Consider the following 144,179-nt stretch of genomic DNA (forward strand, 5'->3'; position numbering starts at 1 on the left):
CCCTCTGCCTCCACTCGGGCTCCCCCTCCCCTTCGGAATGCAGACACCTCAGCACAGCAGCGCTCAGCCCCGTCTGGAGAGAGCGGGACAGCACAGGAGTCCAGGTGAGGGAGCGCTGCGCTGTGCTGTGTCTATCTGTGCCATGGAGGCCGGAGCTGTCCCGGTCCACATATAAGGCGCACCGGACTATAAGGCGCACTTACAATTTCTTAGAAAATCATAGTATTTTAAGTGCGCCTTATAGTCCGAAAAATACGGTATCTGCAGTGCAGCACTAGGCTAAAATAAAAAGTGACAAGTAGAAACATGAGGTAAGCTGAGGATAGTCATATATACACATGTATAACGGAAATGTGCATGGATTTAGAATTTTTGGATTTTGTAACGGTAATGGGCCCATGTGTGCCATACTGGCACTCTATGGGCTAACATGTAGAGCAAAACATAATTTCTAAATATATTTCAGTAGCATATCAATACTTAAACTTTATGCAAATAGTAATATCTGTTATATATCATAGCTAATGTAAGAAAACAGCCATATAGACAAGTATAGTTGTCAAGATATGGGGTAAAAAGACTCGACCCTAAGGGTGGAGAAGAGGTAACTATATAACCAACCAGTAAGACAAAAATTATGTTCTGATGAAACCTCAAAAAACAAAAACACAACCATCAGTTGTTCAACGGCTAAAACTTCCCAGTCTTTATCTAACGGATACTAGCCATATATATATATATGTAGCCATTTTTCTAAAAATACTTTCAAAAATAATGCGGTTCAAAATCACCTTTGGCTATATTAATATTATTTCTCACAACAAAAGAATTCTCCAGCCGACAACTCTACTTAAATAAGCCTTGTAGAACAAGCTCATTACACCTTGGTCCAAGCAACTGGAAGCTTGAGGGTCTCCGTAACACTGCCTTTGGACAAATTGGCTTCTATTGAGGAAAACCATAGTATAACTTTCTAGAACCTTCTTAGCCTTCTAAAACGTGAACTCAGAATTCCATTAGGTCTAAAGAGTCTACTGGAACTTCTAACCCTTCCTCTGGTTCTTGATATGGTTCTATATCTACAGTGAAACCTTGGTTCTTAAGGGTAATATGGGCATTCATAAATTTCTGAAGAAATTTAGATGTGTAAAGCCAATGATGTTTCAAAACATCTTCCATTTCATAGGTTTTGGACTGTCTCGCATTCATCTTTCTAAAGCGCCTGAACAGTTTATTACCAGACTCATTGCCTTCACTTGCCCAAGCTCCTATGGAGCCATCACGTTCTATGATCTCTGGGACATGGGCGAGGGTTTTGTGGAAGTAGTTGGTGATCTTGCCCTCATATCTATACTTGAACTTGGTGGACAAGAGTTCTGCAAATCTCTGAGAGTGGTAACTGTACTGGCAGAGCAACTCTGGACACTCTTTAGCCGGGCATGAAGAACGCCAAACCGGTTTCATTTTGAGATACAAGTCCATAAGTTCTTTGAGGGCCACTTGCCTCTCTTCAGAATGTATCAGCTCGCAAACTGCCTCGACCGTTTCCTTGGACATGAGTTTTCGAGCAAAGTTTCCATTCATTCTCATGATGGGCTTTAAGTTCATCTTCTTTCTAAGGTGTTTGTCAAGTGTTGTCTGCCATTTCTTTCGTTCTTCTACAGGGGCTTTGCCATTCTTGTAGACTTCTCCAATTTCTAGCTGGAATATTCGATAGAACTCTGCAGCATTTCCAATGTCGCAATGTAAAGCGTCAATGGAGGGGAGGGTTTCAATAAATGGCTTTGCAGAAACTCCCTTCACCCTATCACGAAGTTCATCAACAGATTCATGGTAGGGATTGGATCTCCATGTTTCATAGCGTTGCAAGTTCTCATTGTGGCTTCTAGTAATGGAATGGAAAACCAAGTTCTGAGAAGCTTCCAGACGTGTGGCATCGCATAGAGTACAAATGTAGACAGAACCTGAGGCTTCAAGACCTTCTACATCACGCACCATCTTTTCATCATACCCTGTACCTCGGAAAATAAACTTGAAGCTTCGACGTATTCCTCCAATTTCCAGAAGCAGCTCACTGGATTTCATTGATTCTCTTTCGGCTATCAAAGGGCCCAGGATGGCAGTCAGAGTCTCATGGTCTGATTCATCAGCAAGCATCAAGCATAATGGTTTGCAGCAGAGTTCAGAATTGGGTTTGGCTTCTTCAAAAATTCGAACAGATACGTTATTGTTGTTGTGAACACTTACGTTCATGATGGTGAATGAGAAGCGGACAGCCTTCTCCGGGACCGGAGGTCCACAGCCATGCTTCTCGCTGACATCTCCCATTCCATCACACGATTCTTTGATCACCACAGTGAATGGACCAGACAGGTATTCCTCTAAATCTTTGGTTTTCAAGCCTTCGAGGATATCTTCTTCCATATCTTTCAAAGCTGAAACCAGAGCAGCATCATATCTAAACCTTTTGGCGATAGAGTCAACAGGATACTCATCTACTGAGCGATTCAGTCCCGATAGGCCATCAATGATGCCAACATCTGTACTGGTGGAAACATTCTTTAATGGTGGTTTCCATTCGAAAGGATGATATCCTGGTAGCAGGGCTTTCTCTGCATTTCTCAAAGCATGTAAAGGTTGGAAGATCTGGCGTCCGGTTATGGCTTTGACTGTGCGGTACATTTTATGGTACTGGCTACAGCTGAGGAAGGTGTTCACTCGTATTGCAAGACAGACAGCTGGGTGCAGTCCCGCTCCTCTCCCTTCCATGATGGCCTCCAACTCATCAGCCTGGCGATGCTCATTCCTTGCTCTTAAGGCCAGGAGAAAGAGAGTCAAGCAAACTGATTTAACATCACCACCTTCTTCCTTATCGGCAAAAGCCTTCACTTGCATCTTGAGCTCCCTAAGACGGTGTTTTTGAGCTCTCCTTGTCAAGGACAGTAGATGTTGTCTGGGTCTTCCCCCTTTGTTAATATGGGCATAGGCTTCTTTACCTTTGATTTCTTTATGTTTTGAGATATGTTGAGAATATTTTCCAAGCAAGATCTCCTCGTCACATCCAGTCACTGTGCACTTTAAGACCAAGGAGTTCAAAATGTTAAGAAAGGACTTCACCGGAGTTGTGAGGTCTGTTGGAAAGCAGGTGTGTCTGCAAGATGGACAGTAGCAACCCATGATCTTAAAGTATTTAAGGATACAGATCCTGCAGAACAAATGTTTGCATGAGGTTTGCACTGGATCCGACAATATATGTTCACATATCTGGCACGTGACTGATTTGGTGAAATCAGAAGGAAAGTCAACAACCAGCAAATTGGAGTCAAGGTGGATTCCTTTGCATTTGTTCTTGATTTGATTCAGGGTCCTAGTCTTCTTCCAGAGGGGGGAGATGCTCCCGTTTTTGGTCTTTTTTCCATGATCTACATTAATTTTTCTCTTTTTAGTAAGAGAATTTTGGTGGCTTGTTCCTTTTCTCTTACCCCAGGTTTTGGAGGAATTGCACACATCACACGAGGAACAGTGAGGCTTCCACTCCACAGCCTTATTACGGGGGAAATAAACCTCACTGAAGGAATTGCTGAATTTTTGATGCATGATGCTCCAGCAATTGTGGCAAAAACGAGTCGGGTGAATAGAGTCCAGATCCCCTCTCACGTCTATCTTGAAGACCTTGGAGATGAGTTCAGGCCAAGAGGTGGCTTTCTTCTCTTTTCGCCTTAGGACATCTTGAGTCTCATTGTCCACTGGTCCATGAACGGGGTAATTTCTGTTTTGCTGGTCCATTTTAAAAGAGACCCCACAAATCCGGCACAAGTGCTGCAAAAAAGATGAGTGAGTGTCTTCTTCCAGTCTCCTCACTTCAAGCTCATTGTTGTCCGGGATGGTGGTCTCTGGATCTTTGCACTTTGTAGGTGAAGTCTCTTGGCTAAGGTCCTCTGAATCTACATTGAAGTATGGGGATTTCTCCTGGGAGCTGGTACAGGACACCCCACTGTCATCACTCAGTTCCTGTGAGGACGTCCGCTCCAGAGACTTCACTCTGAACAGCTTAAACTTCCATTCTGAGAATTTGGTATATGGAGGATGCATTTCGTTTGTCACTGGGTTTCCCAGGGTGCTCACCAATGGCGACTCCATGTTTTTAAGTGCTGAAAAACATAAGAAGAATATATATTAAGACTTTCTGTGAAAAATATATGTCCAGTGTTTATACCAACATTGACTGTAATCTGCCGTGCTGGGTTAGTGTAGTTCAGCTCCCATTGACTTCAAAACCAGCTGAGCTGCAGTAACCTAGAATGGCCAATACACAATGTACAGAGCGCTAAATATTGGACACAATCAGATATTGATGGCCTAAACTAAACACAGACTTTTAAGGCCCTATTACACGGAATGATAAACGTCTGTATTCGGCCCGAAATCGGCCTTTATGGCCGATAATTGTCCCGTGTAATAGAAGGCAACGATCAGCCGACATGAACGATGTCGGCTGATCATTGCTGTCGTTTGTCTTTCAACATGTTGAAAGACAGACAACTGTGATAGCAGCCATCTGCTCCGTGGAATAGGACCACAGCTATCCTCTATGGGCTGCCCGGACAATCTAGCGATCACCCGTCAAGTGTCAGGTTGTGTGGATTACTGAACGTTGGGTTAAAGGCATTTCACTTAATTTTACAGATCTAAGACTGGGACTACACAGTGAGAAAAATAGCAATAAATCAAGGTAAAACTGTGGCTGTGATGGGATTACAGTGATTCCTGATGGAAAGAAAGTTACATTACCCCAAATATTGTGCGACTGCTTATTAGCCAGCCATAACCAAGACTATACATTATAACCAGCACACAGGTGTGGTACTGTATAAACACTATGGAATCTTCTCTGTTATATCAATGTAATTGTAAGAGACCAAGATAGATAAATAGATAGACGACAAATATGAGAGAGAGAGAATAGCTATGAGATAGATACGATAGACAGATAGATAGATAGATAGATAGATAGAAGATAGATAGATAGATAGATAGATAGATAGATAGATAGATAGGAGATAGATAGATAGATAGATAGATAGATAGATAGATAGATAGAAAGGAGATAGATAGATAGATAGATAGATAGATAGATAGATAGATAGATAGATAGGAGATAGATAGATGATAGATAGATAGATAGATAGATAGATAGATAGATAGATAGATAGGAGATAGATAGATAGATAAATAGATAGAAAGGAGATAGATAGATAGATAGATAGATAGATAGATAGATAGATAAATAGATAGAAAGGAGATAGATAGATGATAGATAGATAGATAGATAGATAGATAATTGATAGATAGATAGATAATTGATAGATAGGAGATAAATAGATAGATAGATAGATGGATAGGAGATAGATAGATAGATAGATAGAAGATAGATAGATAGATAGATAGATAGATAGAAGATAGATAGATAGATAGATAAGAGATAGATAGATAGACAGACAGATATATTCAAAAATTCCAACAGCACTTTTAGATAGATAGAAGATTGATAGGAGATAGATAGATACAGGGCCGCTTTAACCAGAGGGCACATGGTGCACGTGCACCGGGCCCACTGGTTAAAGGGGCCCCCCCGAGCAGGCCGGCCGTTGCTATGTGCGACCAGTGCGGTCGCACAGGGCTCCGGCCACCAGCCTGTCAGGGGGGAGCGCCATGGATGGGTAATCTACTTACCCCTCCATGGCGCCCCCTGCAGGGCCCCCCCGTCCGCCGCCGCCCCCGCCCGCTGATGCTGCGGCGCTTCAGCGCTGCAGCAGCAGCGACACTGACAGAGAGAGAGCCATTGGCTCCCTCCCTGTCAGTCCCTCTTGTGGCCGCACTTCCTGCGGTCACAAGAGGCCGCACTCTCCCTCTAGCGCCCGACGTCACTGGAGCGTCGGCGCGAGGGTAAGGGGAGTGCAGCCTCTTGTGACCGCAGGAAGTGCGGCCACAGGAGGGAAGAGAAGAGGAACGCGTGGACCTAGGTGAGTAACAGTGTTTTTTTTTTTCAATGTTATATGGGAGGGGGGGCACATATACTATGGGGGAGCACAGGGGGCTATATACTATGGGGGAGAACGGGGGCTATATACTATTCGGGAGCACAGGGGGCTATATACTATGGGGGGCACAGGGGGCTATATACTATGGGGGAGGACAGGGGGCTATATACTATGGGGAGAACAATGGGCTATATACTACTGGGGAGCACAGGGGGCTATATACTACTGGGGAGCACAGGGGAGCTATATACTATTGGGGAGCACAGGGGGCGATATACTATGGGTGAGCACAGGGGAGCTATATACTATGAAGGAGCACAGGGGAGCTATATACTATGGGGGAGCACAGGGGAGCTATATACTATGGGGGAGCACAGGGGGCTATACACTATGGGGGAGCACAGGGGAGCTATATACTATTGGGGAGCACAGGGGGCTATATACTATGGGGGAGCACAGGGGGCTATATACTACTGGGGAGCACAGGGGAGCTATATACTATTGGGGAGCACAGGGGGCTATATACTATGGGGGAGCACAGGGGGCTATATACTACTGGGGAGCACAGGGGGCTATATACTATTGGGGAGCACAGGGGTCTATATACTACTGGGGAGCACAGGGGAGCTATATACTATGGGGGAGCACAGGGGAGCTATATACTATCGGGGAGCACAGGGGAGCTATATTCTATGGGGGAGCACAGGGGAGCTATATACTATCAGGGAGCACAGGGGAGCTATATACTATGGGGGAGCACATGGGACTATATACTACTGGGGAGCACAGGGGGGCTATATACTATGGGGGAGCACAGGGGACCTATATACTACTGGGGAGCACAGGGGGCTATATACTATGGGGGAGCACAGGGGAGCTATATACTATGGGGGAGCACAGGGGACTATATACTACTGGGGAGCACAGGGGTCTATATACTATGGGGAGCACAGGGAAGCTATATACTATGGGGGAGCACAGGGGAGCTATATAATACTGGGGAGCACAGGGGAGCTATATACTACTGGGGAGCACAGGGGGCTATATACTACTGGGGAGCACAGGGGGCTATATACTATGGGGGAGCACAGGGGGCTATATACTATGGGGGAGCACAGGGGAGCTATATACTATTGGGGAGCACAGGGGTCTATATACTATTGGGGAGCACAGGGGTCTATATACTATGGGGGAGAGCACAGGGGGGCTATATATATTATGGAGAGCACAGGGGGGCTATATACTATTGGGGAGAGCACAGGGGGCTATATACTATTGGGGAGAGCACAGGGGGGCTATATACTATTGGGGGAGAGCACAGGGGGGCTATATACTATTGTGGGAGAGCATAGCGGTCTATATACTATTGGAGAGCACAGGGGGGCTATATACTATTGGGGGAGAGCACAGGGGGGCTATATACTATTGTGGCAGAGCACAGGGGGGGGCTATATACTACTGGGGAGAGTGCACAGGGGGGCTATATACTAATGGAGGAGCGCACAGGAGGGCTGTATATAACTGGAGGAGCACATGAGGGGCTATATACTACAGGGACACCTTAAAACTATGGAGGCACAGAGGGGTGTAACTATGTAGGGGCATGGAGGGGTGTAACTACTATATAGGGGTACAGGGGACCTAACTACTGTATGTGTTGGAGCCTAAAATATTTCTCTGGCAGATTCTGGAGAGAAGATTCACAGCCAGGAGAAGACTTCAAGGTGGCCCAGGCTGGATGGAGAGAGAAAGAAAAGGTGACAGACTCTGATCGGAGAAGACGCCTCCGGTGAGTCACTGGATGTAACTGCACTCTGTTATAGGGTTGTAGTGTTAGGGGTCATGGTGTGGCGGTATTATGTAATGGTATCATTGATGATAGCTTTCTGTTTTGTTTAGTGCAGTTTTTATGTAATATGTAATCACTGTATGGTGGAAATAGTGTTATAAGGTAACTACTGTATGTATTGGGGCTCTTGATACAGTGTGGGGGCAAATTCAGTACATTATACAATGTGCCGAAAGGGAAGGGGGGGCCCACTCTTGAGGGCTGTGCACCGGGCCCACCAATGTATTAAAACGGCCCTGGATAGATAGATAGATAGATAGATAGATAGATAGATAGAGAGATAGATAGATAGATAGATAGATAGGAGATAGATAGATAGATAGATAGATAGGAGATAGATAGATAGATAGATAGATAATAGATAGATAGATACATAGATAGGAGATAGATACCACAGACTGCACTACTACATCCCCCAGCCCACAGATATCACAGCAGGTTGGGAGTTGTAGTCTTGCAACAGCTCAAAATTCACAGACTGGAGAGTGATACACTGCAATTAAGGATGGTCCGAACCTGCCGAGGTTCGGGTTCGTATTACCCGAACGCTCGGCATCAGATTCCCGCTGTCTGCCCGCTCCGTGCAGCGGGTGGATAAAGCGGGAGGACCGCCTGGAAAACTGGGATACAGCCTATGGCTATGGCTGTATCCCAGTTTTCTAGACGGTCCTCCCGCTGTATTCATCCTCTCCACGGAGCGGGCAGACAGCGGGAATCATTGCCGAGAGTTCAGGTTCGTACAAACCCGAACCTCGGCAGGTTCGGACCATCCTTAATTGCAGTCATGTTGATTATATAACAGCAAAGTATTCCTAAATGTGTTAAAGCACAGCAAAAACAGTATGACATTACTATTACATAGCATGTTAATTTTTTGTTTTATATTATTATTATTATTATTATTATTAGTATTATTATTACTAAGCCTATCTATCTATCTATCTATACAATATCTATCTATTTATCCATCAGATAGATGGATAGATAGATAGATAGATAGATAGATAGATAGGAGATAGATAGATAGATAGGAGATAGATAGATAGATAGATAGATAGATAGGAGATAGATAGATAGATAGATAGGAGATAGATAGATAGATAGATAGATAGATAGATAGATAGATAGATAGATAGGAGATAGATAGATAGATAGGAGATAGATAGATAGATAGATAGATAGATAGATAGATAGATAGATAGATAGATAGGAGATAGATAGATAGATAGATAGATAGATAGATAGATAGATAGGAGATAGATAGATAGATAGATAGATAGATAGATAGATAGGAGATAGATAGATAGATAGATAGAAGATAGATAGATAGATAGATAGGAGATAGATAGATAGATAGATAGATAGATAGATAGATAGATAGATAGATAGAGGATAGATAGATAGATAGATAGATTATGTTTAAACAGAAAGACAAAACATATCTATATATCCATTCAAAATCCATACATTATCAATTTATCTATTAACTATTAACCTATGTGATAGATAATAGATAGATATATAGATAGGAGACGGACATTTATGTATTATTTCTCTCTAATGTCTATCTCTCTCTGCACAGCGCATATACTAGCAGCCTATACCCCCCCATTAGCACATTCATCCCACGTTTTTGGGCCTCAGTAATGGTTAGCTATCACACATATAACACACAGCAGCACAGGACGGAGGAGGCGTTCTCTGGAGATAACCACCTGCACTCTGACGACTGAACCTTTTATGTCCGTTCTGGGAAGGAATTGCAGAAATGTGACATTTAAAATGATCTGCAAAAAATGGTCAAGATTGAGTAAATTTAGGGGAAAAAATGAGGCTTTTTAGTGAACTGGGAGCCTGTACTTAGAGCCTCATCCAGCTGGGAGGAATGAGAGGGCGATATGAAATGTCACATATAAGCCAGACCCTTGGGGTGGGGGGCCGGTGCGTGGGCAGCACAGCTATTCAGCTGCAGGCTAAGGCAAGCTTCAGCAGATCAGTGCCCAGGAGAGGCCTCTACCAGGGCTCCTAATGCCCGCTAATGTGACAGATGCTCACCCCTGGCCAGGATTTGGGATGGCTCCCTGTAGGCAAGGTGATGAGCCTTGTGTTGGTCATTCGGAGCTAATACGCCCTGGATGTGCCCGAGCTCTGACAGACAAAGCCATGACTAATGAACTATACAGAGCTGTAGATGCCATACCTGCTGCCAGCTTGTCAATGCCCACGCACGCAAGTGTCTCTCAGTGTCCCAACATTGGATAGCGAGCGCCAGCCTTTTCTGCTTGGCATGGACAGCTCTGTGCCTCTATATATCATTTCATGCCAGAGTTCAGATTATGGCAGCCAATAAGAAGAGGGGCCGGCTGACCCCCTTTACCACAGCTGGGGCCCGGCCCGACCCTCCTCCGTGCACCTGGGATGCCCTGTTTTGCAGGATCTCAGTGGTTTAGCCACAGAGGTTCTCACAGGGCTTGTTGGCGGCTGGCGAGAGGCAGAGCATGACTGGCACAGCTGTGTTATTCTCCGCCACTTCAAACAACACTTCTGTGTTTTCTGTTTTTGTGGGTCAACAGACCTCGGCAGGCCAGGACAAACAGGAGCAAGCTGCAGAGGCGGCATGCTGTGCACCGGCACCCACCCTGCACGCTATAGGGATAGCACCGGGCACTTTATGTACACATGTGAAGGGACAAAGATTATTTTTAAAAAAAATTTATAAAAATATTTTTATTTAAGTTTTCCCACCTACAATCAATGTAATTTTTATCGTATGTACACATCACAATCTTAAAAAAAAAAAAAAAAAAATCACCTGTTACTGTATCTTTAAGAAGCTCCTCCTACTCTGCACTCGTTACCTGTATTAATTGCAACTGTTTAAATTTGTTACCTGTATATAAACTTGTTACCTGTCCGCACATTCAATCAGTCATACTCCAATATTTTTTTTTTACCATGGCCAACACCAAGGAGCTGTCTAAGGAAGACAGGTACAAAAATTGTAGACCTGCGCAAGGCTGGGATGGGCTACAGGCTAATGGGCGAGCAGCTTGGTGAGAAGGCAACAACTGTTGGCGTAATTGTTAGAAGATGGCTCCGTGCAAGATCTCACCTCGTGGGGTGAGGATGATTCTGAAAAAGGTCAGGAATCAGCCTTGGACCTGGTCAGTGACCTCGAGAGAGCTGGGACCATTAAGTGCTCCTGTCATCTCTGCTGCCGGGCAGTGTATGTGTGTGTATGGGGGCGGGGGTCCATGCCGCATTCTGCACTAGGACACTTTTTTCGCAGTGCGAATCGCGTGGGGGTCGCGGCACGGATCATGGCTGCATTCACTTGAACGGCTCCTAAAATTGTCCTTGGTCGCGACCGCGGACAATTTTACGGGACGTGTGAATGCTAAGGATCGGCTCCATGGTCCTGGAGTGGTCTTACCATGGCGTGGCTTGTGCTATTACTTAAAGGGAATCAATCCAATCTTCCAGTAATTAGATTTAAAGGGGTTTTCCAGGCTTAGGAAAACATATCCTCACTCTTACCCACTCTTGTCCTCAGTTTGGGTATAATAATAATAATAATAATAATAATAATAATAATAATAATAATAATAATAATAATAATGCTTTTATTTGTATAGCACACACAGATTCCGCAGCGCTTCACATAGTTTGGGTATGGGGGGGTTTTCCAACTCAGTTTTCATTTAAGAAAATTAAGCTGTATTGTAATACCACACACAGCCTGAGGGCAATGGTGGCGCTGTTTATTAAAGTCAGTAGCTATATTTTTTCAAATTTTATTATATCTACTATAATGCTGCCCCTTTGTACATGGTGAGATGCCGTTTACCTGAGATTAGCTGTATAGTAATGGTTATAGATGCAGGGGTGGTGTCTGTACTGCTCAGCATCAGCCTCCTGTATAGTATTATGTATTTCGGAGGACGCTGCCAGTAACAGCTGAGAGCAGGAATCACATCTGTTCCTCCTGAGTCACGAATCGCATAATGTCAACGTCTAATAAAACTCCCACAACCCGTCACAGGCTCAGTCTATAGACATATAGCGGCGGTTTAGCCTGTTCAGTGTAGTATGGAGATTTCTATCGGGAAAGCTCAGCTGACACTGGCACTGAGGAATCCTCCAGCTGTACAGGAGACGGGCGCCATAAAGCAAGAAACAAACAGCGCAAAAGTGCAAATACAGTTCAGTGCCGATCAGTGCCTGAAAACAATGACATTTGCCCCAAGAGCTTGCAATTTTTTTTTACAATCGTAACTAACGACCATCGTTCTGTGTAATATGGTGAACGATTTCAGGATAACGATAAACAATCTCGTATGCGATTGTTTATGGTTATGTTGTGTTTACACGGAACGTTTATCGCTTGAATTTTCGCGATAACGATGGCATTTGTAAACAGTCTTTGACCGATTCGCCCTATGTGTGAGATCAAAACAATCGCAATAACAAATTTTCGGAACGATATATCGTTACATCTAAACGCTGATCGTTATAAATGAAAACATTGTTACTTCGAAATCGTTAATCGTTAATCGATCGCTCCGTGTAATAGGACCCTTATTCTAGTTTAATGGTGGTTTTACACGGAAAGATTTATCGTTCGAATTTGCACAATAGCGATCGAATTCGAATGATAATCGTACGTGTAATCGCAGCGAACGATCAAGCGACGAGCGAGAAATCGTTCATTTTGATCTTTCAACATGTTCTCAAATCGTCGTTGATCGTTTGCAAAAAATTTGCAGATCGTTCCGTGTAAACATTCTTTCAACGATTTCACCTATGTGTGAGATAGGCTTGAGCGATCGCAAAACGATTTTTCCGTACGATGTATCGTTCTGTCTAAATGCTGATCATTATAAAAAAACATTGTTCATTCAAAATCGTTAATCGTGCGATCGGGCGAATTATCGCTCCGTGTAAAACCACCATTAGGCTATGTTCCCATGTTAAACCATGATCATTAATTCCGGCAATTATTATACAACAATGTCCGTTGTTCTCGCTTATCAGTATGTAGTGGGAACATAGCCTCAGGGCTAGAATGTTTTTTGATGCAAAAATACAGCCGTAATATTTTTGACTCATTTATTTAATTTGATTCTCTTTATCTTTAGTACTTACAAAAAATTCGGAAGGTTTTCCAAGCTGCTGCTTCCGGGGTCAGCTGGCAGCTCACCCTACTCAGTCAGCCTATCAAGAAGTTGTGCTACAGATATACCTTGCAGGCCACACGCCATGATGGGGGATGTTGTTTAAATAATACACTTAGGGCCCTATTACACGGGACGATTATCATGCGAAAAATCGTTCTATCGTTTGAATCTAAATGACAATGGTTCTGTGTAATTGCAGGCAACAATTGAAAAATCGTTCGTATGTCGTTGATCGTTGATTTTGATCGTTAATCGTTTGCTAATCGCTCGCTGTAATTCCACATTCGTTCGCTCAAGTTCCGCATTTGTTCAGCAATCGCTCAGTGATTATAGTAACGATCGCAATAACGATTGTAGTAACGATTGTAACTAACGACCATCGTTCTGTGTAATATGGTGAACGCTTTCAGGCTAACAAAACAGAATCTAGTCTGCGATCATTTATCGTTAGTCGTTAATCGTTAAAAATCGCTTAGTGTATTAGGGCCCTAAGTGCATACGGGGGAAGGGGTAAATTATAGTACTAGGGGCATCCAGGAGGGGGAAGGGGTTTAATACAGCACTAGGGACATCCTGCCAGTGGAGGGGTTAACTATAATACTAGGGGCATCCTGGCAGTGGAGGGGTTAACTATAATACAAGGTACATCCTGGTAATGAAGGGGTTAACTATAATACTAGGGACATCCTGGCAGTGAAGGGGTTAACTATAATACTAAGGACATCCTGGCAATTGAGGGGTTAACTATAATACTAGGGGCATCCTGGCAATGAAGGGGTTAACTATAATACTAGGGGCATCCTGCCAGTAGAGGGGTTAACTATAATACTAGGGGCATCCTGGCAGTGGAGGGGTTAACTATAATACAAGGTACATCCTGGCAATGAAGGGGTTAAATATAATACTAGGGACATCCTGGCAGTGAAGGGGTTAACTATAATACTAAGGACATCCTGGCAATTGAGGGGTTAACTATAATACTAGGGGCATCCTGGCAATGAAGGGGTTAACTATAATACTAGGGGCATCCTGCCAGTGGAGGGGTTAACTATAATACTAGGGACATCCTGGCAGTGGAGGGGTTAACTATAATACTAGGGACATCCTGGCAATGAAGGGGTTAACTATAATACTAGGGGTATCCTGCCAGTGGAGGGGTTAACTATAATACTAGGGACATCCTGGCAGTGGATGGGTTAACTATAATACTAAGGACATCCTGGCAATGAAGGGGTTAACTATAATACTAGGGACATCCTGGCAATGAAGGGGTTAACTATAATACTAGGGACATCCTGGCAATGAAGGGGTTAACTATAATACTAGGGGCATCCTGGCAATGAAGGGGTTAACTATAATACTAGGGGCATCCTGGCAGTGAAGGGGTTAACTATAATACTAGGGGCATCCTGGCAGTGCAGGGGTTAACTATAATACTAGGGACATCCTAGCAGTGAAAGGGTTAACTATAATACTAGGGGCATCCTGGCAATGAAGGGGTTATCTATGATACTAGGGGCATCCTGGCAGTGGAGGGGTTAACTATAATACTAGGGGCATCCTGGCAGTGGAGGGGTTAACTATAATACTAGGGACATCCTGGCAATGAAGGGGTTAACTATAATTTTAGGGGGCATCCTGGCAATGAAGGGGTTAACTATAATACTAGGGGCATCCTGCCAGTGGAGGGGTTAACTATAATACTAGGGGCATCCTGCCAGTGGAGGGGTTAACTATAATACTAGGGGCATCCTGCCAGTGGAGGGGTTCACTATAATACTAGGGGCATCCTGCCAGTGGAGGGGTTAACTATAATACTAGGGGCATCCTGGCAGTGGAGGGGTTAACTATAATACTAGGGGTATTCTAGTATTTAAAAAGGCCCAGCCTGGTTGGAAAAGAAAGAGAAATGTGAACTCCAATTAGGGAAGACGCCCCATGTTAGTCACTGGATGTAACTGCACTGCAATCACTGAGCTGCTGCTGCGTAAACTAATGTAACCAAACTTCTAAATATTGCATTAAATCTGCCACAGATGTCCTTATGACTGGTATGTGCACACTACAGAAATCCCGCGGATAACTTACCGCAGATGCCGTCACTCGCTGCCCCTCCCCCCTAGTGAGGGATTGCAGGGGGTCCCATATTTATTTCCATACCGGGCCCCTGGCTTCTTTGGTATGAATACAGCAACGGGTACAGCACGTGATTGGTGGCTCTATTCATTGCTATGGAGCTGCCAGAAAGAGACGAGCGCTGTACTCTTTCCAGCAGCTGTATTTATAACAAAGGAGCCACGGGCTTATATGGAGATTGTGGGGGGGCATGGAGGTCGGACACCCTGCCATCTTTTACTTGTCTTAATTTTGGGTGGACGACCTCTGGACAACTGGTGTCAGAAAGTGCCAGAGATTTGTAATTTACTTCTATTAAAAAAAAATCTCCAGTCTTCCAGTACGTATCAGCTGCTGTATGTCCTGCAGGAAGTAGTGTATTCTTTCCTGCCTGACACAGCGCTCTCTGCTGCCACCTCTGTCCATTTTAGGGACTGTCCAAAACAAATCCCCATAGGCAGTTCCTGACGTGATGCCTGATACCTCAACACCAAAGGGACTAAATCCTAGACTTGATTTACTTGAAATTTTATGGTGTTTATTCCATTTCTATTATGTTTATGTATCATTTTGTATTAGTCTGAACCAGAGCAAAACTAGAACAGGTGGGTGGGGGAGGGAACATGCGTGATTTCCCCTATATATGTTTCCCCTATTCTCTCGGATTACAGCCAGAAACACCTTAGAAATTTGTGTATTTTTGTACTTTTTGTATCTGCCTGGAAAACTTTTAATGAATCTGGAATAAAGATAACTTTTTTTATTGGACCTTCTCGCCTTGTTTTTGAAGTTTCTGACATGGACAGAGGTGGCAGCAGAGAGCACTGTGTCAGACTGGACAGAATACACCACTTCCTGCAGGACATACAGCAGCTGATAAATCCTGGAAGACTGGAGATTTTTTAATCTCTGGCACCAGTTGATTTGAATTTTTTTTCCCCGCTGGAGTACCCCTTTAAACATTGCCCAGCTCTCCTGTCATTCTGCCCGGCTTCTCCTGCACCCCCACAGCTACGCCCCTCCCCCCCCCTCACTGATACATATAACATATATAGGGGGCAATCACTTACAGTCAATATAGGAAACTCAAAGAATTATCAAACTAACAGCGTGTGATCTGTGACAACTCCATTATCCCGGAGCATGAAACATCACAAGTGAAGTGTTCTTCACCTGTCACTCATTCCCATGCTGATACTGCCCCCCAGAGGTGACTGTGCAGAGTACATCATCACATAGGTATTTATTGCAGTCTCCTCTCCTCAACAGTATCTGCTGCATCTTGGCACGCTCTGCGGCTTGTGACTTTGTGTCAGTGGGGGTGTGGCTTTATAGGAGAAAGAGTGACTTAAAGGGGTATTCCAGAAGCCTTAAAGGAGAAGTCCGGACATTTTTAATTTAAAGTGTCGCTGTCGTTTTATTATTATTATTATTATTTTTTTTGCAGAAATCGATAGTCCAGGCGATTTAAAGAAACTTTGTAATTAGGTTTATTAGGCAAATATGCCATTATCTGCATTCAAAAAGACTTTCCCCAGCCCCCCCCCCCCTCTCTCATTCACTGCTCATTATCAGGAAATCTCGACTCTTTTACATCAGACGTGCCCGGTGTAACCTATGGAGAGGGGAAGAGGGAGATTAGTCGCCAGCAGAGAGCAGAGAACAAAGGATTATACAGCAGGACCTGTGTGAAAGCCGGTATTCAGAGGAACAAGAACTTACTACTCCCCGTGCCCGCAGTGAGTGGCAGGACAGGCCTCGGTACTCCCGCTAGGCTCTGGAGCTGACACGTCACGCCCTGTAGATGGACCGGCCGCTCGGCTAGACAGTGACTGGGGCGGGACGCGACTCCAGTCAATGATAGGCTGAATGGCCAGCCCATCAGGCAGGGACAGGCTCAGAGAAAGGAGGTGCATGAGCCCTCCGTAGACTGCCAGTATGACACAGAGGCTGGGGGGATTCCACCAGTTTTACTCTGTGTGAACTGGCCCTAAGGGATGACACAGCCTCTCTGCTGCCACCAGTGGCTGTGTAGGGAACTGCAGGGCTGATCCCAGCACAGTTAGGCCTATTTCTAATGCCCTGTAAGCCACGGAGCGTGAAGCTCACTTGTGGACTCGGCATCTGCCAGCATCATGTATCAATATGATGCCGGAAAACACCTGTACAGATTTAAACACTTTTGGCGTTCCCCGCATTATTTTGATACATGATGCCGGGAGTCCACAATAAAGCTTCACGCTCCATAGGGTCCATGGATTACGGAGTGTGTGAATGATCTACTAACATGTATTATACAGACACCAGGGGAGCCTCAGTATCTACATGAAGCAGCGCTAGCAATATGTAACAGTGCCGGGGCCAGGGCTTTTGCAGCTCTGCAGTTCCCAACACAGCCATTGCTGGCAGCACAGGGACGATTCTGGGTAAAAAAATCTGAATATTGGGGATTTATCAAACATGGTGTAAAGTGAGACTGGCCCAGTCGCCCCTAGCAACCAATCAGATTCCACCTTTCATTTTCCAAAGAGTCTGTGAGGAATGAAAGGTGGAATCTGATTGGTTGCTAGGGGCAACTGAGCCAGTCTCACTTTACACCATTTTTGATAAATCCCCCCCCATGTGTACAGGAGGAATAGCCTTATTTCTCCCCATTATATAACTTGTATATGGCATTACACATGCATCGTAAGAACCATTCATTCTTTGTGGGGCTCCCACTCTATTTATCTGGAGGGCATTTGTTCTCTTTTGTCAGTATTGGTGGGGACCCCCATAGATGACCTATTCTGTGGGCAGGGGATAACTATTGATTATGAGAAAACCCTTTAATAAAAGGGAATATCCAAGGTTAGAAAGACATTGTTGCTTTCTTCTAAGGAACAGCGCCATCTGTCAGGCTGTGTGCGGTATTACAACTTGGCTCTATTCATTTTAATGGAACCGAGCTGCAATATCACACAAAAACTGACGACAAAAGTGGCGCTGTTTCTGAAAGAAATCAGCTGTGTTTTCCTAATCCTGGACAACAGGGAGGAAAAACAACACAGTATAAGCTTTATTGGGGAGATTTATCAAACATGGTGTAAAGTGAAACTGGCTCAGTTGCCCCTAGCAACCAATCAGATTCTGTGTCTGTGAGGAATGAAAGGTAGAATCTGATTGGTTGCACCATGTTTGATCACTCTTCCTCTATGTATATAAAACAGCAGATCCTCTGTAGTATGATGATTGTCCTGCATTTCTCACGTTCTGCACAAGATGGCGCTCGATTACCATACTTTAAATTTCATCTTTTTAATGCATACAAGTCACTTTAAAAAAAAAAAAAAAAGTTTCATTGTGTCAAAAGTTTTTATTGGTCGGGATCTGAGTGTTCGGATCCCCACCAATCATTAGAAGGAGCAGGGAGAGCAGCGCACACTCCCGGGCAGCCCCATAGACTTACATTATGAGTCCGCCTTGGTCGGGAAAGTAGGGGCCAAGCAGGGACTTCTTTCAACCTGTCCTCCTGATCCTGAGTGTTCGGACCCCGACGAATAAAAACTTTTGGGAAAAAATTATGTTACCTTTATTCTTCAGTCGGTATGATTACGAGATAATTAAGAAGCTATACTTACCTACCCTGATCCTACCCGTACAGGGTCTAATTTCACTATAAGGCAGCAGTCCCCATCATGTGGCATTCCAAGTTTTCCAAAACTACAACTCCCATCCTGAACTAGACTTGTAAACTCACTATAGGGCAGTGTTCCCCATCCTCTGATTTCTAGATGTTGCAAAACTACAATTCTCATCATGTCATAAACCCTCAACTCTATAGGACAGTGTCCCCCAACATGTTGCTTTCCAACAACTCCCATCATGTCCCCCAACCTGTGGTTGTCCAATGGCTGCATAACTACATCTCCTATCATACAATAGGCGTCTAAAATCACTACAGAACAGTATTCCCCAATCTGTGGCTTTCTAACGGCTGCAGAACTACAACTCCCATCATGAAGTAAACATGTAGTGCAGTGTCCCCCAATCTGTGGCTTTCCAATGACTGCAGAACTACAACTGCCATCATGCTATAAGCTTCTAAAATCACTACAGGGCAGTATACCCCAATCCGTGGCTCTCTAGCTCTAGCTGTAAAACTACAAATCCCACCATCCACCAACCTTCTAAACTCACCACAGGACAGTTCCTCAACATGTGGCTTTCCAGATGGTACAAAACTACAACTCCCATCATGCTTGTAATATCATTATTTTTCTAGCTGTCACAAAACTACAACTCCCATCATGCTGTAACCATCTAAACTCCCTATAGAGCAGTGTTCAACAATTATTTATTTTTTTTTTAGCCGTCGCAAAGCTACGACTCCCATCATTGAACAAACATCCAAACTCACTACAGCCCGGTGACGTAGCTGTAAATTAACTCTTTGTTGTCCTGTTTTGGTGCCTCATCTCCCTTCACCCCTCCCCTCTCCATAGAGAACAATGAAGACGGGGGGAGAGCTTCAAAGTGGTTTCTCATGATAAAAATGCATTTTCGGCTAATAAACCCAATTACAAAGTTTCCTCAAATCGCCTGTGATATTGATTTCTGCAAAAACAAAAAAAAAATTTAAACGATAGTGACACTCTTAAGGACATATGAGGTACCCGTACATCATATGTCCTCATTAGCACTTCAAAGCGGGGCCGCGTGTAGCCCGGGACCGCCGCTATTAGCGGGCACGGTCTGATCGCCGTGCCCGCTAATTAGCTAATCGGAGGCAGCTGTCAAAGTTGACAGCTGCCTCCGATTACCGGAGGCAACCGTTCCCTGGTGTCTAGTGGCGGAGATCGCTCCCCCGGGACGTTGTCCCGGAGGAGCGATCTCCTTGTCTGATGACGGTCGGGGACTCGTCCAAGATGGCGCCGTCCCCGGCTCGGCACTCGTTTGTTTACGGCTGCAGCAGCCGAAAGCAAACGAGTGCCTATCTCATTGATCTTTGCTGTATAACTATACAGCAAAGATCTCAATGAGAGATCAAAGTATATATACTAGAAGTCCCCCAGGAGGAATAACCCTAATCCCAGGGGGAATAACCCTAACCCCAGGGGGGAATAACCCTAACCCCAGGGGGGAATAACCCTAACCCCAGGGGGGAATAACCCTAACCCCAGGGGGGAATAACCCTAATCCCAGGGGGAATAACCCTAACCCCAGGGGGGAATAACCCTAACCCCAGGGGGAATAACCCTAACCCCAGGGGGAATAACCCTAACCCCAGGGGGGAATAACCCTAACCCCAGGGGGAATAACCCTAACCCCAGGGGGGAATAACCCTAACCCCAGGGGGGAATAACCCTAACCCCAGGGGGGCTTCTAGTATATGTGTAAGAAAAAAAAAAAAAGTGTTGTTGTCAATAAAAAGCCCCCTCCCCCAATAAAAGTCTGAATCACCCCCCTTTTCCCAGGTTTTAAATAAAAGTAAACAAATAAATAAATAAACATGTTTGCTATCGCCGTGTGCGTAATCGCCCGAACTATTAATTAATCACATTCCTGATCTCGTACGGTGAACGGCGTAAGCGCCAAAAAATCCTAAAGTGCAAAATTGTGCATTTTTGGTCGCATCAAATCCAGAAAAAATGTAATAAAAAGCGATCAAAAAGTCGTATATGCGCAATCAAGGTACCGATAGAAAGAACACATCATGGCGCAAAAAATGACACCTCACACAGCCCCATAGACCAAAGGATAAAAGCGCTATAAGCCTGGGAATGGAGCGATTTTAAGGAACGTATATTTGTTAACAATGGTTTGAATTTTTTACAGGCCATCAGATACAAGAAAAGTTATACATGTTACATATCGTTGTAATCGTAACGACTTGTGGAACATATATAACAAGTCAGTTTTACCCCAGGGCGAATGGCGTAAAAACACAGTTCCCCCAAATAAAAGAAATGCGTTTTTTTTTTTTTTTCAATTTCACCACACTTTGAATTTTTTTCTGGTTTCGTAGTGTACCAAATGCAAAAATTCAGCCTGTCATTGCAAAGTACAATTAGTGACGCAAAAAATAAGGCCTCATGTGGGTCTCTAGGTGGAAAAATGCAAGTGCTATGGCCTTTTATGCACAAGGAGGAAAAACCGAAAACGCAAAAACGAAAATTGGCCCGGTCCTCTAAGGGGTTAAAACTCCCTATAGGAGAGTGTTTCAAATCCTGAGGCCCTCCTGCGACAGCACAACCACAACTCGCGTGCCATAAACTTTGAAATGGGACTACTACCCCTTTAAGAGGGCCATATCCCTAAAATCTAGAAGCCGTTGCCCATAGCAACCACTCTCCAGCGGCCATTTTGGGAAACGAAAGCAACAATCTGATTGGTTGCTGTGGCATCTATATTACTGGAGTCTATGGGTCGCCTCCAATCCCCCCCTACTCCTCCCATTACACCCCTGTTAATTTCCTTATACCTCTAGTTCACAGATAAACGTGAGACTCTTCAGCTGTTGCAAAACTACAACTCCCATCATGCCTGGGCAGCCATACTTAAAGCTTTAGCGGACCAGGAATGATGGGAATTGTAGTTTGGCAACCGCTGCCAGTTTACTCACGTGACATCACAGGTCACATGACCCGACTTTTTTTTTTTTTTTTTTTTTTTCCGTCACCTGGTGTCCCCCGCCGGTCACGTGCTGCACGTCACGTGGTGCGGCTGGGGAAGATTCGGGTGTCATTACTTGAGAACGGGAAGTCGCTGCCGAGAGTGAAACCGGGAACGGGGAGCGGGTCAGAGCCGGTGAGTGACGGGGGGCGGCTATACCTCTGTGTAATGTGTTATCTGGGGCTATAACTCTCTATAGTCAGTAATGGGGGCGGAATCCTCAACAACACGACCGTAAGTGAAGGCTGTGGTCGTGAAGGGGAGCTTGTTATCGCATATATATCGAATAAGTGGGGTCTGACCCCCCCTGTGCTGGTTCTGAGAGTGGTACAGTCCAACCCCCAGCAGTGGCTGAGACACCCCTGTGCTGGTTCTGCGAGTGGTACAGTCCAACCCCCAGCAGTGAAGTGGTCACTCGCCATACAGGACACAGTCTGGTCACCTTCACTTCTTTGTAGGCTTCTTATCCTGGGACCAGGACAGGGGGGGCTCCTATTTTCTGGGTCAGCGGGGGCCCTAGAATTTGTTTTCAAGGTCTGCGTCATGAAAAGCTATTGTCAGAATCGCCCCTTTAAGTGTCACCCCCTTTAAGTGGACCAGGATTGTCTTCAATATGGTCAGAAGTGACGTGAGAATTTGGGTTTTCTTATCTATGGCAAAACTACGACTCCCATCGTGCCTGGAGAGCGCAGACCTTAGAGGGTTAAAGGGGATGTCCCATATATCTACTACTCCCATTATATGGTGTGGATTTGCTATAAGGCACTGTAGAGGTTGTAAAACTACAACTCCCATCAGGCCCTGACAGCCTTCGGCTGTCAGGGCCTGATGGGAGTTGTAGTTTCACAACTACTATGTTGGGGGAACACTGTAAAACATCTCCTGATGTATACAGCTACGTACTGCTCCCATTTAAAGGGATTTTCCCATCTCAGGTGGATGAGGCTGGTTGTCCCGGAGACGGGAAAACCCCCTTTAAGTGTCAGTGTAAAAACAATCCCAATGCTGTACACAGGGATGTGGGAAAACCCCTAATCCCTTACCCAGAGAACACTGGTCCCCCCCGGTTTATTCTTTATGGAATTTCCCAAAAATGTTCAGAAATCCCATAGAGAGTGAATGGAGTGGTGGCTGAGCATGCCCACTGCAGCCCCCATTAGTGGGCATGCTCAGCCGCCGCTCCGTTTACTGTCACGATTAATTGGTCATACACAGTCGATAGCTGTCAATCAAACACCATGCTTATGTACGCTATGCACAGTTGGGCATACATGTGTTCTTTAGGGGGATAAATTATAATCTTGGGATAACCTCTTAAAGGGGTTATCCAGCGAAAGTCTTTTTCTTTCATATTAACTGAGAAAGTTATATAGATTTGTAATTTAATTCTATTAAAAAATCTCAAGTCTTCCCATACTTATCAGCTGCTGTATGTCCTGCAGGAAATGTTTTATTTCCAGTCTGACACAGTGCTCTCTGCTGACATCACAGGAAGTGTCCAGAGCAGGAGAGGTTTTCTATGGGGATTCATAGAAAACAGAGTCTCGGCCAGAGATGTCAGCAGAGAGCACTGTGTCAGACTGAAAATAAAACACCACTTCCTGCAGGACATACAGCAGCTGATAAGTACTGGAAGACTGGAGATTTTTTAATAAAAGTGAATTACAAATCTATATATATGTTTCTGATATCAGTGGATTTGAAAGGAAAAGTTTTTCTCTGGACAACCCCTTTAAATTGGCCATACACTGTAGATATGTCAGCCAGACACCATGCAGTATGTACGCTCGCCTCAGTTGCGCATACATGTGCTCTTAAAGGGGATTAGTGATGGATACGTTTACTTTATGAGTTTTGTGCCTTTATCCTCCTGCACATTGACCGGGGTTTATGGCGAGCAGGAATTCACCGTTCCCTCTCTATAAATCTCTCGGTCGCGGCTGTAGACATCGGACGTGGTTCGCTCTGGTGACTGATTAAACCTTCGTCGAGGTCGGAGATGTTTTTTATTATTAGCCGCTGACTCGTGGAATGCGGAGAATTCTCTTCCTAAGGTGGTGACGGAAAAAGCAAGGCGATGCTGGAATTTCCCATCTGATGTCATCGGGGCTGCATCCTAGAGCATTCCTGCTGCTGCTGCGGAACTACAAGTCCCAGCATGTCATCATCGAGGCGGACCCATGTTATTATAAAGAGATGGTGCTCGTCCTTAAAGGGGTTATCCAGGATTAGAAAATCAGAGTGGGTTACTTTTAGAAACAGCGCCACCCCTGTCTTCAGGTGGCTTGTGGTATTACAACCTGGCTGCATTCGCTTCAATGGTACTGAGCTGCAATACCGCACACAACCTGAGGACTAGAGTGGCGCTGTTTTTGGTCGCAGCTGTGTGTTTCTAATCCTCGGCTCCTGCTATTCAGACTCTTATTACTTACTGTGCTTATAGGTGATAAGTTATAATCTTAGGATAGTTTTTGGAGTGATTAGTCAGTATGTCGGTTGGGGGTCCATAGTGATTAGTCAGTAAGTCGGTTGGGGGTCCATAGTGATTAGTCAGTAAATCGGTTGGGGGTCAATAGTGATTAGTCAGTAAATCGGTTGGGGGTCTGTAGTGACTACTCAGTAAATCGGTTGGGGGTCCGTAGTGATTAGTCAGTAAATCGGTTGGGGGTCCGTAGTGATTAGTCAGTAAATTGGTTGGGGGTCCATAGTGATTAGTCAGTAAATCGGTTGGGGGTCCGTAGTGATTAGTCAGTAAATCGGTTGGGGGTCCATAGTGATTAGTCAGTAAATCGGTTGGGGGTCCATAGTGATTAGTCAGTAAATCGGTTGGGGGTCCATAGTGATTAGTCAGTAAATCGGTTGGGGGTCCATAGTGATTAGTCAGTAAATCGGTTGGGGGTCCGTAGTGACTACTCAGTAAATCGGTTGGGGGTCCGTAGTGATTAGTCAGTAAATCGGTTGGGGGTCCATAGTGATTAGTCAGTAAATCGGTTGGGGGTCCATAGTGATTAGTCAGTAAATCGGTTGGGGGTCCATAGTGATTAGTCAGTAAATCGGTTGGGGGTCTGGGCTGTGCCCAATTTTTTGATTAGTCTTCTCTTTCTTTCTAGAATACATGAGGTCAGTAGAGAGCAGAGGACAGATAGACAGCAGTATGGATCAGACTACACAGGGTTCGTTTGTAGTCTGTTGCCGTGGAGACGCCTAAATGTTTTCTAACACAAAATAATAGGAATTTTTAATCAAAACAATTTGCAAAGTTGCTTAATTTTAGAAACTTTGAATGAAACCTAAAGAAGTTAACCGATCACGTGGCCCCCCCGTAGCCGCCATTGCTCACGTAATGTGTTTGTCTCCCGGTTAGATGCAGCAGAGGCCTCCGGACGCCGCCTCACAATGAGTCTCGTGAACTCCGGAGCCAGCTTTGATGCGTGGGACTCAGATGACGCATGTTGCGGAGCTATGGCCAGTGCTTGTGCGCTGAACACCAAGGAGGACGTCACCAGCCCGTCCGTGGAGACCCCCGGGGGGAACCCCTCCAGTCTGGGGGTGGAGGAGACGCAGGGATACGACGTGGAGTTTGACCCCCCGCTAGAGAGCAAGTACGAGTGTCCCATCTGCCTGATGGCGCTGCGGGAGCCGCTGCAGACGCCCTGCGGCCACCGCTTCTGTAAGGCTTGTATCCTGAAGTCTATAAGGTAAGTCGTCTCCTGCGCTCTCGGTTTCCATAAGCGGCCAGATTTGGAGAACGTTCCAGCCTCGTGGTGACGGCCATGACATCACACTCGCCACAGCTTAAGTTTCCACTGTGGCCTCTGAGAGCCGAGGGAGAGGAAAAGTAAAAACGTGCAGGGGACTTTACCATCAGTCTGCAGAGGCACGCCTGGCTTTTATGTGACGTATTCTGCAGAGGCACGCCTGGCCTGTATGTGACGTGTTCTGCAGAGGCACGCCTGGCCTGTATGTGACGTGTTCTGCAGAGGCACGCCTGGCCTGTATGTAATATATTCTGTAGAGGTACGCCTGGCCTGTATGTGACATGTTCTGCAGAGGCACGCCTGGCCTGTATGTGACGTGTTCTGCAGAGGCACGCCTGGCTTTTATGTGACGTATTCTGCAGAGGCACGCCTGGCCTGTATGTGACGTGTTCTGCAGAGGCACGCCTGGCCTGTATGTAATATATTCTGCAGAGGCACGCCTGGCTTTTATGTGACGTATTCTGCAGAGGCACGCCTGGCCTGTGTGTGACGTGTTCTGCAGAGGCACGCCTGGCCTGTATGTGAGGTGTTCTGTAGAGGTACTCCTGACCTGTATGTAATATATTCTGTAAAGGCACGCCTGACCTGTATGTGATGTGTTCTGTAGAGGCACTCCTGGCTTTTATGTGACGTATTCTGCAGGTTTATCACCCGACAATATGTTACATACCTTGTGTGCCACACGGGGACCCCCTGTAGGTAGAAATGGCCTTAATCTTACAAGCCAATAAGTGTGCCCCCATACACCTGTGCTGTGTTATACCTGGTGCAGGGCCCCATACACCTGTGCTGTGTTATACCTGGTGCAGGGCCCCATACACCTGTGCTGTGTTATACCTGGTGCAGGGCCCCATACACCTGTGCTGTGTTATACCTGGTGCAGGGCCCCATACACCTGTGCTGTGTTATACCTGGTGCAGGGCCCCATACACCTGTGCTGTGTTATACCTGGTGCAGGGCCCCATACACCTGTGCTGTGTTATACCTGGTGCAGGGCCCCATACACCTGTGCTGTGTTATACCTGGTGCAGGGCCCCATACACCTGTGCTGTGTTATACCTGGTGCAGGGCCCCATACACCTGAGCTATGTTGTACCTAGGGTGATGGGAGACACAACAGGGGTTTACTGTGATTTTTGGTCTCCAGAGAGCAATAGATGACACAAGGTTTTGATCCCCATAATCCCGGTGGAGCTTGCGGAGCACGAGCCTCATTGTCTGGCTGCTGACACACAGTAACATATCAGACCGGCTCCTGCTGCTTCCAGTAATGTGCCCCTCCCCGGTGTAATGACAGTACCGCGGAGCTGTGCACGCCCTATACACGCTGCTATTCTCGCTTCTGAGAATTTATATGGCCGATTAGGTTTGGCAGAGAACCACAGTCAGTGCAGCCGCGAGGTGTTGCAGGGGCCGCTCACCGCCTTGGATGGGTGCGGTTTTTATGAGAATCGGCGGGGATTATCAGGAAGTGAATAGGAAATGAGCCGACTGTACTAACCCCCCCACACACACACACTGGAGGAAGCAGGTGAATAAACCGTACGCCTCTTGTCATTTCCATGAGCTGCCGTCCTTCCTCTGCCCCATAACTCATCATCCTCCAACGCTATCCGCAACTTTCACCGCCACCCACACGTCTTGTGTACACCCAGTCACATGCGCGGTCTCACTATTATAATACACCAGTCCTCCGGACTCTGTGAGCCGGGTCAGATGCTCATTGCCTATCCTGTGGGTAGATAATACTTTATAATCGCTTTAAAGTGTTACTGTCACTTTAAATAACTTTTGAAATGTCAAAAGTTTTAATTCATCTGGGCATCATTGCTTAGACCAGGGGTAGGGAACCTTGGCTCTCCAGCTGTTGCAAAACTACAACTCCCATCATGCCTGGACAGCTTTTGGCTGTCCAGGCATGATGGGAGTTGTAGTTTTGCAACAGCTGGAGAGCCAAGGTTCCCTACCCCTGTCTTAGACCCTTACCAATCTCTGTGCACTTAACCCCCACTTTACTACTTGTTCCTCTACAAGTCTAATGGTGCGTTTGCACAGATTTATCTCAGTCTTTCCTTTATGACCAGTTCCCAGTTTAAGGTCTGTTCCTGGCTTTGGCTTCAAAAATCTGTCAAATAAATCTGCCTGTGTAAACGCACCATAAGGAGACGTCTCTTGTAATGAGTCAGGGAATGAAGCATAAAGCTGTGCACTTCTCCTGGAGAGACGGGAGGGGTAGGTCTCAGCATTGCCCTCTTTTTCATTGGGCCCTATTCCACCGGATGATTATCGTTCGCATAATGATTAACGATTAATGATCTCAAACGACCGCTGTTGTGAAAGACCTGAAAACGTTCACTCATTTCCATGGAACAATAATCGTTACTTATGATCGTATTTGCGATCGGTTTTTCTTCGCTATTGCGTTCGTATCTACTGCGAGCGACCGAACGACGTCTTATTCAATGCGAACGATTTGCGAACGTTTTGCGAACGAGCAACGATAAAAATAGGTCCAGGTCTTATAAAGCGATCAACGATTTCTCGTTCGGTCGTTAATCGATAACTGCATTTCAACCGAACGATTATCGTTTAAATTCGAACGATTTAACGATAATCTGAATGATAATCGTCTGGTGGAATAGGGCCCTAAGTCACACTAAGCAATCCTATGGATTATAAGGGGTCCCCCTAGTTATGAAGGAATCAGTGGGGGAGTATGTACTAGCCCCCACTCTTTTGTTACTAAGGTCAGAATGGGAGCAGCTCTCCTCCTGAGCTAACCATGGCTGACAGCTGTCTCTCCTGATCTACTCATACATATGGACCCTCAGCTGGATGGAGCATGCATGTTTTTTCAGTGCAGAGGAAAGGGAAATGCATCTCTTTGGTATAATTCCAATATGTCATAGGGGAACTTATACACATGAGATGGTCAGCCAGTCCTGCCAACACGTATCTAATGTTTAGCCTGCTTGCTGACGGTTTCTTCTTCTGCAAATTCTTAAAGGGGTTATCCAGCGCTACAAAAACATGGCCACTTTTTCCCCTTTCTTGTCCCCTGATTGGGTGGGGTTTGGAACTCAGTTCTATTGAAGTAAATGGAGCTTAATTGCAAGCCACACCTGACCTGGAGACAAGAGAGGGGGAAAAGTGGCCATGTTTTTGTAGCGCTGGATAACCCCTTTAAAAGCACCCGCCTCGTTGTCTGATCCCGGATCAGTGGTGTCTCTGTGGTAGCGGATAGCATGGTATGATAGGTGACGTCTGCCTTGTCTTCCAGGGATGCCGGCCCCAAGTGCCCGGTGGACAATGACCTCCTCCTGGAGAACCAGCTGTTCCCCGATAACTTCGCCAAAAGGGAGATTCTCTCTCTGACTGTGAAATGTCCGAGCCAAGGCTGCGCGAGCAAGATGGAGCTGAGGAATCTGGAGGTTAGTGACCCCCCCCGTATGCTAGTCCTTCTTTCATTCATTCACACATCAAATACTTCCACAAGAGGATGGGGAAATCCCAGTAGAGCAGCCTTAGGCCCCATTCACACCTCTGTGGGTGTTCTTACAGTCCGGAAATGCTGATCACGAAGCCTTCAGGAAACGGTGAGTGTTTCTGGACCATAAAAATGGAGGAGAAAAAAAAACATACTTGCAGGCTGGAGCGGTGCTATCCTACGACTTCTCCCTCTGTCTTTGGGCTTTGCCATGCATACGCTACAATGTTGTTGGGGGGGGGGGTGGAGTGGCCTCTTGAGGCTGGAGGCATAATGCTGCCTCTGGCCAAAAGAGTGATTGACAGGGCCAGGAACCAATGGCTCCTGGCCCTGCCAAACACAGCACCACATTTAAAGGGGTTGTCCAGCGAAAATATTTTTCTTTCATGTTTTATTTTCAGTCTGACACAGTGCTCTCTGCTGACCTCTCTGGCCGAGACAGGAACTGTCCTGAGCAGGAGAGGATTTCTATGGGGATTCATATAAAACGGAGACAAAGTTCCTGTCTCGGCCAGAGATGTCAGCAGAGAGCACTGTGGTCAGACTGAAAATAAAACAACATTTTTCTGCAGGACATACAGCAGCTAATATGTATGGGAAGACTTGAGATTTTTTAATAGATGTAAATTACAAATCTATATAACTTTCTGATATCAGTTGATTTTCGCTGGACAACAACCCCTTTAACTCTATGCAGAGCCAATATGCAACGGCTAGCGTCTGTACCCGGCGGCACTTCCCCAGATGCTGGCGCCGGCTTAGGCTGCCAAGCAATGCATCCAGAATTCCATACAGTTTCTAAGTCTGCAGCTTGCCAATATTCTGGATATCCCCATAGGCTTCTGTAGGGCATCTGTGCCAGAATGTCCTATAATTTCCTGACCTGGTTTTTGGCATGGACACCCTTCAGGAAAAATCTTGAAAGGTGTCCATGCCCAATAGATCCTGTATGGCGCAGGAAATCTATCAGGATAGATTTTCCTGAAGTCTGAACAGATGTGTGAGATTTCATCCCGCTCTGGTTTCCTTCTCTGCAGCATCACTTGGCCGCCTGTGGGTTTTCCAGTGTGGAGTGCAGACAGTGCCAGCAGCTCTTCCAGAGGAGCCAGCTCCAGCAGCACATGGAGGAGGAGTGCCCCAGACGCCTGGTGTCCTGCGAAAACTGCCTGAGGGACATGCCCTACGAGGAGAGGATGGTAGGTCTGCCCACTAGAGGAACAGTAAGGAAGGACAGGCTATGCTATGGTGGCACAGGCTATGCTACAATTCCTATCATGCTTGGACTGTCAAAGCTTTGGCATGATGGGAATTGTAGTTTCCTCCCTACTTTACTGTCTGAAAGTTAAATGTCCTGAGGATGAGACTGTGGTGGCCATTACCTCTGCCACATTCTCTATGCCCAGATAGCCTGAGAGCCACAAGTTGGGGAACACTGCTCTGTAGCCCACTCCATTGACATCAATGGAAGTGGACAAAACTGATACATACCTGCACAGAGAGAGAGGAGCATGACACAGGTTTGTTTAGTCCTCTTTGGCTTGTAGTACTATATCTTCAATGTAACCTTCCACCCTTTATACTGTAGGACCACGAGCAGACCTGCCCCTTGGCCTACGTGACCTGTGAATACTGCCAGACCGATCTCGCCCGTAAACAGGTAGGAAAGACTCGTCCAGCCATGTCTACAAATATAACACACAGGTTCTGCCATGGTGAGCATATCCCCTTGTATATGCTCAGTGCATGGATAGCCATTCTATAATGTGTATAGGTAAGTGGACTCTCACCATACAGCAGAAGAGACAGGTCATGGCTTACCAGGTCATACTGCTTGCCAGTCATGTGATGCATATTAGGTATCATGCGCAGGTCGGGTGACGGCTGGATGTCATGTTGGGGAGGGGAAAGATCACTAATAGAAGTTCCCATTTGGTAAACCAGGGGTGGGGAACCTTTGGTTCTCCTGCTGTTGCAAAACTACAGTTCCCATCATGCCTGGACAGCCAAAGCGAAGCTTTGGCTGTCCAGGCATGATGGGAATTGTAGTTTTGCAACAGCTGGAGGTCTGGAGGTTCCCCATCCCTGCTCTATAGGGTCAGGATGCAGTATATTTATACCCCTCCCCTGAGGCAGTGTTCACATATTGCTGTAGCCGTTCAACTAAACACATTTACTTACCCAGTCTGTGATTTTACACCGTACTCATTCACATCACTGGTTTTACTATTTTCAGATGGCCGATCACTACGACATGGACTGTTACAAGGCCCCGATCCCGTGCTCATATAGTCACTTTGGATGCAAAGAAAAGGTGAATAGTAAATGCTACCTGAAAGGCAGCAGTATTATAGTAGTTATAGTCTTGTATATAGGGGCAGTATTATATTATATTCCTGTATATAGGGGCAGTATTATAGTAGTTATATTCTTGTATATAGGAGCAGTATTATATTATATTCTTGTATATAGGGGCAGTATTATAGTAGTTATAGTCTTGTATATAGGAGCAGTATTATAGTATAGTCTTGTATACAGGGGGCAGTATTATAGTAGTTATTATCTAGCTAACTGTCTCCTCCTTCGGACAGATGCAGAGGAATGATCTCGCTCGGCACTTGCAGGAGTTCACCCAGGCTCACATGCGGATGATGGCTCAGACCCTGAGAAGAGTCAGCACTTCCATGACCCCGCACTCCAACATAGCCAGCGTGTCCTTTGACCCCAACCAGTTTGAGGCCGCCCCTCCATCCTTCCCTGTGCCATCTCCCTTGATGTCCACCCCCCATGACTCCAGCCAGCAGATTCAGCGCATGAAAGAGACCATTGAACAGCTGGAGGCTCGGCTGGTGATCCAGGACCATCAGATCCGCGAGCTGATAGCCAAAATGGAAACCCAGACCGCCATTGTGACAGACTTAAAACTCACAGTCCGCACCTTGGAAGACAAGCTTGTTGAGGTAGAAGCGCAGCAGTACAATGGCATCTTCATATGGAAGATCAACAATTTCAGCGTCCACCTGAGGAACCAGGAAGAGGAGAAGCCGGTGGTCATCCATAGTCCTGGATTTTACACGGGGAAACCGGGGTATAAGCTCTGCCTTCGGATGCACCTGCAGTCGCCCAGTGCCCCCCGCTGCGCCAACTACATCTCCCTCTTCGTGCACACCATGCAGGGCGAGTTCGACAACGTCATTCAATGGCCCTTTCAGGGGACCATCCGTCTCTCCATCTTGGATCAGTCTGAAGGCTCCAACATCCAGGACCAGGAGGAAATCATGGACACTAAACCAGACTTATTGGCCTTCCAGAGGCCCACCCTGCCCCGAAACCCAAAGGGCTTTGGTTACGTCACCTTTATGCCCATCCAGGCCTTAAGACAGAGGATGTTCATTAAGAACGATACGTTGCTTGTCCGTTGCGTCGTCACCACTCAAGGTGAGCTGAACAGCCCGCGGCGGGAGGGATTCCATCCGCGAAACAGCGACGGGGCGACCCTATAGTCTATTATGCGGAGGGGAGAGGACTGAGATACAAGGCTGGGGTCTGGTAAAATATTCTCAGTAATGGTCGGAGAGGCGGCCATGTTGTTTCCTTTAAGACTATGCAAAGTTTCTAAACTTTGGAGAACTGACAGGATTGTATATTAAATATATTTTTACCCGGATTAAATCTTCATTTACTATGACATTTTGTCTGGGATCACAGGCGATCAATAAACTTTACTTTATGTTGCCACTCATCATGGGCGGCCATTGTCTAGACCAGGGGTAGGGAACCTGGGCTCTCTAGATGTTGCAAAACTACAACTCCCATCATGCCTGGACAGCCAAAGCTAAAGCTTTGGCTGTCCAGGCATGATGGGAGTTGTAGTTTTGCAACTTCTAGAGAGTCCAGGTTCCCTACCCCTGATCTAGACCAAAGCATTGACAGACATATTACTAGTTGTCTTGGATAATCAGTGGTCTCAAGCTTGTGTTCAAAACTACTACTCCCATCATGCCTTGTTTTTTCACTGGCTGGAGATCAGTTTTACATAACACGCTTTCATGAATACTTTGTCCATCATAATCTCATAGAAAGAGACAGTCCTATACTGTTCCATGGCAGATCATGGCAGAAACAGCGACGCTGACCTGTCCCTAGGTCGTATGTGGTTTTACAACTTGGCTCTATTGGCTTCAAGGGAACTAAGCTGCAGTACCACACGCAACCTAAGGCTGGGTGACGCTTTTTTTGTCCTCGGTTTGGGTGTAGGGGTTTTGCAGCTCAGTTCTGTTGAAATGAATGGAGCTGAACTGTAGTACCATACATAACCTGAGGACAGGGGTGGCGCTGTTTTTGCAACAAAGTAGCTGTGTTTTTCTGTCTATACAAGCAGAGAGCACAGGCTGAGGGCTGGCTGCTTAAAAATGTATATTTCTTCCTGATTCCAGCTCTTTGCTGGTCCTTCTGATCCAACATGGCGTCGCCATTGCACATTGTGACCCACCTTTACCTGTCTGTAATTTTGCACACTTGAGGGAACGCCATTGTCTGTCCCCACAGACAAAGCTTCTCCGGTCGAACTTGGGAACTGTGGACCCAAAGGACGGCATGAAGAAGCTTCATTAAGCAAGATCATCATTGGCTGCTGTGGGAACTGCAGGTTTGTTCAAGCCCTGGTACCAGAACAGCTACATCTCACTGGTGCTGCTGCATGTAGATACTGTGCCTCCCCTGTCTATATAATACATGTTTGTAATAATATAGACATTATACTAGGGGAGAGCTGTCTGTGTCTGTAGTCCTTCAGCCTGCCCTGATGTCTATATAATACATTTTCTAATGCGAACATGTATTGTATAGACATCAGGGGAGGCTGCAGCACTACTGACACAGACAGCTTCCCCCAGTGTAATGTCTATATAATACATGTTACCATTAGAATAGACATTACACTGGGGGAAGCTGTCTGTGTCAGTAGTGCTGCAGCCTCCCCTGATGTCTATATAATACATGTTACCATTAGAATAGACATCAGGGGAGGCTGCAGCACTACTGACACAGACAGCTTCCCCCAGTGTAATGTCTATTCTAATGGTAACATGTATTATATAGACATCAGGGGAGGCTTCAGCACTACTGACACATACAGCTCCCCCAGTGTAATGTCTATTCTAATGGTAACATGTATTATATAGACATCAGGGGAGGCTTCAGCACTACTGACACATACAGCTCCCCCAGTGTAATGTCTATTCTAATGGTAACGTGTAATATATAGACATCAGGGGAGGCTGCAGCACTACTGACACAGACAGCTTTCTCCAGTGTAATGTCTATTCTAATGCTAACATGTATTATATAGACACCTGTGGATCCTCAGTATCTTCATGCAGCGGCACCATTGATATCTCACTGAGCAGCCCTGCAGTGCCTGACACAGCAAATGTTGAGATGATAAATCACACAGATGAGTGGGGAGGTGATTCTCTGCCATAGATGACGTAGAAGGTGAATCATGACCGAGCAGGTTCCCGTCCATGCAGCAAATAAATATTCCAAATTCTTATTTCATCGCTTAGGTTCCCGGCATTGCTATAATGTGGATTTTCTGGTTCTGTAGATCTACAAGTGGCAGAGAAGTTGAGGCTTTGATAGTCACCCTGTATGGTGGTGTTATATACAATGTTATTGTATAGCCCTGCATAGTGCCATCCTCCCACCTAGGTCTTATAATACACTGAATATAATGGGCTATATACACACACGCTTTGTGAATTCTTCCTGTACTGTGACATGACTGCCTTACAGGATTCTAATTTGTCTGAGTGGCCTTCACACCCTTCAGCATTGCCTTTGATGTTATTCCTTGTGTAATAGAAGCCCGACCTAATATGTGCCATTTATAATACTGGTGGTGGATGGACCCTCTGAGTCTACTGCTACCTGTGCAGCCCCTATACCTACATCCTGGTTCGCCAATTCTAAAAAAAAAAAAGATAGATGGCGCTGTAGCTATGCAAACCACACAACCAATGGTCAACGTCTCTCTTGGTTTTTAACAATGCTCTCCATGTTGTCCGCTTTAATCGCCACGACAGACTGAAGAATGCCGCCCGTCAGATCTGACACTGACACCGGTTACCTGGTCCTATAAGAATATCTCCATATGAAGTGAGGGAGGAGGTCAAGTATCTCTGAAAGCTTCTATGTGTGCAAATAAATATTGCTACAGCGCCATCTATCAGCAACTTCTTGTACTTAATTTTTTTATTATTAATAATATATATATATATATATATATATATATATATATATATTATATATATTAACTAGAAAATGTACCCGGCGCTGCCCGGGTATAAAGTGTCAGTGTGTTAATTAGATTTGTTCTAAGGTGCCCAGGAGGCCAAGCTAAAGGTATTGTTTCATCTGAGTTAATCAGCGGAATTAGTGTATACCTGTAGTGCATAGTTGGAGGGGTTCTGTATACCCACAATGTATAGTTTTTAGGGGTCTCGCATATCTGTAGTGCATAGTTGGGGGGGCTGTATACCTGTAGTGTATAGTTGAGGGAGGTCCTGTATACCTGCAGTGTACAGTTGGTGAAGGTCCTGTATACCTGTACTGTATAGTTCGGGGGTCCTGTATACCTGTAGTATATAGTTGGTGCTGTATACCTGTAATGTATAGTTGGTGGAGGTCTTGTATACCTGTAGTTTATAGTTTGAGGGTCCTGGATACCTGTAGTATATAATTGGTGGAGATCTTGTATACCTGTAGTATATAGTTCGGGGGTCCTGTATACCTGTAGTGAATAGTTTGAGGGTCCTGTATAACTATAGTATAGAGTTGGTGGAGGTCCTGTATACCTGTAGTGTATAGTTTGTATAGTCCTATATACCTGTAGTATATAGCTGGTGGAGTTCCTGTATACCTGTAGTATATTTGGGGTCCTGTATACTTGTAGTATAGAGTTGGTGTAGGTCCTGTATACCTGTAGTGTATAGTTTTGGGGTCCTGTATACCTGTAGTGTATAGTTTGGGGTCCTGTATACCTGTAGTGTATAGTTTGGGGTCCTGTATACCTGTAGTATATAGTTGGTGGAGGTCCTGTATACCTGAAGTATATAGTTGGTGGAGGTCCTGTATACCTGTAGTGTATAGTTTTGGGGTCCTTTATACCTGTAGTGTAAAGTTTGGGGTCCTGTATACCTGTAGTATATAGTTTTGTGGAGGTCCCGTGCACCTGTAGTGTATAGTTTTGGGGTCCTGTATACCTGCAGGGTTGTATTTACCCGTATGGCAGTGTTGTTCAGTCACAGTGTGTCGGTATTGGTCATGTCTGGTATGGCGGTGTTATCCAGTCATAGTATGGCGGTATTGGTCAGGTCTGGTATGGCAGTGTTATCCAGTCACAGTATGCTGGTATTGGTCAGGTCTGGTGTGGCGGTGTTATCCAGTCACGGTATGGTGGTATTGGTCAGGTCTGGTATAGCGGTGTTATTCAGTCACAGTATGGCGGTATTGGTCAGGTCTGGTGTGGCGGTGTTACCCAGTCACAGTTTGACGGTATTGGTCAGGTCTGGTATGGCAGTGTTATCCAGTCACAGTATGGCGTTATTGGTCAGGTCTGGTGTGGCAGTGTTATCCAGTCACAGTATGGCGGTATTGGTCAGGTCTGGTATGGCAGTGTTATCCAGTCACAGTATGGCGGTATTGGTCAGGTCTGGTATGACAGTGTTATCCAGTCACAGTATGGCGGTATTGGTCAGGTCTGGTGTGGCAGTGTTACCCAGTCACAGTTTGGTATACCTGTTGTGCCCTGTATATACATGTACTGTATGGATGGAGTAGGGGGTCCTGTATACATGTACTGTATAGATGGAGTAGGGGGCCCTGTATATACATGTCCTGTATAGATGGAGTAGGGGGTCCTGTATATACATGTACTGTATAGATGGAGTAGGGGGCCCTGTATATACATGTACTGTATAGATGGAGTAGGGGGCCCTGTATATACATGTACTGTATAGATGGAGTAGGGGGCCCTGTATATACATGTACTGTATAGATGGAGTAGGGGGTTCTGTATATACATGTACTGTATAGATGGAGTAGGGGGCCCTGTATATACATGTACTGTATGGATGGAGTAGGGGGTCCTGTATATACATGTACTGTATGGATGGAGTAGGGGCTCCTGTATATACATGTACTGTATGGATGGAGTAGGGGCTCCTGTATATACATGTACTGTATGGATGGAGTAGGGGCTCCTGTATATACATGTACTGTATAGATGGAGTAGGGGGCCCTGTATATACATGTACTGTATAGATGGAGTAGGGGCTCCTGTATATACATGTACTGTATAGATGGAGTAGGGGGCCCTGTATATACATGTACTGTATAGATGGAGTAGGGGGCCCTGTATATACATGTACTGTATAGATGGAGTAGGGGGTCCTGTATATACATGTACTGTATAGATGGAGTAGGGGGTCCTGTATATACATGTACTGTATAGATGGAGTAGGGGGTCCTGTATATACATGTACTGTATAGATGGAGTAGGGGGTCCTGTATATACATGTACTGTATAGATGGAGTAGGGGGTCCTGTATATACATGTACTGTATAGATGGAGTAGGGGGTCCTGTATATACATGTACTGTATAGATGGAGTAGGGGGTCCTGTATATACATGTACTGTATAGATGGAGTAGGGGGTCCTGTATATACATGTACTGTATAGATGGAGTAGGGGGTCCTGTATACATGTACTGTATAGATGGAGTAGGGGGCCCTGTATATACATGTACTGTATACATGGAGTAGGGGGCCCTGTATATACATGTACTGTATAAGATGGAGTAGGGGGTCCTGTATACATGTACTGTATAGATGGAGTAGGGGGCCCTGTATATACATGTACTGTATAGATGGAGTAGGGGGTCTTGTATATACATGTACTGTATAGATGGAGTAGGGGGCCCTGTATATACATGTACTGTATAGATGGAGTAGGGGGTCCTGTATATACATGTACTGTATAGATGGAGTAGGGGGTCCTGTATATACATGTACCGTATAGATGGAGTAGGAGGTCCTGTATATACATGTACTGTATAGATAGAGTAGGGGGTCCTGTATATACATGTACTGTATAGATGGAGTAGGGGGTCCTGTATATACATGTACTGTATAGATGGAGTAGGGGGTCCTGTATATACATGTACTGTATAGATGGAGTAGGGGGTCTACCAGTTATTACTGTGGATGTTGTGAGGCAGCTTCCCTAGCAACCATTGCTCCCTGTGAAAATGAAAGCAGTAATCCTATTGGTTGCTAAGGCTCCAACTGCCGTGTCTGCTGCAGCTAATTATATCACCTGTGTTTGCAGTGAGGCGATTTTCCCATTCTTCTCTATGGGGCGCCTCTCTTTCCCCTCCCCCTCCCCTCCTGTACATCTGGCGGGGACGGGACCTTCGCAATAACCTTCCCGGGCACCCAATGTATCTGTGTGCCAAATTTGGGGTCAAACGGTTCAGGCGTTTGGAAGTCTATAGAGGACAGACAGACAGAAGGACAGACTTTGATTTTTATGATATAGATATACAGTAAGTGCCCAATGTCTGATTTTAGTCTCACATGAAGCAGCAGAACAACTTCTGGAGCCCTCTGAATTTAAGTTTAAGGGTCCATTTACACAGAAAGATTATCTGCCAAAGATTTGAAGCCAAAGCCAGAAACCGACTATAAACAGAGATCAGGTCATAAAGGAAAGCCTGAGATTTCTCCTGTTTTCAAATCCACTCCTGGCTTTGGCTTCAAATCTTTGTCAGATAATCTTTCTGTGTAAATGGACCTTTAAGGGGTTGTCCAGGCTTAGAAAAACATGGCTGCTTTGGTCCAGAAACTGCACCGCTCCTGTCCTCCGTTTGGGCTTTTGCTGCTCAGTTCCACTGAAGTGAACAGAGGTGAACTGTAATACTACACACAACCTGAGGACAGGGGGTGGCACTTTTTTTTTTTTAGAAAGAAATTTTTTATGTGTTATCAAATCCCAACTATATCCCCTTTAATTTCACTGTTATACGTGCAATTCCACTTATTTCCAGCAGATGGCAGCAGATCCTGATCATTCAAAAGGCTGAAATCAATCAAATACAGTCTGTCCTATAGCTGAACACTGGTACTGTACGATATACAATGATGTGTTCTCATTCTGAGCGACTGGAAGGACACTTTCCTGTTGTCCTTGGTCCAATGGTTGTCATAAAGAATGTGATTGCTTGTCGAGAAGAGGTTCTGCAGCAGCTGCGGCGTACACTATAGGGACTTGCAGTAGGATATAGAAGAGAATAAAAAGCAGAGGAACGGATTTCTGTATTTTATGTTTGAAGATGTAGCAGAGCCGAGCTTGTCATCTGCCTCAATTCATTACAACTTTGAATGTGACTTTAAGTTCGCAATGCAGACAGGAAGGGATAAAGGGGGATCCTAATTCCATAGGATAGAGGATAAGTAGCTGAATGGTGGGGGTCTGGCTACTGGGACCCCCACTGATACCAAGAACAGGGATCGATTGTCCTCCAAGTGAATGGAGCTGCATCACACATCCCCGGCCAGGGCTCCATTCATTCTCTATGGGGCTTGTGAATGTAGCAGAGCTCAGCGCTCAATACAAAGCAATGGGTGAGAATGTGCGCTGCTGCGGCTCCATTCACTCATAGGACAAGTGACCTCTGACCCCAGTGGTTGGACCCCGACTGATCACTGAGTGATCCACAGATATAATAACGCGTTCAGCTCTGCTACATCTGCCATCATATACACATATACATAGAGGCTGTATATAGGAGAATAGCCTGGATACAGCAGTGCTGAGTGAGCGACGTGTGACTTATAGGGTCACCGGACACCGAGTCTCACATGACACCGCCCCATAAATAATGCACAGGGCGTTACCGATACTACATAAGGAATACAGAGAACGGGTGACGTAAGGGTTGGCATAGGGAATAAGTGATGTCATTCTGCGGGGGGTAATTGGGTCTAACATCCTGACCCAGAGAGAGGTATAGTAACATCTTATAAGTCAGAAGTTACTGATCATTGCTGAGACCCACCGCGATCCTGAGATACGGCCGTTGGGGTGCGGCAATCCACGTCTCTCCCCAGCAAACCAAATCCAACTCTGTCACTTCATTACAGTCTATGGAGAAAAACAAATGGACGTTCTGCCACCCCCACCAGCAGAATCTCTGGATTGCAGCGGGTCTCTCGCACAGTTCAGCAGAATTTCTCCCTGATCCCACTTGATTGTCCAGGAATAGTGCAGCATCTTGTGATTACGGGTATAATGCTGCCTGCTGCCTTAAGAGTGACTGGCAGGGAGGGGAACCACTGTCTGCCACTGTGTCAGTGCTCATCTGTAATACTTCATCTCTCCTGCGGGGGCACTGCAGGGTAATCCAACACTTGCTGTCAATACATCCCATCACCTTATCCTCAGGGTAACATCTGTCCACCATGATAGAAAGTAATGCTACAGGTCACCCCATCATCCAGAATCACCCGTTATGTGGCAGGAAAGCCCAATGGCCCCACAGACACAGGGAAGCTGCAGGCGGTGGAATCTGAAACGTTCTACTATATTAGAGGAGTATGACTCTCGGCTTATTATAATCAGCGGCAGGGCCGTCTTAACAGCATTATGGGCCCCTGGGCAGAGGTGCGAATTGGGCCCCACCCCCCGCGGCCGCCGCCATCAAAACCCCCCCCATCTTTGCAACCCCGCCCCTAGCCAGTACAATTACGTACAATAAAAAAATACTAATTATTGTTAACATAAACTTTAATTCACAATACAGTCTTTCAGCAGCGCAAAAACAAAAAATAACCGTGCGTGCGTGCCGCACCAAACCAGACCAGGTTGGCTTCAAAGTATCCGAAAAACGCAATGGAGACAGCACTTCCAACAGCAATCTGCAGGGTTTATTGTGACACCAGTGCAACATGTCTCATCTATACAGAATACAGGAAAACAACATGGTTCATATATAATATAATAGTCATGTTGTTGCTCCTCTGTCTATATGAGACATGTTGTTTTGCCCTTCTCTATATATATGCCAGATAACAAGCAACAAATATTACCACCGCATACTGACTATTCCACTGTACACAGATCACTATCACCTCATCCAGTCATATAGAGGTACCCAGCTCTACACAGGCTCTGTACACCATATACAATATAGTGCAGTTATATCAGGTGACTCACATGAGACGTCTTCTCTGATCGGAGTTCTTCCCTTTTCATCTTCTTTTCCATTTGCCCTGTGCCGTTATGAGAACTTCTCCGAGCCACGAATCCACAGAATCTGCCAGACAGACATATTAGGCTCCTCTCTCTGTCACTATCCTCATCTCTATACTAACTGCACATCTGTATTGGCCCCTTATAGATAGCTCCCCCTGTATTACCCCCTTATAGATGGCTCCCTCGTATTCCCCCCTTATAGATGGCTCCCCCCTGTTACCCCCCCTTGTATAGATGGCTCCCCCCTGTATCCCCCCTATAGATGGCTCCCCCCTGTACCCCCCCCCCCCCTAATATAGATGGCTCCCACCTGTATCCCCCCTTATAGATGGCTCCCCCCTGTATCCCCCCCTTGTATAGATGGCTCCCCCCTGTATCCCCCCCTATAGATGGCTCCCCCCTGTATCCCCCCCCCCTCTCGTATAGATGGCTCCCCCCTGTATCCCCCCCCTCTCGTATAGATGGCTCCCCCCTGTATCCCCCCCTATAGATGGCTCCCCCCTGTATTCCCCCTATAGATGGATCCCCCCTGTATCCCCCCCTATAGATGGCTCCCCCTGTATCCCCCCTATAGATGGCTCCCCCCTGTATCCCCCCCTATAGATGGCTCCCCCTGTACCCCCCCTATGGATGGCTCCCCCCTGTATCAACCCCTATAGATGGCTCCCCCCTGTATCCCCCCCTATAGATGGCTCCCCCCCGTATCCCCCCCCTATAGATGGCTCCCCCTGTATCCCCCCCTATAGATGTCTCCCCCTTATTCCCCCCCTATAGGTGGCTCCCCCCTGTATCCCCCCTATAGATGGCGCCCCCGTATTCCCCCCTTATAGATGGCTCCCGCTGTATCCCCCCCTATAGATGGCTCCCCCCTGTATCCCCCCTTATAGATGGCTCCCCCTGTATCCCCCCCTATAGATGGCTTCCCCCTGTATCCCCCCCTATAGATGGCTCCCCCTTATTCCCCCCCTATAGATGGCTCCCCCCTATGGATGGCTCCCCTGTATTCCCCCCTTATAGATGGCTCCCCCTGTATCCCCCCCTATAGACGGCTCCCCCTGTATCCCCCCTATAGATGGCTCCCACTGTATCCCCCCCTATAGATGGCTCCCCCTGTATCCCCCCTATAGATGGCTCCCCCTGTATCACCCCCTTATAGATGGCTCCCCCTGTATCCCCCCATATAGATGGCTCCCCCCTGTATCCCCCCCTATAGATGACTCCCCCCCTGTATTCCCCCCTTATAGATGGCTCCCCCTGTATCCCCCCCCTATAGATGGCTCCCCCGTATTCCCCCCTTATAGATGGCTCCCCCGTATTCCCCCCTTATAGATGGCTCCCCCGTATCCCCCCTTATAGATGGCTCCCCCCCATATTCCCCCTTATAGATGGCTCCCCCCTGTATCCCGCCCTCCCTATAGATGGCTCCCCCCTGCACAGCAGATAAAAAAAACAAACACCCAACTCACCTACCAGCGCTCCCCCGTCGCTGCTTCCTCTCCTCTTCTGCCCCTGGCTGATGCGTCGCTCCCCTGGGGATTCTCAGGGTGCGCACACATCCGGAAGCTCAGTGTGCGCCCAGACGGGACTTCCGGTACAGGAAACCCCAGCGACGCGCACTGAGGTTCCTGATGCGTGCGCTTCCTGAGAATCCCCCCGGGAGCGACGCATCAGCCGGGGCCGGATTTCCTCTTGCGACCGCAAGCAAGAAAGTGCTTGCGGTCGCAAGAGAAGGGGAAGGGGGCGCGCGCAGGGCCGTCTTACCAATTGGGCATGGGAGGCGGCAGCCTGGGGACCCTTGCGTCCTAGGGGGCCCCTGCCCGCTGTGACAGCGGGCAGGGGCCCCCTAGGACGCAAGGGCCCCCGGGCAGCTGCCTACCATGCCCAATGGGTAAGACGGCCCTGATCAGCGGTTAATAACAGGAAGTTTTCTACAGCGTCTATTATACACAGCATCAGATAACAGAGGCCTCGGCTTCCGACCCAGCAGCCTGACCCAGAGCTGACGGATGTGACCGAGCGTGGCCTCCCCTCCCCCCAGCCCTAAATAGTAAACCCTACAGGAATTGAAGAGAATATATATATATATATATATTATATTTTAATATTTATATTAATTAAAATTTTTATTTTATTTATATTATTTTTTACACTCTCGTCTCTGTCGAAGGGGCTTCAGCCTGTGCTCACCGTGCTCTCTGCTGCCACCTCTGTCCATGTCAGGAACTGTCCAGAGCAGCAGCAAATCCCCATAGAAAACCTCTCCTGCTCTGGACAGTTCCTGACATGGACAGAGGTGGCAGCAGAGAGCACGGTGTCAGACTGGAAAGAGTACACCACTTCCTGCAGGACATACAGCAGCTGATAAGTACTTTAAGGCTGGAGATTTTTTTAATAGAAGTAAATTACAAATCTTTAGCACTTTCTGGCATCAGTTGACTTTCTAGGCAATTCAGGACAATGGATGTTTAATAACTATAAAGAGTGGCCAAAGTTATTTGACAGCGATGGTGGTTGTATAAAGCCTCTATGGTGTGTCAGTGCTTCCTGCAGGGAGCAATTCTGTAGCGTTTTATCACCAGGCAGAAACTGGACCCCCCCGCTGTGTCTTTCTGACTATTATAAAGCGTGAGACATCAAAATCAACAAAGAGAATCACACAACTATCCAATGTTATATAACGGCAGCATAGACTGTGGCTGAGGATTACATAATCTGATAGATAGATAGATAGATAGATAGATAGATAGATAGATAGATAGATAGATAGGAGATAGATAAGAGATAGATAGATAGGAGATAGATAGGAGATAGATAGATAGGAGATAGATAGATAGATAGATAGATAGATAGATAGATAGATAGATAGATAGATAGATAGATAGATAGGAGATAGATAGAAGATAGATAGATAGATAGGAGATAGATAGATAGATAGATAGATAGATAGATAGATAGATAGATAGATAGATAGATAGATAGGAGATAGATAGATACACCGTCTGAATGTATGCTATTACAGCAATATAATAGAACTCCTTCTGAAAAAGTTATTAAAACTGAAAAAATGGAGTTATTTAAAAAATAGCTTTTATTTAATTACGTTAAAAAAGTTTCACACTCTATATTAACGCAGCCATCACCAGAGCACCAAAGGTTTCACTAATATTGTATTTACAGTTCATAAATGTCCATAGCACCAATATTGCACTTAGTAGTTATTGCACATCTTATTCTTCTGATAATATTATAGCTGTGACCTGGGTTTGTTCACACTGCTATTTGTAGACTTCAATAAATGTGTGGGTATTGGCTATGTGTCAACGTCAGTTCACACTGATGCATGCGTTTTATTCCATTATTCATGCGTTTTATTTTTTATTGCACTTAACCCTCTGCACAATACCATCAATATTGGTTAGAACTTGCACATGTCCCATAGATCCTATTGCACTGTTGGAGATAGTACCATTTGATTATTGCACATTGTTACATTGCATATTATTATTGCACTATTGGCTTCTCCAGTACACAGTTAATACAAATGATAAGGCACTTCCCTTAGTCCTGTTGATGATCAGGATCGTCCTTTTTGGAAGTTACCCATCAGCAATCAATAGTGGCCACTAGATATGACTACTCTGTGCAGGTTTAAAGGGGTACTCCAGCGAAAAAAAGATATTATAAATCAATTGGTTTCATAAAGTCATAAAGATATGTACAGAGGTGGCAGCAGAGTGCGCTGTGTCAGACTCGAAAGAATACAACACTTCATGCAGGACATACAGCAGCTGATAAGTACTGGGAAAAGATTTTTAAATAGAAATAAATTACAAATCTGTACAACTTTCTGAAGTGGATTTTTTTTAGCCGGAATTCCCTTTTAATACCACTGTGGTCCTATGGGGCAGAGTTGTTTTGGGGCCCTGTTGCAACTGCTACCTCTGCATCCCCTATGGTTAGGTCTCTGCTTTCATCACTGATCCAATACTTTATACCTGACCCTAATAAAACATTGCCTTTTTTGCCTTATATAATCTGTATGTATATATATATATATATATATATATATACATATATATATATATATATATATATATATATATATCCTTACAATTCAGAAATCTTAGAAAGCTCTTGTTTAGGACTAGGACACTCATGACTACCCAGTGCAGATGTAAAATCTATGTTTTCTGGGCCCCGTTGCAACCGCTACCTCTGCATCCACTATGGTCTGATTGATACTTCGTGTCCAATGAAAATTCAGCTGTATTTGTGGCTCTGGTGGAGGCAATCCAACATAAGGACTACAGCGGGCCACACACATAAGACAGCTGTTCTGTGAGCGCTCACATAGCCGACAGCTATATCTCCTGACCCCCTCCCCTCCAATACACAAGAATGCTCAGCCAAGGATGAATGTGTTTTAAATTAAAGGGGTTTTCCAATTTAAAGTTACTTGGGCAAGTGTAATAGTATGAGGCTGCAGGGGTCCGACCTCTGGTCCCCCCCGAGGATCTCTACATTGGCACCCCAGCTCCATTGTTATGAATGGAGCTGCAGGTTGGTGCATGACCCGCAGCTCCATTCATTTTATATGAAGCCACCGGAAAAAGCTGAGTGCTGTACTTGGTTCTCTCCACCATCTCCATAGAGAACGATTGTTAGTGATCTCACAATGTCATTAAAGTATTAAAGGGGTACTCCAGAGAGAAAAAATCTTTCAAATCAACTGGTGTCAGAAAATGTCAGAGATTTGCAATTTACTTCTATTAAAACATCTTCAGTCTTCCAGTACTTAACAGCTGTTGTATGTCCTGCAGGAAGTTGTGTGTTCTGGTGTCTGACACAGTGCTCTCTGCTGCCACCTCTGTCCATGTCAGGAACTGTTCAGATCAGGAGAGGTTTTTTATGGGGATTTGCTACTGATCTGGACAGAGGTGGCAGCAGAGAGCACTGTGTCAGACTAAAAAGAATACACCACTTCCTGCAGGACATACAGCAGCTAGTATTGGAAGACTCACAAAGACTTACAAATCTCTGGCACTTGATTTAAAACGTTTTATTTTTTTGTTCGCTGGAGTTCCCCTTTAACATAAAGTTAGTATTCCAACCTTACAATCTGTTCTGAGTAATTGTGAGGTTCCAGCCTTTGCCTCAGCCGTCAGATACCGGAGTATTTTAGAACGGACGTCGGGGGAGATTTATCAAACATGGTGTAAAGTGAAACTGGCTCAGTTGCCCCTAGCAACCAATCAGATTCCACCTTTCATTTTCCAAAGAGTCTGTGAGGAATGAGAGGTGGAATCTGATTGGTTGCTAGGGGCGACTGAGCCAGTTTCACCTCACACCATGTTTGATAAATCTCCCCCGTCGGACGTGTCTATCACTGGGACGTTGCACATAACATAAGAGGTTTTCATCCAGAATGTAAATTATCAGATCAGGACGCGGCTGGCAACAGATGTGCCTGAACCGAAGGAAAAATTATTAGGCCAAGCAGGCCGTATTTCACCAGCCACCATGGCCGCCCGCTCTAGCTGCTAAATTCCGGCTTTTAAGAAGCACTTTAGTATTTTGCATCTCTAAGCCCTTATTAAACAGATTATAGAAATCCGGAGTCTTGTATATAGTGAACCTGTCAGGATTCTCCCAATACGTGTGAGATATAAGAAATTCTCCGAACACCTAGCCGCACAATGCATGACGTCTGTCACTCATTGTAATCATATCCAGTGAATGGAACCTCAGGGTTTTCCTTTGTATTATGGCTTTTCTTTGTCAGCGGCTCTGTGTCCAGACACGAAGGAAGCGGCTCTCTCTTCTCTCTCTCAGCAAGAAATCCCAGCAACTTTACATCCAGCCTATAGGAATATTTTTTTAAAAAAAATCAATAGTCCAGGCGATTTTAAGAAACTTTGTAATTGGGTTTATTAGGCAAATCTGCCATTATCTGCATTCAAAAAGACTTTCCCCAGGTCCCCTCCCCCTCCCTCCTCTCTCTCATTCACTGCTCATTATCAGGAAATCTCGACTCTTTTACATCAGACGAGCCCTGTGTAACCTATGGAGAGGGGAGGAGGGAGATTAGCAGCCAGCAGAGAACAAAGGATTACACAGTGGGAGCTGTGTGAAAGCCGGTATTCAGAGGTCAGACCAGTGCTGACTTCATAGGAGATAGCCCGGTGATGTAGCTGTAAATTAACTCTTTGTTGTCCTGTTTTGGTGCCTCATCTCCCTCAACCCCTCCCCTCTCCATAAGAGAATCATGAAGACAGGGGGGAGAGCTTCAAGATGCTTTTTCATGATAAAAATGAATTTTTCGCTAATAAACCCAATTACAAAGTTTCTTAAAATCGCCTGTACTATTGATTTCTGCAACAACAACAAAAAAAAGAATCCCAGCACCATTTCCAGTATCACTTACACCCCAGCTCTCTCCACCCCTCTCCTAGAAGAATCCCAGCACCATTCCCAGTATCACTTACATCCCAGCTCTCTCCTCCCCTCTCCTAGAAGAAATCCCAGCACCATTCCCAGTATCACTTACATCCCAGCTCTCTCCTCCCCTCTCCTAGAAGAAATCCCAGCACTATTCCCAGTATCACTTACATCCCAGCTCTCTTAGAAGAAATCCCAGCACCATTCCCAGTATCACTCACATCCCAGCTCTCTCCTAGAAGAATCCCAGCACCATTCCCAGTATCACTTACATCCCAGCTCTCTTAGAAGAATCCCAGCACCATTCCCAGTATCACTTACATCCCAGCTCTCTCCTCCCCTCTCATCTCGTAGAAGAATCCCAGCACCATTCCCAGTATCACTTACATCCCAGCTCTCTCCTCCCCTCTCTCAGTAAGAAATCCCAGCACCATTCCCAGTATCACTTACATCCCAGCTCTCTCTTCCTCTCTCTCTCTGATACTGGGACTGGTGCTGGGATTTCATCTGAGTGAGGGGAGGAGAGAGCTGGGATGTAAGTGATACTGGGAATGGTGCTGGGATTTCTAGAAGAGGGGAGGAGAGAGCTGGGATGTAAATTCCTTAAAATAATGCATTGTATTGAACCCTATGGGAACAACTGCCGTGGTTCACAGACTATTGAACAACAATACCGCTCGGTTCACACAATGTATGGCCGTTCTGACGGCCGTACATTGTGTAGACTTCAAGGGTTAATTGGATTGCAGGCACACCCAAATATCTGGGTGCCTGCAATCCAAATAAAATAAAAACATGTTCCTGCGGCCGATATGGTAATATCAGCCACAGGAACGTGTCAAATAACGGCCGCTGTTTAAACATAATATGAACATAGCCTATAGCGTCCAGACAGCAGGTGAGTCTCCTCCATGTGGTCTCCCTCGTAAATGATCTCGCCATAACCTTTCGCTTTGAAGCTTCTTAGAAGCGGCCGTGTGGGTTGTAAGATCAAACAAGTTTTATAGCGAGTGAAGAAACAACACAAGAAAGGGTTGACAACAGTGCGGACATAGGTGACGTCTTTTATCCCTCGCCCCGTCCTCTCGCACACCTCGCCCTGTTTGATACGTCTCGGCGCTAATTGCTTTTTCCTTTCTTTTTTTTATTCTCGGGATGAAAAGAAGAATACTTCGGATTTTCCCAAACAGGAGACGACACATTCGCCTTTAGATCTTTGCAGACAGCGACACATGAATGGAAACCCCGCCCACAATTTGTACCGCCACTTTAATAACCCAAACAACCTGTCAATCACTTAATTCCATCAAGAGCAGAGGAATACATTTGCATGTCACAGTACAGTTTAAATAACTGGCTCGGCTTATAAAATCGCATGTCAGAGCCTCCCTTTAAGTATCCTGTGACATAGGGAAGGCGAGAGGCTCTCACCGTAACCTGGACGTACACTCACCCACCCGATATAAGTATCACATGGCGCTATTATCTGTTTGACTTGTAAGCTGAAAGCATTACATTTTTACTATATTATTATGGGGGCTGCCATCTTATTTGTTTTAGCAGCATTTAGTGGTATGCTTTACAGCAAGACAGGAGCTGTCCAACTGACATGAATAGGAAACATTACCGAGCATGCTCTGTGACCTCTGAAGGGGGTCATTCCACAGGAAGGGGGAGGCTGAGCTGTGAGCTTCGTCTAATTGTGAATGGCGTTTTCTCTGTCATTTTTGTGCTGTACAAATTGCTTTCCAGTAGCTCCTCTTTATCATCACAGTTTTAGGACTTGTGGTAAGAATATATATATATATATATATATATATATATCTTTAGAATATAGATAGAAAAATAACATAAAACCAAGCTACAACGTCCTATGACAAATTATGTCTCTCTCACTCTTTGGTACTAGGTCAAAACCTTCTATACAACTGCCAGCCTTGCCAAAGCTCATGCCAGCGAGTGGCGGCAAGGCTTAGCTACTGCTGTATGCAGGAGATAGAACCCGAGAAAGCCTGGGATATGTACCTGCAAGATGAACCACGCTGCCTGATAAAGACGATCCACACTGTAGCTGCAAGGTAAATCAAGGCTTCCCTCTCATCTCTAGTCAGCCATAAAGCTCATGCCAGCCGAGTAGGTGAAAGGCTTAGCTACTGCTGTGTGCAGGAGATAGAGCCTAAAAAAGCCTAGGACCTGCAAAATGAGCCAGTCTGCCTGATGAAGACGATCCATACTGTTCCTGAAAGGTAAATCAAGGCTTCCCTCTCATCTCTAGTCAGCCATAAAGCTCATGCCAGCCGAGTAGGTGAAAGGCTTAGCTACTGCTGTGTGCAGGAGATAGAGCAAGAGAAAGCCTAGGAAGTGAACCTGCAAAATGAGCCAGGCTACCTGATGAAGATGATCCACACTGTTCCTGAAAGGTAAATCAAGGCTTCCCTCTCATCTTTAGCCAGCCATAAAACTCAAGGCCACATTTTCTTTAATAATTTCAATGAATTTTCACTAAAAAAAGTTACAAAAAATATATATTTTAAATAAATAGGTTTATTTCACTTTCCAGTTTGTTTCTCCAACTCCTAAAGTACGTTTTTAATGAACGGGAGCGAAATAGAAACTATTTCAAATTTTTCAAAAAACTAAAAGAACAGGAAGCACCATGTTAGTGTGTCCGGCCCAAGCCCTTTTTGTTCCCACGCTGCTGGACACCCGTCACATACAAAGACTCCAGAAGAAGGTACCTCTTTAAAATATCTACCGTAAAAAAAAAAAAAGAGTTAAAGTACCGTAAAAAAAAAGCTACTTCTATGTAATATTATTGCATTAGGCTCTTGGTAAGACATGGTGTGATTAGTCATTCGGTGGCCTCGGCATTGTACAGATATACATTATTGATTCTTCTTTATACAGGTTTGGGGTACACATCAGCTGGGGGAGGGGCAGCTGTGTTCCGAGCCGTCATGGAGGTCGGTACTGTCCGGACTGTCCACAATATTTGGTTCGCTGCTGAACTGTCGCTGGGTGAAGCTGGGCTGCAATAGTAGACACTCGTCCGAAAGCTCCGTCTCTTCCGATCTGGGATGCATGATGGAGGCCATGGCCAAAAGCTGGATGTCCGTGTGAGCGTTGGCGACCGTGTGTCTCCTGATGCTGCCACATTTCTCCAGGTACGCCTCCCCCTCCTGTTCTGTGAGCGGGGAAAGACAGCGCTCAACCGGAAGAGAAGTACCGCCATGTGGTGTGTAGGGGACCGCTTCCGATCTTACGTGGCATTTCGTGAATCGATGTTCTGGAATGAAAAAGAATGGAGGAAGAGTTATCATCGATCGATCATACGGCCGCCATCGATACTATCATCTATCAACATTTTGTAATGACTGTAATACCCACCCAGGAGGTGGCAATATATCTGTCAATCACAATCGTGTTGCTAGGGACCTACCAAAAAATTCTACATATAGAATAGGCGAAGAAAACCATATTTAAAACCAGCGCCACCCTGTGTGATATTACAACTTGGCCTCATTCACTTCAATGGAACTGTTTCTAGAAGAACCTAATGTCCTAATTTTGGACAGCCCCTTTAAGAGTTAGCTAATCACAAATTTCCCCCTCAACTGGTACTCCCCTGCCTTTAGCTGTAATCTGTGTTATTTGGCAGTGTTTATTTTTCCTACAGCACTCCCAGAGGGGGAGTGAGGTATTACACAGCTCCTATTCATAACAATGGACTGTCTATGTAACAAAGGACATGACAGGTCCTCCAGAGAGAGAGAGTCGCTTCGCTTTTGCTGTCCAGGCATGATGGGAATTGTAGTTTTGCAACAGCTGGATGGCCGAAGGTTCCCCATCTGTAATCTACATGATATGTAAGAGATGGAACCCGCGTCATGAACAAAGTAATCATTCAGATCCTCTAAAAAAAAAGAAATCTTTCCTCCAGTTACTAGAGGTATTACATTTTAAGATGTGATTCCTAACATAATGAAGATGATCCACATTGTTCCTGAAAGGTAAATCAAGGCTTTTCTCTCATATCTCACCACCCAGAAAGATTAGGGCAGCTGTCCCTTATGTAAATACCAGTGTACCTACTTCTGTATGTCCACAGTACTACAGTATAATCGTTCCTTTCCCTCTTTCAGCAGTTCAGTGCTTAGTTTAACCCCTTCCTTGCATTGCTGCTGTTTCTTTCACTTCTGCTTACAGAGCCCCTTGCAACACCAGCGCACCAGTAACCCCTTCTCCCTCCACAGTCTACTGTAAATCATCTCCCAGCATGGTGCACTTTTTCCAGTACCATGCTATAGTATGGTATAGCAGAGAGGAGTATGTGATTCGTCTCACATAGTTGCTGCACACTCTGCCATTCATTTTAACAGGTCGCAGACTTTTAATAACAAGTCTATTGCACGTGCATTAACTCAATCCTCCTCCCACGCCCCCTCGAAACCACAACTTGTGGTAAACTCTCAAATCTTCCTCATATGCATTCGTTATTCTTATTAAAGGGATAGTGCACATAAAAAATTGTAATTTACTTTTATTAAAAAGTCTTATCAGCAGCAGGAAGTGGTGTATTCTTTCCAGTCTGGAAAGCAGGAGAGGTTTTCAATGGGAATTTGCTGCTGCTCTGGACAGTTCCTGACATGGACAGAGGTGGCAGCAGAGAGCACTGTGTCAGACTGGAAAGAATACAACGCTTCATGCAGAACATACAGCAGCTGATAAGTACCGGAAGACACTTTTTTATTTTTAATAGAGGAAAATTACAAATCTCTGGCACTTGCTTGGACCGGCTGTTTTGAAATAAAAAATTTTGGGGGTGAACTACGCCTTTAACAGATCATGTTCTATACACTGACGTCTTATATTGAGACTGAGACTTATATCACACTGTCATGTATCGTATCGATGGCTACCATGTACTATGCCGAAAAACGCTGCCTGAGCAGTGTCAATGGCAGGATCAGCTGATCTCCGGGGTTAGGTCTGGTTAAAGGGGTTATCCGGTACTACAAAAACATGGCCACTTTTCCCCCTACTCTTGTCTCCAGTTCAGGTGCAGTTTGCAATTAAGCTCCATTTACTTCAATGGAACTGAGTTTAAAAACCCCACCCAAACTGGAGACAACAGTAGGGGAAAAGTGGCCATGTTTTTGTAGCGCTGGATAACCCCTTTAAGGGCGTGCAGAAGGAACAATGAGGTTGCTACCAGTCTACTCCTCATGATACCCCTATGTCTCTAACTTTAGGGTCACTGTCCCTTTAAGGCACAAGATGTTGTGATACAAGTCCCATACTGGTCTTATTAGTCCTCAAAACCTAATGACGGAGACACGCAATGATTCTCATGCATGGAATCCCACCCCAGACGCTTGGATGATGGCAGCTTATTGGTATGCGCCCCGAGCGGCTTGTTTCCACAGCTGCCCTGATGAGTGGGCAAAGGATTCTGGGGGAAGAAAAAAAAAAAAAAAAAACACCACCAAACAAATGAGAGAACCCGCTGCTCGCCCCTCGCAGCTCCTGTGAACACTGGCTGGCTATGATCAGAGTCAATTCTTTGGCAGTGACTGATCCCGCAGCTGCTTTGGGTTTCACGTGTCTATTGACTGTGGTGGTTCCATACACTTCATGTATAACAGCAGGCCGGAAGCCAAGGAGGGGGGTGAACCAAGGCTATTGAGTCTGTATAGAGCAGGGGTAGGGAACCTTGGCTCTCCAGATGTTGCAAAACTACAACTCCCATCATGCCTGGACAGCCGATGGCTGTCCAGGCATGATGGGAGTTGTAGTTTTGCAACATCTGGAGAGCCAAGGTTCCCTACCCCTGGTCTAGAGGATCTGTCGCCCTTATATTGCTGGACTGAATTGTTTGCCACCCTTTTGGGGAGTGACTTGCACAATACAATACTATGTTGGCATAGGTAGGGAGAAAGGGTTATTGATGCACTGGCTTCAAAAGGTGCTATGTGAGCAGAAAGGAAAGAAACAGCAGCAGCGCAGCAAGGAAAGGGTTACACTAAGCAGTGAACGACTACGACTACACAGCACTGTGGACATACAGCAGTAGATACGCTGGTATTTTTTTTTAAGGTTCCGAGAACTTTGTGGGTGATGAAAGAGGAGAGAAGCCTTGATTTACCTTTCAGGATGAGTTTAAGGCTGGGTTCACGCTGCGTTTTTTTCATCCGTTTTTTACAAAAAGCGGATGAAAAAAACTGATGCATCCGTTTTTCATTGACTTCCATTGTAAAAAAAATGGATCAAAACGGATGTTTTTTTTTTGACGGACACAAAAACATAGCTGACACTACTTTTGTGTCCGTTAAAAAAGACGGATCCGGTTTTTTTTACAATGGAAGTCAATGGAAAAACGGATCAAAACGGATGCACACTTATGCGTCCGTTTTTTCCATCCGTTTTTTGAAAAAAACGGATGAAAAAAACGCAGCGTGAACCTAGCCTAATCTGTAACAAAAAAGTGCAGTTACGCATCTCTCTTTCTCAGATAGCACATACTATGCCTTGCCTCCTCCTTACTGTATTCAATCCTGATCTAGCTGTTACTAGAGACAGATTTCACACACCAACAAGCAGTGGACAGCAGATTGCAGGGAAGGGCGACACCAAGTGGCCAAGACTATAGAGCTGTTTATTCTGGGGGTAAGAAGTCATTTTTGGTAAATGAAGCCACATGAATCAAATGTTCTTTAAAACAAAAGTAGTTATTTAAAGGGGTTATCCAGTGCTACAAAAACATGGACACTTTTCCCCCTTTCTTGTCTCCAGTTCAGGTGTGGTTTGCAATTAAGCTCCATTTACTTCAATGGAACGGAGTTTGAAAACCCCACCCAATCTGGAGACAAGAGAGGGAGGAAAGTGGCCATGTTTTTGCAGCGCTGGATAACATTCACTTTAATGGAGCTAAGTTACGAAACCCCACTCCACTGGAGTCAAGAGCGGTGCTGTTTCTGGAAGAAAGTGGCCATGTTTTTGTAGCGCTGGATAACCCTGCTGCGTCTGTTAATGCACAGAATTGTGAATACAGCTTTGAAGTATTACACAGTCACTTAAAGGGGTTATCTCCTTTTATTACTTTCTGGCAAAAACAGCGCCACCCCTGTCCTTAGCATGGTATTACAATTCAGCTCCATTCACTTCAATGGAACCCAGCTGCAAAACCAATACAAATTACAATACAGAATGGTAATACGACCATGTGCATGAACCCCAAGGGGCTAAACAATCAATAAAGTTTCTATTTCTGTAGTGGGATCGGCCAATAAAGCCCATATATCCAGTACAGGGCGGTAATATCCTGCCGGCATTATGCGGATTTGGAGTTCGGAATTAATATTTGACTAAAGTTTCCCGTCTCAAACGGCTCGGATTAGTAATTCTGCTGCCACATAAACAGATAAGTATGCAAACGGGGTCAGTTACCGAAACCTAAGACACCCCGTCTGCTTTATTCCCACACTCTGGAGGCTGAGAGCACCGCAATATGGCCCCGGGTTATGCTAATCTGATCACACAAAGACTTCTAAGGCCGCACAATTTTATTCTTTTGGCTCTATTGGTTTACGACAATGTAAAATAAAATCAATCCCAAGGTATAAGTTTTGCAAAATGGCACTTAAAGGGGTATCCTTGCAAGAAAAAATAAATAAATAAATTAAAAAAAAATATATATATATATATATATATATATATATAACTTCTATTTAAAAAATCTCAAATCTTCCAGTACTTATCAGCTGCTGTATGTCCTGCAGGAAGTGGTGTATTCTTTCCAGTCTGACACAGCGCTCTCTGCTGCCACCTCTGTTCATGTCAGGAACTGTCCAGAGCAGGAGAGGTTTTCTATGGGGATTTTCTGCTGCTCTGGACAGTTCCTGACATGGACAAAGGTGGCAGCAGATAGCACTGTGTCAGACTGGAAAGAATACACCACTTCCTGCAGGACATACAGCAGCTGATAAGTACTGGACGACCTGAGATTTTTAAATAGAAATAAATTACAAATGTCTATAAATTTCTGACATAGTTAAAGAGGTACTCCGGCAAAAATCTTTGTCTTTCAAATCAACTAGTGTCAGAAAGTTATATAGATTTGTAATTTACTTGTATTTAAAAAATCTCCATTCATCCCATACCTATCAGCTGCTGTATGTCCTGGAGGTAGTGGTGTATTCTCTCCAGTCTGACACAGTGCTCTCTGCTGCCACCTCTGTCCAGATCAGTAGCAAATCCCCCATAGAAAACTTCTCCTGCTCTCCGGACCAGAAATAATACGAGACTTTCAGCAGGACATACAGCAGCTGATAAATACTAGAAGGCTTGAGATTTTTTAATAGAGGTAAATTACAAATCAATATATTTTTTCTGACACCTTTTGATTTAAAATAAAATAAAATTCTATGGAGTACCCCTTTAAGGGGATCTCTCAAGCCATTAAGAAAATGTCAAAGCATGCTGGGAGTTGTAGTGTTTAAGTAGCTAAAGAGCCACAAGTTAGAGACCTCTTCTTTAAAGCATCCAAAGTTTTGATTGATCAAGGTCACCACACCAATCGTTCAGAGAGAAGCACTCAGCAATGCTCTTCACTTCCCCACTCACTTAATATAGAAGTATAAGTTGAATAGAGCAGTGAGCCAGGAGTGAAGCGCACAGTCTCATTCTTCTCCCCACTTGTTCTAATTTACTATGTTACTATATATATTAGGTTATAACAGGGCCGGATTAAAGGGAGGGCATAAGGGGCACGTGCCCAGGGGCCTCCACCACTAGGGGGCCTCCACCAGCCCAAACCCGGAAGTGGTGTCTGGGAGCCAGTCCCACGCGCAAAAAGCATGTGGAAACCCTACCTGGACACAGCACTGGCCACACTGCATGCTGTCCAGGGAGGGAGGGAGGGAGGTGTAGGGTTAATCCTGTGTAAGCATCTCCCTCCTGGCAGGCTCAGACTCCCCCCTGGTGGGTCTTTGAATGGATTCTTCCTGTCAAACTTCAGGGTGCCTGTCTCCTGCAGAGGTCCTAACTCCCCCTTGCCCCTCCCCCTCACCGAGGAGAGGACTGCAAGGGACCTTAGCAAGGAAACCTGATCTCTCCAGCAGGGATGTGACCTGCTGGAGCATCTGTCACAGTGGCTGACAGGCTGAAGGAACAGAAAAGAGCCAGAAGAGAGAAGACCTGTCATCTGCCCAGATCAGGTGAGCATGAGGTTTTGTTTTTTATTGGCACATCAGAGCAGGGGTATATACTATAGAGGCATATATCAGAGCAGGGATATATACTATAGGGGCATATATCAGAGCAGGGGTATATACTATAGGGGCATATATCAGAGCAGGGGTATATACTATAGGGGCATATATCAGAGCAGGGGTATATACTATAGGGGCATATATCAGAGCAGGGGTATATACTATAGGGGCATATATCAGAGCAGGAGGCATATACTATGGGGGCATATATCAGAGCCGAAGGCATATACTATGGGGGCATATATCAAAGCAAGGGTATATACTATAGGGGCATATATCAGAGCAGAGGTATATATATATATATATATAGAGAGAGAGAGAGAGAGAGAGAGAGAGAGAGAGAGAGTGTGCAGCATATGACATGTAGCCTGTGTGCAGTCTATGATATATAGCCTGCGTGCAGTGTTTGGTATATAGTCTGTGTGCAGTGTATGATACATAGCCTGTGTGCAGTGTATGGTATATAGCCTGTGTGCAGCCTATGATATATTGCCTGTGTGCAGTGTATGGTATATAGCCTGTGTGTAGCCTATGATATATTGCTTGTGTGCAGTGTATGGTATATAGCCTGAGTGCAGCCTATAATATATAGCCTGTTTGCAGTGTATGGTATATCCTGTGTGCAGTCTATGATATATAGCCTGTGTGCAGTGTATGGTATATAGCCTGTGTGCAGTGTATGGTATATAGTCTGTGTGCAGCATATGGTATATAGCCTGTGTGCAGTGTATGGTATATAGCCTGTGTGCAGTGTATGGTATATAGCCTGTGTGCAGCATATGACATGTAACCTGTGTGCAGTGTATGATATATAGCCTGTGTGCAGTGTATGACATATAGCCTGTGTGCAGTGTATGATATATAGCCCGTGTGCAGCATATGGTGTATATAGCCTGTGTGCAGCATATGACATGTAGCCTGTGTGCAGCTATATATGCCATGATCCTTAGGGTATATTCATATGTAGCATATCCGCTATAGATTTTACACAGCCTTTAAGTACTTTCTGCTCTTTACTGCTTCAGGTAGTGTACATGGTTGGGAACTGAAGATGAGACCTAGACTTGCAAGTCCAGGTTCTACCTGAGATTTACAACTGTATATGCTAGCTGTGGTGGCTAACACAGGGGGCAAGAGAGCACAGAAAGTGCTAAAGTGCTGTGTTCTCGCATTGAATTAAGTGGGAACACACCGCGATGCTCACCCCTCCCCCATCCTGTCTCTAGGGCCTGGCATCCTTCTCTGGACTGCAGCCTCTAGGGACCATCATATGCAGAACAGAGGAGGATGCTGAGCCATACAGCCAGGAGTGAGGAGGGGTAGGTGCTAAGTCCCCTACAGTAAGAAGCCACCTGTATAGACTGCTGTATGGTTTATTTGTGGGGGAAGAAAATGGGGGGGGCCCCCAACAAAATTGTTGCCCAGGGCCTCCACCAGCCTTAATCCGGCCCTGGGTTATAACCACCTACTAGAAGTGGTGATCTTACCAAGTATACAGGGGGCGCTAGTGTGGCTGTAGCTTCTGTCCCCATATGCCGCCAGGTATGGAGACACCACCATTTTTACCAGTTCTTCCAGCTTCAGATACCCGTCACTGGGTCCCAATGGTTCGTGGATTCCCTGTAGAGAAGAACATGGCATGTTATCATCCTGAACCCTACATGATGGCAGGATCGTAGGAGCTGGTTCCTTTGTCACATTTCAGACTCTCAATCATGGACAACGCGTTTCAATCCCAGCCTTGTAGTTATAAGTGCGACTAAGGGCCTATTACACGGAATGATAATCGGCCAAATCGGCCCTCTCCGGCTGATTATCGCTCCGTGCAATAAACACGACGATCAGCAAATGATCGTTGTCATCGGCTGATCGTTGATATAGGTTTGGACCTATAATTGTCGGCCACCGACCGCGCACGGCTACGTGTAACAACACTGTGCGGCCGGCGGCTGACGATTTGCAAAGTGCATACATTACCTATCCATAGTCCAGGGCTCCTCCTACGCTGTGCTTCTCCCCGGTCCCGCGCGCTCCAGCTGTCTCAGCTGACAGGCTGCTCAGCCAATCACTGGCCGGGACCGCAGCGGCCAATGATTGGCTGAGCGGCCTGTCAGCTAAGACAGGCCGCTCTGAAGCTGCAGCTAACGGGACCCGGGGAAAAGCAGACCACAAGAAGAGCCCTGGACCATGGATAGGTAATGTATGCAGTTTAAGCAAGGGCTGCAAGAACATCAGTAACGATGTCCCTGCAGCCCTTGTTAAACGGTTATCAGACCGTGTAATAGGCCCAGTACACGAGCGCCGATCTAGCAGATCGGCGCTCGTTCACAGTTAATATCGGCCCCCATCGTGCCATGTAATAGTACCCTAAGGGTACTATCAGACAAAGCGATTTGTAATGATTAACGGTTAACAATAAACAATGGCAAAAAAACGGATGAAAAAACGGATGCAATTGCAAAATGCATCCTTTTTTTAACGTACACAAAAATGTGGTCGGCTACAGTTTTGTTTACGTTAAAAAAAAAATAGGTGCGTTTTGAACGTTTTTTCTATAATGGAAATGGAAGTCAATGGAAAAAAGGATCAAAGCGGAGGCACACAAATGCATCTGTATTTCTATCCGTTTTTGCAAAAAAAAAACGGATTGCAAAATGGTAGTGTGAACCCAGGCTTAGAATCATTAGAATGATCATTACTACGATTGTTTACTCCATCTGGTCCCAGCAAAAGGAGGAACGTTGTGGAACGATTAGCCAACGATTAGCCAACGATTAGGCTGGGTTCACACTATGTTTTAGCAGTTGTTTTCTTTTCACCCGTTTTTGCTGAAAAACGGATGAAAAAACGGAAGCATTTGCGCGCATCTGTTTTGATCCAGTTTTCCGCTGACTTCCATTATAAAAAAAAAAAACCAGATCAAAACGCATCCGTTTTTTTTTTAACATACACAAAACCGTGGCCGTCCACATACGTTAAAAAAACAGATGCGTTTTGATCCTTTTTTTCACAATGGAAGTCAAAACGGATGCACACAAATACATCCGTTTTTCTATCAGTTTTTTTAGCAAAAACGGTTTAAAAAAAAAAAAAAAACCTTTGGAAAAACGTAGTGTGAACCCAAGCCTTAGCGAACTAATATCAATGATTTTAGGGTCAGATCTATATAAATGATCAATGGCAGGCGAACGTTTTTTCGTTCGTTGCCTGCAATTACATGGAACGATTATCCTTTGAATTTGAACGATATAACGATTTTACGCACGACCATTGTCACCGTGTAATAGGGCCCTTAGACAAATGGCCCTATTACACGGATCGATAATCGGCCGAATCGGCCCGATTCAGCCGATTATCGCTTTGTGTAATAGAGACAACGATCAGCCGATGAAACGATCATTGGCTGATCGTTGGTTTAGGTTCGGACCTAATATTGTTGGCCGTCGACCATGCATCGCTACGGGTAACAGTGATGATGATTGCTTGCGGCGGTCCCGGCCTTTGATTGGCTGAGCGGCCTGTCAGCCGGGAAGCTGCAGAGCACAGGAAAGAAGACCGGGAGTGGGGAGAGGTCAAGTATCAGGTGTTTGGGCAAGGGCCGCATGGACATCGCTAACGATGTCCATGAAGCCCTTACTGCCTGATTATCGGGACGTCTAATAGGTCCAGTAAATGAAATTGATCGGCCCATGTAATAGGACCGTTAATGTAAGTGGGAAGACTAAAGGCCCTTGTGACACATGGTGGGTAGGGGTCCCGATACGCCTGTCAGACGCAATTGTACGGACTAGTTCAGCTTTGCCCTGACATGGGAAGGTTCCCTTTAAATATAGCAATAGTCTGGTTCTCAGCCTCCGCTCTTCAGACGTTATCGCTGAGGCTCGGCCGTTGTCGCCCTGATCTGTACGCTTACGTCGTGATCCTCTTGTCGTGAGGCTTCTCTCTCTCCCTCTCAGCTTTGCATTTTTACTTCCCCCGACGTCAGTTTCATTCGTTCCGGCTTCTCGCGACCCCTTTATGTAATTTTCTATCTATTGAGCAACGCAATTACCTGACCCAGAAAATCAAACAATTCGGCAGCGGTGACGCAGCTTCTTTCTACAGGCCTAATGGGTTACCAAGTAAGTCCCTATAAATAGACAATGGATGCCCGGGGTCAGTGGGTCACGGCCGCAATCCTGCACTAATTCCAGGCTTATACCGAGATCGTCTGTGCAAGGTTTAACCCTATTAGGGCTCGGTTCACATCTGTGGGGTTATTTATGTTGGTCAAAAATAAGAATGACAGTGGTGTCGGATCCGTCATGTGACCTAAAAGACTATACCCCATGGGGTAACGGGAGGACTGGGGGCCACTTTTGACCCTTATGCAACAACCAGAAAACAAAGAACATATCGATCCATCCATTGATTTTAGTGAAACCAATGCAATACCTCATCTCTCCTGTGGGGGCACTGCAGGAGAAATGAACACTTTCCTCACAGATTGGAGATGATCACTGTCATTTTTTGATTCTTTAATACAAAGAGTCAAAGAGGCGTTCCCAAGCTGCTGATCTGCCGCAAGCTGTAATGCCTCGATGACCCCCCCCCCCTCCTACCTCTTATGCCCCTATTCCACGAGTCGTTTGTAGGAGCAAACGAGCGCTATTAGCGCTCGTTTGCTCCTCGTTCCCCGCTCGCTGCCGCCGCTATTCGACGCGGCGTCAGCGAGCGGGTGAGTGCGGGAGGGGCGGCGGGGAGCTGCTGGGGGGGCTGCCCGGGGGATCGCTGATCGTCCGGGCAGCCCATAGGATATAGCAGCATCTGCTGCCGACGGTCCTATTCAACGGAGCGACGGCAGCAGATCGCTGCTATATCAGTCGCTTGTTTTTCAACATGTTGAAAAACAAGCGACTGCAACGATCAGCCGACATGAACGATGTCGTCTGATCGTTGCACTCTATTCCACGGAACGAATATCGTTCGTAGCCGCCGTTATCGGCCGAATACGAACGATATTGCTCCTCTAAACGACCCGTGGAATAGGGCCTTCAGACTCCAGCTGACTCAAAATTAAGCAGGGATGGGAGGGGGAGTGAGGACACATTACAGCCCTCACTTGAACTTCAAAGACTCAGAAACGCCCTTTTGACTCTTTGCCTTAGAGAATAAAGACATAGGGGGAGATTTATCAAACATGGTGTAAAGTGAAGCTGGCTCAGTTGCCCCTAGCAACCAATCAGAATCAACCTTTCATTTTCCAAAAAGTCTGTGAGGAATGAAAGGTGGAATCTGATTGGTTGCTAGGGGCAACTGAGCCAGTTTCACTTTACACCATGTTTTATAAATCTCCGTCAATATTCTCATTGATATTCGTAGCCAACGACTTATATCATCTGAGCTGTTTATATTCCTATCCAGACACAATTGTATCCACAGCAGAAAACATAACAGGGCCGGGTCCTGTCCCAGAACACGAGGAAAACCGCAGCCAAGATACACCAGATGAAGAGAACGAAAACAACATCACATCATCTCACAGGCCTGACAAGTTCCAAGAAATGAAAAGAGATTACTACAGGGTATAAAGTGGAAAATCCCTTTAAGATCTGATTGTAGAATAAAGCCAGCCATACAGAAGTCAATGGGCCATCAATCAGCTCTGAAGTATAATACAGGATGTAACTCAGGATCAGTACAGGATCAGTAATGTAATATATGTACACAGTAACCCCACCAGCAGAAGAGTGAGTGCAGCTCTGGGGTATAATACAGGATGTAACTCAGGATCAGTACAGGATAAGTAATGTATGTACACAGTGACCCCACCAGCAGAATAGTGAGTGCAGCTCTGGAGTATAATACAGGATGTAACTCAGGATCAGTACAGGATAAGTAATGTATGTACACAGTGACCTCACCAGCAGAATACTGAGTGCAGCTCTGGAGGGTGTGGTTACTGGGTGTGTCTGCGTTTGCTCCTGAGCTCCACACATCCAGACTTCCAGGAGGAGAGAGGCTGATTCACCACCTGCTTCCCCAGGAAGGTGGCAGCTTCCTGGGAGAGTCTTCAGCATGGATCCCCTGACCTCCACCTCCCGGTCAAGGCCGGCGGGGGGTGTAGAGTGTAAGCTACCGGCCAGCGCTCCGGCTGGAGGGGTAAGAAGATCCAGTAGGGTTCGCAGCAATGTGGACCCAGCCCTTCCAGCGACGGGTGGGAGCTGCAAGGCTCCAAGTATGCAAGGAAAGCCTGCAAGCAAGGTGAGCGGAAGACGGGGTGCAGGTGCAGCTGCACGGAGGGGCTCCCAGGAGAGTCAGGTGGTGGAGCAGTGGGGTCTCAGGGGGCCCAGGGAGTCTGCAGCCACCTATGGCTCCAGGATAGCTGCAAAGCTAGCTGAATATGAGCAGCTGGGGAAAAAGCTGAAGGGGTTAAAAGAAGACCTGAAGTTTGCAAAACACAGAGCCAGCTCAGCCCCCAAAAAGCAGAAACCTGGACTCACAGCAAAAGTGAAGTCTCTGCAGGAGGAGGTGAGAGAGCTGGAGCTGCAGAGGATGGTTATCCTGGAGGGCAGCGATGTCTTCAGGGAGAAGTTGCTGAATGAGGACAGATTTGCCAAAATGAAGTCCCCAAAGAGAGAAGAGGATGAAAGTGATTGCTCAGCAGATGAAGAGAGCAGTGGTGGTGATGATGATGATGATGATGATGATGATGAGCAAGACATGGAAGCTGAATCAGCTGAGGTCTCTGTGGCAGCAAGTGGGGAAGCTGTGGAAGCTGAATCACAGCCTGTGCAGAGTGTGCAGAGTGTGAACACGTCCCAAGCCAGCATTCCTGCAGCACAGGTGGCGCTACCATTATCCGATGAAAGTGCTGGTGAGGAGGAGGATGGCGGAGGTGCGCTGATGGCCCAAATTGTCAGCATGGAGTCCCCGATGCACTTGGATAATTTCAGTTTTGGAGACGACTTGGGTGAAGATAAAGTTGCTAAGAAGAATAGACCAAAAAAAACATCACAGCAAGTAAATCTTGTTTATGTCCCTTTTGTTCCCTCTGAGCCGACTGCAAAGTCAGTTCAGGGAGCAGCCCCCGGTGGTCTGCCCGTCCCTGCTTCTACAAATGTGGAGCGGGGCCAGAACACTGGGAAGAAAACAGTAAAGATGGCGGAGAGCGCCAGCCCCACTTGTCAAGGTAGTGAGGCTGGTGCAAGTGTAGGGGCGGCCGAGGGGCCGGACAAGGTTGCGGACAAGGTGGCATGCCTCCAACCAGGGGGCTTTGGTGGTGTACGGCACTCCTCTGCAGGCAAGGGGGGGAGTGCCCAGGCACCAAAGGGTGATGTGGAACTCGGGCGGCCGGGCAGCAGTGGAGACAAGGGAGCGGGCGGCTCCCATAGCGGGTCTGGCGCTGAGAGATGCTCCTCTGCAGGCGGAGGGGGGAGTGTCCAGGCGTCTGGTGCGACGCTCTCAGCAGTTTCATCCGCGGTGCCTGTCCCTGCTCAGTTGCAGCGCTGCGGTGGGGCTGTTGGGGGCGGAGCTAAAGACAAAGTAAAAACTGGTGGCATTTCACAAGAAAACGCCTTGGCAGCTACCAGACCGGTACAGCAGGAACATGGACATAAGAGTGCGGATGATACCAACCTAGCAATGCTGCTGGCTGTTAAAGAAATTGAAGCAGGGGTATTGGCTGAGGCTGAGGGCAAACACGGTGACAAAGTAGCTTCCTCCCACATTCCCAAAGGGAGGACTGCTGCAAAGTCCCATGAGCTCAAGGATGCCAGGGATGCCAGCGTGACAGCCAGCAGCAGCAGAAACATACTAAAGCCAGCCAGATTACACCCGGGTCAGTCCACTATAGCTAGGCAGGAGGAGATTTCTTCTAGTGTTGTGTCTCCTGTTGGTTCTGATTCTGTAAATGTAAATATTATTTCTGCTAATGTTTCTGTGGGGAGTGGGGGTGGTCCGGCTGCCCCCCCAGCGGTGGCCGCTCCTTCCAGGAGCTATGCAAATGTCACTGCTGGGGGTCCTAGGGGATCCTCATCTCTAAACCCTGGGGAAGGTAACTTACAACGACGCCTCCTGGAGGCTTTGCGTAAAGGGGATAGAACGCTCCAAGTAGAGGGGCGGGAGGTCGACCTGTCCTTCTATATAGAAAGACATGGGCTTGGGGCTTTCCGAGAGCAAAATGGGGAGGTAACCTGGTCCCTCCCTACAAATGGGCAGGAGGTGGGCCGTAGGAATGTGGTCCGTCTGGTATGGAGAGGCAGTGATGCGTGCCCATCCAGAGCAAAGGTGGTGGAGCTTCTCTTCCAGATGAGATTCAGGGCGAATGACATCTTTGCACTGATCCACCCCTACGGTGCCTCTGAATTCGACATCAGCTTTGTGAAGCCAGAGGGACTTGAGCTCTTCTGGTCTAATCACGAGCTGGTGAAGGATGAGCCCATGTGGCGGGATTTCGCTGTAAAGGCGGTATCCCGTCAGAGTTCTGTCAAGAAAGTGACCGTTCTGACGCGTAACGAGTCACTTTCTTGTTATGACATCATGACCTGGCTAGGCAGGTTTGGGGAGGTGACGGATGTCCCCAAGAAAAATCTGGATGAGCATGGCATATGGTCTGGGGCCTGGACGTTTTCCGTCCGTCTCCGACGTTCAGGGAACACTGTCACACACATACCATCGGCTGCTTTCTTGGGTCGCGACAGAATCCAAGTCTTTTACCAGGGGCAGCCGAAGCTGTGCCACAAGTGTGGTGATCCCACCCACTTTAGCGCAAATTGTACTAAACTGATTTGTGCATTGTGCGGTGCGGAGGGTCATCTGGCTGCCAGCTGTGGCCGGATTCGCTGTAACCTGTGTGGTGACCTTGGTCACCCGTTTAGCCGGTGTCCCCGCTCATTTTCCAATGCTGTGGCCGCCCAGGATGGGGAGAGCCTTGAGATTGCCTCTCCTGGGGAGGGAACCAGCAAAGGAGAAGGGGCACCAGGGCCAGTGAAGAAGGTGAAAAACAAGAGCCCCTCTAAGCTCAAACGAGAGGAGAAGCGCAGAAGGAGCAGGGACCTTGGAAGTTCCCTGGTGACAGGGGTAGTCAGTGGTCCTGCTCCTGGCGCTGGCTCAGAGAGAACAGCTGAGGCTCTGGGGGATACCGAGTTAGGCGAAGAGATGAGGAGACTTCGTAAGGAAGAAGCCAAGAGGGCCATTTCCTCAAGTTCCTCCCAATATGAAAGTTTGGATGAGGATGGTGGGAAAGGGCAAGATGAAAGACCTAAGTGTGGCAAAAGGAGGCAGGGTCAAGGAAAGTCATGTGCTTCCTCTAAATCCTCCTCTGGTGTTACGGGCCATGTGTCTAAGGAAGACCCGACTAACCCCCCTCTGATCGTTCTATCCAATAGGTACCAGACCCTTGGAGAAGGGGGTTTGGAGGTGGAGGAGCTTCCAGGGGGCGCCGAGCCTGCTCCTCCAGAGGCAGTTTCCTCGGGAGGTCAGGTGGCCCCAGGGTCTGGAGATGAGGATCCAGGGATGGATTTGTCTACATCCTTAAAAAGGATTAAAGAAAAGTCTAAAGGGTCATCCTCTGATGGGGAGGGGGGTAAGAAGAAAGGGAAAAAGTAAATAAGTAAGGCTGTTTAACTCGATCACCCATGATGGCGGCACTCACCCCATTGACTCTGGCATCCATTAACTGTGCCAGCATTAAGTCGGATACGGCTAGATTTGCAGCCTTTCATTTTCTCGGTCGTATTAACGCCGACATTTTGTTTTTGCAGGAGACCAGGTTGACAGACCAAGCCTTGCCAGTAAAAGCCAAGCGAGAGTGGAGGCATGGGCCTTCACACTGGTCTCTTGCGGCTGAGCCGTATAGTGGGGTGGCGGTCCTTTTTACCGCTCCTGTAGAATGCAGACGGGTTATTGAGTTAGAAATGGGGAGGTGCCTGATCTTGGATGTCCTCATGAAGGGGCAAGAGCTCAGGCTCATTGACATCTATGCCCCACAGACTAAGTGGGACCGTAAAAGCCTCTTCATGAGGATTAAGCCCTTTCTTTTTACGAGTCGGCAGGTGATTTTTGGTGGAGACTTCAATACTATCACGAGGTCTCAGGACAGGAGAGGCGCCAAAGACAAGCTGGCTTATGATAGCATGGTCCTGATTAGTATAGTTAGGGAAGCTCGCCTAGAGGATGCCCACATCCGGACCCCCTCGGGCCACGCGGGTTTCACCTATCATCGAGGTAGCTGCAGGTCTAGATTAGACAGGTTTTATTTAAAGGAGGAAGCCGTCTCTTCCGCAGTGTCCGTGGTTGAGGTGGAGTTCTCCGATCACTGTCTAATTTTGTTTTCCCTGAATGTTTCAGAGACCCCCCGGATGGGTAGAGGCTACTGGAGGCTGAATTCGTCCCTCCTGGAAGAAGCAGAGGTAAGACAATCCTTTGAGGATTTTCTTCAGAGTCAGGTACCTCTACTGGGCCTATGTAGTAGTAAGTCAGAGTGGTGGGAGATATTCAAGAAGCGGGTTGCGAGGTTCTTCCGCCAGCTCTCGAGCCTCAGGTCCCTGAATAGGTATCGTGTGTATCAGGGCCTGAGGAGGAAACTCGAGCATCTCGTCTCGACTGGAGGTAGTAGAGAGGAGATCTCCAGAGTGAAAGCCTTGCTCATGAGGTGTCAGTATGATAGGCACGCATCTTTAGTTTTTGAGAGGGACTTCGGGAGGTACCGCTCGCCCGACCCCTACAGAAACTGTAAGATGTCAGTGAGTAGTAAGATCGTGACTGGACTGGTTGATAGTACGGGATCTCTGAACCGGTCCAGATCAGGGATCCTGGAGGTCGTCAGATCCTTTTACTCACACCTCTTGGGGAGGAAGGATCTAGATCGGGATGTGATGTCGGGTTTCCTGGCTGAGACCATTCCTGAGCCAGGTGTAGACCCCTCTCTTGATGTTTTGGCAGAAGAGATCAGGGAAGAGGAAGTTAGACTGGCGATTGAAGGGCTTGCCCTGAAGAAGTCGCCAGGTCCAGATGGCTTAACATCTGAGTGGTACAAGACCTTCAGGGACCTCTTAGTTCCCCTCTTGGCCGAGGTCTTCAATGAGTGTCTCTCCTTGGGCACTCTGCCGAGGTCAATGAGGAGGTCAGCCCTGATTCTTCTGTCAAAAGGTAAAGATTCGAGCCGTATTGAGAATTGGAGGCCCATAGCTCTTCTCAATGTGGACAGGAAGATTCTGGCCAAGATACTGTTTAATCGGCTGGTGAAGTTTGCACCCCGGCTCCTTTCGGGGGCTCAGCACTGCTCTGTTCCAGGCCGAAGCACCTTAAGTGCTGTCCTTAGTGTCAGGGAGGCAGTGGAGCGGAGTAGTGCGGGTCTTTGGAAGGGGTACTTGCTGTCCCTGGATCAGGCCAAAGCATTTGATCGGGTGAACCATGAGTACCTCTGGTCCGTCCTTCTGAGATATGGCCTACCAGATACTTTTGTCAATTGGCTTAAGATCTTGTATGCAGGGGCAGAGAGTTTCCCGCTGGTGAACGGTTGGTCTGGCCGCTCTTTTGGGGTTGGGTCTGGTGTTCGCCAGGGCTGTCCCTTGAGCCCACTGTTGTATGTGTTCGCGATCGACCCTTTTCTTAGGAGGGTTGGTTGTGGACCGTTGGCAGGGGTCGGGATGAGCCTGGAGGAGCCAGAGGCCACCCTGAGAGTGGTAGCGTACGCTGATGATGTCACTGTCTTCGTATCCTCGAGAGAGGAGGTCGATATGGTGATCTCAGAGGTGGACCGCTACTCAGAGGCATCTGGCTCCAGCATCAACCAGGATAAGTGCGAAAGTCTCTGGCTGGGAGGGGGAGATCCCGAGTTTGATCTCCCGGACACCCTTCCAGAGCCCCAAGACTCGGCAAAAATCCTAGGCATTACATTCGGCCAGGGTGATTACCCCACTAAAAACTGGGATGGTAGGCTCCAGAATGCCGCTCAGAAGGTGGACCAGTGGAAGGGTTGGTCTTTGACCCTCAGGGAAAGGGTACACCTGATCAAATCATACCTGCTCCCTTTGTTTATCTACCTGGGCAGTGTATGTATCTTGCCAGAGGCTTCCTATACTAGGATCTACAGCCTGTTCTTCCAGCTGTTATGGGGGAATAGGCTGAACCTGGTCAAGAGAGAGGTCACGTACCGCACGAGGAGACTTGGGGGTTTGTCTATGGTGAACCCAGTGGTGTTCTTAGTGAACACCTTTTTGAAAGCTAACATCGCAAACCTCTGGAAGGAGAGGGCTCCTCCGTGGGTACTCTCCTGCAGGGAATGGTTTCGGCCTTTCTTCCAGGAATGGGAGACAGGAGGGCGAGTGAAGGACCTTCGTACACCCCATGGATATCTTCCGGCTTACGCTACCCCGACTCTGAAGATGATACGTCGGTGGGGTCTGGGAATGTGGGAGATCAGGACTCAGTCAAGGAAATTCCTTGACCAAAGGGTTCTGTTGACCCATTTCCAGAAGCCCCTGGCGCTCAGGGATTGCCCAGGTCGGGATCTGAGGGTTGGGTTAAGTCTATTGAACTCAAAGAGGATCCCCCAGAAGTTTTGGGACTTGGCCTGGCGCTGCTTCCAGGGGAAGCTATGTGTGAGGGACAACTTGAAGTGCAGGAGCTCCGATGATCGGGGGTGTCCCCGAGAGGAGTGTGGTAATACGCTGGAAAGCATGGATCATTTCCTGCTTCATTGTCCCTTCAATATAGGGGTTTACACCAGGGTGGGCGCCTCCATAGGTTGGAGTCAGTTAGTCAGTCTCACCTATCCGGAGTGGGCTTATGGAGTATTCAGGAACCTGGGTGGCCGAGATCGCTGCACGTTATTCTTAGTCAGCTTAGTGGTTAGGTACCACACGTGGAACGCACGGTGTCTAGTATCTACACAGCGTAGAGTCCTCTCCGAGGTGGAGGTCTGTAGGAACATCACTGGTGACCTTGGGAAGATCAGGTCTTTGGAGTATGGCAGGCTGGGTACAAGTAGGGCTTCTCTCCTGTGGAGAGGTTTTTCCTTCGCTGTGCCCTAGGTACTGAGCCCACTGGGTGAGGTACCATAATTCTGGTTAGGGACAGAGTAGGTAGGGACAGAGGTAGGGAGAGTGTGAGGGTTAGATTAATATTTAGGGATAGTATTAGGGAGAGGGTAGGGAGAATAGTCAGGGATAGGTTATAAATTATTATGGTACCCGGTCTGCCATCCTCCGATCCCGGTGGGGGGCTGTGCATGACACTTTAGCTTTTTGTTTTCTAACAAGTAATAAACAGTAAAGGGCTTACAGGCTACCGAACTTGAGCCTCGCTGTTATGTCATAATGTGTTGGTGTTATGGGATATTGTTATGGTGTATACTTTATTTTTAGGAACATTGGTAAGTTGAGGGCTGGACAAGCCTTATGGACAATTATAGTTATTGTTTAAGTTCTGGGGTATAGGATAGGTTGGGTGGGGTGATGGGGAGGGGGGGGGGGGTTGTTTTTCCCTGGATGGATACTTGGAGTTCTGGCATGGGTCACTGAGGGACAAGAACTGAACTGATGGACCCAGACTCATGTCCAGATTTGGGGTGTGGGAAGTGGGGCTTATAGTTAGGTTCATGTGTCATATGGTTGATGTACTTTTATGATTTGTATTATTATTATTTTATTATTATTATTATATATTTTTTTTTTTTTTTTTTTTTTTTTTTTGTGTCCTATAAGGCAGCCGGACCTCATATTATTAAGTTGGTATTGGGATATTTTCTTTTCTGTTAAAGTTGTATAGTGTGTGTGGTGGTTGGATGAGAGTTAAGTATCTGGAAGGGGGGGGCTTGTTGGGTGAATTATGCTGGTATGTGTGTGTGTGTGGGGGGGGGGGGGCTTTTTGTGTTGGGTTTGCAGGGTAAGGTGTGAGTGTGTGTGCGTGTTTTAAAAAGGAAAAAAAAAAAAAAAAAAAAAAAAAGGGGAAAAAAAAAAAAGGGAAAAAAAAAAAAAAAAAAAAAAGTCCAAACTGGGACTATGTTGAGTTAGAGCCGAGAATGGCTCAGAGCATGTTATAGATTCTTGGTTTGGTTTAGACAGAGTGTCTTTACTATATTATTTCTGTGTGCTGTGAGGTGTGAGTGTGGGGTAGGTAGTAGTGGTGGTGGGGTAGTAATAGTAGTAGTAAGGGTAAGTTGGGGTGGTAGTGTTTTATTATGAAGCTGGACTGGCCGGGTGAGGCAGGTGTGAGGGAGGATTTCCTTATAGAAAATATGATTATTATTTCAGAATTGTTGTTTTTGTTATAAGCAGAAAGCTTTGTATTTGTTTCTGTTCTGGCCGATGGAGCCGCGTTTATGTTTATGTTGTTATACTTGTTAAGTTTTATATTTTTCTAATAAAAAGAATTACAGGATGTAACTCAGGATCAGTACAGGATCAGTAATGTAATGTATGTACACAGTGACGCCACCAGCAGAATGGTGAGTGCAGCTCTGGAGTATAATACAGGATGTACCCCAGGATCAGTACAGGATCAGTAATGTAATGTATGTACACAGTGACCCCACCAGCAGAATAGTGAGTGCAGCTCTGGAGTATAATAAAGGACCAGTAATGTAATAGATGTACGCAGTGACTCCTACCTCAAGCACCAGCAGCATCTGTAGGATGGGAGGAGGGATGGGTTTCTGCAGTAATGGCAGCGTTCTGTCTAGATTCACCTTTAACAGAACCGAGTCCCTGAAGCCGAGCAGAGCGATCTGACGAATAGTAAGCTCCTGGCCCTAAAATACAGGAACATAGGCTTAATCCTTTTCATCCTATCAGGATTTTCTTCTGCTCCATTACTACACGCAGACTATAGGACACCACTGCTCCCTACACAATACATATGTATATATATATATATATATATATATATATATATACACATACACACATCATGTATATACCTGGACGGGATAGAATATGGCCTGGAGTGTTGGCAGGATTTCAGTGAAGAAATGATCCCACAATTCAGACAGAATCAGGACGCGGTTTTCACCTGCAGAGAAACAAAGTTATAAAGTTATAAAGGGTTTAACTACAGTAAACTCAGCACTGTTCCCAACAAAGACCCGGCACTGTACACTGTACCCAACAAAGACCCCTCACTGTACACTGTACCCGACAAAAGACCCCTCACTGTACACTGTACCCGACAAAGACCCGGCACTGTACACTGTACCCGACAAAGACCCGGCACTGTACACTGTACCCAACAAAGACCCGGCACTGTACACTGTACCCGACAAAAGACCCCTCACTGTACACTGTACCCGACAAAGACCCGGCACTGTACACTGTACCCGACAAAGACCCGGCACTGTACACTGTACCCGACAAAGACCCGGCACTGTACACTGTACCCTACAAAGACCCCTCACTGTACACTGTACCCGACAAAGACCTGGCACTGTACATTGTACCCGACAAAGACCTGGCACTGTACACTGTACCCGACAAAGACCCGGTCCAGTACATTGTACCCGACAAACACCCGGCACTGTACACTGTACCCGACAAAGACCCGGCACTGTACACTGTACCCGACAAAGACCCGGCACTGTACACTGTACCCGACAAAGACCCCTCACTGTACACTGTACCCGACAAAGACCCCTCACTGTACACTGTACCTGACAAAGACCCGGCACTGTACACTGTACCCGACAAAGACCCGGCACTATACACTGTACCCGACAAAGACCCGGCACTGTACACTGTACCCAACAAAGACCCGGCACTGTACACTGTACCCGACAAAGACCTGGCACTGTACACTGTACCCAACAAAGACCCGGCGCTGTACACTGCACCCGACAAAGACCCGGCACTGTGCCCAACAAAGACCCGGCACTGTACACTGTACCCAACAAAGACCCGGCACTGTACACTGTACCCGACAAAGACCCGGCACTGTACACTGTACCCGACAAAGACCCGGCACTCTACACTGTACCCGACAAAGACCCCTCACTGTACACTGTACCCAACAAAGACCCGGCACTGTACACTGCACCCGACAAAGACCTGGCACTGCACACTGTACCCAACAAAGACCCGGCACTGTACACTGCACCCGACAAAGACCCGGCACTGTGCCCAACAAAGACCCGGCACTGTACACTGTACCCAACAAAGACCCCTCACTGTACACTGTACCCGACAAAGACCTGGCACTGTACACTGTACCCGACAAAGACCCGGTCCAGTACACTGTACCCGACAAAGACCCGGCACTGTACACTGTACCCGACAAAGACCCAGTCCAGTACACTGTACCCGACAAAGACCCGGCACTGTACACTGTACCCGGCACTGTACACTGTACCCGACAAAGACCCAGCACTCTACACTGTACCCGACAAAGACCCCTCACTGTACACTGTACCCGACAAAGACCCGGCACTGTACACTGTACCCGACAAAGACCCGGCACTATACACTGTACCCGACAAAGACCCGGCACTGTACACTGTACCCAACAAAGACCCGGCACTGTACACTGTACCCGACAAAGACCTGGCACTGTACACTGTACCCAACAAAGACCCGGCACTGTACACTGTACCCGACAAAGACCCGGCGCTGTACACTGCACCCGACAAAGACCCGGCACTGTGCCCAACAAAGACCCGGCACTGTACACTGTACCCGACAAAGACCCGGCACTGTACACTGTACCCGACAAAGACCCGGCGCTGTACACTGCACCCGACAAAGACCCGGCACTGTACCTGACAAACACCTGGCACTGTACCTGACAAAGACTCGGCGCTGTACACTGTAACTGACAAAGACCCGGCGCTGTACACTGTACACTGTACACGGAATAAACTCTATTCCCAGTAACACAAGTGGCAGATAGATATATCCTGAGCACACAGACTCATCTCATACTCAGTAATATGTGACCTCCCCATATTATAGCAGGTCACTGACAGAGTCGGTGTCACTGTGGTAAAGTGCTGTGACTGCCCTTACACCCCCTCACACTGTCGGTATCTCTCACCTTCGTACAGCTTGACTTTCTCCTCCATGAAGGCCAAACCCTTGGTCAGCAGCTGATTCTACAAAGACAAAGAACAGTATGGGCTCCTGCATGGCCTAACACTGGGCTACAGTCACCGGCCTCACACGTCTTCTTCTATCAGTTGTTAACAAGTTGATCTGGATTAGAAAAACATAGCTGCTATTTTTCAAAAATAGCGCCGCCCCTGTCCTCAGGTTATGTGTGGTATTACAATGAGGAGCCACTCGCTTCAATAGAACCAAGCTGCAATACCACACACGAGCTGAGGATGACAGCCTATGTTTGGTATTACAGCTCAGTCCTATTCATTTGAATGGGGATCAGCTGCAATACTATGCAAAGCCCATGGAGAGAAGTATTTTTTTTTCTAATTCTCAAATTGTTTCAAAAGACTTAAAGGAGTACTCCGGCAAAAAAAAATTAACTGGTGTCAGTAAGTTATAGAGTCGTGTAACTTACTTCTATTTAAAAATGTAAAGTCTTCCAGTACTTATCAGTTGCTGTATGTCCTGCAGGAAGTGGTGTATTATTTCCAGTCTGACACAGTGCTCTCTGCTGCCACCTCTGTCCATGTCAGGAACTGTCCAGAGCAGAGGCAAATCCCCATAGAAAACCTCTCCTGCTATGGACAGAGGTGGCAGCAGAGAGCACTGTGCAAGACTGGAAAGAATACTCCACTTCCTACAGGACATACAGCAGCTGATAAGTACTAGAAGGCTGGAGATTTTTAAATAGAAGTAAATTACAAATCTATATAACTTCCTGACGCTGGTTCGTTTGAAAGAAAACATTTTTTACTGGAGTTCCCTTTTATACCTCCTTACTGGCATACAATGTATACCTCCTGCTCAGCCACAAAGCTGTATGGCAACTGTCCCACCAAGGAACAAGCCTTCTGTTCTTGAGCGGGAGATCCCATTCACAACAGGGACTCCAGTCTTTATGATAGGAGTCCAGGCTGCTGCACAGTATACAGCAGCAGTTTGCTATGTGGTGGCTCCCATTTAAATCCATTCTTCATACAAATATATACATATATATATATATATATATATATATATATATATATATATATATATATATATTATAATTATACAAATTAAAAAAATAAATATATATATATATATATATATATATATATATATATATATATATATTTGTATGAAGGATAGATACCCTCCGGATTTGTTGTGGTTTGTCCACATGGATTTAAATGGGAGCCACCACATAGCAAACTGCTGCTGTATACTGGTCAGCAGCCTGGACTCCTATCATAAAGACTGGAGTCCCTGTTTTGAATGGGATCTCCCGCTCAAGAACAGAAAGCTTGTCCCTTCTGTTATCTTTGCTGTCCCTGTAATACGCTAATTTCCTATGTGCAATTCCCCATGTGGCCTCCCCTCACCATCGCTGCATTCTCACTCTCAGTATCTCTCAGCTTCTCTATTAACAGAAAGCTTCAGGTTTCGTTCCCTTTAAGGAGAAGAACCATGAAAGGGAGACGGGTAACAGCCTCTCGGTCTGATTCATAGCTGGCGGTGTACAGTAGGATGCTGCGGTGAGACAAATGCAGCTGCTGCGAAAATTACAGGGTGAAAAACCCGGCGGGTCTCTACTCGACAAACCGGTGACATACCTGAAAGTAATCCGTGATAAAGGAGCCAAGTTCACTTTTCAGCAAATGTCTGGAAAAAAAAAACAAAAAAAACTTTTCAGTTCTATAAAAGAAGTGACTATCCTACTGCTTGGATCAATGTTCCCCAACCTGTGGCTCTCCATCATGCCCTGACAGCCTGATGGAAGTTGTCGGTCTGCAACAGCCATAGAGCCACAGGTTGAGGATTACTCACTTTGACCATCAATTGTAGGAAAATCTGGTGGTAGATATTAAATTCCGCCACAGCGCCTCCACTGGAGAAACTAAGTATTACACACATCCATGTAATGTTGGTCCTCCAAAGTAATAGGTTCTCTCTACAATAAAGGGGAGTGGGGGGACCCTCTCCAATACATGTAGAATACGGAACAAATGTTGACAACAGAACATAACCCCTTTAAGGCCATATTCTGAACCTTATATAGACTCACTGAGTAAGAATTTTCTTTGTGGAGTAAAACTTTCTACACTATTATTTTGGGGAACAAAAAATATGCAAAGTAGCTTGAGCTTTCTCTCTGGTGCCACCGAGTGTTTTACTAATTAAGATTAATTCTGATTGGTTGCTATAGGCCACACCTCCATTTTTCCGATACACATATAAGGCTGGGGTACTCTGGCGGGAAAAAAAAAATTCTTTCAAATCAACCGGTGCCAGAAAGTTATATAGATTTGTAAATTACTTATATTAAAAAATCTTGTCTTCCAATACTTATCAGCTGCTGTATGTTCTGCAGGAAGTGGTGTATTCTTTCTCTCTGCTGCCACCTCTGTCAATGTCAGGAACTGTCCAGAGCAGCAGCAAATCCCCATAGAAAACCTCTGCTGCTCTGGATAGTTCCTGACATGGACAGAGGTGGCTGCAGAGAGCACTGTGTCATACACCACTTCCTGCAGGACATATAGCAGATGAGAAGTACTGGAAGACTGGAGATTTTTTAATAGAAGTAAATTACAAATCTCGGGCACTTTTTGGCAGCAGTTTGTTTGAAAGAAAAATATTTCGGTGACCGACCCCTTTAAGGTGATGGGTGAGATCTCCGCTGCTGGTCAATGCTATTTCACTTTAAAATTCTAAGTATTTTCAGTGAAAGAAAACAAAGGATCCATTGTCCCCCTGAATCTTCCTCCCTTGTTATCTTTCCGTTTTGCATAGAAACCCAGCACCAGCAATGACCAGAGGAAACGCAATCTCATTGCTCCACCAATATCTCCCGTCACTAAGAATATATTATTGGGATAAAAAAAAATCCAAATTGAATGAACTATTGAGTTTTCCTTAAAGGGAAAATATAAAGAACACGGGTCTGCTATACGAGAATATACTGCTGAAGATGCTTTGTATGATTATAAGGGTGTTACTTCTATAGGGGGCGCTCTCTCAGTGTTTATGAAGGAACTGCTGGCGTTGTTTATGGGAGAACCTGATTGCATTGTTTACATGATGCCCCCTGCTGGCAGTGTGTATGGCGGTACTTATGGCAATAATGGGAGGAACATACTATTGGTTTTATTTGTAGGAGGACACTGGCCTGGCACGGTTAAGAGAACACTAGGCCACCATGTTTAGGGGCCTTTAGGTTGCCACATTTACGGGGGCACTAGGTCACCATGGGGGGGACTAAGTCACCATGTTTATGGGAGGAACTAGGCTACAACGTTTATTAGGGCACTAAGCTGCCACATTTATGGGGGCAGTAGGCCACGACCTTTATGGGTGCCGTAGGTTGCCGAATTTATGGGGGCACTAGGCCCAACATTTTTATGTCGCACTAGGCCACATGTATAGGGGCACTAGGCCGCCACATGTATAGGAACACTAGGCCGCCATGTTTATGAAGCCCTAGGCCACCACATGTATAGGGGCACTAGGCCGCCATATTTATGAAGCCCTAGGCCACAACATGTATAGAAACACTAGGCCGCCATGTTTACGAAGCACTAGGCCACAACATGTATAGGAACACTAGGCCCCCATATTTATGAAGCGCTAAGCCACCACATGTATAGGGGCACTAGGCCCCCATATTTATGAAGCGCTAGGCCACAACATGTATAGGAGCACTAGGCCGCCATATTTATGAAGCCCTAGGCCACAACATGTATAGGGACACTAGGCCACCATGTTTACGAAGCACTAGGCCACAACATGTATAGGAACACTAGGCCCCCATATTTATGAAGCACTAGGCCACCACATGTATAGGGACACTAGGCAGCCATGTTTATGAAGCCCTAGGCCACAACATGTATAGGGACACTAGGCCGCCATGTTTACGAAGCACTAGGCCACAACATGTATAGGAACACTAGGCCGCCATGTTTATGAAGCACTAGGCCACCACATGTATAGGGACACTAGGCAGCCATGTTTATGAAGCGTTAGGCCACCACATGTATAGGGACACTAGGCAGCCATGTTCATAAAGCACTAGGCCACCACATGTATAGGGACACTAGGCCACCATGTTTATGAAGTGCTAGGCCACCACATGTATAAGAACATCAGGCCACCATGTTTATGAAGCCCTAGGCCACCACATGTATAAGGGCACTAAGCCGCCATGTTTATGAAGCACTAGGCCACCACATGTATAAGGGCACTAAGCCGCCATGTTTATGAAGCACTAGGTCCCCACTCCCCACATGTATAGGGGCACTGGGCCGCCATATTTATGGGGGGGTTTGGGCACCATGTCTATAGATGCACTAGACGATTATATTTATTGGTGCACTAGGCCATTATATTTATTGCACTAGGCCGCCACATTTATGGGGGCACTGGGCCGCCATGTTTATAGGGGCACTAGGCCACCATGTTTCTGGGGGAACTAGGCCGTCACATTTATTGGTTCTCTAGGCCGCCACATTTATTGGTTCACTAGGCCGCCACATTTAGAAAGATAGAAACATAGAAGATTGTCGGCAGAAAAAGACCACTGGGTCCATCTAGTCTGCCCTTTTAGTATTTTCTTTCTTATTATCTTAGGATAGATGTATGTTTATCCCAGGCGTGTTTAAATTCTGTTATTGTAGATTTACCAACCACCTCTGCTGGAAGTCTGTTCCAGGTATCTACTACTCTTTCAATAAAATAATATTTTTTCAAATTGCTTCTGATTTATTGGTTCACTAGGCCATTACATTTATTGGTGCACTAGGCCGCCATGTTTATGGGGGCACTAGGTCGCCGTGTCTATGGGGGCACTAGACCATTATGTTTGTGGGTGCACTAGGCTATCTTTTCATACTAAGCTGGTGTTTTTTTGGTGGGGCACATGCCAAGTAGAGAAATACATATACCTATACATACATATACTGTATACATACATTGGGGCCCCTTACGTTCATTTCATCGCAGTGGATGGGAGGCTGGAGTTTGTGGATTTATTATCTCAGGACTGTGGCAGGATCGCCAATCACTGACAGATTTACTACTCGCAGACTCACCACCTGAGGCATCTAGATTCCAAGTCACCTGCCCAGACCAAGGCGGCTGCTCTCCTCTCTTACTTCCAAGGAATAGACCTCCTCCCATGTTTATAGGCCAATAGACTGTCCCCTAGAAACCAGTATCCCTGTTGCCCATAGTAACCAGAATTTGAAATTTAAATTAATTGGTTGCTATAGGCAACAGAGCTTTTTCTCCGATCCGGTTATTAGACCTAAGGGACCTTCTATAATAGGACGTCTAATTAGAACTGATTAATTCCATTCACAGAAGCCGGGATGTTGTTTAACAAGAATAATTCGGCTTCGGAGACGGGCGCGGAAAGTCGTGGTGACAGGTGCATTAAGCTCGGGGGCTCTACAATCACATTCTGTCGGCTGAAGATAATCCATCTTGGCCGAAAGTCTGAAGATGATTGAACCCGTTCAGACAGGTCCAGATTTTTCACAGGCTGCCCGGACGAGGGCTGAGCGAGCTGCGAGCGCAACGCGAACGGGAAGCATGACTGGAATGTATGGAAAATTGGGAAATTAAAATTTGCCTTCATGTTGGTTGTATCTATATCTAACAGATACCCTCTAAATCAGGGGTCCTCAACTGGCGGACCGCGGTCCGAACCCGGACCGCGGAGGCCAGCTGTCCGGACCCCTGGTCAGACCTCCTAACCTCCCGGGACGGACCGGATCCGGGGCTGTTAGGAGGTCCCGCTCCCCACCGCACTGCCTCCCGCCCCATAGGCGTACTGTCCTTAGATGTCAGTACGCCTGTGGGGCTGGGGGCAGTGCCGGTCCGGCCCCCGGCTGATACGCGCTCTGTAGGGACGTCCCGGGGATTCCCCAGCAGAGCGCGCACCACAGACCTCAGTGTACGCTGCCGGCCTGTCCTTCCCGGAAGTGCAGGACGGCGACGTACACTGAGGTCACTGATGCGCGCTCTGCTGGGGAATCCCCGGGACGTCCCCAGAGAGCGCGTATCAGCCGGGGGCCGGACCGAGGGGAGAAGAGAAGAAGACAAGAAGACAGGCGCGGCGGGGGAGCGAGGTGCTAGGTGAGTTGTGGGTTGTTTGTTTTTTTTCTCTGGGGGCTATCTATAAGGGGAGAGCGCACTGGGGGGCTATATACTACTGAGGGGAGCTCGAAGGGGGCTATATACTGCAGGGGGAGAGCACAGGGGGCTATATACTACTGGGGGGGCTATATACTACTGGGGGGAGCTCACAGGGGCTATATACTGGGGGCTACATACTACTGAGGAGAGCTCACAGGGGGCTATATACTACAGGGGGAGAGCACAGGGGGCTATATACTACTTGGGGGGCTATATACTACTGGGGGGAACTCACAGGGGGGCTATATACTACTGGGGGGGCTATATACTACTGGGGGGGAGCTCACAGGGGGCTATATACTGGGGGCTATATACTACTGAGGAGAGCTCACAAGGGGCTATATACTACAGGGGGAGAGCACAGGGGGCTATATACTACTTGGGGGGCTATATACTACTGGGGGAGCTCACAGGGGGGGCTATATACTACTGGGGGGGGCTATATACTACTGGGGGGAGCTCACAGGGGGCTATATACTACTGGGGGGAGCTCACAGGGGGCTATATACTACAGGGGGAGAGCACAGGGGGGGCTATATACTACTGGGGGAGCTCACAGGGGGCTATATACTACAGGGGGAGAGCACAGGGGGGCTATATACTACTGGGGGAAGCTCACAGGGGGCTATATACTACTGGGGGGAGCTCAAAGGGGGCTATATACTACAGAGGGAGAGCACAGGGGGCTATATACTACTGGGGGTAGCTCACAGGGGCCTATATACTACTGGGGGGAGCTCAAAGGGGGCTATATACTACAGGGAGAGAGCACAGGGGGGCTATATACTACTGGGGGGCACTCACAGGGGGCTATATACTACAAGGGGAGAGCACAGGGGGGCTATATACTGCTGGGGGAGCAACAGGGGGCTATACACTACTGGGGGAGAGCGCACAGGGGGGGCTATACACTACTGGGGGAGCAACAGGGGGGGTTATATACTACCAGGGCAGTCACCCCCTTTGTACCGAATAGCAAAGGGCTGTTGAGAGAGAAAAAAATGCCAGTTTTCCTGCTAATAAGCAGCAATTCTGTATATAAATAGTTGAACGTTTGTGAAAATTAACAAAACACAATTTCCTACTGATGTTCAGCTCGGACCTTCACCTGACAATAGACCCCGGTAAGTGGACCTTCACTAAAAGTTGTTGAGTACCCCTGCTCTAAATACTAGTGCCCCCCTAACAACCAATCACAGCTTTAGTTTCATATTCAGCTGTGCTGTGATTGGTTGCTAGGGGCAACAATGGCAGTTATCTTTTTAAAAAAATTCAAAAATATTTCTCATTATCTGTAGATTCAAATGTGATCTTTCTCAACCAATCAGAAGAGACCAGGTTACTATAAAGATCAGGAAGGGGGCCAATAGGATTTCCGTCCGTCCCCTGTTCATCACCTTGAAGGGGGTTCCAGCAGTCAGAGCCTCATGCCACCAGGATAGGGGATAACAAGCTGAGATGAAAATACCCGGGGTTGTTCACAAAAAAAAAATTCTTTCAGATCAACTGATGCCAGAAAGTGCCAGAGATTTGTAATTTACTTCTATTAAAAAATCTCAAGTCTTCCAGTCCTTATCAGCTGCTGTATGTCCTGCAGGAAGGGGTGTATTCTTTACAGTAATGCACAATGCTCTCTGCTGCCACCTCTGTCCATGTCAGGAACTGTCCAGAGCAGGAGAGGTTTTCTATGGGGATTTGCTACTGCTCTGGACAGTTCATGACATGGACAGAAGTGGCAGCAGAGAGCACTATGTCAGACTGGAGAGAATACACCCCTTCCTGCAGGACATACAGCAGCTGATAAGTCCTGGAACACTAGAGGTTTTTTTTTTTTTAATAGAAGTAAATTAAAAATCTCTGGCACTTTCTAGCACCAGTTCATTTGAAAGAAAAACAACATTTTGCCGAACAAGCCCTTTAAGTAGCCCGCTTTGCCTGCCTCCATGGTCGTCACACCAATGGTAAGCGCTACATCCTAGACATTGATCTGCCCCTTGTAGCCATTTACCTAGTCTAACCTCCAGGATTCTTTACACCTGGTTTGTCACTGTATCAGTATCACAAACAACGGCTCAGAATATAAAGTGGATGGAGTTCTCCTTTAAGAGAGTCTATGGAAGACAAGTTTGATTTTCACTCTATATTCCACTATAAATTTCAAAGTTGGGATTCCTCTCCTCGTTTCCATTACATAATGCTGGGTTTTTATCATTTTGCGATTATTTTTCCCCACCCCCACACTTTCCTACTTTCTGTCGACTAACGTTTTCCTCCCCTACTTTCAGTATTGCTCATCTATACAATCGGCCAGTCATAGTGATCCTGAGATGCTTACAAAGAGCAACTTTCAATACCCGAATGACACAGAAATTTATCTTTAATTTTTTAGATTAATAGAAATAACAAAAAAAAAGTTCTGCAAACCCTTAGCTACTTGGATGCTGCGCCGTACAGATCACTGCTGTAAAGTGAGACCTTCCTGCTGTGCTACAGAATAGGAGGAGCTTTTTAGCATTCACGCTAATTAGAACAATACAACTATTAAAGGGGCACTCCGACAAAAATCTTTTTCTTTCAAATCAACTGGAAAAAGTCAGAAATATAGATTTGTAATTTACTTCTATTTAAATATCTCAAGTCATCCAGTACTTATTAGCTGCTGTATGTTATGCAGGAAATTCTTTCCAGTCTGACACAATGCTCTCTGCTGCCACCTCTGTCCATGTCAGGAACTGTCCAGAGCAGGAGAGGTTATCTATGGGGATCTGGATAGTTTCCTGACATGGACAGAGGGTATTGTTTCAGACAGGAAAGAATACACCACTTCCTGCAGGACATACAGCAGCTGATAAGTACTGGAAGACTAGAGATTTTTTTAAAAATAAAAGTAACTTACAAATCAATATAACTTTCTGAAAACAGTTGATTTGAAAAGGGGGAAAATTGCTGGAGTTCCCCTTTAACGTGGGGGCAATATCCTTTTACAGTGAAGCTCCGCTCAGGGATTGGATAAGCAAGAAGTGCCAAGATACTGTAAAGTTTTTTTTATTCCATTAATGGGGTAGCCATCTTGCTTAATCAGTTTTAACAGCATTTAGGCATATGCTTTACAGCAGACACTATGAACATCTACACATTCTATTTTTTCTATGGGATGTTTGTAAGCATGCTCTGTGACCTCTAGGACCTATACAAAAGTAATTCTACAGGGGAGGGGGAGGCTGAGCTGCTGTTGTCTTTGCTATCTAATGGTGTCACCTATATCTAATTTATTTTGTATACACCCCCACCCATGACTCTATCTATACCCATTGACAATGTAGTTTGTAAATTGGTGTTATTGCTTAGGGTCCTATTACACGGAGCGATTTTTAGCGATTAACGACTAACGATAAATGATCGCAAACGAGATTGTTTATGGTTAACCTGAAATCGTTCACCAGAACGATAATCCTTATTGCGATCGTTTCTATGATCGTTTACTCCGTCTGATCCCAGCAAAATAATGAACAATGTGCAATTACACTGAACGATTAGTGAAAAAACGCGGAAATTGAGCGAAAGAATGTGGAATTACAGCGAACGATTAACGATAATTTTAGTTGCCTGCAATTACACAGAACGATTATCGTTTAAATTCGAACGATTTAACGATTTTAGGGCCCTGTTACACGGAATGATGATCGGCCGAATCGGCTCTATCCGGACGATTATCGCTCTGTGTAATAAACACAACGATCAGCCGATGACAACGATCATCGGCTGATCGTTGATATAGGTTTGGACCTATGATTGTCGGGTGCCGACTGCGCATCGCTACGTGTAATAGCGGTGCGCGGCCGGCGGCTAACGATTTCCAAACTGTATACATTACCTATCCAGGCTGCAGGGCTCCTCTTGCGCTCTGCTTCTCCCTGGGTCCCGCATGCTCCAGCTTCAGAGCGGCCTGTCTGAGCTGACAGGCCGCTCAGCCAATCACTGGCCGGGACTGCTCAGACAGGCCGCTCTGAAGCTGGAGCATGCGAGACCCGGGGAGAAGCAGAGCGCAAGAGGAGCCCTGGACCATGGATAGGTAATGTATACAGTTTAAGCAAGGGCTGCAAGGACATTGGTAACGATGTCCCTGCAGCCCTTGTTAAACGATTAACGGGACGTGTAATAGGCCCAGTAAACGAGCGCCGATTTAGCAGATCGGTGTTCGTTTACAGTTATTATCGAGCCCCCATCGGCCCGTGTAGTATTACCCTTAGCCTTTTCCTCTCTTTACTTTTATTTTTTCACTCAGTTTTTGTGCAAAAAACCTGGAAACGATCCTCCAGTTGCTGTTGACAGATCTATTTTTTTTTTTTTTTAAATGAACCTAAATTAGCTATATTCACTTTCTGATTACATGGGTTAGGTGGAGTTCCCCTTTAAGTATTGGTGTGTTCTGGGCAATCATGTGACCTGTGAATCTAACAGCTCAGTGTGAGAGTAGTCATAATGCAGCAGGTGAGTGTGAGAAATGGCAGGCCTGTGATATTGCGGTCACGCCTGTGGAGCCGACCGACCTCGCTCGCAGCTGTGCCCCCCCCCCCCCTCCGCCGTACCTGATGTTTTCGTTGAGGGAGTAGAGCTCGTTGGCTTGTAGGCCTCCTCCTTTGAACACGTTGATGACGGCGTTCTGCACGCTGAGGAAGGAAACCACTGAACATTCAGTATGTGACATCTGTCCCAGAACAGCTGAGTATGTGGCGACATAAAAAAACAAGTAACTAACAACATACAGGAAACGCGATGCAATTGACATTGCAAATGGTAGCCATGGTCAGCTGAAGCATTTTCCCTCAAAAATATACAAAAAAAATTTAAAGGGATTTCAAAGATTTGGAATATGAGCTGTGTATAGTATTACCGCTTACTCCACTTCCCTGCAGCGCCACCACAGGGTAAAAAAAAAGTATTACACAATACCCATTAAAAGCAGTGGGTTGTCCATGTATTACACGGACCTGCTGGGTCCTCCAGAGCGGAGGACACTCTTTTTAGCCGCTCTTTGGTTGTCGCCCAGGTATATATCATATATAACTATCCTTGTATTGTCGACTATACAGGTTGTCACCCATCTTTCCAGGAATCAGATATCACTATGTCCGATTACAATTATACGACTTATCAATCCATAACCAGGCCGTTATATTCTTTAGGTGAAACGCTCAATAGGACGATGAACTCAATCACGTGTAAAGCATTTCCAGCTGGACGCTAAATCCACATTGCATCATATGTGGACACGACCTATTGTCACCATGAGCAATACTCTGACCTAAAAAAAGTAGTATGCGAGAGTGAACGTACTACAGGGACAGCAAATATGGCTGCTATGGGCATCAGTTTAAGGGGCACCTGTGGCTGGTATATTGTTTTGGTGGCTGGTATAGTGATATAGAGACATAGGGGAGATTTATTAAACATGGTGTAAAGTGAAACTGGCTCAGTTGCCCCTAGCAACCAATCAGATTCCACATTTCATTCTTCACAGACTCTTTGGAAAATGAAAGGTGGAATCTGATTGGTTGCTAGGGGCAACTGAGCCAGTCTCACTTTACACCATGTTTGATAAATCTCCCCCATAGTGGCTGGTACAGAATTATGGACGTGGCTGTGGCTGGTACATAGTTATGGCTTCAACTTTTATGGAGGAATTAGGGTACCACATCAAAATTTGACGCGTCGCATATAGCAAACCATATTGTATATGATCCACTGGGATGAGTCCAATACTTCCCCTATACATAGGACCCATAGGGGGAGATTTATCAAACTGGTGTAAAGTGAAACTGGCTCAGTTGCCCCTAGCAACCAATCAGATTCCGCTTTTCATTCCTCACAGATTCTTTGAAAAATGAAAGGTGGAATCTGATTGGTTGCTGGGGCAACTAAGCCAACTCTACTTTACACCAGTTTGATAAATCTCCCTGATAGTGTTATCAAAATGGTCCTATAAATGGTGTCCCAATAGTGCCGATTCCTTTGGACACCAGGGCTCGGATGCAGCTGCCACCTCAGCACCCCGGGGAATAAGCATTATCTCTATAGCTTAATTTTGCAAAAGAAAACTAAGGATCTTTTGAGGTCAGCTATAGGATTAGCCGCCGGATTACAGCTTAGATTTAGCGTCCAAAACAAAACAAAACATGGGAACCTGGATATATTAATATATGGCACACGGGATTACCGAATAATTCTACATTCATAATAAAGCAGAACTGCTCTTTAGGAGTCTGGGAAAGTTGGGTTAGAAGCTGTAACGCCAGCCATATTGGTTGTCTTTAGAACACATATGGAGGAGGATATATCTGTCACGGTACCTGTTCCACATGGCGCTGGAGTTGAGCTGCACCGCCTGTCTGCCGGCATAGAAGCGCGGAAGGTCGCTGAGCGCCGGGGAGCTCATGAAGCGAGGGCGGGGACGCCGGAATGAGCCCATCTTGTTGAATTGCACCGTGAAGTACGGCAGCAGGGTCTGACTCCCAGTCATGCGGGCAGGAGGATGAATGCCAGACGTGGCCAGCTCTATGGCGGTGAAGGGGATGCCGGGCGGCGGACCGGGGAAGAGGAGAAACTGTGGGAAAATGGGAGAAAAAGAAGACATCAATTACAATGTAATATTATACATGAACAAGATGGCAGATAACGGGGAAGCTGTCTGAAGTGTCATCTATTTCTAGTATACAGTATGTAAAGACAGTATATGGGATATGTGACAGACAGAGACAGGAGGAGGAGGGGTATGCGGGGTCACTGACCTCTGACATGGCTCCTCCATAACACACATACTACAGACTGCTGCGACTATTATGTACGCTTCCCTGTGACTATCACAACATTCACGGTGGCCACCATATATCTCCAATTTTGTAAGGAAAAAAAAATCACTTTTTTCACATAGCCATTTTATAACTGCTTATTTATCTCATTCCAATGTTTAGATGTGTCACCATAGTAACAGACTACAAACACACTTTGTGTAGTCAGATCCTGGAATCTTTCTGTCCTGTTTTGGCCAACATATAATGTATGTATGCCATACACATTATTAAAATGTATTTCCATATGGGGCTCATTCATATAAATGGGTGGCCTCTTTATAGGTAGTGCTGACTCTATCTATCTATCTATCTATCTATCTATCTATCTATCTATCTATCTATCTATCTATCCTCAGTATACTCTAGTAGTGCTTATAGATGGGGGCTGCTCTGACGGGACATCTGTAATGCAGCTGAATAAATCGGCGCTAGAACCTGCCTTGAACTTTATCCATTGCGTCCTAATTTAGTAATTTTTTTGTATTTTACCTAAAAATAAAGATTTCTTCCCCCTTTTCATGAGAGGGTGATGACCTTTCCAGAAGGCGTCGGAGCCCGATATTCTAGTCTCTACGATGGAAGTTTCCTAATAACCGCAGCCTTCCGCCCCTCCTGTGATCGCATTGGCCGCAGCCTGTGTAGACTTCTATGGGGCTGATGTGTATGTGATGTTTTTGGAGAACTTCAGACATCACTTCGCTCTTTGTTCATTACTTCCCTTTTAGATCGACAACGATTAACCCCTTGTTCCTCAAAAACACATTGTGACCGTACTCACAGCCCACAAGAGAGAGAGTGAAGCTCCATGCCAAACACGTCAAAAATCCCTACAACTTTATCATTGTTTTTATTCCGTATTTTTATTTAAAAAAACTCTTGTTGCTATAAGGAAACTGTCAGTAATCTGCTGTTGACTGATCTTCAATTGTTACTCTGCCTATATATTGCCCGTCCTGAAATGGGATGGGCACCTGGTTTGCTTATTAAAGGGTTTTGCAGAAAATCCTGTATAGGTTTCCCAGTGTTATCTTCGATTGTGTTACACCAACTTGCACGCATCTCCCGTTATGCTCTATGGAGAATTTCGGCAAGGGGAGGCATGGAAAAACTGTACCACACTGCAACTTTGACCTGTTATATAATCCTGGCCCAAAATTTTTTCGACGAGCGGTAGTAGTTGCACCGTTGTTCTCCGATTAAATTTTACAGGCGGCAAAGCCACAATGGCAGCTGAGAGTTTGGAGACAATGCACCACACTGCAACTTCGACCTGTTGTACACTAAAGCCGAGAAGCATCTTGCAAGGACTTTTGGGAGACCTGTTTACGACAAATGAGCCCATGTACTCTTTGTATGTAGGTAAAACTGTGGCCCCAAATTTTTCTTCCCAGAATTTTAAGTGTTCAACCATTTTAGCGCCATATACAGTAAACATTATTATTATTATTTAGTTTCACCCAACAGGAAACAGTGCACCACATGCAACTTTTTTTTTTTTTACCAGGATACAATATGTTCTGGTAATTGCACTTCCATTGATGTTCCATGGGAGGTCACAGCCACGACAGCAGCTGCAAGGATGGATAGGCTGCACCGTACTACAACTTTGACCTGTAACCCCAGCCTAAAAAAGTTTCACAAGGATTCTTGATGCCTTATATACAATTTAAGGCTATGTTCACACACTGCATAAACTGTCGTTGTTGTGAGTGTCAAACAATGGCCGTTGTTGCCATGAAAACTGCAGCCAAAAAGCTTTAGCCACCCCAGTTATCACCAGTACTTTTCCTCTCCATGCCCTTAGATAACATTTGCAAGCAAAAAGTTACGAGAGGACATATGAACTCCCATAGATTGTCATCACTGTGCAGTATTGAAGAATTTGGAGTTATTAATTAGCTTTTATACTGGACAATGATTACCGGCAGGGCCGATCTATAAACTGGAATAGGGTTATAACAATAGAAGGTCAGGGGTTAGATATGAACCGATCCCATGGAAGTGGCGTCTGCTGTACTATACTGAATATGTAACATATTATGTATTTGTAAGTGACTTCTATTTTAAAATCTCAAGTCTTCCAGTACTTATCAGTTGCTGTATGTCCTGTAGGAAGTGGTGTGTGCTTTCCAGTCTGACACAGTGCTCTCTCCTGCCACCTCTGTCCATGTCAGGAACTGTCCAGAGCAGGAGAGGTTCTCTATGGGGATTTGCTGCTGCTCTGGACAGTTCCTGACATGGACAGAGGTGGCAGCAGAGAGCACGGTGTCAGACTGCAGGGCATACAGCACCTCATAAGTACTGGAAGACTGGAGATTTTTAAATAGAAGTAAATTTCAAATCTATATAACTTTCTAAAACCAGTTCATTTGAAAAAAAAATTTCTTGGCAGGAGTACCCCTTTAAAAAAGCTACAATATGGGCAGGTTCAGGCTAAGGATTTCTCGCGGATAAATTCCATTGCCTGTACTCGCTCACGGGCGCGCCTCTCCGCCCGTGCCATAGACACCATTCTATACATGGGCGGATTCCGTAAGCCGTGTGAATTCTTTTGGCGGATAGCGGATTCAGCCCGCCTATAGAATGGTGTCTATGGAGTCGGCGGAAAGGCGCATGGCCGTGAGTGCGTACAGGCAACGGAATTTGGTGGAATTCCGTAGTCTGAACCCGCCCTATGTGACAGACAGTAAAAGGACATAGAGTAAAGGATAATCCTTGTAGTCGCGAAGGGTTTTTAGTAGAGTAGATTCCCACGTGAGGTTGGTGTATTATTCAATGTACATAGAAGAGACTGGGCACCATAGTAAAGATCTATATGTGCCCCCTTATTATGGTGCTAACCAAGTCAAAATCTCCCCTTCTGTGGTCCAATTCCTTACCCCAGTTACCTTCCTATACGAGATCCCCCCCCCCCCATGGTCTGCCGCTATGGTACATAGGTTTTTGCCATTGACCTACCTTATGACACAGGACGGCCAAGAGATCAGCCTCAGAGTCAGCTCTGCTGCACCTGCACAGCTTTTATGGTGGTAGTGGATGACACTCATTCCCAGATACCGATCTCTGAGTCATTATATTCTAATAAGACGAGCCGCGGTTGTATTTGCATTGGCTCCGTCCACCATCGGACACCATTCAGCTCCATCCTCCTCGCATACAATATGGCGTCTGGAAACAATGGGGGTGATAGTCTAGTCCAATACACGACAGTAGATGGTCCTCAGGCTTACCACCCACATATCCAGACCAGTATCTATGGGGGTTGCTCTAAATCCTGCACCCATGCTGAGAGAGCCCATTAGGCTAAGGGCCCTATTCCACCGGACGATTATCGTTCGCATAATCGTCAACGATTAACGATCTCAAACGATCGCTATTGCGAAAGACCTGAAAACGTTCAATCATTTCCATGGAACGATAATCGTTACTTATGATCGTATTTGCGATAGTTTTTCTTCGCTATTGCGTTCGTATCTACTGCGAACGACCGAACGGCGTCTTATTCAATGCGAACGATTTGCGAACGTTTTGCGAACCAGCAACGATAAAAATAGGTCCAGGTCTTTCTCGTTCGGTCGTTAATCGTTAACTGCATTTCAACCGAACGATTATCGTTTAGATTCGAACGATTTAACGATAATCTGAACGATAATGAGACTAATGGTACTTTTACACGGAACGATTGATCGTTCGTTTTTGCACGATAACGGTCGAATTCGAACGATAATCGTACGTGTAAACGCAGCGAACGATCAAACGACGAGCAAAAAATCGTTCATTTTGATCTTTCAACAAGTTCTCAAATCATCGTTGATCGGTCGCAAAAAATTCGCAGATTGTTCAGTGTAAACAGTCTTTCAGCGATTTCACCTATGTGTGAGATAGGCTTAAACGATCGCAAAACGATCGCATAGCGAATTTTCTGTACGATGTATCGTTCCGTCTAAACGCTGATCGTTATAAAAAAAATTCAAAATCGTTAATCGTGCGATCGGGCGAATTATCGCTTCGTGTAAAAGTACCATTAGGGCCCTATTACACAAGACCATTATCGTGCGAACGACCAACGACGATTTGAGAACATGTTGAAAGATCAAAATTAACGATTTCTTGCTCGTCGCTTGATCGTTCGCTGTGTTTACAGCGTATTTAAACGATAATCGTTCTGTGTAATTGCACATTGTTCATTGTTTTGCCGGGATCAGATGGAATAAACGAGTAACGATCGCATAAAACGATCGCAGTAACGATCATAACTAACAACCATCTTTCTGTGTAATGGTGCGTTCACACGGAACGATAAACATTCGAATGTTCACGATAACGATCGCATTTGAGCGATAATTGGCTCGTGTAAACACAGCGAACGATCAAGCGACGAGTGAGAAATCGTTAATTTTGATCTTTCAACATGTTCTCAAATCGTCATTGGTCGTTCGCTAAAAATTCGCAGATCGCTTCCTGTCAACAGTCTTCAACCTATGTGTGAGATGGGCTTAAGCGATCTTAAAAACGATTGCAATAACGTTTTTTTCTAACGATTTACTTGTCTAAACGCTGATCGTTATAAAAACCAAATCGTTGCTTCATAATTGTTAAACGATCGATTGGGCGAATTATCGCTCTGTGCAAACAGACCATAATAGGGTGAACGATTTCGTTTGCGACCGTTTATCGTTAGTCGTTAATCGTTAGAAATCGCTCCGTGTAATAGGACCCTAAGAGAGTCCATGAGGAACAAGCCATATCTTCTACCAAGACTGATCTAGGGGGCCTGGACAGCCATGGGAGGTCCCCCCCCCCCTCCTGGTCTTTTGGGAGGTAACTGCATATAATGTGGGGGAACACATAGAGGCAGCACATGCAGTTCTCATGGGGCCCATGAGAATGAGAGGTATAGTCATTCCCCCTTACCCCACTACCAAGGGGGCCCCCACCAGCCATTCTACTGGGCCAACTTCATACATACAAGTATGTCTGCCATTCCTCTGTTATCCCTCCTGGAAATGCATGAGTAAATCGACAACTGGGCGTTCCCCTTGTCAATGAGGTGTGTACGTAAAGAGTCTGACACTGCTAAATCTTTGCTTCCATACACATAGTCTGGCAGACAGCTGTCTCTCCAGATGACCCCCATCCACATGCCTTGGGTGTTCATGTGTCCTTAAGGGGAACTTCGGCAAAAGAAAAAAAAAATCTTTCAAATCAACAGGTGTCAGAAAGTTATATAGATTTATAATTTACTTCTATTTAAAAATCTCAAGTCTTGCAGTACTTATCAGCTGCTGTATGCCCTGCAGGAAGTGGTGTATTCTTCCCAGTCTGACACAGTGCTCTCTGCTGCCACCTCTGTCCATGTCAGGAACTGTCCAGAGCAGTAGTAAATCCCCATAGAAAACCTCTCCTGCTCTGGACAGTTCCTGACATGGACAGAGGCGGCAGCAGAGAGCACTGTGTCAGACTGGAAAGAAAACACCACTTCCTGCAGGACATACATCAGCTGATAAGTGCTAGAAGTAAATTACAAATCTATATAACTTTCTAAAACCTGTTGATTTCAAAGAAAAACAATGCATGAGTTTCCCCTTTAAGGGGAGAAAGCTGTTGCAAGAAACTTCTGGCAGTAGATTATCTCCCCAAGAACAAAAGAATGATGAAATCCAGCCTCCCCCAACATCTGACGTCAGAGGGCCACAATGCACATGGCCGCAGTGAATGGAGCTGAACTGTAATACCACACACAATCTGAGGACAGTGGTGGCGCTGTTTTTGCAAGAAAGTAGCTGTGCTTTTTGTAATCCTGGATAAGGGGCTATAACGTGTCGGGTGCTGTGATGTCACTAGTGTCACTCCGGGGTCAGCGCCAGTCTCTACTAAGTGAATTTCTCTAACATCTTAGACGTCTGTGCTCCTTCTGTTCCTGCGGCAGCTGCTAATGACTTTCCGCGTGCCGTCCATCATCATCATGAACTTTAGACTGATATTAACCAATAAGTTCTGTATAGGATCCTGCATGATGGGGGGGGGGGGGGGCAGGAAACCTGATAGTCGGGGTCAGAGCTGGGGCGACCTTAACGTTTCCCATCCTCCCCCTCTTCCCTTATGGACGCCAGACGCCAGTGCGACCTCTGTAACACTGACCTATATATTACTAAGGAATACACAGAGCCCGGCCCAGTATTACAATACAACCAGTAGCCTGCCAAGAGAACCAGAGGTCCCAGCATGTCGCCATGTGCTCATATATATACCCTCACACCCAGGTATATAGTATTATGGACGTTTTTCCATATGATATCACACACCCAGACAGGTGGCTATGAATAGTCTGCGATCTCTGATATTTTATACAGGAGTATGAACTACGCCGGAGTCACGTGTAGCCATACACAGCTCTTACTCCACATTTGTAATTTTCTTCTACTTAATAATTTCCAGTCCTCCAGTATGTATCAGCTGCTGTATGTTCTACAGGAAGTGGTGTATTCTTTCCAGCCTGACACAGTGCTCTCTGCTGCCACCTCTGTCCATGTCAGGAACTGTCCAGAGCAGGAGAGGTTTTCCTATTGCTCTGGACAGTTCCTGACATGGACTGAGGAGGCAGCAGAGAGCACTGTGTCAGGCTGGAAAGAATACATCACTTCCTGCTGGACGTACAGCAGCTGATAAGTACTGGTAGACTTGAGGTTTTTAAATAGAAGTAAACTAGAAATCTAAATAACTTTCTGATACCAGTTGATTTGAAAGAAACAGATTTTAGCCGGAGTACCCCTGCCCCAGTCGCAGTCCATGGCTGCCAGATGCAGGACACACCGCACTGTTATGGCCATAGACATGCAGGGGAGAAGTCCTGATCCAGTGCGCGCTCGGAAGCTTCTCCCAGTCTTATGATTCTACATGTGAAGAGCCCGGTCTGTTCAGCATTACCCTTCAGCTGTGGCAGCTGCACAGTAGCCGCTTTGAAGCCAATGTATGGTGAGCAGAGATATCCGGGTCAGAGCAATATTCTTAAAGGGGTTATCCAGCGAAAATCTTTTTCTTTCAAATGAACTGGTGCTAGAAAGTTATATAGATTTGTAATTTACTTCTATTTAAAAATCTCAAGTCTTCCAGTACTTATCAGCTGCTGTATGTCCTAGTTTGTCCTGGTTTCACTGAACGAAATGGAGCTAAGTTGTAATACCACACACAACCTGAGGACAGGGGTGGCGCTGATAACTTCCTTAAACTCTGTGAACCTGCTAGGTGCACACTGCGGTATATGTCGGCACACCTTTTCACAGGTATTTTACCTATTCCCCGTATATACGACCCAAACATAATATGAACAGGCCCCAACATGTAAAAAATACGTTTTCCTGTCACATCGGCCCATATGGTCACACTCCACTGCTCTAACATGTCAGAAATATGTATGGTATTGCCACAAATTATACGCTTATAATACTCTCTATACATAACAGCACAGGCGGGGGTCTTGGTATTTCATGGTACATGTGACAATGGTTTCAGGCTTCCGGCCTGTCGTACCATGAATGACAGTCTATCCCCAGTCTATCCCCAGACTGTCATTCATGTCATTTATGTTCACTCCAACATAACAATCCCACAAATGTAACATAAAACCCGCCTGACTACAGCACAATACAACGTGATAGTATTATAGGGCAGTTTATAGGGTTTAGAAGGAATGTATATATAACACTACACACAAGACTGAACACATACTGCCCAATAAACCATCTGTTATAATACCATCCCGGCCAGCCACGATGCCGCCATAACACTGCCTGCCACAGTATGCCCATAACACCGACATATAACACTGCCAGCCACAGCGCACCTATAATACCGACATATAACTGTGCCTGACAGTGCGCCTATAATACCGACATATAACAGTGCCTGACACAGTGCGCCTATAATACCGACATATAACAGTGCCTGACACAGTGTGCCCATTACACCGACATATAACAGTGCCTGACACAGTGCGCCTATAATACCGACATATAACAGTGCCTGACACAGTGCGCCTATAATACCGACATATAACACTGCCAGCCACAGTGTGCCCATAACACCGACATATAACAGTGCCTGACACAGTGCCTCCATAACACCGACATATAACACTGTCAGCCACAGCGCACCCATAATAGTGACCGGCACAGGGCTTCATAACATATACAATACCAGCCACAGGACAGACATAACACAGCCAGCCCCAGAGCCAGTCCTGCAACCGCGCCAATGTGAGTCTTGCTACCGCCCCAGAGCCAGTCCTGCTACCGCCCCAGAGCCAGTCCTGCTACCGCCCCAGAGCCAGTCCTGCTACCGCCCCAGAGCCAGTCCTGCTACCGCGCCAGAGCCAGTCCTGCTACCGCCCCAGAGCCGTATTGCACTGTAATATGCTGTACTGCATTGTAATCTGCCATACTGCACTGTAATCTACTGTACTGTACTGTAATCTGCTGTTTTGCACTGTAATCTACCATACTGCACTGTAATCTCCTGTACTGAACTGTAATCTACCATACTGCACTGTAATCTGCTGTTTTGCACTGTAATCTACCATACTGCACTGTAATCTACCATACTGCACTGTAATCTCCTGTACTGAACTGTAATCTACCATACTGCACTGTAATCTGCTGTTTTGCACTGTAATCTACCATACTGCACTGTAATCTGCTGTTTTGCACTGTAATCTACCATACTGCACTGTAATCTGCTGTTTTGCACTGTAATCTACCTTACTGCACTGTAATCTCCTGTACTGAACTGTAATCTACTATACTGCACTGTAATCTGCTGTATTGCACTGTAATCTACCATACTGCACTGTAATCTACCATACTGCACTGTAATCTGCTGTATTGCACCGTAATCTCCTGTACTGCACTGTAATCTCCTGTACTGCACTGTAATCTGCTATACTGCACTGTAATCTCCTATACATGCTATACATGTCATACATATTTTCTACTTCAGCAGTCCGAAACAGATGTCCACCAGAAGAGAGACTGCTCCGACAACCCTGGTAGTCCATAACTATCTCCTGTATATAACATAGTCTACCTGCCACCTCGGTTTACTACAGCAATGAGGAACCTGCAGCCCTATGGTAAAACTACAATTCCCATCATGCCTGGACAGCCTTTGGCTGTCCAGGCATGATGGGAGTTGTAGTTTTGCAACAGCTGGAGGGCAGAAGCTCCCTTTGCCTTTTTATAGGTGTAAGGTCTCTTTAAGAACACGACTACACAATGCATCTCATTCACCTCTATACACCAGAGCCCAGGTAGTCGGCATGGGTTATAAAGTCTTTGTGGCAGCCGCTAATCGTTTGTTTTCATTGTCCTGCGGTTCCTCTTTCATAAGTTCCCGTGTGAAATGACTCATCCACAAAGTCCTTTTTATCCGGTAAACACTTGTAATACCTATAAAACACACAGCAGCCAGGTTACACACACGTCTGGTATAACAAACAAGCAAAAAACAAGAAAAATGCAACATCGTCCACCCTGGAAACCGTCAGCATGGAGGCGCAGCATTGCCGTCAATGATATATACAGGAGCCATATTACTAGTATAGTGGAGTATAAGGGGAAAAAAAGTCTGCAGCCTGTCACTCCTGTGTGAACATGCCCATAAGGGGGGGCACTATTACGGGGGCACAGTAGTAGCTGGCACTGTTATATTGAGAATTTCTGTTAGGTAGAAAATTTCATGCAGATTTTCCCCCATTGAGGGTACGCACCCTGAAAATTCAAATTCTGCATTCAAAGTTCTACGATAGATGAGCGGTAAATTCACAACAAAACCCAAATCTGTCAATTTCCAAATTTTCTGTTCCTTTTTTTTTTTTTTTTTTTTTTTGCATAATTCAAAAATCTAAATCTGCATCAAAATCTGCAGATTTCCACATTTTCTCTTCTTTATTTTATAATGGTGCGTTCACACCTACAGGATCTGCAGCTGATTTTCTGCAGCAGATTTTATTTAAATAACTGATCAAATCTGCTGCAGATCTGCTGCAGATCCTGTAGGTGTGAACGCACCCTAAATGGGGTTTTTTTCAAATTTATTTGCAAATCTTCCTGCAAATTTTTTTTTAAAGATTTTTTTGCATCATTGGAAAATATTGGAAAATTGGCATCAGAATTTTTTTTACAATTTGGCGCAGATTGGCATTGCGAATCCAATGGTGGTGGTGGGGGGCACTGTGCACGTTAGATGCATGTTATGGCATATACCATGGACATATCTATAGGGTCAGTTCGGTTTTTATTGGGACTTGCTGGATGATATTGTACAGATTTTCGCCCTATTCCGTCGGAAAGCGTACAACCGTACGTAAAATGTACGATATACTTGCCTTTCACATAGGAAGGGTGGCATCCATGACTACTTTACATCACAGATGGGAAATAGTGTGAGGTCAGCCCAATGTAACAGCAACTATCCGCAGAATACAGGCTACCATAAGCTGCGTGCTTGTGTGCTTACTATCTATCTCTAGGACAGCAGTCAGCAACCGGTGGTATGTTGGACATCCCAGGCGTGCTGGGAGTTGTAGTTCCACAACAGCTGGAGAGCCATAGATAGTCAAACACTATAAGCAGGGAATTGCTTATAGTGCACTTACCTCATTTTAGCTTCTACAATATAGGATAATACAACTATGAGATAAAAGCATCACCAGCCCCTAAACATGCATACAGTATAAGCAGCGCACAGATGAGTGTAGTATTACCTGTGCACGTAACATCACGAGAAGTTTTACGCTGAACCCTACTGTCGTGACACTTAGGGCCCTATTCCACCGGACGATTATCGTTCAGATTATCGTTAAATCGTTCGAATCTAAACGATAATCGTTCGGTTGAAATGCAGTTAACGATTAACGACCGAACGAGAAATCGTTGATCGCTTTATAAGACCTGGACCTATTTTTATCGTTGCTCGTTCGCAAAACGTTCGCAAATCGTTCGCATTGAGTAAGACGTCGTTCGGTCGTTCGCAGTAGATACGAACGCAACAGCGAAGAAAAAACTATCGCAAATACGATCATAAGTAACAATTATCGTTCCATGGAAATAAGTGAACGTTTTCAGGTCTTTCGCAATAGCGGTCGTTTGAGATCGTTAATCGGTAACGATTATGCGAACGATAATCATCCAGTGGAATAGGGCCCTTACAGATCCACTCCATATAACAAACTCCGCTACCTCAGCAACGACTAACAAACTCAGCTCTGCTACCTCAGCTACAGCGAACAAACTCAGCTCTGCTACAGCGAACAAACTCAGCTCTGCTACCTCAGCTACGACTAACCAACTCAGCTCTGCTACAACTAACAAACTCAGCTCTGCTACCTCAGCTACAGCGAACAAACTCAGCTCTGCTACCTCAGCTACAGCAAATAAACTCAGCTCTGCTACCTCAGCTACGACTAACCAACTCAGCTCTGCTACAGCGAACAAACTCAGCTCTGCTACAACTAACAAACTCAGCTCTGCTACCTCAGCTACAGCGAACAAACTCAGCTCTGCTACCTCAGCTACAGCGAATAAACTCAGATCTGCTACCTCAGCTACGACTAACCAACTCAGCTCTGCTACAGCGAACAAACTCAGCTCTGCTACGACTAACCAACTCAGCTCTGCTACAACTAACAAACTCCGCTACACTACACATCCTATCCCATAACAAGACAGCATTGCATAGTATAAGATGCTGGAGTACTCACCCACAGCCTCCTGCCCCCACCCTGGGCAGATGCACATGGACCCCCTGACTCTCTGCAATGCCAGGGGGGTCTGCGCTTCTTCTCCTCAGCCTCCCTGCAGGAATTTCACACTTTAGTGAAGCCCCAGCTCCAGTGCCTGTGTGATCTCTTCTTCTTCTTCTCCACCCATTGCACACACATCTCTCCACCCCCTCTGTCTGTGACTATTAACTCCCTCTCATCTGCTCGCTTTGTAGCTATCTCAGGAAGTTTACATCTGGGGATGTGCCCTGCTCTTACTATAATTGGAATCTTATTTGGGGTCAGGACCTGGGGGGGCAGGGAGGGCACCAGATTGGGCCGTGGGGGGTGGGGGGCAGGAAACTTAGACCGAGTCGCCATGAATGATGCATGGGCGATGCTTGTATTATCTGTGTAGCTCACATGGCTGCCATGTTTTATTCATGACCCTGGTGTTCAAGAATGCAGGGATGCCCCCCCGTGTGCCCTCGGCCCTCGCCATCCTGTCAATGGAGAGGAAATAACATTTATATTAAAACTTGGAGGAGAAGCAGGAGGTTCTGGCGCCCGTTCACACGCTGCAGAATAATAGATCAGTTGTAAATCCGTAGAAAGAGAAATTGTGCAAATTTTTGGGCAAATTCGATCACCTAATTTAAAGGGGTATTCCAGGAAAATCAACTTTTCTCCCTATCCACAGGAGCCGGAGATCACGGAGGATCCGACCTCTATCCCCCTGCGCCAATATCCGTATCGGGCCCTGGCTTCTGTATTATGAATAAAGCTGCGGGTACGGCACGTGACCCGCGGCTCTATTCATTCCTATGGAGCCAATGGAAAGAGACGAACTCTCTTCCGGCACATTCGGCTCTTTCCATTGGCTCCATAGGAATAAATAGAGCCGCGGGTCACGTGCCGTACCCGCTGCTTTATTCATAATACAGAAGCCAGGGCCCGATACGGAGATCGGTAGGAGGTACAGAGCTCGGACCCCCTGCAATCTCCTGTGGATAGGGGCAAAGTTCATTTTTCCTGGAGTTCCCCTTTAACTTTAGAAATTCAAAAGTATTCAAATGTAACGGCAGAAATTTAAACATCTGAACTATGCCGCCGCCAGGGTAGAAGATCATAAACAGGAACTGGCAGGAGGAGCGGAGAAGCTGCACCAGAGGACTGGGTTGAAATATTATTATTTATTTATTTTAAACTTTTAAATTTGCGGCATACCTTGTTTGCAGATTTTTTGTTCCCTTTGAATTTACTACAGATTCATATATGGTAATGTAAATTAAAGGGGAACTATCAGCAGGTTAGACTAATCTAACCTGCTGATTGCTCCCAAGTGGGCACAGAGCGCTGAGGAGGAAGGCATGTCTCTTACCTTCATCCTCAGTGCTGTTCCCTTGTGGTTAGTTGTGTCCTGTAAGCAGTTAGGAGCACTGGGGGCGTGGCTACCACCCCTCCAAGTACTGATCCGCCCCCTAATGATTATCAATGGAGGGGGTGGGCCGGATCAGTGCTTGGAGGAGAGGTAGCCACGCCCCCAGTGCTCACGGCTTACAGGATACAGCAAGGGATCGGCACTGAGTATGAAGGTAAGAGAAATACCTTTATCCTCAGTGTCCTGTGCCCTGTGCAGGTTAGGTTTTGATAGTTCCCCTTTAAATCAAAAAGATTTAAACAAAAATAAATAAATTTGAAAATCTGAAAAATTTCCTTTTTAATTCCTCGCCTATTCCTTAGTGTGAACATTCCCTTAGGCTATGTTCACAAACTGGAAAAAATGATGGCTGCAAATAATGTCCATGCTTATTATTTGCGGCCGCCATTATAAAAAGGTCGTTATCTGGCTGCGAAATGACGTCCGTCCGCCCCCAAAAAAAAAACGGCCAAAAGAAGTCATTACGTGGTTGTGTCCGACAACACGGATAATTCCAAATAAAATTGTGCCAGTTGGGTTCTTCATGTAGACTTAGAATCCGCATCTGTTAATGTGAGCAGACGGTAGCGGAGTTCCTATTAAAACCGTGTGATTCGGATTTTAATGCGAAATCTGCATCTCTAACACCAATACATGCAAAAAAAAAAAAAAATTCAGTACATTTTCCGCAAACTGCTTAGAAATCAGAAGAATGTCGACCGCACCGTCCTACGGATCCCTACACTTTTCACGTTCGCGGTTTGCCTCTTACTTACATTTTTGTCTTCAGGACCCCGGAGGCAAACAATCCATCTTGTAGTCGTCTATTCTGGACGCTGGAATGACACAAATTCCGCAGGAGATGTAAGTCGCTTCACGTTGTCATTTCCCAGCGTACACCTGGCACCGCACTGGAAATAGCTTGTGCCCTGAAGTCCTAGGTGGGTCAAGAGTTCAGGATCCCCCCTCGAAGAGAGAGACTCTACTGCTATGTTCCCGACCCTGGTTGTATCGCGGCGGTGGCGGCTGCTCCTCCTCCTCCTCACAAACTTTACAGTATTCATGATTATGTGATGATTTTTATCTCGCTTTTCATGCCTCTGTAGTTGACTAGATCCGTGTTTGTGCCAGGAGATGACAGGATCCCATAATAACGACAGATATTACAGCTCCATCACAATTACGGACCACTAATGCCAGTATATACTGCCCCCCCCCCCCACACACACACACACACACACACAATCTTCCAGGCAAAACTACAGCCCTATACTTACTATATCGCCCACAGACGGTATAGTACATAAAAGTTTGGGTAACTACTAATGGACTATGCCAGTATCAGCCTTAAAGGGGTACTCCAGCGGAAAGTTATATAGATTTGTAATTTACTTCTATTTAAAAATCTTCAGTCTTCCAGTACTTATCAGCTGCTGTATGTCCTGCAGGAAGTGGTGTATTCTTTCCAGTCTGACACACTGCTCTCTGCTGCCACCTCTGTCCATGTCAGGAACTGTCCAGATCTGTAGGAAATCTCTTCTGCTCTGGACCGATCCTGACAGCGGTGTGTCAGACTGGAAAGAATACACCACTTCCTGCAGGACATACATCAGCTGATAAGTACTGGATGGCTGGAGAATTTTTTTTACTAGAAGTAAATTACAAATCTCTGACACTTTTTGACACCAGTTGGTTTGAAAGAAATCTTCTCTAGAGTACCCCTTTAAATGACCGCCGGGATCTGAGGTTTCTCTGATCCCGTCTGTTAGAGCAGGAGGCCGGCTCCTGCTGTGGATCTTAATGATATACTTGTACGTTATGGAGCCATTATGTAAAAAATCAATAACACACAGGTGTCCTTAAGGCTAGGAGCACCCTATTAGTTTGTGTATACAACACCCAGGAGTCTCCATTACTACAACCTCGTGATCTTCTGTCCCAGTTTTCAGGTCACTCAATTCTTTAGGGCCTATGGGCAATTGGCTCCACTCCTGCCTCCAAACAAAGCTATGGGAGTTGTCTTCATCTGAGCAAGGTCTTCCGTCATCTGTCCTCAATATAATTGATTAATAGTGACATCATTTCCGTGTTTTATAAACAACAGGTTTTCAACAATATAAATATACGATTGTTAGCACAACACACGTGTCGCAGTTGACATGCGGAGTCCAGAGCGTTCATAGTAGCGTGTAAGCCAGCCGTAGGCCTATGGACAGTTGGAGATGACAGCTGGGCGCCATTATTGTCATGTTACACCACCAAGCTAGGAGGTGGTGCGGTAAGCTTTCTTAAGCCCCATCCCTTATTATCATGGCCACGCCCACAAAAGTAATCGTAATTGTCACCTCAGGGCTGAATTTCCATAATACTCATAATACTGAATATTAAAAAAAATAAAAATAAAAAATAAAATAATAATAAAAAATAAATATATATATATATATATATATATATATATATATATATATATATATATATATATACAGGGTGGTCCAAAAGTATGTGTAATCGGGTTATGAAGGGGGAGATTTATAAAACATAATGTAAAGTAAGACTGGCTCAGTTGCCCCTAGCAACCAATCAGATTCCACCTTTCATTTTCCAAAGAGCCTATGCAGAATAAAATGGAATCTGATTGGTTGCTAGGGGCAACTAAGCCAGTTTCACTTTACACCATGTTTGATAAATCTCCCCCGAATTCACAACCCTATTAGACATGTCCACCTGCTTTTGGACCACCCTGTACATCCATCTGTCTGACTTAAGGTCCGATACTCTCTCTCTCTCTGCCCCTCTAACAGGAAGTGACATGCGAGCAGCCAATCAGAAGCCACTTTACTGTAACTACCTCTTCCTGTGCCAGTCTCAGTATCGGTTGCCATGCAACCTGCACACAAATGGGTTGCCCTAAGCTTCGTGAAGGAGTCACCACTTGTCCTCGGCCCATGAAGAGGGTCTAGTTGGGGAAGGGGATTGATTCTGCAATAGATGGCAGATATTATGCGCACCCTTTTAGTCTCCGGGTTAGGAGCCGGATGAAAGACACCAGTGGGGCCAACCCTGTTCTAGAACAATGGATGATTGGTATTTGTGGTTCTAGAATGGGGCCAAACTAAGGATAGTTATACATTTTTGAATCTGACGTTTGGTCGGTCCATGATCTAATGTGTATGGGAAGGGGGGGGTGGCGCTGACTGGCAATCCCATAGTCTTTGATAATCTACTATAAGGGTATGTTCACACTGAGTAAGTACGGCTCAGTGTCCCACTGTCAGTTAATGAGAGGGCACATGCTCTTCCGCAGCCGCCGCTCTCCACTTAGAGACATGTGACACGTGACTTCTTTGAGCGGAGAGCAGCAGCTGTGGAGGAGCACGCGCCCTCTCATTCAAAGACAGCGGGACACTGGGCACGGCAGAATTCCGCTGTACTTCCTCAGTGTGAACATACCCTAACTGCAGATCCACAAGTGGTAGGAGTTATATGGGTTGGCAGAACTGGCTTCCTGCATCACCACTTCTCAGCAGGATGTACCCACCATCAGCATCCCACCCCAGTCACTGATTGGCTGAGCGGGCACTTCTCAGCCAGGACGTGACATGGCAGGTACAAGAGCTGCAGGAGGCCAGCAGCTGTCAGTGAGCTGAGATTTATCTGACAGATCTTTGAAGCCAAAGCCAGGAACAGACTATAAACAGGGATCAGGCCATAAAGGAAAGACTGGGATCTATCCTCTTTTCAAATCCATTCCTGGCTTTGGCTTCCAAAATCTGTCAGATAAATCTCTCAGGGTAAACTCACCCTTAGGCTATGTTCACACTACGTAAGTTTCCGGCCATAGCGCGTTCCGTGAATAAGCGGCCGGAGACTTACGTAGTTTGCGTACAATGTAAAGTATACGATGTACGGCTGCACAGTTCACACTACGTAAGAACTTACGCCCGGATTGTACACGGCGCCGTAAAAAAATTAACCAGACCATTGTTTGAGGACGGAAATGCTTTAACTTACGCCCGTAGCGTTACATGCGGTCCCGTACGGAGTGGTGATTTCTTCATTTTTGCACTTTGATTCGCCAATCCAAAAGGTTCTGTGGGGTGTCCGGGGCTAGCCGAAGATTTTCAAGTAAAAGACCACTGTCAGATCGCTACGTACGGCGCTCGGGAAGCGTAAGTAGACTACGGGCGTAAGTTTGCGGACCGTACGTAGCCGGTCGCAACTTACGTAAATCCCGCCCGGAGTTTCACACGTTTATGTCCGGCTGTGAAAATATGCGGCCGGACATATACGTAGTGTGAACATAGCCTAATGCTGCGTTTACACGGAACGATAATCGTACGTGTAAATGCAGCGAACGATCAAACGACGAGTGAGAAATCGTTCATTTTGATCTTTCAACAAGTTCTCAAATCGTCGTTGATCGTTCGCAAAAAAATCGCAGATCGTTCCGTGTAAACGTAGCATTAGACTAAGCGATTTTTAACGATTAATGACTAACGATAAACGAGATTGTTTATCATTAACCTGAAATCATTCAACATATTGCACAGAACGATAGTCGTTAGTTTACTCCATCTGATCCCAGCAAAAGAAGGAACGATGTGGAATTACGCTGCGTTTACACGGAACGATTATTGTTTGAATTTTCGCAATAACAATCTCATTTGAGCGATAATCGTTCCGTGTAAACACAGTGAACGATCAAGTGACGAGCGAGAAATCGTTCATTTTGATCTTTCAACATGTTCTCAAATCGTCGTTTGTCGTTCGCTTTAAATTCGCAGATCGCTTCGTGTAAACAGTCTTTCACCGATTCACCCTATGTGAAAGATGGGCTTAAGCGATCTTAAAAACAATCGTAATAACGATTTTTCTTAAGAATTCTCTAACTATTTTTCTAACAATTTATTCGTCTAATGCTGCGTTTACACGGAGCGATAATTCGCCCGAACGTACGATTAACGATTTTGAAGTAACGTTTTTTTTTTTTTTTTATAACAATCAGCGTTTAGACAGAACGATATATTGTATGGAAAAATCGTTTTGCGATTGCTTAAGCCTATCTCACACATAGGTTAAATCAGTGAACGACTGTTTACACGGAACGATCTGGGAATTTTTTGCGAACGACGATTTAAGAACATGTTGTAAGATCAAAATGAACGATTTCTCGCTCGTCGTTTGATCGTTCGCTGCGTTTACACGTACGATTATCGTTCGAATTCAATCGTTATCGTGCAAATTCGCACGATAATCGTTCCGTGTAAACACAGCATAAACGCTGATCGTTATAAAAACCAAATCGTTGCTTCAAAATCGTTAAACGATCGATTGGGCGAATTATCGCTTCGTGTAAACGCAGCATTACACTGAACGATTAATGGACGAATGCAGAATTACAGCGAATGATTAACAATGATTTTAGGGTCAGATCTAAATCAACGATCGATGACACACGAACGATTTTTCGATCATTGCCTGCAATTACACAGGACGATTATCGTTTAAATTGAAACGATATTTACTGCACAATAATCGTTCCATGTGGATTGATTAGGATCCCAGTGGTCGGCTTGTCATCCTCTATCCTGTGGGGATAACTTTTTGTAGATGGGAATACTCTTTAAAAAGTTTAAACTTTTTGCCATTGACAAAAAAATAAATAAAAAAAATCAGTGATGTGAATAACCCCTTTAATTGCAGTATAAAATGGTTTCTCACTCTGGTCAAGACTAATTTTTTTATTGCAAATGGCAAAATTTTTTGGCTTTTAAAGGGGTATTTCCATTTGGAAAAATGAATGAACTATTTACAAGATGTTGGTACCAGCACTAATCACAAGAACGGAGGAAAATTTTCTTTTTGAATGGTACAGAACCACTACCCATGGGGCTGACACGCTATTCATTCAGGAGCACAACGACCCTCTGTATTCGTAATCGATGGGGATCCCAGTGGTCGGCTTGTCATCCTGTGGGGATAACTTTTTGTAGATGGGACGGCACCTTAAAAAGTTGAAATTTTTGCCTTAAAAAGTTGAAATTTTTTTGCAATAAAAAAATCTGAGATGGGACTACCCCTTTAATTGCAGTGTAAAATGCCCATTGTCTATTTTAGAAGTTTACCAGAAACGGGCATTGTGCAATTATTAGGAAACCACAGTCTGTAATAACCTCCGTGACACGGCCAAACATAGCAGAGTGTTCTGTGTGACTCCCCGGGGGCTAAGCCAAGTCTCTTACCCTCCATTGCCCACTGTCCCCCTGATCAGCATAACCTCTCGCAGCAATTCGCTTTATGGTCCTGTATGTAAAAGAATTGTAAATCCTCACAGACGTGTACTAAACTAGGTTGTATATGTGGCATTTTACAGACCTTTATTGGAAAGGGAAGGTCAAGGTGGCACAATGATTAACACCGACCAACCCCGCCAGGCCGTTCCTGGAGGCTATGAAATTCCACTCTTTTAAAGTGGGTCTTCACTTAAAATATTTAAAGAGGTTGTTCACAATTTTTTAGATTAACAGGTGACAGAAAGTGCTGGAGCTTTGTGATTTACTTCTATTAAAAAATCTCCAGCCCTCCATTACTTATCAGCTGCTGTATGTCCTGTAGGAAGTGGTGTGTTCTTTCCAGTCTGACACTGTGCTCTCTGCTGCCACCTCTGTCCATGTCAGGAACTGTCCAGAGCAGTAGCAAATCCCCATAGAAAAACTTTCCTGAAAAAAAAAAAAGCCACTTCCTGCAGAGCATACAGCAGCTGACAAGTACTGGAAGACTTGAGATTTTTAAATAGAAGTAAATTATACATTTCTGGCAGCAGTTTATGTGAGCAACCCCTTTAATAATCTATATTTTAGTATATAATATTTTCTTATAAAAAAAATTGCCATGTGTGTTTTATTGTGGTGGTCAATTGTGTTTTTCTTTTTTTTTAAAGTGACAACAGGAAGTGCCGCCATATTGAACTTGGGATGAACTATTATATTATCCATAGTGAACTTGGGATGAACTATTATTCTGCCAACATATAAAGATTTTATCATCAGGTTTTAAGAAGATAATTAAAAAGTTAAAAGTACAGTAATTTGGCTGGATATCCAGATGAAAGAAAGACAGCAAAAAAAAACAACAAAAAAACTAAACTCAAATTTAAAGGGGTTTTCCATAAAAAAAAAAAAAGTACTACTGATGCCTATGCACAGGATAGGTTATTAATAGTTGATTGCCACAGCACTGACACCGGCACCCATGACAGATGGTTGGCTTTGTTTCCTGTGTTGTTCAGTAGTTTTTTTTTCCTGCAAATCCCATTTAAATACATTTTTCTGGATATTTTTCTACAAAAAAATGTACTCACCTGCTTTTTTCCCCGCACAAAGAGCGCCCCTCTTGTCCTCAGTTTGTGTGTGGTATTGCACCTGAGTTCCATTGACATGACAGCTGAGTTGTAATACCACAGGTGGGGTGCTGTTTTTTTGGGGGGTGGGGTTGGTGGAAAACAGCTATGTTTTTCTAACCCCTTTAAGTGAATGGAGTTGAACTGCAGTACCAGACACAACCACTATAAAATGTATGGCACTGTGCTTGGTGAACACAAGAGGCTGCACCAGAGCTCTGTGGCCATTTCTATACACCACTTCCTGCAGGACATACAGCAGCTGATAAGAACTAGAAGACTGGAGATTTTTTAAATAAAAAATCTATATAACTTTCTGAAACCATTGGATTCGAAAGAAAAACATTTTCGACGGAGTACCCCTTTAAGTTTCAGCCAAATATTAGAAAGGAAAAAAAAAAACTGGAAAGAAAAATAATGGTTATGGAAAACTGGAAAAAGCTCTAATAAGAAAAAAAACATTTGGCAATTATAACAAAGAAGTTGATGAGAAATAAAACCGTGACTGGGAAGTAAAGAAAAACCCCTCTGAGAGGAAGAGGGAAATGAATAACCGGTTTTATAGACTGTGGGGGAGATTTATCAAACATGGTGTAAAGTGAGACTGGCCCAGTTGCCCCTAGCAACCAATCAGATTCCACCTTTCATTTTCCAAAGAGTCTGTGAGGAATGAAAGGTGGAATCTGATTGGTTGCTAGGGGCAACTGGGCCTGTTTCACTTTACACCATGTCTGATAAATCTCCCTCTGTGTTTTGTTTTCAAAAAATTTTTTTTTTACAAATGTATGTTCTGAACACTTTTATTGATATCTATAGAGGTTTAGCATTAAGGTTAATAAAATCGTCTGTATTTGAGGAAACACATAGGCCCAGATATTTAAAACTGGACCATGGCTGAACCATACAGACCCTCAGCGTGTCCTGGACAGTTCCTTACATGGACAGAGGTGGTCGCAGACTGGAGAGAATACACCACTTCCTGCAGGACATACAGCAGTTGATAAGTACTGGAAGACTGGAGATTTTTTTTAAATAGAAGTATATTACAAATCTAACTTTCTTACACCAGTTTTTTTTTTTTTTTTGCTGGAGTACCCCTTTAAGGATGAATCCAGAATAGGGATGGTCCGAACCTGCCGAGGTTCGGGTTCATACGAACCTGAACTCTCGGCAATGATTCCCGCTGTCTGCCCGCTCCGTGCAGTGCGTGGATACAGCCGGAGGACCGCCTGGAAAACTGGGATACAGCCTACGGTTCTGGCTGTATCCCAAATTTTCTGGCTGTATCCACCCACTGCACGGAGCGGGCAGACAGCGGGAATCATTGCAGAGAGTTCAGGTTCGTATGAACCCGAACCTCGGCGGGTTCGGACCATCGCTAATCCAGAGCAGCTGCTGGAGAGCTCTCCATTTTCCTCCTAGTATTGTGGGTCTCCTATGTTGGTGTATCCTTGATATATATATATATATACATGTGCTGTGATTTACCCAGTGTTATGCTGTAGCGGCGCTTTACTGCCAAGTATAAAGAACATAAATACATGGTTGCGCCACAAGTGGGCAGGCGGGTGGCATCATCGGATTCCACCTCTCACATGCGGAGCCAGGACGCGGTCAGGTGGTTTTCGACTTGGCAGAACTTGTGTTAGATATGTTTTTCATGGAAACGAGAGTCACTTAATGCTGAGATATGTAAAGTACCTGCACATTCTGTGCCACCGCCGACTGCGAGAGGCTGCAATCTTCTACACCACTAATCCCCGACCCCAGGTACCTGGGAAAGCTGCTTGTGGGATTACTGTCCCGGCTGCGGTTATATATAGCATACCTGAGGACTTATGGTGGCGGCCCGGACTCTTTTATCTTATTAGATGTGTCTCGTAATTCTCCTGTCACATGAAGCTGGTAACACGGTGATTTAAACAAAGGAACTTTACCTTTTTGTTCTTTCTATATTGGTGGTTCTTCACTCTTGATAGTTGCAGACGTTATAGATGGTACACAAGCTTAATGGTTGCAGAGGACTCTATTACTCGAACGTTCACACTCACCACCTCCTCTGCAACTAATAAGCTGATGGGGTCACTGGGGCTCCCCCAGCAAACAAACCAACACTGCTGTCCAGTCCACCAATACCCCAAGAGACGAACCCAGGTCTTGCAAATTTCACAGACCAACATGGAATATCTTAAAGGGGTAGTCCAGCAAAAAATAATAATAATAATAATAATTCTTTCAAATCAACTGGTGCCAGAAAGTGCCAGAGATTTGTAAATGACTTCTATTAAAAAAATATATATATCTCCAGTCTTCCACTACTTATCAGCTGCTGTATGTCCTGCAGTGATGTATTTTTTTTTCCAGTCTGACGCAATGCTCTCTGCTGCCACCTCTGTCCATGTCAGAAACTGTCCAGAGCAGGAGAAGTTTTCTATGGGGATTTGCTGCTGCTCTGGACAGTTCATGACATGGACAGAGGTGGCAGAAGAGAGCACTGTGTCAGACTGGAAAGAATACATCACTTCATGCAGGACATACAGCAGCTGATAAGTACTGGGAGACTTGAGATTTTTTAATAGAAGTAAATTACACATCTATAAACTTTCTGACACCAGTTGCTTTGAAAAAGAAAAAAAAATAATAATTCTGCTGGAGTACCCCTTTAAGGTTACATGAACTCTTGCTGTTCTTACTGCCATTTGATCCATTTTTTATTTTTATCAAAACTTTTTTTAATTATCTTTTCTCCCTATAGCAATGTTATTTGCAAAGCAGTTGTTTTGGACTGAAAAGGAACCCCAAAAAAGCATGAAAAATTAAAATAGCAATTAAAAACAATTTTTTTTTTCTTTTCTAAAAACGTTTTGGTTTTTTGAGCGTCGGGCTATGTTCACATAATGGGAAAATGACGGCCGTTATTTTTTGGACGACTAGCATTTAACACCAAAAGACGGCCATCTTTTCATAGCAGCCGTCCTTATCAAAAGGCAGCCGTCTCTCACCGTTACATGACAGCCGTCCGTCGTTTCCCCCGTTGTGTGAACACGGTTTTAAACTGCTAATTTTTTTAACAGTTTTACAGCTCACAAAGGGGATGGAAATCCTTGCCCCTCCTATCAGCACACGTGGCACAGCGCCCCATTCTTACAGTGCAGATGCCCCCTATTAGTATTAGGCTCTTCCTGGGCTCATGGGGGCAGGTGATCATTCTCACCGTCACAGATAGGGATTGTTATTAGTCAATCCGATTCAGCCATCAGTCGCATTACAATACATACAGTATACACATAGCACACATACACTGGCTATACATGTATACAATTTGTACATGATCAGGTTGCTCCTCCAGGATGATTTACAATGAAAGGGGATATATCCTGTAGAACAGGGGTACTCAACAACTTTTAGTGAAGCTCCTGACAATAGACCGGGGTCTATTGTCAGGTGAAGGTCCGAGCTGAACATCAATAGGAAACGTGTTTTGTTACTTTTCATAAATGTTGTTGAACTATTTACATACAGAATTGATGCTTATTAGTGGGAAAACTGGCATTTTTCTTTCTCACCAGCCCTTTGATATTAGGTACAAAGAGGGTAACTTCCCCCAGTAGTATATAGCCTCCCTGTTGCTCCCCCAGTAGTATATAGACCCCTGTGTGCTCCCAGAGTAGTATATAGCCCCCCTGTGCGTTCCCCCAGTAGTATATAGACCCCTGTGTGCTCCCAGAGTAGTATATAGCCCCCCTGTGCATTCCCCCAGTAGTATATAGACCCCTGTGTGCTCCCAGAGTAGTATATAGCCCCCCTGTGTGCTCCCAGAGTAGTATATAGCCCCCCTGTGCGCTCCCCCAGTAGTATATAGCCTCTATGTGCGCTCTCCCTCCAGTAGTATATAGCCCCTGTACATTCCCCCAGTATTATATAAACCCATGTGTTCTCCCAGAGTAGTATATAGCCCCCTGTGTGCTCCCCCAGTAGTATATAGACCCCTGTGTGCTCCCAGAGTAGTATATAGCCTCCCTATTGCTCCCCCAGTAGTATATAGACCCCTGTGTGCTCCCAGAGTAGTATATAGCCCCCTGTGGCTCCCCCAGTAGTATGTAGCCCCCCTATGCACTCCCCCAGTAGTATATAGCCCTCCTGTTGCTGCCCCAGTAGTATATAGACCCCTTGGCGCTCCCCCAGTAGTATATAGCCCCCTGTGCACTCCCCAGTAGTGTAAAGATTCCCTGTGCGTTCCCCCAGTAGTATAAAGATTCCCTGTGCGTTCCCCCAGTAGTATATAGATTCCCTGTGCATTCCCCTAGTAGTATATAGACCCCCCCCCCCCCCCCCCCCCCGTGTGCTTCCTTAATTGTATAGATTCCCTGTGCTCCCCCCTCCCACATAGCATATAACAAAAAGAAACCATTTATACTCACCCGGGTCCGGGTGTCTCCTCTTCTCTTTGCTCTTCTGGCCGCACTGCAGCGGTCACAAGAGGACGCTCTACCCTTGTCCAGTGACATCAATCGAGCGCCGGCACCAGAGGTAGAGAGCGGCCTATTGTGACCACTGCGGCCAATGAGGGGTGACTGACAGGGAGGGAGCCAATAGCTCCCTCTCTGTCAGTGCTGCTACTGCACGGTGAGTATGAGTGCTCGTTACAAGCGCTCATAGTTACTGTGCAGAGCGCAGCTCAGTATACAGGTATTCTGAGCTGCAGCAGGGGTCCGGACAGCTGACCTCTGCGGTACGCCAGTTGAGGACCCCGCTGTATACCAAAAAGGGTGCAAACAACCCCTTTAGGATGGGGACGATCAGATGATGGCTCTTTCGTGACAATACATAAATCCATCAGGCATATTTCCAGCAGCTGGAATGTGAACATGAGGTCTCTATAGACGGAAATCTTGCTGAGTTTCCAACAGAGATCACAAGTCACTGGACCATTGCATACACAACAATGGCAAGAGCTCCACCTACTGGGTGAAAGGAGAATTGCAGTTATAAAGGACACCGAGTTGTCTTTCTGCAACAACTCTTCATGTACAATGTATGCCCCATTGGAGTCTATGGTTGGATTGAATAGGGATGGGGAGCCTACCACTCTCCAGCTGTTGCAGAACTACAATTCCCATCATACCTGGACAGCTATAGGCTTGGAGGAGGGCCGCAGGTTCCCCATCCCTGGTATAGAAAGATGGCATAGACACGGCTTGGGCCAACACTACAAATCCCACAAGGGTTATGACCCAGTTTTCCCAGACTTGTGACTGGATAAGGTGCAGTGACACAGAAGGAAGGCAGAAGTACAAGCTTCATTGTAGGCTTCCATATCTATCCTTATCTACTGAGTCTCCTTCCCCCAGTTCTGGGCTGCTGCTTTCTGCTGAAAACACAAAGATCTGTGTGTTAGTTTTTCTCTCTGTATCCCTCTCCTCCCCCTCCGGCTGATGTAAACAAGTCCCTGGTAGGCTTTATCTGCAACTTTTGTGATTATCTCACCCGGCATTTGTGGCAAAGTTGCAGATAGGGGCTTGTTTGCATCGTTCGTCTCAGATGGGAGGGGGAGACGGAGAGAAAAGCTCACACACAGTTTTTTGTGTCTGGCCTTATATGTAACAATGTTATAGTTTCTTTTTGTGCAGGGTTTCTTTTTTTTTTTTGCATTCTGCTGAAAATTGCTTCTGCCACATATTTTAGCTTTTTTTTTTAAATCTTTTTGAAATCCTTGAATCACACGATGAAAAAACTAATGAACGAAATCAATCATTAAAAAAATAAATAAATAAAATCAAAAGGGTGTGTACTTAGCATATATTGCCATTTTATTATATTTTAAGCAAACATTTTAGATGCATTTTCCAGTTTTTTTTTTTTTTTTCTTTCTTGTATATATTTTTTTGCTCTTTTTTTCAAACATTTTTGGCTGTTTGGCAGCCATATTTGAGCAGCACAAAAATGCTGCTATTTTTTTTTAGGCATTCTCAAAGGGATTATCTGGGTTTAGCAAAACACAGCTACAGTACTTTCTTGCAAAAAAAAACAAAAAAAAACAGCGCCATCTCTGTCCTTAGGTTGTGTGTGGTATTACACACTTCAATGGAACTGAGCTACAAAACCCACACCTAAACTGAGGAAAGGAGTGGCGCTGTTTCTGTTTTTATAAGCCAGGATAACCCCTTTAAGCCAAAAAAAGCCCTAAAATCCTACGACTATCTGGTTCACTTGAACTGTGGGAAAGGTAACCTTCACATGGGACTATAAGCTGTAGTTCACACTCATAGCAGGTAAATCCCTGGGCATGGACTTCTTTGGCTGCTTATTTCCTATACACTAGAATGTCCCGTAAGAAAGCTGACTGACTACCCCTGTTGTTGGCGCTATAGGTCAGGCATGGGGAACCTTAGGCTCTCCAGCTGTTGCAAAACTACAATTCCCATCATGCCTAGACAGCCGAATCTTTAGCTTTGGCTGTCCAGGCATGATGGGAATTGTAGTTTTGCAGCAGCTGGAGGGCCCAAGGTTCCCCATCCCTGCTATAGTTAGTGACATCTTTTTCAAGATAGTCAAAGTGAGTACAGCATGGGAAGGGTTAACCCCATTGGATTTATTGGGGAGCAGGGAATTCCTGGAGCCTCTCTGTGTTTTGTTTCCCCTCAGGAAGGAAGCGTGGTCTTCCCTCCTGAGTCCCTGACAGGCGCGGGGTCCGCTACCTCCTACGTGCCAGGGGTAGAAGGGGGGAAGTAGATGACTGGAAATAGATGAATCAGTGATTTCTCCAGGAGGCGATGAGGAGGAGGAGGAGGCAGATGTTTCCTCATCTCCTGTCACATTCTCCTCTTCATTTTGACATGTTCTTCCTATGTTGCCAAATGGGGGTCATCTCATGCATCTGACTGCGCCACCTCCTCTGCATCCTCCTGTAAATAGGATTTCCGGCTGAATGTCAATAAAGCTTCACTACTGTGCAGTGACTTTCTAATATACTCTGTGTGTCACTTCTACTTGTTAGTGAATGGGGACTTGCACCATAGGCACAGGTGTTGCCTGGCAACTGAGGGGTTAACCCATGAGCCTGGTCCTTTCACCTGAACTGGTTAGCTTCCAGTGGGTGACTTGATTAAAGGGGTATTTCGCTCAAACATAACTTTTGATATGATGCTGCTCATGGTGGGAGTAACAATTCCTTCTATACTTTATGTATTCAGTCTCCTTTCCCTAGTTCTTAGCTGCTGCTTTCTGCTGAAGACACAAAAATCTGTGTGTGAGCTTTTCTCTGCGTCTTCCCCTCCTCCCTTCTGAGACAGCTGATGTAAACAAGTCCCTGACTGGCTTTATCTGTAACTTTGTAGCTTCTGTTATTATCCCTCCTGGCATTCCAAAGTTTATACAAAGTTGCAGATAGGGACTTGTTTACATCAGCTGTTGCAGATAGGGACTTGTTTACATCAAGTGTCTCAGAGAGGAAATCTACCACACAGATTTTTGTGTCTGGCACTTACAGTGTAACAATACAGATACATAACTTTAACCCCTGAGACCTTCCATGTGCTGGCTGTAATAGAAGAAAATATCTGGAGACATCTTGTGGACAAAAAGTAGTACTGCCTCTCTTAGGGATACCTAAAGGAACTCAGCTAAGATAATTACCTCAGTGCCGACTGACATAACAGGACATTGGTAGTCGCTCATTGGGTTCTGGGACACTACATAGACACACAGAGCTGCCTGCTCAGCCAATCACTGATCACTGTTGTGACCCTCTTCAGCCAGCAACTCCATCAGGATGGGGACCAGGTGGAGATTAGTGGGAACAGTAGTGATGGGGGGAGTGCGCCTTCTTTTTAACCCTTGCACTTTTAAAGCATTACTGTCACCTAAAAAACTTTAAAGGGGTACTCCAGAGATTTCTATTAAAAAGTCTTAATTCTTCCAGTACTTATCAGCTGCTATATGTCATGCAGGAAGTGGTGTATTATTTCCAGTTTGGAGAGCAGGAGAGGTTTTCTATGGGGATTTGCTACTGCTTTGGACAGTTCCTGACATGGACAGAGGTGGAAGCAGAGAGCACTGTGTCGGACTGAAAAGAATACACCACTTACTGCAGGACATACAGCAGCTGATAAGTCTTGAAAGACAGGAGATTTTTTTTAATAGAAGTTAACTACAAATCTCTGGCACTAGTTGATTTGAAAGAAAAAAATTAAATTTTTTCACTGGAGTACCCCTTTAAATGTTTTGATCAATCGAGGTCTCTATGCTAGGACCCCCACCGAGCACTAGATATAGCTGGGAGTAGTCGATGGTCGATCTAACATTGTAAGTCAATGAAGCTTAACTCCTGTTGGATTCATAGGGGAGCTGGGAGGTAAAGTGCACAGCAGCATTGAGGTCTTGCACTAGCGTGCTGCCATGAGTCTCCGTCTTGATTTTATTAGATTTATTCATACTGTATCTATATAGAGCCCTTCTAGTGGCGGGATGGAAATGCTGGAGCAATGCAACCAACATAGAAGAAGAGAACGAGGTAAAATCCTACAGTGCTACAGAGCGCCCCCCAGTGGAGGAGAGACCATGATCACACATTACAGATCGCTTATACTGATTCTCCCTGCACAGATGGGTGACCCGGGGCCATGCTATACAGGGAGATATAGTTGTGCCCATGGTTTGCCCTTGTCGGCAGCTATTTTCGGTATGCAATAGGCTGATAAACAGCTAAGGACATGACACATGGACATTGGCGTCACGTTGTGTTCTGGGTGAAGCTGCTTCACATATGCAAACACTTACTGAATGCTAAATATTACCATGTACGATCGTGTCGTGTCCGTTATTAATCCATCCCTACCTGACAGCCGGCTGATGGGTGACTGGATAACACCACCATACAGTGACTGGATAACACCACCATACAGTGACTGGATAACACCACCATACAGTGACTATATACACCACCATACAGTGACTGGATAACACCTCCACACAGTGGCTGGATAACACCGCCATACTGTGCCTGGATAACACCACCATACAGTGCCTGGATAACACTGTCATACAGTGACTGAATAACACCACCATACATTGACTATATACACTGCCATACTGTGACTGGATAATACCACCATACAGTGACTGGATAATACCACCATACTGTGACTGGATAACACCGCCATACTGTGACTATATACACCCCCATACAGTGACTGGATAACACCGCCATACAGTGACTGGATAACATCACCATACTGTGACTGGATACCATCACCATACAGTGACTGGATAACACCACCATACAGTGACTGGATAACACCACCATACAGTGACTGGATAACACCACCATACAGTGACTGGATAACACCGCCATACTGTGCCTGGATAACACCACCATACAGTGCCTGGATAACACCGCCATACAGTGACTGAATAATACCACTATACTGTGACTGGATAACACCGCCATGCAGTGACTGGATAACACCACCATACAGTGACTGGATAACACCACCATACAGTGACTGGATAACACCGCCATACAGTGACTGGATAACACCATCATACAGTGACTGGATAACACCTCCATACAGTGACTGGATAACACCACCATACATTGACTATATACACCGCCATACTGTGACTGGATAATACCACCATACAGTGACTGGATAATACCACCATACTGTGACTGGATAACACCATCATACAGTGACTGGATACCATCACCATACAGTGACTGGATAACACCTCCATACAGTGACTGGATAACACCGCCATACTGTGCCTGGATAACACCACCATACTGTGCCTGGATAACACCACCATACAGTGCCTGGATAACACCGCCATACAGTGACTGAATAATACCACCATACTGTGACTGGATAACACCGCCATGCAGTGACTGGATAACACCACCATACAGTGACTGGATAACATCACCATACAGTGACTGGATAACACCACCATACAGTGACTGGATAACACCGCCATACAGTGACTGGATAACACCGCCATACAGTGACTGGATAACACCACCATACAGTGACTGGATAACACAACCATACAGTGACTGGATAACACCGCCATAGAGTGACTGGATTACACAACCATACAGTGACTGGATAACACAACCATACAGTGACTGGATAACACCGCTATACAATGACTGGATAACACCACCATACTGTGACTGGATAACACCACCATACAGTGACTGGATAACACAACCATAAAGTGACTGGATAACACCACCATACAGTGACTGGATAACACCACCATACTGTGACTGGATAACACCACCATACAGTGACTGGATAACACCATCATACAGTGACTGGATAACACCACCATACAGTGACTGGATAACACCACCATACAGTGACTGGATAACACCATCATACAGTGACTGGATAACACCTCCATACAGTGACTGGATAACACCACCATACAGTGACTGGATAACACCTCCATACAGTGACTGGATAACACCATCATACAGTGACTGGATAACACCACCATACAGTGACTGGATAACACCGCCATACAGTGACTATATACACCACCATACAGTGACTGGATAACACCGCCATACAGTAACTGGATAACACCACCATACAGTGACTGGATAACACCACCATACAGTGACTGGATAACACCTCCATACTGTGACTGGATAACACCACCATACAGTGACTGGATAACACCACCATACAGTGACTGGATAACACCTCCATACTGTGACTGGATAACACCACCATACAGTGACTATATACACCACCATACTGTGACTATATACACCCCCATACAGTGACTGGATAACACCACCATACAGTGACTGGATAACACCACCATACAGTGACTGGATAACACCACCATACAGTGACTGGATAACACCGCCATACAGTGACTGGATAACACCGCCATACAGTGACTGGATAACACCACCATACTGTGACTGGATAACACCACCATACAGTGACTGGATAACACCATCATACAGTGACTGGATAACACCACCATACAGTGACTGGATAACACCACCATACAGTGACTGGATAACACCATCATACAGTGACTGGATAACACCTCCATACATTGACTGGATAACACCACCATACAGTGACTGGATAACACCTCCATACAGTGACTGGATAACACCATCATACAGTGACTGGATAACACCACCATACAGTGACTGGATAACACCGCCATACAGTGACTATATACACCACCATACAGTGACTGGATAACACCGCCATACAGTGACTGGATAACACCACCATACAGTGACTGGATAACACCACCATACAGTGACTGGATAACACCTCCATACTGTGACTGGATAACACCACCATACAGTGACTGGATAACACCACCATACAGTGACTGGATAACACCTCCATACTGTGACTGGATAACACCACCATACAGTGACTATATACACCACCATACTGTGACTATATACACCCCCATACAGTGACTGGATAACACCACCATACAGTGACTGGATAACACCACCATACAGTGACTGGATAACACCACCATACAGTGACTGGATAACACCACCATACAGTGACTGGATAACACCGCCATACAGTGACTGGATAACACCGCCATACAGTGACTGGATAACACCACCATACAGTGACTGGATAACACCTCCATACTGTGACTGGATAACACCACCATACAGTGACTATATACACCACCATACTGTGACTATATACACCCCCATACAGTGACTGGATAACACCACCATACAGTGACTGGATAACACCACCATACAGTGACTGGATAACACCACCATACAGTGACTGGATAACACCACCATACAGTGACTGGATAACACCGCCATACAGTGACTGGATAACACCGCCATACAGTGACTGGATAACACCACCATACAGTGACTGGATAACACCACCATACAGTGACTGGATAACACCGCCATACAGTGACTGGATAACACCACCATACAGTGACTGGATAACACCACCATACTGTGACTGGATAACACCACCATACAGTGACTGGATAACACCACCATACAGTGACTGGATAACACCGCCATACAGTGACTGGATAACACCACCATACAGTGACTGGATAACACCACCATACAGTGACTGGATAACACCACCATACTGTGACTGGATAACACCACCATACAGTGACTGGATAACACCACCATACAGTGACTGGATAACACCGCCATACAGTGACTGGATAACACCGCCATACAGTGACTGGATAACACCACCATACAGTGACTGGATAACACCACCATACAGTGACTGGATAACACCGCCATACAGTGACTGGATAACACCACCATACAGTGACTGGATAACACCACCATACAGTGACTGGATAACACCATCATATTGTGACTGAATAACACCACCACCGAGTGACACCCCCATACCATATCTCAACAACTCCACTATATCATGACCGGATAGGACCAACATACAGAGACACAACAATACTACCATGCCGCATATAAAGTATTTAGAATTATTAATTCAATGTCCCAGAATTACTTTCGGCAAGGTAAAACATCCTAAATTAAAATGGCTATATCATGTAATCTGCCACCCTAGGTGCTGGACCCTATTGACCCCCATGGTCTTGGCTTCACGGTCCTGGAAGACCTTCAGCACTACTCTATGCTGGTTTATGTGTCCCGCTGTATTTCTACCTTTGCTGCCACCCAGTGGACATAATGCGTCTTTACAGCCAGTGTTTTTTTTCCCTTGATAACAGCATTAGGCCAAAGCAATTCCTAATAAGAAAAAAAAAGTGCACAGGGATTGTGGGTATGAATATGAAATGAACACTTAATATGTATTATAAGCCTCTTAACATTAATAATGCAGAGAGGAGGCCTCAGATCCGTAATTCCAGACCACATACCGGAGTCTCATTTACATAGAGTGTTCTGATAAACTCGCTATAAGGCGTGACCTCCACTATCTACCACATGGCTGGGGGACTGGTGAAGTCCTGAAACACTTCTCAAGTCTTCCAGGACTCATCAGCTGCTGTATGTCCTGCAGGAAGTGGTGTATTCTTTCCAGTCTGACACAGTGCTCTCTGCTGCTACCTCTGTCCATGTCAAGACCTGTCTAGAGCAGCAGCAAATCCCCATAGAAAACCTCTCCTGCTCTGGACAGTTCCTGACATGGACAGAGGTGGCAGCAGAGAGCACTGTGTCAGACTGGAAAGAATACATCACTTCCTGCAGGACATCCAGCAGCTGATAAGTACTGGAAGACTGGAGATTTTTAAACAGAAGTAAATTACAAATCTGTATAACTTTCTGAAACCAGTCGATTTGAAAGAAAACTATTTTCGCCAGAGTTCTCCTTTAAACATAGAAAATGATAGAACAATAAAGCGAGTATATAGCAAAACTGCTTAGGTAGATAGGGAGATACATTTTTTTTAATAGTTATATCTTTTTTCCTCATATATAGTTTTTTTGTCACTTAGTATAATCCAGGAGGACATCTTTCTGTAGAGTAATTATATAGCGCTGACACGTTCCACGTATGCCAAGCCGGGTCCTGATGAGCCGCGCCAGCCGACTGATTTATAATGCAGTAATATCAGTTACAAAATGGCCGCAGTAATGAGGGACATGAGCATTAAGCAGGATTAATGGCCTATTGTGTCGCGTCTCCGGGGAAAGAAGCAAGAACTAAACGATTCCTACAATAATCTGATAGAGAGCACAAGACCTCAATCACTCCGCAGAACCCGGCCGCCATACAAGACCTCGCTGCATTACCTGCCCGTATTCCCATTACAGCCAAGGCTCTTATACCATGTGAGCTGTGAGTGCAACCCCCCTCCCCCATGATAACAATGCCTGGATAATATGATATATGGGGGTTGGTCTGGAGTCTGATTAATACTGGAGGTCTTATATTAATTTATAGGAATCTGTTCTACTACTCAATATTAATTTGGGGTGGGGGTGGGGGGGTCTGCTCTGGCGCCTTATATTAATATCAGAAATGTGGACTGGAGTCTAATGAAGGTTGGGGTCCGGTTTGTAGATCTGAATATATTTAGAAGGTCTGGTCAAAGGTCTAAAATAAATATGGGGTCTGGATTGGGGTCTTATATTAATGAGAGGGCCTGGTCTGGGGTCTCAGATTAATGAGGGGGTCTAGTCTGGAATCTCCTATTAATGAGGGGGTCTAGTCTGGGGTCTCATAATAATGAGGGGGTCTAGTCTGGGGTCTCATTATAATGAGGGGGTCTAGTCTGGGGTCTCATTATAATGAGGGGTTCTAGTCTGGGGTCTCATTATAATGAGGGGTTCTAGTCTGGGGTCTCATTATAATGAGGGGTTCTAGTCTGGGGTCTCATATTCTAGTCTGGGGTCTCATATTATTAAGAGGGCCTGGTCTGATGGCTCCTTTTAATGAGGGGGTCTAGTCTGGGGTCTCATATTAATGAGGGGGTCTAGTCTGGGGTCTCATATTAATGAGGGGGTCTAGTCTGAGGTCTCCTATTAATGAGGGGGTCTAGTCTGGGGTCTGATATTAATGAGGGGGTCTAGTCTGGGGCCTCATATTATTGAGAGAGCCTGGTCTGAGGTCTGACATATTGGAGTGGGTCTTCATGTAGGAGGTCTAGCCTGAGGCTTAATATTAATAAGGGGGTCTAGTCTGGGGGTCTCCTATTAATGAGGGGATCTAGTCTGGGGTCTCCTATTAATGAAGGGGTCTAGTATGGGGTCTCCTATTAATGAGGGGGTCTAGTCTGGGGTCTCCTATTAATGAGGGGGTCTAGTCTGGGGTCTCCTATTAATGAGGGGGTCTAGTCTGGGGTCTCCTATTAATGAGGGGGTCTAGTCTGGGGTCTTACATTAAAGAGAGGGCCTAGTCTAAAGTCTGATATATATATAAGGGGGTCTAGTCTGGGGTCTCATATTAATGAGGGGGTCTAGTCTGGGGTCTCTATTATTGAGAGGGCCTGGTATGATACATTTGAGGGGGTCTTCATGTAGGAGGTCTAGCCTGGGGCTTAATATTAATAAGGGGGCTGCCGGCTTCACCTCTATACAAAGTCCCCATCTGTATTGCTCTACACTGTAATGACGCCTACTCTGACCTCCCAAGTACAATATTTAGGCCCAATTTGGGTCCTCAGCCCCTGTATGCCACCACATAGTAGTAAGGTCCCCTCTGTGCCCCCATAATGTACTTAGGTCCCCTCTGTGCCCCCATATTGTACTTAGGTCCCCTCTGTGCCCCCATATTGTACTTAGGTCCCCTCTGTGCCCCCATATTGTACTTAGGCCCCCTCTGTGCCCCCATATTGTACTTAGGTCCCCTCTGTGCCCCCATATTGTACTTAGGTCCCCTCTGTGCCCCCATATTGTACTTAGGTCCCCTCTGTGCCCCCATATTGTACGTAGGCACCCTCTGTGCCCCCATATTGTACTTAGGCACCCTCTGTGCCCCCATATTTTACTTAGGTCCCCTCTGTGCCCCATATTGTACTTAGGTCCCCTCTGTGCCCCCATATTGTACTTAGGTCCCCTCTGTGCCCCCATATTGTACTTAGGTCCCCTCTGTGCCCCCATAATGTACTTAGGTCCCCTCTGTGCCCCCATATTGTACTTAGGTCCCCTCTGTGCCCCCTTATTGTACTTAGGTCCCCTCTGTGCCCCCATATTGTACTTAGGTCCCCTCTGTGCCCCCATAATATACTTAGGTCCCCTCTGTGCCCCCATATTGTACTTAGGTCCCCTCTGTGCCCCCATATTGTACTTAGGTCCCCTCTGTGCCCCCATATTGTACTTAGGTCCCCTCTGTGCCCCCATATTGTACTTAGGTCCCCTCTGTGCCCCCATATTGTACTTAGGTCCCCTCTGTGCCCCCATATTGTACTTAGGTCCCCTCTGTGCCCCCATATTGTACTTAGGTCCCCTCTGTGCCCCCATATTGTACTTAGGTCCCCTCTGTGCCCCCTTATTGTACTTAGGTCCCCTCTGTGCCCCCATATTGTACTTAGGCCCCCTCTGTGCCCCCTTATTGTACTTAGGCCCCCTTTGTGTTCTATATATTAGTTAGATCTTCCCCAGACACATACAGGGCCTCATCTATAACAACTACTACAGGCAAAACTCTGAACAGTCACCATAGCAACCAGAGTCTAATGATCCTGTCTTTATTACATCCTTTCTGACCAATAAAGCTTTAGGATACAAAGTTTCCTTTGTAATCTTAGCTAAAAGCTGATTGGTTATAGTATTCTGGAATAAGTTTTCCATATCAACCATTTACAATCCGACAGCCAATGAAATCGCAGCTTATTATTTATAGGTAAATTGAAAGCGGTGGTTTGATTGGTCTATAACTCCCCAGAACACAAGCCTCTACCCAGCCGTTCGGCGCGCTCAGTGAGTAAACTACACCTCCCAGAAGGCTTTGCGGTCCGGACGCGCCTTGCCAGAGACACGTGATCAGAGTCACATGACAGGAGAGATGGCCGCTCTGCCGGAGAGTGTGTTTTCCAGCTTGCAGCTTTTGTTAAAGGTGAGAGACGCCGTCATGTCTGTAGGAGAACATCTACCTCGTATTCCTATAGTAAACGTCTGTGTATTACCCGGGGCACTACAAGTATCAGCATGCAGGAAGACAGTGGGTTATATGGGGAGGGGGCGGGGCTACATCATGTGAAGGCTGTGTGTAAGAACTACAGGTACCAGCATGCACTGTAAGCCTGAGTGTTGTATGAGGAACTACAAGTACCAGCATGCAATGTAAGCCTGTGTGTTATATGGGGACTACAAGTACCAGCATGCATTGTAAGCCTGTATGTTATATGGGGAACTACAAGTACCAGCATACACTGTAAGCCTGTGTGTTATATGGAGAACTACAAGTACCAGCATGCAATGTAAGCCTGTGTGTTATATGGGGACTACAAGTACCAGCATGCACTGTAAGCCTGTGTGTTATATGGGGACTACAAGTACCAGCATGCACTGTAAGCCTGTGTGTTATATGGAGAACTACAAGTACCAGCATGCACTGTAAGCCTGTGTGTTATATGGAGAACTACAAGTACCAGCACTTTGTCATAGTCTGTGTGTTACCACCATATACTTATAGTCTCCCATGTAACATACAGACTGTCACCTGTACAGAGCTGAGGGTTTGTTACAATGGCTGCAGTATATACACTCACCGGCCACTTTATTAGGTACACCAGGCTAGTAACGGGTTGGACCCCCTTTTGCCTTCAGAACTGCCGCAATTCTTGGTGGCATAGATACAACAAGGTGCTGGAAGCTTCCTCAGAGATTTTGGTCCATATTGACATGATGACATCACACAGTTGCCGCAGATTTGTCGGCTGCACATCCATGATGCGAATCTCCCGTTCCACCACATCCCAAAGATGCTCTATTGGATTGAGATCTGGTGACTGTGGAGGCCATTGGAGTACAGTGAACTCATTGTCATGTTCAAGCAGAAATCGAGACTCATCAGACCAGGCAACGTTTTTCCAATCTTCTACTGTCCAATTTCGATGAGCTTGTGCAAATTGTAGCCTCAGTTTCCTGTTCTTAGCTGAGCGGAGTGGCACCCGGTGTGGTCTTCTGCTGCTGTAGCCCATCTGCCTCAAAGTTGGACGTACTGTGCGTTCAGAGATGCTCTTCTGCCTACCTTGGTTGTAACGGTTGGCTATTTGAGTCACTGTTGCCTTTCTATCAGCTCGAACCAGTCTGCCCATTCTCCTCTGACCTCTGGCATCAACAAGGCATTTCCGCCCACAGAACTGCCGCTCACTGGATGTTTTTTCTTTTTCGGACCATTCTCTGTAAACCCTAGAGATGGTTGTGCGTGAAAATCCCAGTAGATCAGCAGTTTCTGAAATACTCAGACCAGCCCTTCTGGCACCAACAACCATGCCACGTTCAAAGGCCCCAAATCACCTTTCTTCCCCATACTGATGCTCGGTTTGAACTGCAGGAGATTGTCTTGACCATGTCTACATGCCTAAATGCACTGAGTTGCCGCCATGTGATTGGCTGATTAGAAATTAAGTGGTAACGTGCAGTTGGACAGGTGTACCTAATAAAGTGGCCGGGAGTGTAGACTGTCCCCTGTACAGTGCTGAGGGTTTGTTACAATGGCTGCAGTATATAGACTGTCCCCTGTACAGTGCTGAGGGTTTGTTACAATGGCTGCAGTATATATAGACTGTCCCCTGTACAGAGCTGAGGGTTTGTTACAATGGCTGCAGTATATAGACGTCCCCCTCTTGTCTCCGCTCCCTCAGGCCTCCTCCAGGGATGTGGTGCAGAAGTTGTGCAGAGACGCCTTCCCCCGCCCGGCCCTGGGTTCTATCCAGCTGATCGATCAGGTGTCGTCCGGCCTGTCAGTGTCTGCGGAGGAGGCGTCTCAGGTGGGTAACCCTGTCACCCCGTAACCCAGGATGCTGTAAGCTCACGGTGCACGACGTTTTTCCTTGGTAAGGTCACGGTACACAATCTGTTTCCCTGGTAAGGTCATGGTGCACAACGTGTTTCTTTGTTAAGCTCACGGTGTACGACCTGTTTCCTTGGTAAGCTCACAGTGCACAATGTGTTTCCTTAATAAGCTCACCGTGTACGACCTGTTTCCTTGGTAAGGTCGCGGTGCACAATGTGTTCCCTTGGTAAGGTTGCGGTGCACAACGTATTTTCTTGGTAAACTTACGGTGCACAATATGTAAGGTCACATTCACATCCACCTTTTTCTTGCTCCTCTAGGTGATCCAGGCGGTGCACTCCCTCACCCATCACGTGGTGTACAGAGGACTGATCTCCGCCGAGCAGATCCTTTCCGTCTTCCCCGATGACTTTCACCAGAACCTGAAGAATCTCCTGATCAAAATCATTCTGGAGAATGTGTGAGTGGCCGAGTACCGCTGATTTTGCAAAAAAGTAGCCGTCCGTTTCTCTCCTGATAGTGGGGGTGGTGGTGTATTGTGTGTGCCTGCAGCTGTCCGGGCATGCTGGGAATTGTAGTTTTGCAACAATTGGAGAGCCGCTGATCTGGAACCATTGTTATAGACCAGAGATGGGGAACCTCCGGCCCTTCAGCTGTTGCAAAACCACAATTCCCATCATGCCTGGACAGCCAAAGCTAAAGCTTTGGCTGTCCAGGCATGATGGGAGTTGTAGTTTTGCAACAGCTGGAGAGCCGGTGGTTCCCTACCCCTGTTATAGACAGAACCCTGTCACCCTGCTCATACATTATACTGTTTCTCTTCCTGTAGATCTGCTTGGAGAAGTGAAGCCCAGAACACCAGCAGTAAGTATCCCCGGCTGTCACCACGTATCCCCGGCTGTCACCACGTAGCCAACATTAATTGCAGTGTGTCTGTGATTGATTTGAACGGCCGCCATGTAATACCACGTTTCCCCTGTAGTGGCCGCTGTCATTGCTGATTAATCAGAAGATGTGTAGTTAGTTATAAGCCGCACCCTGCCCCCCATATACTGACATCTGCTTCTCTCTTTAGTCTCTTTGCCACGTCTGGTAGATATGGACTGGAGAGTGGACATCAAGACCTCCTCGGACTCTGTCACAAGAATGGCCGTGCCCACCTGTCTGCTGAAGATGAAGGTGAGTGCATGATGTCATAGATTTTATATCAAAAGTCCGTCTTGTGCTCATTTTTAAAAGTATTAAAAACCCTTTATAAACCCCCTCCCAATAAAAGTTTAAAATACCCCCTTGCCCATTATAAAAATAAAATAATAACATATTACATATCGTAGCGTGCGGAATTGTCCGATCTATTAAAATATAACATTATTGTTCCCGCACGGTGATGGTGTAATGGGAAAAAAAGGGAAAAAAACGCACCAGGATTGGTGATTTTAATAAATTATATATCAGAAAAAAATTTATAAAAAGCCCTGTAGGTGGAAAAATAAAAGCGCCATGGCTCTTACAAGGCGGGGAGGAACATTGCATTAATTTGACCCGGACTTTTGTGCATCAAAGGGCTCTGTCTTGAAGGGGTTAAAGATCATCCTTAAAGGAGAAGTCCGGCGAAAATTTTTATTAAAGTATTGCATTGCCCCCCAAAAGTTATACAAATTACCAATATACACTTATTACGGGAAATGCTTATAAAGTGCTTTTTCCCCTGCACTTACTACTGCATCAAGGCTTCACTTCCTGGATAACATGGTGATGTCACTTCCTGGATAACATGGTGATGTCACGACCCGACTCCCAGAGCTGTGCGGGCTGTGGCTGCTGGAGAGGATGATGGTAAGGAGATGCTCAGTGTCCCTCCAGTGCCCTGTGTCCCTCAGTGTCCCCCTGCCATCATCCTCTCCAGCAGCCACAGCCCGCACAGCTCTGGGAGTCGGGTCGTGACATCACCATGTTATCCAGGAAGTGACATCACCATTTTATCCAGGAAGTGACATCACCATGTTACCCAGGAAGTGACATCACCATGTTACCCAGGAAGTGACATCACCATGTTACCCAGGAAGTGACATCACCATGTTACCCAGGAAGTGAAGCCTTGATGCAGTAGTAAGTGCAGGGAAATAAGCACTTTATAATCATTTCCCGTAATAAGTCTATATTGCTAATTTGTATAACTTTTGGGGGGCAATAAAATACTTTAATAAAAATTTTCGCCGGACTTCTCCTTTAATTCCCATCAAATTTGAGAATTAATTTTCTTAAGTGTGATGGAACCTGTATCATGTGACTGGAGTGATGGGACTGGTATCATGTGACTGGAGTGATGGGACTGCTATCATGTGACTTATTCCCCAGATCCAGGAGGACCCAGCTCTGTGCGGACTGGAACCAGCAACCTCCACGCTGACCATGGAGCTCAGTAAGGAAACCTTGGACACCATGCTGGATGGACTGGGCCGGATAAGGGACCAGCTATCTGCTGTGGCTAACAAGTAACTAACGCCCGGCCCCCCATAAGCCAGTGCCCCTACCATTCCGTCCTTCTAACGGACGACACGGACGCTGCAGACCTCACATAACAAACAACACAACTGCATTTCCTGTAAATATTGTTTTTCTAATATTATACTGTCCTTATAAAAAAAAAAAAAAAGCCTTGTGTGGCCCTCGAGTTCTTACCTTAGTCACCCTGAACTGTCTGCAACTACAAAAGCTCGTGTCTAGAAAAACTTGGCCGCTTTATTTCTCAGTATGGATGTGGATTTTGCAGCTCAGTTCCATTAAAGTGAATGGAGCTGAATTGTAATATCACACACAACCTGAGGACAGGGGTGGCGCTGTTTGCTCAACACTATTTATATTGCATAGCCAATGAGAGCTTACCATGCTGCAGTGTAAAACATGGGGGATCAGATAGAACTGCAGGCTGAGTCACTGAGGCCACTTTCTTCACAGCATAGACGAGTGTGTTGCCCTGATGTAGCAGAGCTGAGAAGCAGCCAGCACCTGCAGGTGAGCATCCTCTATAGGGTAATGGATTATAAATGACTCCTCTGTGAGGGCGTGCAGTATAGACATCTATATTATTTCCCTAGATCCCTCATGTTGCTGTCATCACTGGTAATCTAGTCCATCGCTTTACATCTGATGACATATGTCTCATGTATCTAAACCAAAACTCGATTGTATATTTAAAGGGGTACTCCGGCAGAAAATCTTTTTCTTTCAAATCAGCTGGTTTCAGAAAGTTATACAGATTTGTAATTTACATCTATTTAAAAATCTAAAGTTTTCCCATACTTATCAGCTGCTGCTGGATTCTTTCCAGTCTGACCCAATGCTCTCTGCTGCCACCTCTGTCCATGTCAGGAACTGTCCAGAGCAGGAGAGGTTTTCTATGGGGATTTGCTGCTGCTCTGGACAGTTCCTGACATGGACAGAGGTGGCAGCAGAGAGCATTGTCTCAGACTGAAAAGGATACACCGCTTCCTGCTGGACATGCAGCAGCTGATAAGTACTGGAAGACTGGAGATTTTTAAATAGAAATAGTTGATTTAAAAGAAAAAATATTTGCGAACAACCCCATTAAGGAAAGTGTCAGTAAGCATCCACAGCCAGGTGTCATCAGTCGCCGCCGATGCTTCTCATTTTTTTCAGTTGATTTAAAAAAAAAAAAAAAAAAAAGATTTTCGTTGAAATGGGGTATTCCAACGAAAATATATATATATATAATTTTTTTTTTTTAGATGTGGTCACATTGATCATGTTCTTTTTTTTGTACATAAACATACTCCCCTGCCCTGATCCCCCACAGTACATGCTGTGTTGTCCCTGCAGGAGATGATCACTCAGCCCGTCTTTGGTTGTAGTCACTGATCACCTGAGTGACGTTTTCTGCAGGGACGACAAAGCATGGATCAGGTACAACAGCACCTGTGGGGGATCAGGGGCAGGTGAGTATTTGCTCTTTTTGTTTTTAATGCATCCTAAATCCACTTTTAATGTCTCCATTTAATATATCATATAATGTATCAACACCCGCTGTATATGGAGCTGGTATATGGAACCAGTAGACCTTAAAGGGGTAGTGCGGCGGTAAACAATTATTCACAGAATAACACACATTACAAAGTTATACAACTCTGTAATGTATGTTATCTCTGTGAATGGCCCCCTTCCCCGTGTCCCCCCACCCCCACCCGTGTACCCGGAACTGTGGTTCGCTATACATATCTGTCACGTGCCGACTCGTCTCCGATCTTCAGTCAGCGATGTCGTCTTCGGACAGCCGGGCCGAATCCCTCTGAGCGTACTGAGTGCCGGCTGCCCTCTTCAGCGTCATCAGATGCTCAGCCGCCATTGGCTGAGCACAGGGCGGCCGGCACTCAGGACGGACGGAGGGATTCGAAGACGACATCGCTGACTGAAGATCGGAGACGAGTCGGCACGTGACAGGTATGTATAGCGCACCACACTTCCGGGTACACGGGTGGGGTTGGTGGGACACGGGGAAGGGGGCCATTCACAGACATAACATACATTACAGAGTTGTATAACTTTGTAATGTGTGTTATTCTGTGAATAATTGTTTACCGCCGCACTACGCTTTTAAAGGGCTTATCCGGGATTGGAAAACATGGCTGATTTAATCCAAAAAGCCACTCTTGTCCTTAGTTCTTGCGTGGTGTTGTGGCTCAGATCCGTTCATGTGAAAGTTGTAGTACCACACACAACCTGAGGGCAGGGGTGGAAGTAAGCAGCCATGTTTTTCTAATCCCGGATAACCCTTTAAATTTAAAGTCAGAAGTTATTGTTTACCAATAACTAGTGAATTAATGGTGGTGGTGGTGCTGTTGGGGGGGGGGGGGTAGTTGACAGGTGGGACCCCCAATAATAACAAGAATGGTGATCACTTGTCCCCCCAACTGAGTTTTATGCGTACATGGTGGCTGTGCATTGAGCAGAGGGTATATGCAGTTCCCATCTGTGTCCAGCAGGTGGTGCTGTGATCCTTCCAGTCCTGCAGTGGTGACAGCTGGCTTCATTCTCTCAATGAAGAATTCAGTCTCTGAGGACAATAGGGTCAGGGAAGTGCTTTGTGCAGCTTCAGCGATCCTCCCAGCTGTGAACGTTCCTTTAATGCCATGAATCGCACAGACACAATTCTCTGGAGTCTCCCTGCAGGTGGGGTGTCCCCTCCACAGACGCCACATTGTCCACATCAGTCTCTTACTGTATCCTTCCTGCATCTAGAGCCTCAGCCTGTACCCCTCCCACTGATCACGTGGGCACCATTACCCCTACACTGATCACGTGGGGTTACGCTCCATCACTGATCACATGAGACATGATTACGCTCCAGAAACTTTTATTTCTTTCTTACAGAATAGTAGCCACTGATCATGTGGGCACCATTACCCCTATACTGATCATGTAGGACACCATTACCCCTATACTGATCATGTGGGGCACCATTACCCCTATACTGATCATGTGGGGCACCATTACCCCTACCACTGATCATGTAGGACACCATTACCCCTATACTGATCATGTGGGACACCATTACCCCTACCACTGATCATGTAGGACACCATTACCCCTATACTGATCATGTGGGACACCATTACCCCTATACTGATCATGTGGGACACCATTACCCCTATACTGATCATGTGGGACACCATTACCCCTACCACTGATCATGTAGGACACCATTACCCCTATACTGATCATGTGGGACACCATTACCCCTATACTGATCATGTGGGACACCATTACCCCTACCACTGATCATGTAGGACACCATTACCCCTACCACTGATCATGTAGGACACCATTACCCCTACACTGATCATATGGGGCACCATTACCCCTACCACTGATCATGTAGGACACCATTACCCCTATACTGATCATGTGGGACACCATTACCCCTCCCACTGATCATGTTGACACCAATACCCCTCCCACTGATCATGTGGGGCACCATTACCCCTATACTGATCATGTGGGCACCATTACCCCTACCACTGATCATGTAGGACACCATTACCCCTCCCACCGATCATGTGGGGCACCATTACCCCTACCACTGATCATGTGGGCACCATTACCCCTACCACTGATCATGTGGGCACCATTACCCCTACCACTGATCATGTGGGCACCATTACCCCTACCACTGATCATGTAGGACACCATTACCCCTACACTGATCATGTGGGCACCATTACCCCTACACTGATCATGTAGGACACCATTACCCCTACACTGATCATGTAGGACACCATTACCCCCTACCACTGATCATGTGGGCACCATTACCCGTACCACTGATCATGTGGGGCACCATTACCCCTACCACTGATCATGTGGGGCACCATTACCCCTACCACTGATCATGTGGGCACCATTACCCCTACCACTGATCATGTAGGACACCATTACCCCTACACTGATCATGTGGGCACCATTACCCCTACACTGATCATGTAGGACACCATTACCCCTACACTGATCATGTAGGACACCATTACCCCCTACCACTGATCATGTGGGCACCATTACCCGTACCACTGATCATGTGGGGCACCATTACCCCTACCACTGATCATGTGGGGCACCATTACCCCTACCACTGATCATGTGGGGCACCATTACCCCTACACTGATCATGTGGGCACCATTACCCCTATACTGATCATGTGGGCACCATTACCCCTACCACTGATCATGTGGGCACCATTACCCCTACCACTGATCATGTAGGACACCATTACCCCTATACTGATCATGTGGGACACCATTACCCCTACCACTGATCATGTGGGACACCATTACCCCTACCACTGATCATGTGGGCACCATTACCCCTACCACTGATCATGTAGTACACCATTACCCCTATACTGATCATGTGGGCACCATTACCCCTATACTGATCATGTGGGCACCATTACCCCTACACTGATCATGTAGGACACCATTACCCCTACACTGATCATGTGGGCACCATTACCCCTATACTGATCATGTGGGCACCATAACCCCTACACTGATCATGTGGGCACCATTACCCCTACACTGATCATGTGGGCACCATTACCCCTATACTGATCATGTGGGCACCATTACCCCTATACTGATCATGTGGGCACCATTACCCCTACCACTGATCATGTGGGCACCATTACCCCTACCACTGATCATGTAGGACACCATTACCCCTATACTGATCATGTGGGCACCATTACCCCTATACTGATCATGTGGGCACCATTACCCCTACCACTGATCATGTGGGCACCATTACCCCTACCACTGATCATGTAGTACACCATTACCCCTACACTGATCATGTGGGCACCATTACCCCTATGCTGATCATGTGGGCACCATTACCCCTACACTGATCATGTAGGACACCATTACCCCTCCCACTGATCATGTGGGACACCATTACCCCTACCACTGATCATGTAGGACACCATTACCCCTATACTGATCATGTGGGACACCATTACCCCAACACTGATCATGTGGGCACCATTACCTTTACCACTGATCATGTGGGACACCATTACCCCTATACTGATCATGTGGGCACCATTACCCCTACCACTGATCATGTAGGACACCATTACCCCTACCACTGATCATGTGGGACACCATTAGGGGGCCGTATGGTCGGTATGGACTGGTTCCTGGTTCACACATCAGCTAGGTACATGGTGACCCCCTTTAATCGCCTCCTCTCTCTGTACATCTGCCCCGGTTGGCGTCTCGCCCCATCTTATAAAGCCGATCTCCTGATCCTGTACGGAAGCTCTGACGCCACCAGCGTTACTGCGGAATAATTCACAACTTCAAAGCCTTTCTATAAATAGCCGCCTTGTTTTCTTATTGTCTTCTCTTTCTCCTCTTCTGGTTTCTACTCAGTGTTAAAAATGCAAATCTGTGCAAAAAACGAGAAGCGTCGGCGGCGACTGATGACATCCGGGCGTGGATGCTGCACACACACAATGCACAGGAGCTACCCTGCCAGCTGCTTACTGACACTTTCCTTAAAGGGGTTGTTCACCAATATGTTTTCTTTTAAATCAACTACTTCTATTTAAAAATCTCCATTCTTCCCGTACTTATCAGCTGCTGTATGTCCTGCAGGAAGTGGTGTATTCTTTCCAGTCTGACACAGTGCTCTCTGCTGCCACCTCTGTCCATGTCAGGAACTGTCCAGAGCAGTAGCAAATCCCCATAGAAACCTGTCCTGCTCTTGGCAGTTCCTGACATGGACAGAGGTGGCAGCAGAGAGCACTGTGTATTACTGTAAAGAATACACCACTTCCCGCAGGACATACAGCAGCTGATAAGTGCTGGAAGACTGGAGATTTTTTAATAGAAGTAAATTACAAATGTATGGCATTTTCTGGCACCAGTTGATTTGAAAGAAAAAATATATTTGGTGAACTATCCCTTTAATCTTTGCTCTTTGTTCTTGTATAGGCGGCCGGGCCGGCGGCTTCTGTGATCGGCTCCTCTATAGAGGTCAAGTTTCACGCTAATTTCACGGATCTGACACTTCGCTGGCACCTCTGCAATGAGTTACGATTTAAAGGGCCGTTACTGTCACTATTGATGTAGTACCCGTAGCCAAGTAAATGTTTCAAGGGTTACTTGATATGGGACACATTGCTGCAGGCCTGTGTTATATGAGCGCAGTCCTGGCCTGACTGTGAGTGTATTCACCCAAAGTGACATCATAAGCCGGGTCTATAGGGGTCAGTGATGTCAGTTTAGGCCATTTGACCATCATGTCTGTATGTCTTTAGGATGGGAAGATCTCCCTCCTGTTATCGCCCCTGCTGTGAGCCAAAGTTCCCCAAGAGGATTGGGGCAAGAGAGATAACAACTGAGGTCACATTTTAGCAGTATATAACAGTTGTAACACTGCCCCCCTGTGGACGGTTTGACATCCTGCACTTGCATTGGAGGATTGATGAATACCGATGTCCATGATTATAGTTAGGGTAATATTACACAGAACGATAATCGTCCCTATCCGGCCGATTATCGCTCCGTGTAATAAACACAACGATCAGCCGATGACAACGATCATCGGCTGATCATTGATATAGGTTTGGACCTATAATTGTTGGGCGCCGACTGCGCATCGCTACGTGTAATAGCGGTGCGCGACTGACGATTTCCAAACTCTATACATTACCTATCCATGGTCCAGGGCTCCTCTCGCGCTCTGCTTCTCCCCGGGTCCCACGCGCTCCAACTTCAGAGCAGCCTGTCTGAGCTGACAGGCCGCTCAGCCAATCACAGGCCAGGACCACCGCGTCCAGTGATTGCCTGAGCGGCCGCTCTAGAGCTGGGGTGCGCGGGACCCGGAGAAAAGCAAAGCGCAAGAGGAGCCCTGCAGCCTGGATAGGTAATGTATACAGTTTAAGCAAGGGCTGCAAGGACATCGGTAACAATGTCCATGCAGCCCTTGTTAAACGATTATCGGGCCTTGTAATAGGCCCTGTAAACGAGCGCTGATCTAGCAGATCGGTGCTCGTTTACAGTTATTATCGGCCCCTGTATTAGTACGCTTAGGGATGAGTGGATCTTTTGAGTTTATAGTTTTAGGTCCGATTTGGTGAATTTTGAAAGAGCTTTCATTGCACGAACAAAGTATGTACAGGAGCAGGGACACCTATCAAAGAAGGCAGGAGTCCCTGCTCCTGTACAGCATACAGAACATCTGCAGTGTGTAGAAATTGACATACATACAGCATGGTCACTTCTGGGACTATGCTGCGTACAGGAGCAGGGACTCCTCCAGCCTTTGATAGGTGTCCCTGTTCCTATATGAGCGAATTATGCAAAACAGATAAGAAAATGATCAGATTTAAATCTACATTGTATGTGAAAATGATTTGCTGGTCTCTTCCTGCTCCCATGCTCTTCGGCTAGCTATGTTTTGGGTCACATCTAATCTCAGGAATGTAAAAAGTTATTCAGAGGTTCCGCTATAGCAAGAGTTTTGGGAAGCACCGCTCTACAGGCAGAGATTCAGTGAGCTCTTAGAGGTACTGTTTCCTCTTGTGGAGACCATGGATTCTTACAGCTCAGGCAATGATCTCTGGGAAAGGATATGCAAATGAGTTCTCTAGAAGAAGGAAAGCTGTCTATACTGCCACCTATAGGAGGCTTCTTTCCTGTAGGTCAGTGTTTTGCAACCTGAGGCCCTCTAGCTGTTGCATAAATATAACCCCCATCATGCCGTCAGGGCATGATGGGGGTTATAGTTTTGCAACAGCTAGAGCTGCAGGTTGTAGAGCACTGCAGAAGATCAATGACTGATCCATTAAGGAGCCTAGAGACAAATTCCGGCTTGGCTAAAATCCTTAGAACAATGGTTGTTGTCTTGGTGTGAGTGACCAACTGATACATAGTTGCCAACATTCCCAGATTTGCCAGGACTGTCCCGATTCTGAGGACACAGCTTCGTCAAAATAATGTGTGGGGGAGCCCCGCCCCCTTTAAGCGTGAGTGATGTCACTCATGCAGTGTCGGGAGAGGAGTGGCTGGGGGACTAGAGGAACCATACTGGTGAGGTGAGTATATCTTTTTTTTTTTTTTTTAAATACAGATGAAGGGACAAGAGGATGCTGAAGGGGGTACTGGTATGATGATGGAGGGGCAGGAGGATGATGAAGGGGCAGTAATATAATGATGGAAGGGCAAAAGGAGGAAGGAGGTAGTAGTATGATAATGGAGGAGCAGTAGGATGAAGGGGGTAGTAGTATGATGTTATGGGGTGCAGCTGCATCATATTGGTACAAACTACCAATATGTACAGTCAGTCAGTAGAATGCTGTCTCTGAGTCTCAGCCTGCTCTGAGTGGGGTGTGTAATATACTAGGGACCTAATACTGGGGTGTGTAATAAACTGGGTACCTAATACTGGGGTGTGTAATATACTGGGGACCTAATACTGGGGTGTGTAATATACTGGGGACCTAAAACTGGGGTGTGTAATATACTGGGGACCTAAAACTGGGGTGTGTAATATACTAGGGACCTAATACTGGTGTGTGTAATATACTGAGGACCTAATACTGGTGTGTGTAATATACTGAGGACCTAATACTGGTGTGTGTAATATACTGAGGACCTAATACTGGTGTGTGTAATATACTAGGGACCTAATACTGGGGTGTGTAATAAACTGGGGACCTAATACTGGTGTGTGTAATATACTGGGGACCTAATACTGGTGTGTGTAATATACTGAGGACCTAATACTGGTGTGTGTAATATACTGAGGACCTAATACTGGTGTGTGTAATATACTGAGGACCTAATAGTGGTGTGTGTAATATACTGGGGACCTAATACTGGTGTGTGTAATATACTGGGGACCTAATACTGGGGTGTGTAATATACTGAGGACCTAATACTGGTGTGTGTAATATACTGAGGACCTAATTCTGGTGTGTGTAATATACTGGGGACCTAATACTGGTGTGTGTAATATACTGAGGACCTAATACTGGAGTGTGTAATAAACCGGGTACCTAATTCTGGTGTGTGTAATATACTGAGGATCTAATACTGGGGTGTGTAAAATACTGAGGACCTAATACTGGTGTGTATAATGCTCCTTTTGCGTTGTTCTGACTGTAAATTCTAACTGGAAAATTTTGAACCGGCACCCATGATAGGCCACACCTCACCGAGACCACACCCACCATAAGCCACACCCCTTTTTATGCTAAAGTGCCCTTGGAAAAATTTTTCAAATCTTGGCAACTATGCTAATAGGAAGTGGTGACTAGGTGACAAACCCCACGAGAGCCAAGATGGCCGACAACGTTATAGCTCCAGGATCTGAAGACAGCAGATCCTCTATGCCGGCTTTGGGGGAGATTTATCAAACATGGTGTAAAGTGAAACTGGCTCAGTTGCCCCTAGCAACCAATCAGATTCCAACTTTCATTCCTCACAGACTCTTTGGAAAATGAGAGGTGGAATCTGATTGGTTGCTAGGGGCAACTGAGCCAGTTTCACTTTACTCCATGTCCATGATAAATCTCCCCCATCGTGTTTAGTCCTCGTCTCATATGATCAGTCGGGTCTTTTTGCGCCAAGATTCTTCAAGCCGAGATATAAAACAAAAAAAAAAACAGTTTTGTCTCCGGAGAACATTAAGGAATAAGCCATTCTCCTCGGCCGTTCACGCTCAGCTTGAAACTGGAAATAATTGGCGGTAAATACAATCGGCGCCATTTAGTTTTGTGCAGGCAACTTATTCAAAGGGATGACCCCGCACGTAGAGCGTTAACCTGCCGAGACCGATACAATGGCTGCAATCTGCTCCCGGGCCGGGGCCCTCGGCTGAAGACGTCTTCCCATCCTGGGCCCTTTGATAGTCCATCTTCTCCGGTGACAGCCGCTTCTTCTCAGGGTAGATTGATGTCTCGCGGGGTCACCGGTGTCCTTCATGACATCAGATGGTTTGGAGAGCGGGAGCATCCGTTGTCTGAGCGTGTTCCAGAGGATTATCCGGCTCCTTTCATGTCTCCTTCCCCGCGTCTCAGGTCTCCTCTCCGCTTCTTACTTAATGACCATTTTCTCCAGTCTTCGGCGCCGGCTTCTTATTTTGAAAGGAACACGGGAGACGCGTAATGACCAGAGGGGTCCAGGAGGGGGGGCCACAGCCGCTATTGTGGGCCACAATGGATTCCTATTGCAGATGTTGTAGATTCCTATAGAAGTTGAAACGATTCCATTGCGAAGGACTGCGTCAGGACAGGCGCAATTTTCATTCCCTGAAATTTTTTTCTTTCAAATCAACTGGTTTCAGAAAGTTATATAAATTTGTAATTTACTTTTATTTAAAAAAAAAATCTCTTCTCTTCCAGTACTTATCAGCTGCTGTATGTCCTGCAGGAAGTGGTGTATTCTTTTCAGTCTGACACAGTGCTCTCTGGTGCCACCTCTGTCCATGTTAGGAACTGTCCAGAGCAGGAGCAAAACCTTTCCTGCTCTTCAGACAGGAAATACACTACTTCCTGCAGGACATACAACAGCTGATAAGTACTGGAAGACTAGATTTTTTTTTTTTTTTTATAGAAATAAATTACAAATCTATGGCACTTTCTGACATCAGGTGATTTGAAAGATTTTTTTTTAACAACCCCTTTAATTTCTTAAAGGTGTCTTAAAGGGGTATTTTCCAAAAAGAAATATAAAGACCCCTTTATATTACTGAGCATTTTTATTTTATTTTTTATTTTATTTATTTTGAGTTCTGAACTCAAGGGAACAACAGCAGTCAATTCCCAATCTGTAAATTTTACAATCGTGAAATAAAAAGGGTACTCAGACATTTAAAGGGGTGCCCTGACATCTGCTCACTCCCCTCCCCAGTTCTGATCCTGCTGATTCTTGCTTAAGACAAAGAAATCTGTGTGTGGGCTTTTTACTCCTTCTCCCTCCCTTCTGTGATGGCTGATGTTAAAGGGGTTGTTCACCAAATTTTTTTTTCTTTCAAATGAACTGGTGCCATAAAGTGCCAGAGATTTGTAATTCACTTCTATTAAAAAATCTCAAGTCTTCCAGTACTTATCAGCTGCTGTGTGTCCTGCAGGAAGTGGTGTTTTCTTTCCAGTCTGACACAGTGCTCTCTGTTGCCTCCTCTGTCCATGTCAGGAACTGTCTAGAGCAGCAGCAAATCCCCATAGAAAACCTCTCCTGCTCTGCAGATTGGAAATAATACAACTTCTTGCTGGGCATACAGCAGCTGATAAGTACTGGAAGGCTTGAGTTTTTTTAATAGAATAAATTACAAATCTCTGGCACTTTATGGTAGCAGTTGATTTGAAAGAAAAAATTTTTTGGTGTACAACCCCTTTAATAAGTCCTTGGCAGGCTGTATCTGCAACTTTGTAATGCCAGGAGGGTTACCCACAGTGAGTTCATTAGCAAAGTGACCTCAGAATAAAGGCCCTATTCCACGGAACGATTATCGTTCATAAACTCGCTCCAACGACTGCTCGTTAACGATAATCGCTTCGTGGAATTGGTGTAAACGAGCGAACGACAAAGGCCAAATCGTTATATTGTTGTTCAAAATTGTTTTTCAGCATGTCGAAAAAAAATCGTTGGTCTTTGAAAGATAATTCGCTAATCGGTTCGTAAAATTAGAAATCCTTCAGTCGTTCGTAAAAAGGTTTAAAAAAAGTAGGTGTATCGTATGGCCACGATCCCCCCGGCGAACGTTTTAAACAACCGCAAAATAAACGTTACACTACATATATCGTTCACATTATGTGTTATTGTTTGCTAAAAAAAATCGTTTAGTGATCTTTAACGAGCTGTCGTTGGAGCGAGTTTATAAATGATAATTGTTCCATGGAATAGGGCCTTAACCCTCAGAGCAATACAAAGTTGCAGATATAGCCTGCCTTGGACTTGTTTACACAGCTCAGACACAGATTTCTTTGTCTTCAGCACAAAGCATCTATTCAGAACTGGGGGAAGGAGACTGAATAGATAAGTATGGAAGCAATTGTTAGTCTCACCATGGGCAGCAACATATAAAAAGGTATGTTTGAGCGGAATAGCCCTTTAAGTTCAGTGAAATAAACTGAGCCAAGCTTCCTGTAGAGCAGTGATTTTCAACCAGTGTGCCGCGAAACATGGTCGGGTGTGCCGCGGGGAAAGTTCCCCAAACTATGGTGCCCCTGTGAAACAGGAGAAAACAATGGGGGAGAGAAACCTGGGGATGGGGGAGAAGCAGGGGGGAGAGAAACATGGGGATGGGGGAGAGAAACAGCGGAGAGAAGCAGGGGGGAGAGAAGTATGGTGGAGAAAAGCACAGGAGAGAAGCAGGGGGGAGAAGTATGGTGGAGAGAAGCACAGGAGAGAAGCAGGGGGGGAGAAGCAGGGGGGGAGAAGCAGGGGGGAGAAGTATGGTGGAGAGAAGCGCAGGGGGGAGAAGTATGGTGGAGAGAAGCACAGGAGAGAAGCAGGGGGGAGAAGTATGGTGGAGAGAAGCAGGGGGGAGAAGTATGGTGGAGAGAAGCGCAGGGGGGAGAAGTATGGTGGAGAGAAGCACAGGAGAGAAGCAGGGGGGATAAGTATGGTGGAGAGAAGCACAGGAGAGAAGCAGGGGGGAGAAGTATGGTGGAGAGAAGCACAGGAGAGGAGCAGGGGGGAGAAGTATGGTGGAGAGAAGTAGGGGGGAAAAGTATGGTGGAGAGAAGCAGGGGGGAGAAGAATGGTGGAGAGAAGCACAGGAGAGGAGCAGGGGGGAGAAGTATGGTGGAGAGAAGTAGGGGGGAGAAGTATGGTGGAGAGAAGTAGGGGGGAGAAGTATGGTGGAGAGAAGCACAGGAGAGAAGCAGGGGGGGAGAAGTAGGGGGGAGAAGTATGGTGGAGAGAAGTAGGGGGGAGAAGTATGGTGGAGAGAAGTAGGGGGGAGAAGTATGGTGGAGAGAAGCACAGGAGAGAAGCAGGGGGGGAGAAGTATGGTGGAGAGAAGCGCAGGGGGGGAGAAGTATGGTGGAGAGAAGCACAGGAGAGAAGCAGGGGGGAGAAGTATGGTGGAGAGAAGCACAGGAGAGAAGCAGGGGGGAGAAGTATGGTGGAGAGAAGCAGGGGGGAGAAGTATGGTGGAGAGAAGCGCAGGGGGGAGAAGTATGGTGGAGAGAAGCACAGGAGAGAAGCAGGGGGGATAAGTATGGTGGAGAGAAGCACAGGAGAGGAGCAGGGGGGAGAAGTATGGTGGAGAGAAGCAGGGGGGAGAAGTATGGTGGAGAGAAGCAGGGGGGAGAAGAATGGTGGAGAGAAGCACAGGAGAGGAGCAGGGGGGAGAAGTATGGTGGAGAGAAGTAGGGGGGAGAAGTATGGTGGAGAGAAGTAGGGGGGAGAAGTATGGTGGAGAGAAGCATGGGGGGTAGAAGAAAACAGGCCCAGGTTTCACACTGAGTGAGTATAAATACATTTAGAATTATTAACTATATGTATAATATGTACTGTTTTAGTGTCATTTTGTGCCATTTTGGTTGGTGGTGTGCCCCGGGATTTTTTAAGTATAAAAAGTGTGCCGCGGCTCAAAAAAGGTTGAAAATCACTGCTGTAGAGAACGGTGCAGCTGCTGAGACAACACCACACTAAAAATTAGAGGGCCACCATAATATATAGGGGTCACCCGGGCTTGGAGTATACTATATTCCCTATCACCACACATTAGGCTGCTGCTGCGTTATACCTGGATACACTTGATGTTATAACCCCGTTCCTCCGGAGCTGTATGCGCTCGGTCATACCTGTATGCGGGTGCGTGTAATTTGATGGCGGCTCCTCAATCTCACAGGACTGAGAAGTCGCCGCCGCTACTGACCTGTGAAATTGGTAAACATGAAGAATCATCGGAGCCTTACCTGGCAAATAATGCAGCCGGGGACGGGGACCGGACTAATACTTGTTACATCTCACGCTTCTTATCACCTCATTTCACAGGATCCGTCTGATCCGAGCCCAGAAATCAAGAAGCTGTAATACAAATGTGACCGGAGCCGGGAAGATGGAGACATCGCTGGATATGAGGGCGAATGCTTGAAAGTTACAAGGTATGGGTCTGCCTCAGAGTATATGAGAAGCAAAACTGCAATTTTTGTCAGAACAGCGCCACTGGTGTCAGTAGGCTGTGTCTGGTATTGCAGCTTAACAATAACCATGGAATTGATGCTATTCCTCAAAAAAATGTTGTAGGCCCTATCCTTATAATATGTGCATCAATTGCTAGGACATGTACATATATGAAATGTAATGACTTACCTTCTTAGGGGGAAAGGGACCCCCCCCCCCTCACCTCCCATCCTGCCTGCAGAGGGTAAGTGTCCAGAAACCTTCTCTGTCTCCAAGAAAACCTAGTGTAAAACTATGAACAGTAGAGGGCGGAGATCTACCAAATGTAATAGGTATGTACATCTTAAAGGGGTACTCCAGTATCAGAAAAAAACCCAGCAGCCCAACATATAACTTATTAATATAGTGTTATCACTGATAGTACTGGCTTCAGCGGCTTTTGTGTGATTCCTCCCTGACAGGAAGTGGAAAATAGAAGAACTACAAAACATGTATTGTCTCCGGCTCCTCCCTCTCTCCATAGACAACACATCATCCTCTGATAACACAGGGGGCGTGGCTGAATCTTGTCTCTGAGCTCTAGCCCCGCCCCCTGACTGATGTCACCATTTCTGACCAGCCCCTCCAGCCTACATCTCTATCTCCTTGCTATATATCTATTTAAAGGAGGAGTCCCACCATAACAAATATTTGTCAGGGGGGAGGGGAGAAAATGGCAATCATAGCTTGGGCAGAGAACTATCAGGAGTGCTGTAAGAGGGGAGTAGGCAGGGTGGGAGGGCTGGAGATCAGAGGGAAAGCAATGCATTCTGGGAATTTTAGTACTGATTAACTGCACAACCAGGAAGTACAGAACTAAGACCCCAAAACAAATGGATTTTTGGTGGTTACAGAACTAGGGCAAATAGATAAGCAATGCTATACACTTCTGCAGCCTATTTATTATTTTAGCTGACGTTGGAGTACTCCTTTAAAGGGGTTGTCCAGCGAAAATCTTTTTCCTTTAAATCAACTGATGTCAGAAAGTTATACAGATTTGTAATTTACATCTATTAAAAAATCTTAAGTCTTCCCATACTTATTAGCTGCTGTATGTCCTGCAGGAAATGTTGTTTTATTTTCAGTCTGACACAGTGCTCTCTGCTGACATCTCTGGCCGAGACAGGAACTGTCCAAAGCAGGAGAGGTTTTCTATGGGGATTCATAGAAAACAGAGACACGAGTTCCTGTCTTGGCCTCGGACAGAGGTGTCAGCAGAGAGCAGTGTGTCAGACTGAAAATAAAACATTTCCTGTAGGACATACAGCAGCT

The 144,179-nt window shown here is 45.8% G+C and overlaps 4 protein-coding genes across 11 annotated transcripts; 2 read left to right on the forward strand and 2 right to left on the reverse strand.

Moving 5' to 3' along the window:
- Window positions 1–1,005: 1,005 nt before the first annotated feature.
- RAG1 (recombination activating 1) lies at window positions 1,006–4,140 on the reverse strand. Its single transcript, XM_069967814.1, has one exon. The coding sequence runs from the start codon at window positions 4,138–4,140 to the stop codon at window positions 1,006–1,008; it is 3,135 nt and encodes a 1,044-aa protein (XP_069823915.1).
- A 17,717-nt stretch (window positions 4,141–21,857) lies between these two features.
- TRAF6 (TNF receptor associated factor 6) lies at window positions 21,858–32,740 on the forward strand. Of its 3 annotated transcripts, none has more exons than XM_069968109.1 (7): window positions 21,858–21,971; window positions 25,201–25,534; window positions 28,875–29,025; window positions 30,119–30,277; window positions 30,667–30,738; window positions 31,315–31,392; window positions 31,670–32,740. In XM_069968109.1, exons 2-7 carry the CDS (start codon window positions 25,233–25,235, stop codon window positions 32,579–32,581), a joined length of 1,674 nt encoding a protein of 557 aa, XP_069824210.1. In that variant the 5' UTR covers window positions 21,858–21,971; window positions 25,201–25,232; the 3' UTR covers window positions 32,582–32,740. The 3 variants fall into 3 exon arrangements, with proteins under 3 accessions (XP_069824210.1, XP_069824212.1, XP_069824211.1); XM_069968111.1 differs by lacking the exon at window positions 21,858–21,971 and adding an exon at window positions 22,224–22,290; XM_069968110.1 differs by lacking the exon at window positions 21,858–21,971 and adding an exon at window positions 22,284–22,370.
- Window positions 32,741–50,358: 17,618 nt separating this feature from the next.
- Window positions 50,359–102,669, reverse strand: PRR5L (proline rich 5 like). 6 transcript variants are annotated; one of them, XM_069968113.1, is made up of 11 exons: window positions 102,290–102,669; window positions 101,144–101,203; window positions 96,477–96,635; window positions 86,692–86,945; window positions 84,931–85,011; window positions 75,763–75,811; window positions 74,106–74,163; window positions 72,004–72,095; window positions 71,695–71,835; window positions 58,589–58,721; window positions 50,359–51,118 (listed from the first exon to the last, which is right to left on the reverse strand). In XM_069968113.1, exons 4-11 carry the CDS (start codon window positions 86,859–86,861, stop codon window positions 50,754–50,756), a joined length of 1,089 nt encoding a protein of 362 aa, XP_069824214.1. In that variant the 5' UTR covers window positions 86,862–86,945; window positions 96,477–96,635; window positions 101,144–101,203; window positions 102,290–102,669; the 3' UTR covers window positions 50,359–50,753. The 6 variants fall into 6 exon arrangements, with proteins under 6 accessions (XP_069824214.1, XP_069824216.1, XP_069824215.1 ...); XM_069968115.1 differs by lacking the exon at window positions 101,144–101,203; XM_069968114.1 differs by lacking the exon at window positions 102,290–102,669 and having other exon boundaries at window positions 101,144–101,221.
- A 21,528-nt stretch (window positions 102,670–124,197) lies between these two features.
- COMMD9 (COMM domain containing 9) lies at window positions 124,198–128,857 on the forward strand. The gene is made up of 6 exons (XM_069968119.1): window positions 124,198–124,307; window positions 126,061–126,186; window positions 126,533–126,672; window positions 127,042–127,076; window positions 127,288–127,391; window positions 128,571–128,857. The coding sequence occupies exons 1-6, from the start codon at window positions 124,245–124,247 to the stop codon at window positions 128,709–128,711; spliced, it is 609 nt and encodes a 202-aa protein (XP_069824220.1). The 5' UTR covers window positions 124,198–124,244; the 3' UTR covers window positions 128,712–128,857.
- Window positions 128,858–144,179: the final 15,322 nt, after the last annotated feature.

Source organism: Dendropsophus ebraccatus, chromosome 4 (genome assembly GCF_027789765.1).
Source record: "Dendropsophus ebraccatus isolate aDenEbr1 chromosome 4, aDenEbr1.pat, whole genome shotgun sequence".
Lineage (NCBI taxonomy): Eukaryota > Metazoa > Chordata > Amphibia > Anura > Hylidae > Dendropsophus > Dendropsophus ebraccatus.

Bases quoted from the DNA above. Each gene is read 5' to 3' on its own strand.
- RAG1 (XM_069967814.1), bottom strand. From the start codon at position 4,140: ATGGAGTCGCCATTGGTGAGCACCCTGGGAAACCCAGTGACAAACGAA.
- TRAF6 (XM_069968109.1), top strand. From the start codon at position 25,233: ATGAGTCTCGTGAACTCCGGAGCCAGCTTTGATGCGTGGGACTCAGAT. The intron at 25,535-28,874 runs GTAAGTCGTCTC...CTTGTCTTCCAG, and splicing joins TGTATCCTGAAGTCTATAAG to GGATGCCGGCCCCAAGTGCC. The intron at 30,278-30,666 runs GTAGGTCTGCCC...TTTATACTGTAG, and splicing joins TGCCCTACGAGGAGAGGATG to GACCACGAGCAGACCTGCCC.
- PRR5L (XM_069968115.1), bottom strand. From the start codon at position 86,861: ATGACTGGGAGTCAGACCCTGCTGCCGTACTTCACGGTGCAATTCAAC. The intron at 85,012-86,691 runs GTACCGTGACAG...TTCCTTCCTCAG, and splicing joins TCCAGCGCCATGTGGAACAG to CGTGCAGAACGCCGTCATCA. The intron at 72,096-74,105 runs GTGAGAGATACC...GTTTCTCTGCAG, and splicing joins GAAAGTCAAGCTGTACGAAG to GTGAAAACCGCGTCCTGATT.
- COMMD9 (XM_069968119.1), top strand. From the start codon at position 124,245: ATGACAGGAGAGATGGCCGCTCTGCCGGAGAGTGTGTTTTCCAGCTTG. The intron at 124,308-126,060 runs GTGAGAGACGCC...CCGCTCCCTCAG, and splicing joins GCTTGCAGCTTTTGTTAAAG to GCCTCCTCCAGGGATGTGGT. The intron at 127,077-127,287 runs GTAAGTATCCCC...TTCTCTCTTTAG, and splicing joins TGAAGCCCAGAACACCAGCA to TCTCTTTGCCACGTCTGGTA.